Genomic DNA, 142,777 nt, shown 5'->3' with positions numbered 1-142,777 from the left:
TTTCATCTAATAATTTTTGATTTTCTTTTAGATTAGATAATTTTTCATCGAGTTTTTCTTTAAACTCTTTTTCTAGTAGAGTTTCTACTATCTTATCTAATTGTTCTTGAACTACTATTAGATTCTCAAAAATATCTTGTATTTTTTCACTTAGTCCTTTATTAGCCATTAGTTAATTTTTGTAACCTATGATTTAAAAGATTTGCTAAGTTTTCATACTCCCAGTATGTAAAATAATTGTCTTCGATTATTAAAAACCAGAATGATGTTTCTCTACACCATCTAATTTGATTTTTTACCCTCTTTATTTCATTATATTTTGGTTCCAGAATAAATGGTTGTGGTATTATTTTTCCAAATGGATTTATAAGACCATCCATTATTTACTTTGTATTAGACTTGTTAAGTCGGTTTTTATAAAAACTGCTTTCAAAGGTTTTTGTCCTTTTTCAATAAAGTTAATCCTCGTGGACCACTTATTGCTCGACAGGTAAGGATGGGTAAATAACCCATTATAATGAGGTGGGTAGGGAAGAATTTCCCTTGTTAAAAACATGTGTCATGGAGGTTTGACGCAATTGGAATTATATAAACTAAAATTTTAAGTTATATTCAAATACTATATGCCGAACTAATAAAACATATGATTAAAAAAATGTGATTTATGGACCAAATTATTTGCCTTCTGAGTTGCACTAGTTTTCAAATTCTATAATGTAAAATTTCATAATTACGTTTTGGATTATAAGATTTAAACATGAATAAAATGTATAAAACAGAGAGAGCGTGCGAGAAACATGGAGGGTTGAATAAGAAATTCTAAATAAGTTTATATTATAGTGTATTCTTCATGATATTCAATGGCATTACTCTAACCCAAGAAGTATTCCTTTGCTTTTGCCGAATGTGATGGGGAAAACTGCTACCTACACCCCATTCTTCTACAAACCACCATGATTGTAGAAGTGCTGTGTCATTTTTAGAAGAAACTAGACTCTAACCCGTGCGATGCACGGGTTTTATAGAGTTTCATATATAAGTATCATTTAGCGGAAGTAATCAAATGTGGATATCAACACAATTAAAATGATAATTCATAGTGAACATTGTAATCAAAAGAAAATAATAGACAAAAGTTTGCACCAAGAAAATAATATATGAAACTGATATGTGGTTACAGAAAAGAAAAAAAAAGAATAATGAAAAGAAGTTGTTATGCGGTGACGAAAGGAAAAAAAATAAATAAATAAGGCACTGCTATGTAGTAATTGGGAAAAATATAAAAGGAATCGCCAATAATAAAAAAGTAACTGCTATTGGAAAAGGAACCGCCAAGGTGATAGTGGCTTAAAAAAAGGCCTTACATATCTATTATATAAGCAACAATATTTCAAAAAAATGGTTGTGGCTTAGTGGCAAAAGTTACGGAAGTGGTGACATATGGTACCTAGGGTTAATCAGGTTGATTGGAGACTGTCTAACATTTATATATATTAAGATTTGTTTTTTTTTTTAAATGGTGGTTTGTATGAAAATTTTGTGTTTCAAAAATAAAAATTCCATCACTGTTCAAAAGCTATTTTTTAAAATTTGTGTTTCAAAAATGAAAATTCCATCACTGTTCAAAAGCTATTTTTTAAAATAGACAAGAAAAATATCAAACAATAAGTATTACTCTATGTTCCGTAATATATTCGAACATATAATGAAAATTGTATAAATAAAAGAGAGCAAATAATATTTCTAATATATTATATTTATCAAGTATATGTATATCCTTCTTCATCATCATAAATGTAAAGTATAATATTTGAATTTGGAATAATTTATGTAATATTTAATTAAATCTATTCATGCAGTTGTATCATAATTTTAGTTAGACATTTTTGCAATTGTGAATATGATGATATCCTCTACTAATATAAAATGTAAACTTGAAAAACTACAATTTATAAAGATAGTAGTAATCTAACCTTTTGCGATATATAAAAAATTTATTTCGCATCCAACTTTCTAAATCTATAAAGTAGGTTTTTAGGAGGATTTTTTTTTTTTTTGTGGGGGTGGGGGGAGGAGGCTGCCTACCCAGAGACAACAAGGTAGAGTTTGCTAAATAGATCTCTTCAATTGTTCACTAGTCCCTCAAATACCCAAAATATATGTCTCGGATCGGATCGTAACTTTCAAACTTCTTAAGGTTTAACTCCCAATTAATCAAGTTTAGGAGTTACAATATGATAATATAGTTTTACACAAACAAACAGAACCAATACATGTTATTTTTTTTTCAAACCATTTTTTTACACTTTCTCTAATCCAAATGTTTTCCGTACCCCAAGCAACATGATTACTTCTCATTTTTTAGGTTAGGGTTTGTGAAGTTGCTTAATTAGATTGTAAATTTGAATGTTGTTTAGTTATTTTTGTACTTGTTAATCAATTTGAAGGTGGATTATACTATGAATGTAGTTTAGTTTTAGCATTAGGTGCAATTGGTATTGAAATAATATATTGGAAATTGTATGTTAATTTTGTCCTAAATATGTTTGATGAAATGCTTCAAACAATGAGAAGAGGAAACCCAATAGGGATAAACTGTTAGAACATTTGAGTTGATTTTGAGATGTAGCGTAGGCTTACAATCTTTCTCTGCTTATCTGCACCCCATTTAGTTAGATTAACCCAAGCACGTGTACGACATTGACATAATGGTTGCACGAAGAGACTAGGACCTTTCACTTACCCATTGGTGGGGCTGACAATAAACCGAACAAACTCTATTGTAGTATGACTCAAAATTTGATGGATGGAGAATATTGTTGCTAAAAATATAAAAGATTTGTTTCAAATATATTTTGTGCTGGAAATATATTTATGGACAATAAATATATTTTTGTATCGTATGAAGGACGATTTGATGCAAATATATTTCAAAAGGGAATATTATATTTTTGATGCAAATATTCTTTCACCGAAGGAGAAAAAAAACCTATCTTTAGTGTGATATTCGTTCCAAATTTATGAGTTATATTTCTCTATAAATATATACTTTGTATCAGAGTAAACCTTGAGATAGAGGGGGCTGAAACAAGGGTTGGGGTTGATTCACCTTGGGAAACACTATTAGGATTGAGTCTCTTGATTACGAGAAGAGATTGGGACTTTGGGTAAGATTAGGCAGGAGACTTATTCTTGTAACCCATTGATATCTCTTTTGTAAAGTTACTCATCATTATAGTGGAACGGATGGCTGCTCTCTCCCCCAGACTAGGTCAGTTTTGGACCGAACTGGGTAAACAAATTCTTTTGTGTTCTCTCTTTCTTTCTCTAGCTGTTTTCTACTTTTGGTTTGTGATTATAACTTCCATACACTTTGTTTTGGTTGCTTGACTATCACTTGCTCCACACATCAAGTTTATTATATATTGGTGTGATTTTTCATCATTCACAACAATTGACGCCCACTGTGGGGGAAGGGTCAAAGGATAATTAAGTATCATGGGTTCGAAGTGGGATATTGAGAAGTTTACCGGAGATAACGATTTTGGGTTATGGAAGGTAAAGATGGAAGCGGTGTTAATACAACAAAAGTGTGAGAAAGCTTTGAAGGGTGAAGGTGTGTTACCAATCACCATGTCACGAGCGGAGAAGACCGAGATGTTGGACAAGGCCAGGTGTGCCATTGTCTTGTGCCTCGGGAATAAAGTTTTGAGAGAAGTAGCGAAGGAACCAACCGCGACATCGATGTGGTCAAAGTTCGAATATTTGTATATGACAAAGTCTTTGGCTCATCGGCAATTCCTAAAGCAACAACTCTACTCATTCAAGATGGTGGAGTCAAAGGCCATCATGGAGCAACTTGCGGAGTTCAACAAAATCCTTGATGACTTGGAGAACATTGTGGATGCGAGTGCTTTGGTGGTGTGTTGTTTGGAGGACGAAGAAGGTGATGTTTCTCACCTTGGGAGTGATGCCTGGTAGAGCGGTGGTCGTTTGGAGAGACGTTAAACACTCAACATCAGCCTGGAGAGGGGGTGGTAAGAATACTCACGATCAGTCTGGAGAGGCGGAGGCAACAATTCTCATGATCTACCTGTTGAGGTGGAGTTTCAAGGTGGAAGATGATGACAGTCAGTCATTCACTATTTTTAGAGTCCTTTTAATTAAGTTTTTATTCTAGTGCTATTAGTTTAATACTTAGTTTAGAGTCATTTTAAATAAATTGTCGTTATTAATTTATTGAGTCTACTAGTGTTCTATTAGTCAATTAGTGTGCCCCTTGAAGGACGAAAATAAGCAGGCATGTCATACCTTTATTGGCCAACCAAGGAAAACAAAAGTGTGATAATAATTGAAAGAGTGGTGAATGAAAAGAATTCAAGTATTTGCATAATTGGGCTTTATTATGTGACCCGAAAGAAGAAAGAAACAGGAGCTAGGAAACCTGAAAAGGAAAATATAAAAAGGAACACGCACACAAAGGATGGGAGGGATTCACGCTTTGGATTTTTGGATCACGGTTTTTGGAAAAGGAGCCGCACGCATCATGAGAGAAGGGAGAAGCACATGGAAATATAGAGCAACAAACCGACTGAATAAAATTGAGGAGCAACGTCAATACGACGGAACTTTATCGGTTTAATTTCTTTACTCTGATGTTTATTTCTTTTATCATGTGTAGCTAATTTCCTGTGATTAGGTCAAGAGATGATTCTGTACTACCTCATGTGATGTAACCTGAAACTCTTACGTTTATGAATTTCAATCTAGTTTATTCAGCATATTTTATTCTTAATGCTTTTATGATCTTGACCAGATATAATTGATCTAAGAGAATATATGACTACTGACACTAGCGTGTATCTCGAAAATATGTATGCTGTTCTTTCTAACGGACAACCTAGGGATAGAGCGTTGTTAGATAGTGACAATTGAATTAACGCACTAAATAGCCTTTGATGATTATAGGTTCACCTAAGGAATTATGGAATTATGATTAGATGAGAGGACTTAGGATCAAGGGATTGAACTAAGTTAATTTGTAATTCGTCGTTGATTTTGTGAAATTTGTAGGCTTAAGAAATAGGTTACTAATGGGTGATGTATAGATGAATCGATTAACCTAGTCATCTCTTTTAAACATTCCAAACACCAATTTTATTTTTCAGTTATTTATTTATCATTGCAACCAAAACCAACTTGCCTAAGGCAACCCCCTTATTTACTTACATCTTAAATATTAATGAAATTGCCAACTAGAGATTAGAATAGTCCTCGTGGATACGAATTAAATTATTACTTCGATATTAATTAGTACACTTGCTAATTTTCTATCAGAAGACATAGTGGGATGTACACATTTTCCAGTTGAGAGGTTGGAAGCTCAGCTTTAGGTGGAGTTGAACACACCAGGAATGGTACGACTATGGAGGACCTTAGGTGCTATGCTCTAGTGGTGAGCAAGGGATTTCTTCATGAAGACGGAAGGCATTCCGGAGGTTGAAGAATGTATCGCACGACCTGCGGGATTACCCTAAAAAAAGGCCAAGGGTGATTGGATGCAAGGTGATCTTCAAGGAAGTGGGAGATGTTCTATGTTGAAGAGGTTATATGCTTGTGGAACTACCTAAAATTCCTAGTGTAGTTGGACTGCAAGGACCTTCGAGAAGGCGGAAGACATTCTGATGGCTGAAGGGGTTAAGGTGTGTACTTGTGGATTACCCTGAAAGCCAAGGGTGATTGGGCACAAGTAGATCTTCAAAGAAGTGGGAGATGTTCCGTATTGAAGAGGTATGGTATAGTCTTGTAGAACTACCTGAAATTCCTAGTGTAGTTTGGATACAAGGATATTCGAGAAGGCGGAAGACATTCCGATGACTGAAGAGGTTAATGTGTGTACTTGTGAAACTAACTAAAATTCCTTGAGTAGTTTGGACACATGGATCTTCAAAAGGGCGGAAGGCATTCCGATGGTTGAAGAGGTTAAGGCGTAAACTTGTGGAGCTACATGGTGTAGTGGGAAGCAAGGGAAAGAGCAGCATGGTGGTTGATGTTAAATTGAAATTATCACTAATTTAGAGTCAAGGTGGAGAATGTTGTAGTATGACTCAAAATTTGATGGATGGAGAATATTGTTGCTAAAAATATAAAAGATTTGTTTCAAATATATTTTGTGCTGGAAATATATTTATGGACAATAAATATATTTTTGTACCTTATGAAGGACGATTTGATTCAAATATATTTTGAAAGGGAATATTATATTTTTGATGCAAATATTCTTTCAATGAAGGAGAAAAAAAAAACGTATCTTCAGTGTTATATTCGTTCCAAATTTATGAGTTATATTTCTCTATAAATATAGATTTCGTATCAGAGTAAACTTTGAGATAGAGGGGGCTGAAACAAGGCTTTGGGAGGCAACACAAAACTAGGGTTTGCATTGAGGTTGCTCTTGGCAACAAACACTAGGGTTAGGATTGAGTCTCTTGGTTACGGGAAGAGATTGGGACTTTGGGTAGGATTAGGCGGGAGACTTATTCTTGTAACCCATTGATATCTCTTTTGTAAAGTTACTCATCATTATAGTGGAACGGAGGGCTGCTCTCTCCCCTAGACTAGGTCAGTTTTGGACCGAACTGGATAAACAAATTCTTTGGTGTTCTCTCTTTCTTTCTCTCGCTGTTTTCTACTTTTGGTTTGTGATTATAACTTCCATACACTTTGTTTTGGTTGCTTGACTATCACTTGCTCCACACATCAAGTTTATTATTGGTGTGATTTTTCATCGAATTTACAACAAACTCGAATATAGTTCGAGATTCGACTCAACAATTAATCCGTTGAATTTGGTTCGTGAACCTAACTAATTGAACTTGAGCTGAAAATTAAGTCTGTTAATTAAATGAGCCTAACTTGAGGTGCATATAGTTCGACTCGATTGGTTCATGAGTTGACTCGATTATATATATATATATATATATATATATATATATATATATATATATATATCAAATTAATTAAATCATTTTTAGTTATTTTAAAACTTTTATTTATAAAAAAAATTAAATATTAAAAAAACCTTAAAAAACGTTTCGGTCCTGTGAATTATTAAGAAACATTGTAATTAGAAACTTTAACTTTGATTATACCTTCATAGCCTTTAATCCTTTATTTTCATATCCAGTTGTCTACTAAAAACTAAACGTTTTCTCTTCTATTTGTGTGATAACGAGGGTAACCTGAAGTATCACCAAGTAGAAAAATCAACAAGGCTCCACCAAAGAAGAAAACCATTGCTCTCCATTTCTCTTAGGTAATTCTTTTTAATCCATTTTTGTGTATGTTTACTTTACTTTTCTTAATTTGTCTCTCTTCTTGTGGTGTTGTGGTGTTCCTATATGATTGTTGAGTGATTTAGAGTAAAATTTATGTGGGTTTATTTGGAGATTCTTGGATTTTAATGGTAGTGCTTAGCATAGATTTTTTTTTAGTTTTCCCTCTTTATATTTAGCTTACATCAATTATAACACAAATATTTATTGACATATTCTTATTCATACTATTGTTGCTAAACTTTGTTAAACTACATAAAATTGGTAAATGTTAAGTATGACTCTTTTTTATGACAAAAAAATTGGACTTTATATGAGTTGAGCAAACGAACTGAATCTAACAAGCTGAACCAAAGTGTTCGTGAACTTTAAACGAGCTGAACTCGAGCTAAAAAAAGAGATCGTGTCGAACTCGAGCTGAGTTTCGAGCTGAACCGATTCTTATCGAGTCGAGCTCAGACGAGTTCAACTTGACTCGGCTCATTTCCAACCCTACCCATTGTTGAGATGAATATCACACTTGATGATGTGTCATGACTTTTGCACTTATACATGATAAGTTGATGAGCCATCAAACGTCAACGAGTAAAGAAGACGATGTTGCCTTGCTTAATGAGTTACTTAATTTGGACATTGAAGAGACTTGTAGTGAGTGAGACACATTTAAAGGTGTTCACATAACCTATAAAATTGGCTTCTTGAAACCTTCCATCATCATCACACAAAAGCTTTGCATCTCGATTGTGAACCAGAGACGGAGTCTGTCAGAGATGCACACATGACTGTGTGTATACGAGCTTATTTGTTTTACCTCATTAGATTCACCATCTTTATTGACAAGAGTCAGTAGCACATCGATGTGTTGTTTCTAGAGTATTTTTGGGACATCACTATAGTTAATAAGTGGTCCTGAAGTGTTGTGGGTCTTGCCATCTCCACCATTACCTGGTTAAGGAGACTAAGCCGCTTAGAATGCAGAAGGTTGGATACTTGATTCTTTTGCAGGTAATTATTTGTTTTTTAATTTAGGGTCTTGCTAACCAGTGCCCTCATGGCAATGGTTAAGGAATCTACAAATAGAAATTCTGTCTTGGAAATATAAGATGTTACTTTTGATAAAGTATACCTTTTTCATGAAAACTTACTTGTTTTAGATGTTTAACCATTGCCCTTAGGGCACTAGTTAGCATTCTCCTTTAATTTAATATGTCTTTGTAATTTAATATGTATTTATAATTCAATATGTGTTTGTAATGTTTTTTCTCAAACATGGACTATGAAGCATTTCACTGACATGTATCCCTTTGAAATCGACCTCAACTATAATGAGGACATGCCACACATTGCCTATTTCATTCTTGGAAGGGGTTATAAGTCACTAGATAACCACATAACCTTCTTGGATTGTTTGAAGGTCGATGATATTAGGTTTTGCGCCTATGACAACCCTTGTTAGACACGTTTGTTTGATGATATGTTTTGGTTCTCTGGATGGTTAAAGTATGCCTGCAAGATGTGTTATTATCTGGTCTAGTGGTGTTGGCTCCAGACCTAGAAGTGTGCTCCTCTTTAAGGTCTCAAGTTCGATTCTACCTGTGCCAATTTAGGTGGGTTAGTTTAACTTCTTAAAAAAAGTGTTACTATCACCACTTACTAGAGCCTGTTTTGAGGCAATATGGGTGTATTAAAAGCATTTCTAGGCCCCGTGCCTCCGTTGTACCAGAGCTAAATGTCTTTCAAATGAACTAGGCATTTCAAGATTACTTGTTGCATGTTGTACCTAAAGACATGTGGGGTTTATTTGTGGAGACATGCCGACAAACCGTTTTGGGTTACATTTGCTGGTTTTACAGGGTCTCTATCCCATGTTATTGGTTCTTGGGAGATCCAACCAGGCAAGTAAATACGGGGGTTATGATAAAACGGGATAGTGCCACTGAATCTCTAGATACTTTGGAGATATGCAGGAGATTAGAATCGTGACATTGGATAAGATGAAAACTAGTACAAAATAGACTCATCTATATGGTACTTGACAACATTTTGCTCAAGAAACGGAGTCAACCACCCAATATCAAATGAGGGGTAGGAAGAGGACTTACTCATAAATTGCAAACTGAGTGACTCGTTTTATGTTTTTATGTATTTTGATGTTTTCATGTAACATTAATTAAGAAGAGGAAAAGCGAAGAAGATGAAGAAAGCTGAAAACACTTAGGTGTAGGTGGTGCACTATATGATCTAATAGACATGTAACATTAATTAATGATTGTCATTTTGAGAGAAAAATCAAACAGTTAATATCAATCAAATTAATGAGGTCTTTGGTGGACCACTTGCAATGTGTATCTACCTTAGACATTAGATTAACGATTTTGACCGTGAGGATTTATTTGATTGACGGAAGCTAACATTAATTAGTTATGAGACCAATATAAAAACAACAAATAAGTTAAGGGATCAAATGGATATGTTGCGCTAAAGCTTGATATAAGTAAGGCGTACGATAGAATGGATTGGGATTATCTCCGCGAGGTAATGGTTAAAATGGGTTTTAATAACAAATGGATCCACTGGATTAGCATGTGCATTGAATCCGTTGATTACTCAGTTCTTGTTAATAATGAACCAGTTGGGCCTGTCATTCCAGGCCGCGGACTCCGTCAAGGAGATCCTCTCTCCCCTTATCTTTTTATATTATGCGCAGAAGGTCTTTCTTCACTTATTAGAGATGCGGAAACGAGAGGCACTATTACTGGTACTCGGATTTGTAGAGGGGCTGCTGCTATATCCCATCTTTTGTTTGCGGATGACTGCTTCCTATTTTTCAAAGCAGAGGAAAGTGAAGCACAGGCTATGAAAGATATTTTATCAACGTATGAAAAGGCGTCCGGACAAGCGATTAGTCTACCAAAGTCTGAAATCTTTTGCAGTCGTAATGTAACAGAGCCTTTGAGACATAACCTTGCTACTATTTTAGGTGTTCAGGCCGTCCTCGGTACCGGTAAGTATCTGGGACTACCTTCTATGATAGGAAGAAACAAAAATTCTACCTTTGCGTACATTAAGGATCGTGTTTGGCAAGAGATCAATTCTTGGAGTAGTAAATGTTTATCTAAAGCAGGCAGAGAAGTGATGATAAAATCCGTATTGCAAGCAATCCCCTCATGTTATGAGCATCTTTCAGCTTCCTGCTACACTTGTTAATACAATTGAAAAAATGATAAACTCCTTCTGGTGGGGTCACGGACGCACTACTCAACGAGGAATAAATTGGTTACGGTGGGAAAAATTATCTGTCCACAAAAATCATGGAGGTATGGGGTTTAAAGACCTTACAGTGTTTAACCTTGCGATGTTGGGTAAACAAGGCTGGAAATTTTTGACGGAACCGGATTCCCTTGTTTCTCGGATGTTTAAAGCTCGGTACTTTCCTAATAATTCTTTCCTCACTGCTGTTGTTGGACATAATCCCAGTTATGTCTGGCGTAGCATTCGCCGCGCTCGTTTCATTGTCCGAGGAGGAGAAGGTGGAGTATTGGTGCGGGTGATACTATTCGTATTTTGGGAGAACCATGGATCCTAAATGGGGAATGTATTGACACAAATATTGAGGGAGCACAGTTTGTTCGCGAGACTTCTATTAACACTCTTATGATGCCATATGACAAGAGTTGGAACGAGATTACTGTCAGACAGGTTTTTAGTGTTGAGTTAGCGAATAAAATTCTGAGCACCCCTCTTGTTGCTTAGGTGCAAACTGACCGTCTGGTTTGGAAGGCTGAAAGGAATGGGAAATACTCAGTGAAGAGTGCATACCGCCTGTGTGTCGAAGAACTCATTGATGCTTCACATCTTCGCTGTCCTGGTAAGTGGGCAAGCATTTGGAAACTTAAGGTACCTCCCAAGGTTCGGAATTTGATTTGGAGAGTCTGTAGAAGGTGTTTACCAACGCGAATTCGACTCCATGATAAAGGAGTACAGTGTCCTACGCAATGTGTGAGTTGTGAATCCACTCATGAGGATATGGCCCACTTATTCTTTACGTGTCCGTTTGCTATACAGGTATGGAACTTGTCGGGGCTTTGGTCTGATGTTAACGCTGCAATTTCAAATGCAGATTCTGATATAGGGGCTGTATTTGCTATACTGGATATGCTTACGACAGAACAGAAAGTGGTTTTTGTTGCTACGGTGTGGAGCCTATGGAAATACCGTAATTTAAAGGTTTGGGAGGATGTGACAGAAGGGGCAGCAGCTGTTGTTGACCGTGCGCGTGTGCTGATCTCTGATTGGCAGCTTGCAAATGCTAGAACACCAGCTGATAGGCGCGCTACAACAGCAGCAAATAACACGCAGCTGCACTCACAACATGCAGAAGTATCTTCCGCAGCTGATGCCTTGGTAGGGTGGCAGAAACCAACATCCGGAAGGCTCAAGTGTAACGTCGATGCTGCGTTTTCTTCAAGCAATCACCGCACTGGCATTGGTATATGTATTCGTGATGAGAATGGTGCTTTCGTTTTGGCAAAAAAGACAAGTTTCCCTTGTTTGCATCAGGTTGCGGTTGGTGAAGCCATGGGCTTGTTTGAAGCTCTCCAATGGCTTAGCGATATGTCGTTCGATAATATCGACTTCGAGCTTGATTCTAAAATTACTTGTGATGCTTTCCATTCCCGTAGAGATGATGTCTCTGAGTTCGGACATGTAATCGCATCTTGTAGAGCTCTTTTTTCCGCTTTTTTCATCAACTCCAGGGTGGAGTTCACTAGGCGACAAGCAAATGGAGCTGCTCACGCCCTTGCAAGAGAAGCTACATTTCTAGCTAGTCCCAGCATCTATTATCATATCCCTTCTTGTATTGAAACAATTATTATAAATGAAATGCAATGAGTATGTTTACTTCAAAAAAAAGTTAAGGGATCAAATATGCAATTTATATAGCCGATTCATTTCATTTTTTTTTGAAAGAATTCATTTCATTTTTTTATATATTTGGTATTTTAATACCACGATATTGAACACGTTCAATTTATCAAAGTAAAGTTGTGTTCTTTTTAATCTAGAAAGTATTGGTATTTTTTTATATATCTGTTTAATATCAGTATTTTTGTATGTTGGTTTATAGGTGGCATTTAGGGTGGGTAGAGGAAAGAGTTTCCCACCATGGGAAAATAGATTTTGACCATTAGATTTAAGATCTTATCATAGTCTCTCCATACTATATTTTTTTCCATTTTGTCTTCAATCTCTCAACATGCAAACAACCCAAAAAAAAAAAAATCTCCATTCTTCATAACACTTACAGTTTCACAAAAATTATTCACAACAGTTAAATCTCATAAAAACACAACTCAAATTAAATACAACAAAAATTATTCACAACAGTTAAATCTCAGCAAAACACAACTAAAATTAAATTAAAAAATAAATAAATAAAAAAGAAAAACGGAGTTCACGAAGAGGATGAACAAGAAGAACGGTGCGAGAGAGATCAGCAAGGGGAGAGAAATGAAGCGGCATGGTGGTTTCTAGCGAGACGAGACCCAAACGGAACACCGAAGATGTCGTATTGGATAAGGCGGTAAACGTTGACGATGGAGTCGAAGAGGATTTCACGGCTGCGAGGTTTTCGTGGTGACGTGGTCATGGGTATATCGCAGCTTCAGATCCAGTTTCCAACATTAAACAAGTTTTAAAACACATATTTTACAGCTCAATACTAATCTCATTTCCTTCTCCTTCCTCGTTTTAAATCTCGTTTTCCACTTTACCTTCAACAACAACCATGGATATTTGTGCCCTATTCGTTAATTTTATCACAATTTCTGTCACCAAGTCGAATTGCAACTCCGCTCAAAGTATATCCCATTAATGATTTCTATAATCCAATTTGATTGACATAACAAAGGAAGGGGATGAAATGAAATTGAAAAACCATAATTAATACGTTTCTGACTTTCCTAACCAAAAGATTATTGGGTATTAATATTGATTATCAATACTTACAAATATTTGATTGTGAAAAACAAGTCATAACCAGATGAACAATTTATGTTGTTGGAGTTGGTACTTGCTACCAACCGAAGATATTAAAAAAAAACAAGTTGGATGGAACATGGATTTGAATAAGACGAAATAGATGCATTTTAAGTGGGTTTGATGTTGCTGCAAAGTGGTGGGGGTAAGGAGGAGAGAGAAGGGTGGTGGAGGAATAGAATGAGTGAGTGTAGTTGAAGACAAAGGGAAAAAAATACAATGTGGAAAGACCATGATAAGATCAATGTTCCTCTTAAATCCAATGGTAAAAATCTACTTTCCTATAGTGGGAAAATCTTTCCTCTACCCACCCTAAATGCCACCTGGTTTATACTCATAAGTTTTGTATTATGCCAAGGCGTATTAGATCCAAAGTCCCGACTCAGAATCACACTTTGGTGGCGTTTAAGGTGGGAAAGGAAAGTATTTTCCCACTATAGGAAAGTTAGATTTTTACCATTAGATCTAACCAAGAACACAGATTTACCATGGTCTTTCAGTATCAAATCCACTTCAATTTCTCTTTCTACCTCTTCTCTTCACCCTCAAGAACAGAACCATTCTAACCACCACTATGTTTAATTTCATCCTTCAACCTTTGCCATTAAACAATCTTCACTTAATTTCACTTGTCAATGAAAGAAAAAATAAAATTAAACATTTTCAATGAAATATTGGATTCACTGTTTGTTCTTCTGGAAAGAAAACAAAAATATGAAACAATATTCAGCAAAAAGAAGAGAATAGAAACTACACCGGTACATCCATAACAACAACAACTCATAAACTAAAACCCATAAAATCTAAACTTTATTTCAAAAACAAAATTAATGAGTCTAAATCCATTGAAATAATTTTTTGTTGAACAGATATGTAGTTTTTGTTTCAAATATGAAATTGAAGAAAGATTGGTGGGAGATAAGGTTTTTGAATCTAAAATTGGATATGTTGTTTGATGAAACTAATCGATTTTTTTATTTATTTTTTGTTTTAACATATGCCTTTGGGAAGATGAACAATGAAACTAAATGAGTGTTGGAGCTAAAGTTGTAGTTCAATTTAAAGCATATGTAAAGCATATGTTGACAGTTCAATTTTGGATCGCTGCAGATTGCATCTGATTTGATTGTAGAATTTTTGGATCGTTGCAGGATCCATTGCATCTGATTTAATTGTAAAATTCCAGAGGATGAAGAAAGGTGAAAGAGAAAGGAAAAAAATAAAGTGTAGGTAGACCATTATAAGATCAATACACCTCTTTAATCTAATAGTAAAAATCTAACTTTCCTATGATGGGAAAATACTTTCCTTTCCCACCTTAAACGCCACCTCAAACTTTATCCCATGAGAGATTTACTTGCAAGAGAAGCATTTTTCAGATTTCGAAGAGATGTGAGCATTTGGATAAGTCTCTAGAGCATAAGCCAATAATATAAGTGGATTAATCATGGAGTTACATGTGTATAATGGTGTTGGAGATGACTAAAATAAAAAGAGTTTTGTTAACGAGTGTCCCTGGGGCACTCTTTAAGGATTTCAAAAGAAGAAATTATTTTATAAAAAGGTCAAATATTTCGATTTCCGATGCATTGATTTCATGTATATTCATAATAAGTTACCTTTTAAAGGCCTTAACTAATGCCCCGGAGGTACTTGTTAACATTTCCAAATAAAAAAGGTTACAAAAAAGAAACAAGAAATGACAACAGCATGTTATCCAACAAAGAGTCGAGGACCACAAAAACCACAAAAAGAATCGTTAAATTAATGAGAGCCGCAAGATCCTTGTTGTTCCATGACAAAACTTGTGGCTTGGAACCATCGCCAAATCCACGTGGAATGGAACCCACTTAGAAAATAACCCTTAGATTAACACGCGGCAGCTCCATAAAAATTTAAGTTTATCTAATTATATTATTTAGTCAAACCATTTTATTTCTTTATTCAATTTCAACTTAAAAAACTTTAAAGTACACAATAAAGGCTATTTTTGTACCATAATATAAGCATTATTTCGCTGAAGAAAGTACTATTATTTAACAATTATCCTTAAAAAAACAATTATCTGACATCTAATTATTAATATTGGCTATTTCAAAAAAAAATTGATTTCAATTAATTTTTTCAAACTAATAGAAAATTGTAATTTCAAAATGTCCGCATGAGACTTAATTTTTTCAGACTAAAAGAGTATTTTCTTTTTCTTTGAAAAACATTTACTAGTTGGTCAACAAACAAGGTTGGCTAACCTAACACTACATCTAACATAAAAATTTGAATTTTCTATATAAAAATAATTGGTTATATAAATTATATAAATTTGAAAAGGCAACCAATGAATAAACTATATTATTAAATTTCTTTCTAATATTATTATTATTTATTTATTTAATTTGTTGTAATATAATATGAGTGGTGGTAAGAAGCGGGAAGTATGCATGTGGTGTATATGAAACGTGAGGACAGTATTATTCTGTCTGTGGGCACAACACTACGGTGATTCTGATGAATGGGACCGTGCAAAAGATGAATGAATGAATGAATCAAATTGAATTATGAAATGTTCGGATCAGTGTAAAAAGTTGACAACTTGTGTTATGTTTGGAGCCTCCATCACTATAGTTATCACTGCACATGTGCCATACCCAATTAGTTAGTTTCTATTATGTTCTCTGTGGCAGAAGAAAACCAAACCATGAACTCTAATTCTAACTCAATGGCAGCACCAACAACAACTACAACAACTAGTGGTGGAGATGCTTCTGGTAAGAAGGTTAGAAAGCCTTACACAATTACCAAGTCAAGAGAAAGCTGGTCTGATGAAGAACATGACAAGTTTCTTGAAGCTCTTCAATTGTTTGTCTCTCCATCTACCTTCAATCTTATATCATTCTTTTTTTTTTCTTTTAATATTCATAAGTACTCATCATATCTTCTACTTTATTCAGATTTGATAGAGATTGGAAGAAGATTGAAGATTTTGTTGGCTCTAAAACAGTTATTCAGGTTAATTAGTAAGCCATGTCTTTACTCTTTTTTTTTTAATTAATATAGTATATTTTTATTCTATTCACTAACTATAATAACTTTTCTTTTGTTAAAAAAAACTAAAACTTATTTCAGATTCGAAGTCATGCCCAAAAATACTTCTTAAAGGTTCAAAAGAATGGAACACTAGCTCATGTCCCTCCTCCTCGTCCTAAGCGCAAAGCTATTCATCCTTATCCACAAAAAGCAACAAAAAATGGTTTGTTTTCTTTTTCTTTTTCTTTTCTCTTTTTACTTGGAATAGATCAGTGTTATTTTGACAGAAAATGAAACAGATCAGTAGATGAACAATATGTAAAACAAGGTTTTGCATCTCATTTATCATTTTTACTAACACATTTAACCACAATTTTCGATGTATATATTTGAAAACAAATTGTGGCTAATGAATATCATACATCTGGAAATTCATGTATATTTGAATACAATTTGAGTGATCAAGGGATATTATATATATTTGACGTTGAACACTTGAAAATTGTGGCTAAGTACATGGTTAATGAGTTGTGACATTTTTTTATATTCATCAATCATTCACCAAACGTAATTAATCGTCCATTTAAACTGAGTTAATCATCCAAATTGCCGTAGAAATTTGTTGTCCAGTTAAATTTGTGTCAAAATATCAGAAATCTTAAAACACAAGATTTCATGCATCCTTAACAATTGCTACTTTTTGTGTCACTTACCAGTTTTGGTGCCACTACCAGCATCCATTGCTTTTGGCTCTTCGGCAAATACCCTTCTACCTGCAGGGTATGTCTCGTGGGATGAAACGTCCATGCTGATGAATACTTGTCAGGATGAACTCAACAATCTTCAAGGAAATGAAGGTATGCATAATGCATGTTATGGATTCTTCTCTTTAGTGTTGTTTGAATTTTGATGCCAATAGTCTAGATTGGCCAGCTGAACTTAAAGGAACTTGCCACTACTTATTATGTTATATGATTTTACTGATTTAGCTGACATTGGATCAAAGGGGATCAGCAACAGCGGTCTTAGTGGTGTTGAAGATACTAATACAAGGCTCCCTACTTCTCAAATACCAACGCAAGGGACACAAAATCCCGTGATTCATGGTAATCGTCTGCGACAGGTCTTCTAATTTTAAGTTTTGAAACAATACTCGGCCTCGCATCTAGAAAATTGTTTCCGTAGTATCATATAATATAAACTATTGAGTTTATTGAAATCCTTGCGGTGGAAAATGATCTTGTGATTCATAATAATCTTCTGCGACAAATTCATACATTTTAAGTTGTGAAACAATACTAGGCCTCACATATAGAAAGTTGCATGCATAGGATCATATAGTATATAAATAATACTGAGTTTATTGAAATCCTCGAGGTGGCAAATGATCTTGTGATATGTTGATTTTTGTTTTTAATTCATTTTTCAGAATGAATTAGTGACCACTGTTTTGTCTGTCATTTTGACGATATTTAACAGGTTTGCCGGACTTTGCTGAAGTTTACGGTTTCATTGGAAGTGTTTTTGATCCGGATACAAACGGCCATGTGCAGAAGCTGAAGGAAATGGACCCTATAAACTTTGAAACTGTGAGTTGATTACTTGAATGAAACTTATTAGCATATAATCTGATATCATCCTCAACAGAAGTAACTACTGAGATGAAACTTAGCTATATAATCAGATAGGTGTTGATTCATTTGATAAAAAATCAACACTACATGAGACAAAACAAGAACCTACAGGTTGCATGATAAACTCATAATTTTTTTTTTAGAATCAGCAAAATTTATTTACTACTAGCGTGTGCAAGAAACACAACAAAAACTCGCGATCAGCAGGGAACAATTACATAAGGCACTGATATACCAGAAGCCCATCTGTTATAACAGCAAACAGAAAAAAACCAGCAAACCAGAAAAAAACAACCGATATCAGACAGAAAGAGACCAGCCAGCAGCAAAAAACAGAAAAAACCTGAGGCTGGCATATACAGAACCGCAAAAAACAGCAGGAAACAGCTGACAGCAGACACCGCATACCCCAGCCTCAACCTCCGCCTTACCAAAGCAGCTCCATTAACGGATAAGGCACCCTCTCGGACACCAACACCATTCTTAAACCAAACACGCCGGCCCCTTCATACGACTCAACATCCACCTCCACGACAAAACCTGAATCGCCTCCACTAACTCCGCTACTCCGCAAATTGAATCATTAAAAATGCGGTCATTTCTCGCCCTCCAAATGCACCAAACCGCGGCATGCCAAATCAACCGGTAACCGATGCGGACCTTCTTATTTGTCTCAGCCCCAATCCAACACTCCCAATGGACAAATAAATTAGGCGGCGATACAAAATTTAAGTCCATCCACCTCAACAATCCTTGCCACACCTCGGAAGCAAACACAGTGAATAAACAAATGATTTACCGATTCCAACATCCCTTCACACAGAACGCAATCTTGAGAAGCCTCTGGAGGTAACACATGTCTGAAAGCCAAATTCACTTTTGAGGGTATTCTATCACGAAGAAGCTTCCAGGAGAGCGCAACAACTTTAGACGGTGCCGGGCTTTTCCAAATGGAGGAAAACACCCTCCCTTGCTCCTCTGATATAGTTCTCGCCTCTAGCATTATACCCTCCAACTTCTTATACAAGGACTTCACCAAAAAAGCACCACTCTCTTCCAACTTCCAACGCCACACATCTTCGTCTAGAGACCCTCTAAAGCCTTCCAAATCCGCATACAACTCCCTTAACAAGTCATTCTCCTAAACAAAAAGAGGACATCTCCAAGAAAACGACCAATTGCACTCCGGAGTATTAAGAGTCCCCAAGTCACCCACATAAGCCTCCTTTTGATTGGATAAAGAGAAAAGTCTAGGATATTTGTTTCAAAAAGCAAGATTTCCTCTCCAAGCCACATCCCAAAAACTCATATTTGCCCCATTCCCCACTTTTCTATCAAGTTCGGAAATGAACCAATTTGAATTATCCAAAGACACCAAATCCCTCCACCAACGCAACACATGCACTGGCCAAGTGTAATCCTCAACCTCCAACACCCCTACACTTGAAGTACCATACTTCTCCACCAACACCTCCTTCCAAAGAGTATTCCTATCTTGGATTAACCTCCATTTTCATTTCGCTAGTAAGCTCAAGTTCACCACTCTGACATCCCTCACCCCTAAACCACCATCCTCTTTTGGTTTACAAACCAAACTCCACCTCACCCAATTTATCTTCCGATAAACTCATAATTAATAAGTGTTCTTCCTCTGCACACATAACTAGGAAAGTTTATGAGGCCATTTTGAGGAGGGTAATATTTGTATGCTCCTAGTAACTTGAAGCGATATAATCTTTCGATTTGAACTTTATTCTGCTATATGTGTGGATCCTTTATGATCCAAATAAACCATTTCTTAAAGGAAAGTCTTAAAATACAACAGTTTTCAAGGAAAGAAGAAAACTTATGATAACCTTTTTGAAGGATCGAGTCAGTCAAAACATGATTTGAAATTAAGGGGGAAAAAATAGAGGACTTTATCATATCAAATTGGACAGAATAAAAATCCACTAAAACCATTTTGAATGTCATGTGCTTTTTTTCCTGCTTATTCGAGGTTAGATTAAAATAGAGAACCATTTTCAGAAATCTGTCAGTCTTGAATGTTCTTTAACATTATCAGGCATACTAATAGCTTAACATTGAATAATAGGGCTGAATGGATGATTACTCGATTCCTTGTAGCTTATGATAACTTGCCTCAATAAGGGCGTGAATATGATTATTTTATATCAGTGTGTTGAAGCAAGATAAGATGAGATCACATAAGCTAATCAAAATGTCATGGGAAGCGCCTGTTTTTTCCTCGGCCAATATTAGAGGTTAATTTGATGGGGGGGCAGCGAATTTGTTAGTAGCATAGATCAAACTCCGGACCTCCTTCATAATACTCCTTCAGCATCCCAACTCAAACCACTAGAATACACCATGGGAAACACATGTTAATTTTACTCTTTTGGGAAATTTTATCTTAAGTTTATTAAAGCTATATATTTACACTAAAGGCAAGCTGACTATTATGCGAATAATTAACTCTGGAGAAACTATTAGGCCAAATTGACTCTTTAAGAGCCTTTGAATTTCATCTAAAAAGGTTGAGGAAGGGGAATGTGGCACAAAAACCATTTTACAACTGTCTCTTAGGGGATTTGAACTTCATCCTTTGATATTATAAGGTCAAACTCTTGTCACTAAGCCGACGGCTCATGGGCAGTTTTTTAAGATCATTAACAACATTATGATTTTCAATCTATAGCATAGCACTCAATCTTGTCATCATTGATTTATGTTTCATAACTTCTGATATATGCTTGAAATGCTATCTGTGCATGGATGAAAAAAGTAAGTGACACTAATTCCCATGTTAAGAGGCTTAAAACAACATACCACTTGCCAAACTGTCTTCACTAAGGGAGTATTTCCAATTTATTCACCCGTATAATGTCCCTATTCTTCTGATTCTCATATTCACTTACCTCCCCTCTTTTCTGCATTAACTAGGAAATCAAAACGAGGCAAAAAATGACTAATGAGTAAATAAACTTCTTTTTGTACAAATACAAACTGTTTTTGTAATTCTTAGTTTACTGACTGTGTATATTTGATGTTCTTGTGCAGGTTTTGTTGTTAATGAGAAACCTCACTGTCAACTTGTCTAGCCCTAATTTTGATCCCATTGTAAGTTTCAATATCAATCTCAGTAAAAATTATATAGTTTTGTAACATACTGGCCCAGAAAGTTTATTTTGTTTTCAATGAAATGTAATTGTATTCATTCCAAGTTTCATTCTGGTTTCTAAGCATGCATTGTTCTGTTTGATCTGCACTAATTTTGATCCCAATGTAAGTCTTCCCATAGTCACTATATTTATGAATAAATTAAATAAGAGGAGTGTTTAATCCCTTGACTATGGCTCTGAATCCAAATCTCTCAAGTTCATGCACAATTTTTTGTCATAATATCTACAATACATGTCCCTGCATTAACTTGTGACTTGCTCTTTATTGCTTTTTTTACCTCAAGCCCCTAATTACTTGAAAAACTAAAATAGTTTTTAGGTTAATAAACACGCATAACGTTTATAGGTTGTTTAGTGTGCAAACATATATGCAGATAATTTTTATCGAGACTAAACAACCTATAAACGTTATGCACAAGAACCTGAGTTTGAATCTAGTTGCTGAGGAGAGGACCTCATTGCATTGGTAGGTAATATGTAGGTACCTCTATAAGTTCTCTCTGAGCTTTGAGGCATTCTCCGATCCTAGTAACCCTGGGACTCAACTCGCGAAAACTTTAATTTATAAAAAAATACAAATTAAGAGCATATACTCGAATTTCATAAAATTGTTATGCATTTATTTTTAGATTAAAAAATGTATTTAATATCTTACCTTTTGTAATTGACCAACACTTATTTTTTGGATCAGTCCCTAATTCGAAATAAGCTGAAAATGTTAGCCGTCAACACTCGGTGGATTTAGTCCCATTGAGAATTAAATTAGGGCTAATCTGACCTGGTGAGTTGCCTTGAGATTTAGGGCTAATCTGACCTGGTGGGTTGTCTTGAGAATTAGGGCTAATCTGAGCTGGTTGTGTGATGGGAGAGTCATGGGCATCAGACATAGTAGATAACCTAGAAGGCCGAATTTGAAAGGCGCGACGCCATGGACGAAGATCACCTCGTTTATTTTTTTGTGCCGCCGCTGTAATCAATAGGCTCCCAAAGTATGCTGTAGCCAATTTACAGCATCAACATGCATTCATCCAACGCCAATTTGCCTCCAACTCCAAAAAAACCATTGAAATCTATGGCCTCAGAAGTAAAAATGAAAAGAGAAAACCCTTTAGCAGCAACATGACACTCTTGAGAAAGGCAATGAAGAAATAAATGGAGAAGAAGGGAGGGAAGGAGGCTGAGATTGCCAAGACCTCGATTACAATTAGGCAGAAGCACTCACGAAAAGGAGATCTTCGTCCATGTCGTCGTGCCTTTCAAATTCGGCCTTCTAGGTTATCTACTGTGTCTGATGCCCATGACTCTCCCATCACACAACCAGCTCAGATTAGCCCTAATTCTCAAGACAACCCACCAGGTCAGATTAGCCCTAATTCTCAAGACAACTCACCAGGTCAGATCAGCCCTAATTCTCAAGAATGGGATTAAATCCACTGAGTGTTGGCTGCTAACAGAAAAGAATCCCTTCCACTGGGGTCCAAGAAATTTTCTTAACAGGAAAGCAATGAAGAGCTTCACCATTAAATTATTCTTTAATAAAAGGATTGAATAATCTCACAACATCAAACTTCACCTCAGTTTCTTGATCTTCTGCCTACTTATCATGACTAGCGAATGACTATCTCATCTAGTCATCTGCTTCAATCTCGGACTAAGGCCGAATATAGAGTTAGTGATGCTTAATCATTGTAAAGAAGTTCTTATGAATGAGGTGCAGTGAAAATTTTGTGTAATTATCCTTGAATATTAAATATAATTAGTTTATCTTTATTGCTTCGTTGTTCAGAAGAAGGCAATGTCAACATATGATGAGAATAGCGATGCAGTAGAAGCTAATGATGTGAAGAAGCAAACAAATGATGTATCATGTCAAACCACTACTGACCACTAGCAATTTGTTGACTTGGTGTGTGTTTTTCTTCTCATATTTTGTAGTAGTTTTCTTTTGCTTTCATATTTTGTTTATATTGTAATAACACTTCTACAGTTAGATTGGTCAAACATGGATGGAAGACTGAGGTTTTTCTTAACCAGAAGTTAGGCATGAGAGTGTATTGCACTCAGCTGTAAAGTGTAAAGCCGGTGAATGTAACTGTTGTCATTTGTAACCACAGCAAGAATAGTCATAGTATATGTTAGAAAGCTGAAGAGCACAACATATTTTTCAACTTATAGATAAATGTTAATAAGTTAGTGGTTATGTTGATTTTCAAGGTTCAAACTTTGGATCTACTGCTTAAAATTTATTCAGCAACTCATAGTTCACCAACCGAGTTACCGACTTTGAACAATAGCTATTGTTATATTGCTCTGATTTGGTAGATGAATTAGACATATGCTTAGTAGAGACACAGATTTTTATGGCATAATGTTAATGGTCTGTATCAAAAAATTGGGAAAAGAAGATTGTGCACTCTGCGTTTTCGTTTCCAAATATGCCACATGTGTAAAGTCACACTTTTACCTGGGCGAAATGACCTTTTTCATTAGATTATTGAGCTCATTTTCATTATGAAGAGGGATTCTCAATTTTCTGTATAATATTTTAGGAGTTGGTCAAGTAAAAATTAACAAAAAATGTAGTGCAAAAACATCACATGACATCAAAGATATCTCAACTATGTTGACATTTCAAAACAGCACTCTAATAAATTTATTAAAATAACCAGAAAAAGAACAAAATTACATCTTGGCGTATTAGATCAAAACTAAAGGAAATAAACGTAGAGTTTACAACAATTGTCTCATTAAAAACCTTATCAAGAAAACCAACCAATAAGATAAAACTATGGTCCTTCCAAAAAAAAAAAAACTATGGTGAAAGAAAAAGAGTGCCGTGCTTCAAGACAACAAAAGCAACTATTAAACTCATAAAATAATAAGTACCGTAACAACGAGGCATATAATTTCAAACCAAACAAAATTAAGCAAAATAGATTTTTTAAAAATCCAAAACAAACACTACAAAAAAAAAAGTGATTTTTAAGTTAAAAAATAGAATTTTTTTTTCAAAAATATCCAAAACAAACAGGCCCTAAATCTGTTATGAAAAAAGTCATCTTTTATAAAAAGAAATGTCATTACACCAAGTAATGCCTTACACACGAAAAGCATAATCAACAAGCTTAATCGTATAATGATTTTCTTACAGTGACACAAGAAATGAGAAATCCTTAATAAATATTTAAATAATGGAGCCAACAATTTCTTATTTGTAAAGGAATGACCAATTGTTTGTCATTTGTTCCTTCGATTAGTATCGACCGTATTGTTTGTATCTTTTACAACTACAATACAAACCTTCAATTGTAGAGACTTTCAAATTTAAATAGAGAAACCTCTAGAGTTGTTTATATCTCTAAATTTAATAGTCAAATCAACTACAACACCATATTACAGACGATCTAAATTCGTTAAGGTATAAAATTATTTGGAATAACGTTCATATTTCATGAACTATGTTCTCACTCTATTTTAATGATTAAGATTCTATGCGACAATCAATTTTAATCTTGAATTTGAGATTAGAAATCCAGAATTTACATTTATTAAACAAACTTTATATGATTATTACATCAGACAATAGTATTTCTAAGTAGACCCCTGAGAAAGTATTTCTAACATTTTTGTTCAAAAAGCCCAAAACACAAAGCCTACAAGAAGAAATGTCCGAAGGCCCAACATTTTAATATATATACTCTGAAAACACTCTCATCACCACCCAAAACCCTAATTCCACCATTTCATTTTCTCTCTGAACACACACACACACAACAATGGCCGCCGCCGCAGCTCGTCCTCTCGTCACTGTCCACACCGTTGAAGGTGACATGGCCACTGACACTCCCACCTCCCTCCCAATCCCTGATGTCATGCGTGCAGCCATCCGTCCCGACATCGTCAACTTCGTTCACTCCAATATCTCCAAAAACGCCCGCCAACCATACGCCGTCAGCCGCAAAGCCGGTCACCAAACCTCCGCCGAGTCCTGGGGTACCGGACGTGCTGTCTCCCGTATCCCTCGTGTTGCCGGAGGTGGTACCCACCGTGCCGGACAAGCTGCTTTCGGTAACATGTGTCGTGGTGGTCGCATGTTTGCTCCTACCCGGATCTGGCGCAAATGGCACCGTAAAATCAATGTGAATCAGAAGCGTTACGCTGTTGTTTCAGCTATAGCTGCTTCTGCTATTCCTTCACTTGTTCTCGCTCGTGGTCACCGGATCGAAACTGTTCCTGAGTTTCCTCTTGTTGTTGGTGATTCTGCTGAAGGTGTTGAGAAGACTAAGGAAGCGATCAAGCTTTTGAAATCAATTGGAGCTTACCCTGATGCCGAGAAGGCCAAGGATAGCCTTGGGATCCGTCCTGGTAAAGGTAAAATGCGTAACCGTAGGTATATCTCTCGTAAGGGTCCTTTGATTGTTTATGGTACCGAAGGAGCGAAAGCAGTGAAAGCTTTTCGCAATATTCCTGGTGTTGAGATCACCAATGTTGAAAGGTTGAATCTTTTGAAGCTTGCACCTGGTGGGCATTTAGGAAGATTTGTGATTTGGACTAAGACTGCTTTCGAGAAGTTGGATTCCATTTATGGTTCTTTTGACAAGCCTTCGGAGAAGAAGAAAGGTTATGTGCTTCCTAGGGCTAAGATGGTGAATTCTGATTTGACTAGGATTATTAACTCTGATGAGATTCAGAGTGTTGTTAGGCCTGTGAAGAAGGATGTGAAGAGGGCCACTTTGAAGAAGAATCCTTTGAAGAATCTCAATGTTATGTTGAGGCTTAATCCTTATGCTAAGACTGCTAAGAGGATGGCTTTGCTTGCTGAAGCTGAAAGGGTTAAGTCCAAGAAGGAAAAGCTTGATAAGAAGAGGAAGACTGTCTCTAAGGTATTTCATTCTTTTGTGATTATTATAGATTAATATTGAGCTTAATTTTACCATTACATTGTTGTTAATTAGTAATTAGTAAACTTGATTGCATATTGTTTTGCTTATATTATGAGTATGTGTAGCTGATCATGACTTGTAGATTAATAGCTTGTTGCATTTGAGTGAAGATTTAATTTGGTCCCTTGAATTTGTTTTAGTCCTCACGTTATAGATATTCTAAAATGAAACTTAGATTGGTAAGCAATAATAGGCTATGTTGCTCTGTAAGGATTTGTAATCTAATGCATCCCTTTAGAATTTGAAAATGATAATCATGTATATTGTTCTGTTTGTATATGTAACTAAATGCATGCTTGACATTATTAACTTGGTTTCAAACACATCTCTCATTTCCAATATGATGGCATTGACATTATCCACTTGGTTTCAAATACATTTCTCATTTAGTATATATGTCAATTGAGAATGAATTTGATTCACCTTTTGTTGTTTTATGGATCATTTTGAAATATTGTTGATGTAGGGGACTGTAATAATGCAGTCCTGCAATTTCAAGTTTCAGGTCCAAATTGTGTATTCACTCTTGTTTGAATTGTGCTTTGCTAATTTCCAGTGACCCAAATCCATTTGATGAACTCTTTTAAAGTGATCGTTCATTTTTAGTGTTACTTGCAGGTTTAGATTGATTGGTGTTCTTTAAACTTCTATTATTGAGTAGATAGATTATTGTCTCTGATCTTTTTATTTTTAATTCAGACTCATGTGCTCATTCTATATCTAGTTCTGATTCTAGATAGAGACTGATTTGCTTTTTGGTTTATTTTGCTACTTTGTATAAATGATATTACTAATGGAAATTGATTGTTGTTTCATACTACCAATTCCAACATACAATATTATAGGTTATATGATTATTTATTTGTTTGTGTATTTGCATACACATTACATGTATGTTAAATGTAATTGGATTGAATTATGTTTTCATAACTTTGACATTTGAGATGTGACATGACATCTCTGATTAACTTCTGTGAATTGCAGTAAGCAATTATGCTATGCTTATTTTATCTGTAAACTAGATATTCAACCATGTATGAAGATGAATGGTTGAGCATTCCATGTGTGCTGCTTCCTCCCTTGATGCATGTTTTTGCTGTTTGTCTACTTTGGATGTATTCCATGTTAGTTGAATATCTTTGTTTATTATTTAAAAATTAACAAAATTACCCCTGTTCATTCCCAGGAAGAAGCTACTGCTATCAAGGCTGCAGGAAAAGCATGGTACAATACTATGGTGTCAGATTCTGATTACACAGAATTCGACAACTTCTCCAAATGGTTGGGTGTCTCACAATGAAGTGTCTCATGGTGAAATGAAGTTATATTTTCTAATTGAATGTTGTTCTCTAGGTTTTACTTTATTGTCTTTGGTTTTTGAGATTATGATATTGTAAGGAATAGCAACTTTTATGTTGTGATTTTGTTTCCTGATATGAAAGATTTTTTTCCTCTCGTTGTAATCCAATATTTCGACTTCATATGGATCTTGTCAATTACTCTACTGCTTTCACCACACCTTTAGCCCCACTCAAATTTTGCGTTGCCATCTTCTGTTGAACACACTGAACTGCTGTCACTACTCTAATGTAGCTCTGGCTTAGTCTCCGATCTGTAGAAAACACCAGTTGATCGTGATGAACATCTACTGCTAGAGTCACAATTGTCAACTATTTTAGTTTCTTGTATGTAATGCTTCAAGAAGGGACAGAGATCTAGCTCATCTGTGGGTAAAATGATCTTTATCTATGACAAAAACTTGTCTAAAATATCTTATTTTGACCATTCAGAATGGTGAATTCCCAGAACACCGGCAAATGAGAATGCACAAAATGTGGCCAAAACATTTGCGACTTTTTTACATTCAAATTTGTGTTATAATCGGAATCACATGAATCTGTTTAAATCTAAACTTGAGGGCTTGTCAATCCAAGATTCGTCTGTATTATTACCAGTGTGATTCCATGTATTCTCAATTCGATTCTGATACTTAAATTCGAAGTGGATTTATTTTTTTGCAACTAGTATTGTGGATAAAAAAGGTTCTAATTTATATTGTGAATGCAAATAACATGTTTCACACCTCTCAACATCATTTTGATTGCTCATTTGGATGAAAAAAGGGTAAAAGGGTGAATTGTTTTAGTTACCATTGAGAATACACTTTTTAAAAGCATGTTTGACTTTTTAAATGTGGGATTGAGAAAGTTACTTACACCCAGTATGGAAGTACTAATGACAAAATAAAGAACATATTTAATGTATAATCTTTCACAATACATGGTGAGATGAGACTACCATTAAAAAACATATATGCAAAATAAAGTATGACAGAATGACACTTGATAAACTTTTAAGGTATTGAATTTTTTTTTTTTGTCGTTAAAGTAAATGTGGAAAATAGAAATCATATTTTACCCCCAGCCATTGTTACAGTATTGCCTTTGATTCATCAAACTCTCTTTTAAGGGACTCCTTTCGGCCAATGTGGTGTATATTCTATCTAAATAACAGAATGAGAGCAAACTTAGAGACGAAAGGGTATTTATAGGCTTGATCCTACCATAAAGAAGTAAAAGCCATTACCACGATCATATTCAAGACCATTAAACACGACACTCATTATAAACCTATGGATCACTTAAAGGTGGGTTTCTGCTAGCAATGAAAATAAAGGAAAAACCGTTTTATTATTAAATTATTATCCCACTTGGTCCATAGGATCTAATTATTGGCCTAAACGAGTCATCAAATAACTTCCCTAAAAAACAAACACGTGAATAATAGCGGTAGTTCTTGTAAAAGTGAGTATTATCATCTACGTATTACGACGTTTTTAGTTTCTCAAGTATATACGTAATGTGGTAACAAAAATCTAATAGATAAACCATATATATGTTTATTCTTGGTCCAAATGAAATATATTTTCACAAAAACTAAACTGCACATGAATATGAGAAAACATTACAGTATACGAGTTTTATTAGTAAATTCTATAAACAGTCATAAAGAGGAACCAATCCCCATTTTCTCTAGACGATCCGCGAATTTCTGTGGTGACATTCCCTTAGTTAAACTTAAAGGATCAGTGATCATTAAGTCACTACTAATGTGTTCAATGACCACTATTTTATCTTTAATTATTAAGTACTTAATGTTGATATATTTGTTTCGACTTTCACTTTTATTGTTATTGATAAAGAGAGCAGTTGAATTATCACATAAAATTTTCAAAGGCCTAGAGATATAAAGCCTAAAAATAAAACTCTTAGGCCATACACTGAGAATTAGCCTCAAAACAGGAGACAAACCCATCGTTTGATTAATACTTCTCCTTGAAATAGCTCCACCGACCATCGTAAAAATGTCTCCATATAATCTTTTGTTTCTTGAAGGTACCTCAACACTTTCTTTACAGCTTTCCGGTGGTCCATTCTTAGATTTCTCTAATATCTTCTTGTGATTCCAACAACAAACGCAATGTCAGGTCTTTTGCATATCTGAGCATACATAAGACTTCCAACATAAGCATAAGGAATTTTCTTCATTTGTTCTCTCCCAAAATTATTTGTAGGGCATTGGTTCAAATTAAACTCATCACCCTTCAAAATGGGAGCAATACTTGTTGAACAAATTTTCATTTGAAATTTCTTTAAAACCTTGTTCATGTAGGTTTTGTGATAAACCCCAAATGCCTTCGGATCTTAATCTATGGATATTAATGTCAATGACATAACATGCCTCATCTTAATCCTTCATATCAAAGTTTTTAGAGAGGAATCGCAAGTAGAATATCATCCACGTACAAAATAAGAAAACAAATATATGTGTGCTTTTTAAATGTGGAATGAAGAAATATATACTTGCATGCATTATGGAAGTACGTATGACAAAATGTATAATCTTTCACAAAAACATAATAGGTGAGATTAAATTGCTGTTAAGTGACTTATTCATATATTAATAGATCATTTTGACATGACATACACGTCATATTCTAAAAGACTGGTCAATTATACTATAAATCTGAAAAATAAATATTTTCTTACATTTAAAACTGCATGCAATAATGAAGTGGTTTCTTTACAATGAAAAAAATTAGTTTTATTTATAAAAGAAAGTTTACGTGAGTTGGGTCTCATGCTCATCAGATCATGAAAAACCTTGAAGTTCACAAAATGTTGACAGAAGAAGTTACAAATTGTCCAACAAAAAAGTTTATACGTTGGTGCGATAACTCACTTCCTTATAAAATGAGTCAAATTATCACCAGTTGAACCAACATCCATCGGAAAATAAATTGTTCTCTATAACATTTTTTTTCTTCATGTATTGTGTTATATTTTGCTTGTACCAAAAAAATATAGTATACTAACCTGTCATGTGTAATCTAAACGAATTGAATGAAAACTAAATGTAGAAACCAAAATAAATATATATAATCCCGACGTATATATTTATTTACCAAGAACGACATAAAAATATAGAATCGACAATATTTCCTAAATATTTTGAGAGGATTTGTTGACATCCGATGGAACTCTTATCTTATGGCCCGCACTAGACCCCCCCAACGTTAAATTAACTAAGAGGGATACGTCATCGTAAGTTTAGCTCAGTTGGTTAGGACCATGCATAATATATGCAAGATTTGAAGTTCAACACCGACCACCACAAAAAAAAAAAAAACAAAACAAAAAACTAAGAGGGGCACGTGACCTTCTATCTTACCCTGTAAAAATTAAGGCAAAATATATTTACTTCCTTTTAAGTTGAACTTTTTTTTAATAAATAATTAAAGAACTTTTTTTCTCCGCAAAAAAAAATTCTTAATTATCTATTCAAAAAAAAAGTTCTTTAGTTATTCTTTCAAAAAAAATGTTCTTTAATTATACTATACTCCAAAAAAAAATATTTATAATTATATCTTTCTTAAAAAAAAGTTCTTTAATTGTAGTACGCATTAAATATTTTAATCAATTGGTTTTTAAGTAAAAAAACGTGTACATAATTTTTTTCTTACCGCTTTTCTGTCTAATTTCATTAGTGTTGTTTATGAATTGTTGGATTTCATATATGTTTATGAATTGTTGGATTTCAAACCCATAAATTGAACCGATCTATCAACAATTGTGAAGGTTTTTTTTTTTTTGACAAGAAAAAAAGGGGGTTTTGACAATCTTGGTAAAAAAATATTAAAAATTAGTGAATAATTTGGGAGGGAAAGGTTTAGATAGTGATGCAAACAGGTGCTTCATTTTTTTCCAAAATAATGTAAATCCTAAGGTAATCAGAAGCCACGTGATACCAGTATCTTATGGTGTTGAACAAATCGACGATAACGGCTCCAAGAGAGAATGGGATTTTAGCAATTTTGGTGAAAATATGTTATAAGAGAGTGACTAATGTACTATATGACATACTCATGAATCATGATGTGTTGACATACGTAAGATACTGAGGTAAAAGAAGACAAAATATGTGGTTATCTCTCCACTAATACTGAATACTGTGCTATGGCAACAAAGAAATAAGGAGAAAAAAATCAAGATTTAAACTTTTAATAATTTAAAAACTGCAGAAAAATCTTGGCAGCTATTAATATGTAATGGAATTTGAACGGGTTCTTGCTGCAATAACAAAAAAAAAAGCTCTGCCACATTGTAGAACTTCAGAGATTCATGCTTTTCTGCTAAACTAAAAAGTTTCATGTTCTGATTGTTATAGCTCAATTTTTTTTCCTGCTAGAACGACTACCTTAACAGCATTCTATAGGACAACGACTGATTAGTGCTTTATAACCATACGCTGAGATACAAGAAAATGAATGGCAGCTCGCATACATGGATTGACGAGAATTTAATAATTCAAATATTTCTGGGTTAAGCTGTTATACGTCTACCCTGGGTAGAGTAAGCCAACATGTTGAGCAGCTAGGGAAATTCAAAAAGAGTCCCTTAACCCTTTTTTAAAATTTGTTTTATTTGATTATTAGAAGGTATAGGATAGGATTGGTAAATAAAATAAAAAAAATTGAAGGAAGGATTGGTAAATTTTTAACTGCTGTGATTTGGTGCAAATATTGACTTACCCCAAGTATCAACGGATCACTTCTCATATAGATATATATTAAACTCTATTTGGTAAAAAGTTGGTACTTCTGTAAAACCAAAACTAACTTTGTACATACCACAGTACTAAAGTCATATTTGTTGCATACACTAATTAGTGAATAACAGAATACCGAGTTTGGAAACAAATTCTGAACAAACAATTTCAGGCATGAAGAAAACGTCAAATCTAGATCACCTATTTCACCATTCATAGCATGAAATTCCCACCAGTAAGGCCTATAACTTCGATTGTAGTTTCTTTCGTTTGATGACAAATTTCTTGTAACCCAGTTTAACTGCAAAAATAGAGTAGTGAACAAGTTATATCAGAAACTGATCATATAAAAGGTAAAATTTAAGGTATAAACATGGAGCAATCTTAGGGCAGAGATTTCAAAAGGAAAAGTACAAGTGGATTTCGCAAGTGCTGGCTCCATCCTGCTATGTATGTTAGCACACATGCAAATTAATGATAACGTGAAATTACCAATTTAAAACTCACCATAATAACCGCCAAGGTCGGCTCTCCTGACATTTACCCCATAGAAAAAGTTGACACCGTTTGCCAGTTATGTCTGACAACTGTAATGCATAGGACCCAGATTCCAGTGCTTGGCAGTGAAGCTAAGCAAACAAGAGTGGGTGAGGATTGCCGTTGACCATTTGATGGCATAATTGTGACAGAATTTCAGGGTACTCAAATTCCAAACAGATTTGAAACAAGTCTCAAGGTAGAGCCAGACTGCCATAGTAAAACACAATTTCAGCCACATAAAGGGATCTTTTAACATTTTGAGACAGGTTTGATCCACACACTGCCATCTGAGAGCCTATTAGTGCATTGAAGGGAAATTGAATTATAGTTGAGACGCAATCTCCACCATGAATATTAGTTGTTCAGTCAATTCAGGTGCTTAAACTTGATATTCTCATAACTAGGCATGAAATTGTTGAATCCCCCTATTTCATTATTCAATACTTCAGACATAGACAGGCCACTGAAATAATTGGAATCATTCCAACTTCCCCACTGGTTATTTGAACCAAGAATATTACTACTGAACTGTTGAGAATGCAGTTGTTCAGAAAATGGTGTGTTAGACTGAAATTGATCGAGAAACCTCGAATTAGTTCTATAAGCATCACTTTGAGGTGAAAACCTATTTCCAATATGATCTGAAAGTCTTGAATTCTGCGAAGCTGTAGATTGTTGTTGTATTAACAGCTTAAGTCTAGCATCATCTTCATTGCGACTGAATTGAGGAAGTAAGGTTTGCCCCAGGTTAAAAGGTGTACTATTCAGCCTTTCCTCCACTATTCCCCTACTAGGGTCAAATACCATAGGATTCTTGAACTCAACATTTCCTATCCTGCTGATATTTACAGATGGAGGAGCATACTGTGGCTGCAAATGTTCAACTGGAAAATAAAAGATTTATGAGAAATTTCTCTATAACATGTACAAGATGTAGCTAAGAAGCAGAAATACACAAGAAAAAGTTAAAATAAGTTAAGTAATTGCTAAACCATGAAGAGTTATACCAGAACTATTACAACTCTGTTCTACTCTCCCGCGAGAAAACCCAGGTGGTATTCTGTCTGACATTGCAAACCCAGGTGGACTTGAAGCATGAGCTTTTGCCACTAATGAAAGACAGAGGAAAAATATCAGTTTGATCAAAACTTATTTCAACAGAGACGAAAAAATCAAAAACGATGAAGTATATCATGTTAAAAAGAGACTTGATATGTCACAGACACAGGAGTAAAGTATTATTTCAAATTTAGTCGTAAACATTTCATGATACACCAAGGGACAAAACTTCTACTATTACCAACTAAGAACCTCCGCTTTATTAAAGATGCATTATATACAAAATAATTAATAGCATGACTGAAACACAAGACATTTATGATACAACAACAACAACAACAACCAAGCCTTATCCCACTAAGTGGGGTAGGCTACATGGATCAAATGACGCCATAGTGTTCTATCAAAAACCATATTTGGATCCAACTCATTGACCTCTAAATCTTTTCGAATGGTTTCTCTAATGGTTTTCTTAGGTCTTCCTCTACCTCTTTTAACCTGACTCTCCTCCATTTGATCTACTCTTCTTACAACGGCATCTACGGGTCTTCTCTCTACATGTCCAAACCATCTAAGCCTATTTTCTACCAACTTAGCACCTATAGTAGAAAAGTAAAAAAATAAATTATTCAAATGTTCAATTGATAAATTTATCCAAATGTTTTTTATATTATAGTTGCACTTTTTAATAGGTTGGCACTGTACAGTTGAGGTCCTTAATTGGCTAGTTTTAAAGTGTAGTTCTTTAATTTACAATCACCCTAAAGCTAAAGTTCAGGCACAACACTATTCTGATTGCAGCATTGTCTTTTTTTAACCAAAGATTGCAACATTGTTGATTACAATTAAAACCAAATAACTTCATAAAGACATCCAGAACATATATACAGGAATAACAACCACATAATAAAATAAAACAGAACTACAGAAAAAAAATACCATCATACTTTCCATTCACAAGCAAATGACAGAAATCCCATGAACATCAAATTTTGTTAAATCCTATAGAAGCACTAAATTAATGTTAAATCCAACATTATGTCATAGCTACTTATTAACAATGAATGACTACCTCTCAAAAAACAAAAAAAACAAAAAACTAATCACTAAAAACAAAGCCATCGACTATGAATGTGTTTCAAGTGCTCAAATTACCATTTACTCCATCAATTAAGTGAACGAGAAAGATAAAGGTGAGAAGAGATTCTCCGGATTTTTAAGGAAAAATCCAATTAATTGAGCAAGCAGGATGCCACAAGAAAACTGGCATCATGATATATGCATATAACGTATACACTCAATAAAGTAGAAGCAACTATGACAATACAGAAAACCTGATTGGAAAGAAAACATTTATCCACCATACTCAAAGATGAAGTACTTAAGTATGTTACTCATTAACACACATTGGGAAATTCTTCAAAATAAAAAAAATAAAAAAACTCACTGGAAAATTTAGAGGGCGCCAAAGACAGACTTCCATCAAATTTATCTGATAGCACAGAATTGCTTGATGGGAAAGCGTATGGGTGTTTTACAGCGAACATGTCTTTGTTTCCATTACAACCACCAGATGCATAATTCCCTTTAGGATCATGTCCAGCAACCCCAAATGATTGCTGCAAATCAGAGGTTTTATTCAAGGAATCATTTTGTCTGGCAAAGGAAAACCTGGACTGATTATTGTCTTGGATTTTGCGCAAAGCAGGTGCTTTGAAGGATGTGTATGGCTCATCACTTTCATCCAACAACTTAACTATTGAATCTTCCCATGCATCTAGTTCTAAAGACAAAATGTTAGATATAATGTTGTTTTCGCCGACGTCTGAAGAAACCTTGTTATCAACATCTGAACCAGTACCCTCACTCTTCACGGTCTTCTCTAATCCTGCCCCCAAGGGTTCAGTAAAATATTCAGAAGGCTTCCCCGAATGATTCTGGTTACGAATTTGATTTTCCTGCTTCAGATGATGGCTTGATTGGCTTAGATTCTGAGGACAATGAGGTGAATAATGCCTGGAGGCTAAATTATCGCTGCCTTTGCCGTGTTGTTGTTGATCACAGTCTTTGTTTAGCATATCATCCACAATTATATCTTCCCAAAAGGCTGGTGTGGTTGAATGATCTTTACAATACTCATTATCTTGATGCAAATGCTTCCCTAAAGAGGAATCGGTCGAGTTAGGAGTAAAAAGTATTCTGTCCGAATCCCGAGTGAAATATGAATCTTCAAGATGACTGTTGATGCTAACAGATGATAACTCCGAACATGAGCCATGCACATCCCGACTTGAAACTGCCTTGTTAGTATTCAAATCATGTGGTGCGGTGATCTCCAGGAAGCTTGTACTCACAGAAGGTGCAACCTTTTCTTGACCAAGGCCCACGGAAGCTGCTGAATAAGTTTCACAGTTAGACAAAATAATGCCAGAAAGTTTCGTCACAGTAACCTCATTGATAACAATTGACTCACATGTTTGAAAATTTCCACCAATGTGATGTTTGTTCAACTCTGAAGGTACAGATACACTATTGGTGGAATGCACGTCAGAGCTGTCTTTAACTTCCCCTGATTTTTTTGTATCAAGAATAGACCTTTCGGTGCAAGCAACCCCTGGCAGGGTTTGGGAATCAATAGATGCTTCAATCTTTCTATTGACCAGATTACCAGCACGTGATGAAGATGAACTAGTATCCTTTGGAAGACTGCCAGATACACACCTTGCCCTAGTACAATATACCAAAAAGTCAGCGTTCACACTAAAAAAAATGCTAGAAGTGGATTTGTTATTTCATGGTGGCTAGCTAAACTGCCATAAAAATATAGCTGGTGACGCAACCTAAAGCAGAAGCATGCGGCTACTACACTATTTTTTTAAAGAAAAAACTGTAGATGCTGTGACCACCATGAAAACAGCAGCCGTACTGCCATGCAAAACAAATTAATGCGATCATACCAAATATTCATAAATCCATTACCAAGAGTTGGCTGCAGGAAGTGCTGTTGAATTGGCAGCTCCATTGCTTGAACCGGATTCTTTAATCTGGTTCTTAATTGTCAAGATCGATAACAGACAAGTGAGTTAAATAAAATTGTCAGTTCACTGCCTAAAAAAACAAAATAGTAGAAAATTGAAGTGTCATATCTCCCACAATAAATAAGTTTACCACAGAAGTAATGTTCATTAATACTTACATCTAAAGAACTTTTGGACACTACTTTGGTGGCTGATGATACATGTTTAGGATCATCTGGTGGTGGGGGTAAAACACTCCCTGAAGGACGATTCAAATTATTTGTAGCACCAATGATTTGTAGGACCCTACTCCTTTAACACACAAAAGACAAAACCAAAACTACAATCAAAGAAGATATAACTATTAACATAAACATAGAATAGCATACTAAAAAATGAGAGTATGTCTAACTAGAAGGAAGAGAATGCAATCCAAGACAAATAAAGAGGTCATACAGAAGGAAGGTAAAAATACTAATGTACCATGACATACCCATACTTGTTTGACATATTTGTGGAAATTATGGAGAAACCTAAGACTATGGGGGTGTTTGTTTCACCTCTATAAATTAGATTCCCAGGAATTTAAGATGGGAATCATTTATTCCCATGTTTGGTATACATGCACACAAAAATGTTCCAAGGAATAAAACATGCCCAGTAATTTTCTTTCAACTATGTTACTCTCTTTTTATTCCCGGTGTAAATGGATGGGAATGATGCATTCCTGACGGTTGACACAAGTTATTTTTTAAAAGTTCATTTTTACCCTTTAAATAACGGCAATGCAGACCCACTACATGCACGTCTCTGCACACAATTTATGTGCCACATTTTCCATTTATGCGGTTGAACACTTTTTCTTCTTCATAAGCTTAATCAATTTTTATCACTTGCTTTTATTGATTGAATGTAGGTGGTGCATTTATTTATTTATTAACCGAAGGTGTTAGAACAATAAAACACTCATGTTATTTTGATAGCATTGATAAAAGTGGACATGGATAAATTAATGTATGATTAACTAAAATTGTCTAACAAATTAGTTTATATTGTTGCTACAATGACCAACAAAAATTTAGAAAAATGAGCACATGTCTAGTCTAGTCTATTTTACACAGTAAGGGTATTTTAATAATTACATCATTTTCTTAAAAATGAATTCCTGGGGTTCCAAATCAACAACCAAACACTTTTTTCAAACTTTCCTAGGAATGAAGTTTCCAATGTTATAATCCTGTGAAAGTTAATCCTGGGAATATATTTTGATTCCATGAAACAAACGCCCCCTATGTTATGCATGATGTAGGTTTTTACCTTCCTTCTAGTTTGACATACTAATGAGAGTATGTCTAACTAGAAGGAAGAGAATGCAATCCAAGACAAATAAAGAGGTCATACAGAAGGAAGGTAAAAATACTAATGAACCATGACATACCCATACTTGTTTGACATATTTGTGGAAATTATGGAGAAACCTAAGAGGTCATACGGAAGGAAGGTAAAAATACTAATGAACCATGACATACCCAAAACTACAATCAAAGAAGATATAACTATTAACATAAACATAGAATAGCATACTAAAAAATGAGAGTATGTCTAACTAGAAGGAAGAGAATGCAATCCAAGACAAATAAAGAGGTCATACAGAAGGAAGGTAAAAATACTAATGAACCATGACATACCCATACTTGTTTGACATATTTGTGGAAATTATGGAGAAACCTAAGAGGTCATACAGAAGGAAGGTAAAAATACTAATGAACCATGACATACCCAAAACTACAATCAAAGAAGATATAACTATTAACATAAACATAGAATAGCATACTAAAAAATGAGAGTATGTCTAACTAGAAGGAAGAGAATGCAATCCAAGACAAATAAAGAGGTCATACAGAAGGAAGGTAAAAATACTAATGAACCATGACATACCCATACTTGTTTGACATATTTGTGGAAATTATGGAGAAACCTAAGACTATGTTATGCATGATGTAGGTTTTTTTTACAATATGAAAACTGAAAGCAATCAAACTTAAGAGGATCCAACACCAGAGAAGTAAAAAGACATTGATGTGTAACCATTAAAATTTGAACTGCCAAATGAATACACAATATGGTCAAAAGACAACTAGCTGAGGCTTTTATAAGCACGACAGCAAATTCAAAAGTTCAATCAAAATGGAGAGACAGTGTACATGAGTTGAGAACCAATCATACCTTGCAAATGCTAATACTAATTCATCTTTGGTAAAGCTATCTTCGTGAGCACCATGATCATGTAGATACAAACAGTCTCTATTGCTGCAAGGCTGGACCAGCAAGATAATTTATATAGTATGTGAGGAACCTACTACTATGGTCTATATTAGGATACAGCGGAAAGGAAAACAGGGAGAATTGAATAATTAAGTAGCAGATTGCATGGGAAACAACCAAGATACGCCTAGTGATGTACGTAAGGAAATAATTTAGTGGTTCAGGCGACAAAACAAAAAGGGAATCCAGGCTGGGGGCATAGTTGACCTCTATAGTTAAATAAAAAAAATGAGTTAGGGTGAAGAAAAAGGCCGAAAATGAGTAGTCCTACAAGTCGGTAAAGCGGAGTGAAGGGTTCATCAAATACCCTGTGTTATCTTTTCAGTTTTAGTCATTAAAACTCTTGTAAATCTACGATTTTGGCACTGCTTCCTACTGGTACCAGAATTATTTCCGGAATAATACTATAGATATACCCATTCTACAAAGTTTAATCCAGTTTCTAACATAGTAGCACAAAGATGTAGGTATGTGATAAAATATTCATAAATTCAGTTTATAGTGTCTATTTTACCACATTTCTGAGCCATGCATGACAATACTTTGTGGTTCCAAAACAAGCCCTGCAAATGAAAATAACCACCCATCATCACAAAATCACGAAAACCTCGCAAGTAACAACCCAATCAAAATGGTATATCCTTACCTCAATGATCTACCTTCTAGTACAAAAAAATGAACTGATTGAATACATCGAACTGCTTCAGATTCTTTTGAGTAAGTTATATACCTAAAGATAAGAAAATTAAATCAACGAATGCAAAACAGCCAAGGAACAAATTCCAAATTCCAACCTTCAAATGATAATTAGGTAGAGAAAATAATGACATAAACAAGGGAAAGACTATAATTTCCTACTTGAACAACAATTTGGTGATTGCTTTAAAGACATTCATAACAACTTACACACAGCAAATGTTGTTTGCAGAATGTTGAATAACGCCCGTTGCTGTACGAGATATCGACACTTTCAAAACCTTTCCATACCTTCCAAAGTACTCCCTACGTTGAAGTAGCTGGTGGAATCCAAAAAACATGTTATCAATTGAAGGGATAAAATGGTTAAGATGATTTGCAATTTAAACTACACAAACTAATATGGACTATGCCTTTCATGCTCCACACAGTTACATCTAGCAACAGTTAGAGACAGAACAGAATTTAAGAACTCACATCTTCATCTGCAAGGTGAAGAGGCAGTCCAATTATGTACACGAGGTTGCGCTGAATGACTCTAACATCAGTAAGATGTTTCCTTCCATCTGATGATTTAGGCTTTAACTTCTGTATTTTCTTTTTAGAATTCATTTCAGCAACCAATCTGCTAAAGCAAGGCAAGCATATCAGTATTACCTAAAAATTGATTACTTGATATAAAAAAACAGAAATTCCAGCCATAACTCAACCTTCGACAGTTAGCTGCCATAGCCACAATGCGTTCTTTGTCATAAGGTGAACGGCAGGCAGGACAACGGCCCTCGGTTTCATCCTTATGAGCCATTTCCATTATATGATGCCAACACCATACACAGATCTGTGAAAAGAGTAAGAGCAAAAATTAACAAATATTGACCTGTTATGCTTTTCTTGCTTTTAAGATAAAGATTTGTTAAACAAGTTTTTAAAACTTTGTAAACAAAAGCAACCCACCAAATAGGTTTTTTCATCTTAAAAAACAAAAATATTTTCTATAAGAACTCATAATATGTCTTCGGTGAAATGCTAAGTACACTGCACAGTTTTAATTCTAACTTTTGATTTTCACAACACACGAGAGATTGAAGCATATCGATAGTGCACATTAATTTCAACAAGCATCAAACCAGAGTATTCAATGGTAAATTATGATACACATGTAAGAAAATGGACGACTTTCATGAAAATAAATTCATATTTCTTAAGTAAATAAAAAAGCTTAAACCTCATAGCCACATTTGCACGGCTTCAGATGCTGATCAGTCAGGTCCATCTCTTCGGTACATATCGGACATGATTTCCCTCCTTTGTCGCCCATTTTTCTCCACGGTATTCAGCTACACAATAAATGAATTATTAAATAAAACCCTAATGAGAACAAGAAAACAATTATGCGCAAACGACAAAATCGCTACACGATAAAAAATAAAAAATAATGAAATACAAAATAAAACCCTAAAAACAAGAAGAACAACAATCATCCACCAATGACAAAAGCTACACAATAAATAAATCAATGAGATATTAAATAAAACCCTAAAAACAAAGAGAGGAAAAAAAAAGTCAGCCAGAAATGATAAACCTACTCAGAATGCACCATAACCAGTGAAACTCATTGGTCCAAAACACAGCACATCAACATTTTGCTACTGAATCACAACAAGCACTAATATGATTTTCAATTCTGTGTGAAAACTTCATCATTATTCAAATTCAAACCAGTCACAAAAAATGACGGCAAAGTTAAACCTAATAATTGCAACAAATTTCAACTAATTAAGCTTTTCAACAATCGATTAAAAATTAAAAATGCTAAACAAATTAAAAACCCTAACAGAAATGAACATTCCGTTAACTCTGACAACGTATACAAAAAATAAGCGGAAAAATCAATTCAACATAAACAAACGCAGAATAATCGGTAATAATCTTCACATGTTGAAATCACGGAAAAAAATTAAACGTTAAAATCGATTACATTGTGATAAACACGAAACTAACAAAGCGTGTAGTAGAAAATGCAGTTGAATCGAAAATCGAAAAGCGTAACCCTAAGAAAAAGTGAAATGAAAGTAACGAGGGAAATGAAGAATCTCGAAATGAGGGTTAGGGTTTGGAGAGAAAAGCTTACAGTGAGAGCGGAGAAGAGAGAGTGGTGGTGGCAGAGCAATGTGTGTGAGTGAAGTGACTAGTGAGTGAATGAGAGAGAGAAGGATAAAGAGAACGATAACGCGAGATACAAAAGTAGTACTCGTTATTGTGTACGTGAGTGAGTGGAAAATCCTGTGTTTGGAAAAGGATTTTTACCTTTACTATCTCTTGCAAATTTTGTACTATTTGCTTCTTAAAATAATCGATTATATTTCTTTGGGCCAAACACTAAACTTATAGTAATCTAATTCATTCTACTATTGTAATCCCTCCGTTTCAAAATGAGTGTCGTTTTAGGTGTTTACACACATATTAAGAAATGCAATGATTAAGAGAAAGAGAATGGTTATTTTACCAAATTATCCTTATTAACTATTGGTTAGTTTTAAAAGTAATACTTTGGAAGTAGTGTGCAGAATATTAATTGGAGGGTATGATTGAAAAGAAAAATTTATTATTGCATTGGAAACTGAAAGCGACATTGATTTTGAAACAATTTTTTTTGGCTAAAGCGACACTCATTTTGAAACGGATGGAGTATTATTATTATTAGTGTTACTTCTAACACACCTTTTCTTTTCTATTATACACTTATAAATTCTGTCCTGCAAGCTTAGTTCACTTAGTAAGAACAGTGCATAATATATGTAAGGTATGGGGTTCGAACCCCAGGCACCATCAAAAAAATACACTTATAAATTCCAATAAATAAAGGTAAGAGAGGCAAAAGAGCAAAAACAAGGGAAAAAAATATATAATCTACGGAATCAAGTTCGCACAGAGTCTGTAAGGAAGTCTGTCATTCAAGGTTGAGAAGATCCTTAGGATGTATTTGCGAGTTGACATGGCATTATTTAAATTTTTAAAACATCAAGTATGTATCAAGTTATGAACGTAGTTCTCCAAACCCCTCCCCTCCAAAAATCAATTCACAAACACATATTTAATGTTTTAAATCAAAGCAACACATTTATGAAATCTGAGAGATGGCTCCTTAAGGGTATCAACATAGTGCAGTGAATCCTTATAGCAAATAACAACTTCAAAGTTCAACTCTTTGTTCAATAAAAGCTTTCACATAATAGCATGAAGCTTGACAAGCAGTATGTCAGACGAGTCTACGTTGTGGCCTAAAATATTGAGATAAAAAATCCGAAAAGGTGACAAAATAAGCCTCTGAATCCAACCATGATGGGTTATGTAAACAGTTGTCATCAACATTAATAATGGCGCGACTATGATTAGAAGAGTTCTACTGAACCTATCTATCCTCAAGGCTTGTTACATTAAGAGCGACAGAGATATTATGAGCTTCTTTTGGTAGATCGTAAGTAGGGATCCTGGTATTGTTAACGAGGGAAGACCAAAGTCATTAAGATAATCATTTAGGAAGTCCCAAATGATGTTGTTGAATGCTTTCTCCATATCAAGTTTGAAAGCAACATCACCATTCTTCTTATTCTACTTCTGCGTGTCGTGAATGATTTTGCAAAATAATAGCATTGATAGAGGGCCAATAATGGTGTCAAGGAGGGGGCGAAGACAGTTAGCAAAGCCTTTGGTAATAATTTTGTAAACTATGTTGCAAAGGCTAGTGAGTTTTAGATCCTTAAACGTGGTGAGAAGGTCATTTTCAAGGATGAGAGCAATGAGTGTGTTTATAGATAGTGGGATAAAAGTAACAAGATACAAAAGTGTTAAAGAAATTGTTGAAAATGTTATCGTATGTTGTCTGGCAATATTACTTTAAGGTCTAAGGAAACTTCTTTTTTGGTTACATGATTAGTGAGGAGAGACCATGTAGATCAACGTGGGAATAAGTGGTCGTAGGGGAATGGATTCTTTAGTAGTTTTGTGTGTGTGTGTGTGTGTGTGTGGGGGGGGGGGGGGTTAAAGTAGTTTTCAGCTTCATGTTGGATAATGGAGTTGGAGTTGTCAGAAGTAGGTTTTTGTCTTTTCATCTTTTTAGGTCTCAGCCATGTTTGACATGGAATAAATCTATTTGATTTCCAAATATTTTTTCTCGTTATTGTTTTGAGTAACGCTTGAACGTAATTAATAATAAAATCATATGTTTATGGTTGAGTGGTAGGCGTGAGTGTTTTATAGTTGAACGTGGGAGTACCATGTCGGGGTGCGCAAGATATAAATTTTAGGGTTTGTTTATTTTGCGACTATATGGTTGTCGGGGTGGGGGAAATACAATGTCATTGTTGTAGTGAAATTTCAACCTAGATGTATCATTGTAAATGATGGGTAAACCTTCACACTAAACCTTATATCATTGTCCATTTATCCAAATTTTATTGACCACTAGGAGGGTAAGATCCACTTTAATGCAAACATAAGTGAACCTTCCGTGTTCCACCTTCAGAGTGTTAACATCTTTTATTGGACGATGTATTTTAGACGACATGGCCAGTAAATTAAGTTGAGACCGGGAAACATATACAAATGATATTTCTCTCTACTTTGTCATTTAAAGAAGCAGTTTTAGCATCCAACGAGTGGCAGCGAAACAATGGTCGAATATCATCCAAGGGCCATAAGAAACAACTTTTTCTTTATATGCAACTTTATCAAACTTTCCCATGTAGATTTCGTTATCATTTTCCATTATTTTGAATCCACCTTGAAGCTTTCAAACCTTCCAGAGACGTTCCTTCATAGTGTTGTAACCTATGTTTTTTGTCTATGAGTTTAACCACCAAAGCGTCTTTTCACATAACACATGTATCTCTGGAAACCTTTAGTTTGAGAAAGACATTTGGCAAGAGTCGGGTTTCGTTTTTGTGTTCTACGTAGATAAGGTTTTTTACGATCATATCATATTTTTCTCGAACAATATGAACCATCCCATAAACTTATCACAAAATGAGGTTTCAGATGATGGTTGTTTGAAAATGTCACGTGATTTCTTACGTGTTGATGATGGTCTTCACCTTTAGCAAAGAAGACAAAGTCAGAGTTTATATTTTTCATCACAGTCATGTAAACTTAAGAAACTTAATTACCACTAAATATTTTTTATTATCTTTTTTCTGTACCTTTTAATTAGTGAGATCATAGCTCATTAAAGAGATTTTTAGATTTTTTTATTTACCACTTACTTAGAGAGTTGTCGTTTATAATATTATTTGTGTTTCTGCTAATGTCCCTTGTAATATTTGTTACTTATGGTGTGTGTGTGTGTATAACTCATATGATAACACGAGTATTTTTCTAGTTTCAATCAATAAAATAGTGTGTGGTTAAATAATTTATAGCTCGATTTTGATTAATTTGAAGGCAAAAGATCATTCGATCTAAAACCAAACATGGCATGTGATTAAGTTTAATTTAAATTTTTTACAAGACAAAATTTGATATGGTCCAAAGTTGTCTACACTATTGTCTCCCTGATTCCAACATCCATCTTTTGCCTCATATTTTTTCGCATCTTTCATTATTTTGTAGCCTATGTGAGTGGAGTTGTAACACTAGACCAACTAAATCAATAGACGGTCTTTCAATGGATTTAGCTCTTTAGTTGCTTGCATCATTTTTAGATGATTTATTGCCTTTAATTTGTAATTGCTTTAACCATTATCTATATTTAGATGGTTGAATTTAAGCTTAGTATAAGCTAATTTCATTTGTTTGGGATGTGCTAACTTGTAAGGAATGTTTTAATTTAAAGTAATGTTATGTGTGTTTAAAGTATTTTTAATCCGTGTTCAAATGCAAGTTCATATAATATTGAAAGACTTTAATGAATGGAACTCAAGAAATTAATATGGTAAACTAAGGAATGGTCATATTACTTAGCTTAGGTTATTAGGCATAATGTACAAAATCATAAAGTGGTTAAACATGTGTTTCATGTTCTTAAACACAGAGCCAAACAAACAATTAACCTATCGTATTTAAGTCTTAACTCCCTTTTAATGTTGTTAATTATTAAATGCTTTCAATTTTGATTATTGAGTTAATGAATATTTTTCATATTTTCTTCTCATAAAACAGTTGGTTAAAAATAACCATTCGTAGATTTTAACCAAGTGAATCATTGTGAGAATGATATTCTCTTATTACTTAATTACTTTTTTGACTGTGCATGCTTCCACAAATGTTTACACTACACATATTAAAATTAATATTGTGAATATCAATTATGTTTGGATAGTTTTATTCCTATCTACTATGGTTTGTTTGTTTAAGACATGATATTTTTATCATCAGTTGTATTTCCAAAATAATCATATGACATAAGATGTTTGTCGTTGACTTATTTGCCAATTTTCATGAATGTTCATCCGTATTTCTATTTTTTATGAGCATAGTCCATTTTTTTTATTAATTTGAATGCTCATAATTTATAAGATTTCGATACTACTAATTTCTTGACCTCTTTGGTAATATAAATGGGGGAGAACATGTCATAGCTGTAGAAAGTTTCTATTTGTCACAAACTAAAGCAACAAGGGGAGTTACACAAATATGCACACACTAAGGGAGAATGCTTCTCGAATATATTGAAATATTGATCAATAAAGATTGTCATCATAAAAATATCCAAAAGTATGTGAGTGCATGTCTCACAGGTTTAGTCGTCTATGTCTAATTCATACCTGACCTAAGGGGTAGGCCAGCAAAGCAGCATCTGCGTTGGACCTCAATTCTGATCAACACTCTATTCACCTTTGACCTCAATTCTATCGCAGAATCAAAACCTATACTAAAAAAAAGGTTATTAGATTATTTGCAAGGGGTGGAAAAAGTAATATTGTTTTATTTTTTGTGGGCTTACCCATAACTCACTAACCCAACTTGGGTAGAAAGTTATGGTTAGTGGGATTGATTGATTTAAGTGACGATAAAGGAAAAACATATCTCATCCGAAAGTCTAGCCGAAAAAGGAGACTTGTAAGAGAAAAGATGAAGATTCGTTTGGCACAAATTGCAAAATAATGCAAAGTTGAAGTAAAAAAGGAAGTCGAATCGATCTACCAAACAAACATTTTTGAGAGCGAGAACAAAAAACATTTTGTTTCAGTGGGTCTGGAGACTTCCGCAAGCCCATTTGCAGCTTACAAGTTTCAACTTGAATGAAAGGAATGGTGTAACACCCCGTTTTCCCAACATATAAATATTATAAAATAAATCAGAGTTCATCACAAACAGGATGTCACGTTTCGTTCTTCAAAATATAAATAGAGTTAAAATCTACTCTTTATTTGAAACGACTGCAGTCAATAATTTTGAATACGTCGCAGCGGAAAAATTCTTAAAAATTTAAAAACAAATACTTGGCACTAAAGGCCTCAACATCATAAACAACTTATTAAACATTTCATCTCAATGGTTCATCAACATAATTCATAGTAATACGTAACAAATGGAAAACAATGCAAATATCCTCATCCCGTTACGTATCAGAGCGACCCTAAGACGACGCGTGAGAGAGTCAACTCACATCAACAGTTAATCCTGGTTATCTGCACGTTACCCACGTAGAGGCAACATTCAAACAGAAGGGGTGAGATTTCACATTCAATAATGATAAGCATATAATTTTATAAAAGAATTTAACAACATAAAACAACAACAATTTATCATCAACAATACTAAATAACAATGATTTAGATAAGAGAATTTATCAACATAAAACAACAACAAATCATCATCAACAATAGTAATAAACAATGAGTGAAGTAAAGAATTTAACAACATAAACAACAACAATTAAACAATGTTAATGCTTCACATAATTTCTCAATAACAACTCATTAATTATTTCGACAACTTGACAACACGACAACAACACCGACAACTCGACATGAACGACAATGCAACGACAACAACATCAACTTGATAATGCACTATGCATGTGGTACCAATCAGGGCATCAAGCCCTCAACTTATAGAGCATAGGCTCTCAACGTGGTATGAATGATTAAGCATTCATCGGGGCATCAAGCCCCCAACTTTATATATGAATGACTATGCATTCAACAGGGCATCAAGCCCCCAACTTTATATGAATGATTATACATTCAACAGGGCATCATAATATCATAATTCATCAATCATAAACAACATCATATAACATCGTATTTTAAACATCAACAATTCATCATGCATCTTTGTAAAAACATAATAAATTATCCACAACATATTTTTATGTCAAACAAAGGCTAATGGAAAGATATCACAATTATCAACAACTTTCATGTTTATACCAAAGGCCAATTTAAAACAGAAACGTGTGAAAAAAACGCAAAAACAGAAAACAGGGTATGTTGTCACTAAGACCTCCTTGGAGTATTTTCATCATAACTCAAAAACCAAAAATCATTTTCAAGTCAAACCAAATCCATTGGAAAGCTAACAAAATTATCAAAAACTTTCATGTTTACACCAAAAGCAAATTCAAAACGGAAAAGGGTGAAAAATGTGAATGTTTTCCAGATTTGCCTGACAGAAAATCGGTGACCGATTTTTGCTGAATCAAAACTGGAAAATCAGCTCAGAAATCGGGGGCCGATTTTGGCAATTCGGTGGCCGATTTCGGGCTTCACGGCAGTTCAAAAATCAACTTAACAATACGTTTTTCACTTAAGATTCACTCTTAAATCACTAGACTCAAAACAATACTCTCAAAATTGATAGAAAACTCTACCTATGATTATTCTACAGCCTGAACATCAATTATAAACCAATTCAATGGATTTTCTACTTTATTAACAACCAATTACGACTTCAAAAATCTAATTCCATAATTCACAAATTCACAAACAACAACATGGTAAACTCAATTTCATAATTATACAACCTATAATTAGAGAAAGTTAATCTCACCCTTACGTTAATTCAATAGATTACCTACTCTTTCAACAATCAATTTTGCAATTTAACCCTAATTTCTATAACATCAAAACTATTAACAACTATAAACTTAAACCCTTTTTCAGAACCATATACTTATGATTAAAGAATGTTAGTCTCACCCTTACCTTAGATTGATTGATTGCAACGTTCTATAGACCTTCTCTTCTCTGGCTCTTTTCTTCTCTTGGTTTCTCCCTTTTCTCCCAAAAACAGTTTTCACGTATTCTAATATTTGTAACTCTGACTCTCTCCTTTATATAAATCCTTAACCTACTTATTTTCCCTTATTTCCAATTCTGCCCACAAAGTCTCATAATTCTAATTAATTATATTCTTCCACTAAATAATAAAATAGGTGCTACCAATAAATATCAATACACAACAAAAATATCACTCATCAAATAAATCAATTAAATTATAAAAAGACTCTAAACTCAATCAAATAAATATAAAATAGGGCATTACAAAGGGCTATTTCACACTAGTGTACATAGGTACGGTTGGTTCGTCCCTTCTGCCGGCGATGCGCTCCTGGCCTTGATTGGCCGCAATTTAACCACCACTTCGACCACAACCAACCGCTACTTCAACCATTCTCAATCACCATTTTCACCATCGTTGTTCAACAATTGATCCACCTTTGACAACCACTAACTACCAATCTTCCAACCATCAACCACTACTTCAATCACCACCAACCACCACTCTGTCCATCTTCGACCACCATTTCATCCATCTTGGACCATCAATCCGACCACCACCGGTTACCATTCTAACTGAAGTAGCAATAAACTCACAATAAAGGGGGTTTGAATTGTGACTCTTTTAAAGATTATTCCTGAAACTTAAATAAGTATATATGCTCAAGAAAATTCTTGGTTAGTGTTAAGTGAGTGGCAATAAAATATTATAATATTAGGACCAGAGAACTTTGGATAATGAAATAAATAAAAGGACCATAAAGTTCTGGATTAAAAGACTGAAATAAATAAAGCAGTAAAGGATCAGAAAACTCTGGATATATAACTGAAATAAATAAAGCAGTAAATGACCAGAAAACTCTGGATAAATATAACTGAAATAAATAAAGCGATAAAGGACCAGAGAACTCTGGAAATATTAAGAATAAAATAGTTAGTTAATAAATAGGACCAGAAAGTTCTAGATAATTATTTAGTAGGTTAATTATTTAATTTTAGTTTAAGGACCAGGGCACTCTGGAAAATTAATATAGTTAGTTATAGGTTATAAGTGACGGCAAGAAATTAAGAGATGAGAGAAGAGAGAGAACACAAGAGATTTATCCTGGTTCGTCTAACCTGCTACGTCTAGTCCTCACACTACGTGTGAGATTATCCACTATAGTATCCTGCTATCAGAAACTTCTGAATAGCACTATAAATTGTTGATCACACCAGATCAGTCCGATTACACTCTGTATTATCAACCTCAGCAGGCTTCTACGATTCTTGATCACACAAGAAAAGTTCTATCTCAAACTATTAAGCCCAATAGACTTGAGATCTAGTTACACTTTGTATGGTGGTCGGTGTTGGTAGAATATGGAATCTCAACTTGGAGATTTTAAATGGTATCTCAACTTAAAGATTTCAAATGGTATCTCTCTTGGAGATTTCAAAATAATATCTCAGAGAGATATTTAAATAATATCCCTACTTGGAGATATTATCAATACAAACTTATATAGATATCTTAACTACAAAAGATGAAAGATATTTGAAGTTTGCTTTGTTGTTGTTGAAGAGCTTTATGAATATTTCATTGAATATTCACGTGAGAGAGAATTGAATTCTTTGGAGAGAGATTGAATTCTTTTTTTGTATTGAAAGCTCTTGAGAATTGCCTTGCTATGTGCCTGTATTTATAGAGGCTGAATTTGTGAAGCTCACTTGAAATGTACATGAACATACAACTGTTAGCTTGTACCTAAAAAACAGCCCATGTGCTCTTGCTTTGTTGCTTGATGCACAAGTGTTGCAAAAAATGTGTTATTCCAAGTGAAGAATGTTCTGAAAAACATCCTCTTCTTTCCAAGCCTTTTGAGACAGCCCACGTGAGGTTGTAACACAACTGTGTATTAGTTGTATTTGAATGTGATAAAATGACATCATCCTTATCCATTTGTAGTTTCACCAGAATGTTCTCAAGAAACATTCTTTCTTTGTAAAACAATTTTTTTTCTTTCTTTAAGGCACGTGCTTTTCCAATTCCTTTTTAAATGCAAAGGCCTTTATGTAGGGGTGTCAAAAATACCCATGCCCACGGGTACCCGTGGGTAAAATCCATCACGGACACGGGGCCGGTAGTTAAACGGGTATCCACGGGTATAATAAACGGGTATTTGACTACCCATTATTATATGGATATGAACACGGATTTGATTGTATCCATATCCATGGGTACCCATACCCGATAATAAGTTAAATAATTTACTAAAATATCTTTATATATCTTATCTTATTACTTAAAGTTGTTACCTTATTGAAGGAAATTTAACCCCCCACCTAAGATTCCTCATTAATAACCTATTTTTATTTTTAATTTTTTTAATTCATATTATTAAGTTTACCGTTTCCACTTCATTCACATCATAAAATATATCCTATGGATTATATAAGAATCATGAATTATGTATGATTTATGAAATTTTGAATGGATTATGTATGGATGTTTAAAAGTTGAAGTTTTTTGGTAGATAATTAAAAAAAAGTTAGTATTTGTACAAAAAAAAATTAAATTCAAAAATCCATGGATACCCATGGATACCTCATACTACTTATTCTCTTAATTTCATCTATTTTTTTATTACTATTTCACAAGTCCGAAACACAATCAATCATCGTCATTTCATAATATTATTTTTAATACATTATATGTTATATTGTGCATCAAATCTATTAATTTACTATGTTTTTATAATATTAATAATAAAGTTTACACTTTGTAATTTAAATATCCAAAAATAAATCCAAATTAAACCGTATATAATTGGATCAAATCAGATCACTTTTTTTATTAATCATCCAAAACAACCGAACTACATCCTTATTTATTAATTTTATTAGGTCTGCAACAACTTAACCTAATAATTCCATCTAAAATGCAGCAATCCCTAATATTTCTCCTCAATGATGAGATTTTCATTCCTATCCTGTTGTGTCATCGTTTGTATATATCTATTGTTTCTAAAGACTTTTTTTTGACAAGTTGCTGTACACTTATTTAATACGTTTACAAATAGAATACCCTAATTTCCATGCAAACTCGGCTATTTATAGCAAACCCTAAACCGTGTTTCTCTAAAAAAAAAACCTAAACCATGGTAAATTACACAGCTCTTCAATCAAGCAGACATCTTCAAAATAATTAATACATTGTATAAGATCTCTTCTATTATTAAATTCTATATATATGCAGATATGATATGTATTTGATTGGAAAAATATATTATTACTTTTAATAAATATCAAAGTGTAATTATTCTTTTTCGAGATGTACGCGTAATTTAGAAATTCTATTAATTGAAGTGACTTTGTTTTTCATGTTAGTAGAAATTTAAAACAATTATTACAAGTCAATTTTTTATGTTTAACTATAAAAGTAATAAATAAAATTGACCCGTGCAAAAATATAATAGTATTGTATTTTTTTTATCTTTTTTCTTTATAATTTAAAAAAAAAATGAGAAGATAATGCTCCAATAATATATTGTGATAAAATAAAATAAAATAATGGTTTTTAATTGATTAGTTTTTCAAAACTAAAATGTAAAATTTGATAAGATTCAAGTGTCATTGAAGAATATAGTAAGACAAATTTGATTGTAATATTGTATCTCTAATTTGCGTTTATTGATCGACCCATTATCTTACGGGTTAAAGATTATTCATTGGTATCTATTATAGTCGACATGACCCGTGCGTGGCACAGGTCAAAAGTTTAGTGTAATTGTGTTTTTAGATCAGATGAGTTTTTGCGCAAATCCGATCTAAATACACAAAACATCCTTAGTCTTATCTACTTCTTTTTTAAAAACGTCTCTTCCAAATCAAAGACACTATGAATGGGGCGAATTGGTCAAAGAAACTCAACTGAGAACCAACAATCGGAAAGTCTGAAACTGGTTCTCAGTTGTTTATTTAGTAGCTGTTTGAGTATTAGGTACATAAAGCTAATCGCTCCCCTTCTTTTTATCATCTACGTACCAACTTTATTTATAATTTATATAGTATAGATACATAGTTTCTTAGTATACTTAGACCTTAAGAAAGTGCTCTATTATTAAAATAGCTTTCAATTTTCATTGTTGCTAAGGCTTATCCAGTGTTCATAATAAACTAAATTGCTCACCTAAAATGCTTTTGATTCCATCCAAAGTCCAAAAAGCAAAAAAGTATAGGCAATAAAAATCCATGTTAATTCTGTCATCTTTTTTGAAAGTTTTTTGAGGAAATCTTTTTTGAAAGTTAAAGGCCTCGCTCTTATCAAGGTGTTCTTTTTTATGTTTAAGAATAATATTTCGCCAATAACAAAGAAAAATTGGGTGATTATCTTTTAGAAAGGTCATCTAACCAAAAAACGAAAATGGCAGAAAGCCATGCGGGGATCTCGATTGACAACTTGGTTTCACTCTTGGAGCATCCATCTCATAATATGTATTGAATTTTTTCGATAGTTAAGAGTCCTGTTTGTTTTGGATTTTTTTAAAAAAATAATCTATTTTTTATCTAAAAAAATACCTTTATTTTTTCTTTTTTTTAGTGTTTGTTTTAGATTTTTAAAAAATCCATTTTATTAAAAAAAATATTTTTAGCTTCAAAATGAAAAGATATTTCAAGTAGTTTTTTCAAAATCTAATTTTTTTTTCTAAACATAAGGAGCTCAAGTGTAAGAGATTCAAATATTTAAAAAATGATTTTTATGATAGTAAACAAACAAAAATAGCTTTAGATTTTTTTAAGAATCTTAAAAAAAAAATCTCTAGATTCTTTTAACTTAAAATCTATTTTTTTAAAGCTGAAACAAACGCACCCATAATTTGATGAGATATCATATAACAGAATAATTATAAAATATTATGCTAATATTAAATATATTTAATCTATATATTTTAATTTAGAAAACTATCATACATTTTATTTTAAAGTAAGTCAGCACCAAACATTTTATTTGTTTGAATTATGCATAAATAATTATGTTATATGATTAAAAGTTAGTCTTCTTGATTGTACCATAAAAAGAAAGAGATAAATATGATTTGGGCATATACTGCAGTACACAAACTTTATGTGGGTCCTTATACGACCCTCTGTCGTCAAAGGCCAAAGTATAGGTATAGTGGGTCCCACACACAGTATCTCTATGTCCTCAAATGAAACCTCTGCAAAGCCATGCTCCCCTCCCACATGCACTACCATCTCAACTCTTGCTTAGTCGCTTTACAACGTCAACAATATCCTAAATCCTAAATCCAAATTATTTCCATTAATTAAAATAACTCCAATATTATTATATACTATAATCATTAATCAATATATATATATAACATTGGTTGTTTTGAGTGTGATTCTTGGTTTATATAGCAGCACAAACACAAGCTTCTATTCTATTTCAGCACGCTTGCTTTATGGTTAAGCTTTCTCACTGAAGAATTCTCTGCATAGTTTGAAATGGAACCTTTCTTCCTCTCTTCTCTCTCATTCATCCTTCTACTTTTCTTCCCTTTTTCCTATGCTCAGATGCCAGGTAGTTACTCTTACTCTACTCGCTTCTTTTTCTTCTACACCCTCTTTTTCTCTTCCACTGGTTTCCTCAAAGACTGACTCTTTTTCTTCTCTACCAACCATTTTTGCATGCCTTGTTGTTTTCTCTTGCATTGGTTCTTGATGATATTGATGCTTCTTTTCCATTTTGTGACCTCATATTCTAACCAACTTTACCAATTCCTTTGTTTTTCAATTTCCAAAGATTGTATCTTTCTGTCTTTCACTTTCACATGCATATAGCTTATTGTAATTTAACATGGATATATCTTTACACAATGGAACACTGTGATTAATCTGTTATTAGTGTTACTTTGTCTACATGGTGGAACTTAAGACTTAAGAGTTGTGTTTCTTGCTGTGTGATCTTTAGTACATGGAAAGATATTCGTGATGATAAACAATCTTTATTGAATGGAAGTATGTATGGAACCTGTGGTGAATCATTACAAGATTAATATCATGATCATTCATATTTGTTTCAATTCTCAATTGGCCTTTTCTTTTCTAACAATTTTGTTACTTGATTTGATTTCTTTGGTAAAAATTGCCTACTAGAGCTTAGAATTGATTGCACAATTAATTCACTTCATCTATGTTTTTTAATTTGTGATGATATTTGCCTTGTTAAACAGGTTTTGTAAGTTTGGATTGTGGAGGTGATCAAAATTTCACTGATGAAATTGGTCTTAAATGGACTCCTGATGATAAAATTTCTTATGGAGAAACAAGCACTATTTCGGTTGCCAATGAGACGCGTAAGCAATACACGACACTTCGACACTTTCCTGCTGATTCCAGAAAATACTGCTACACACTTGATGTTGTCACCAGGACAAGGTATCTACTGAGGGCAACATTTTTGTATGGAAACTTTGATAACAACAATGTCTATCCAAAATTCGACATTTCTTTTGGGGCTACTCATTGGTCTACTATTGTTATATCTGATGAAAACACTATAGAAGTAAGAGAGCTTATATTTTTGGCTTCTAGTCCTACAGTTAGTGTATGTCTATCCAATGCAACAACTGGGGAGCCATTCATATCTACACTTGAACTTAGGCAATTCAATGGTTCAGTTTATTTTACATTCTACGAGGAACAATTTTACCTCAGTGTTTCTGCGAGGATAAATTTTGGTGCAGAGAGTGATGCCCCAGTCAGGTAATGAGCCACTCTATGTTGCTTCATAGTAAATCAAACTGTTTTCATATAAGCTATAGTCATTTTCATAAATTGCATTACTTAGGAAGCATATGTTTCTGCAATATCAGGTATCCCGATGACCCATTTGACAGAATTTGGGAGTCAGATTCTGTCAAGAAAGCAAATTACCTTGTTGATGTTGCTGATGGAACCAAGAAAATTTCGACTAATGTAACCATTGATGTTAGAGGTAATGGAGATGAAATGCCACCAGTGAAAGTAATGCAGACAGCTGTAGTAGGTACAAATGGATCTCTAACTTACCGGTTGAACTTGGACGGTTTTCCTGCCACTGGATGGGCATACAGCTATCTTGCAGAGATAGAAGAATTTCCGCGAAATGAATCTCGAAAATTCAGGCTTGTACTTCCAGGACAGGCTGATATTAGTAAAGCCGTAGTAAATATCGAAGAGAATGCTCTACGAAAATATCGTCTTTATGAACCAGGATTTTACAATCTATCCCTACCCTTTGTGATGTCCTTTAAATTAGGAAAAACAGCTGATTCTTCCAAGGGTCCTCTTCTCAATGCTATGGAGATTAATAAGTATCTAGAGAAAAATGACGGCTCTCCTGATGGTAAGTCTCCACCTCATGATATTTTATAGAGTAACTATTTATAGCATGTTTGTTTAAAGACTGTAGTGACTACAAACTGAGAAATTTAGCTTCCAAATGCACTTTTTTAAAAAGGAAAAAAGTTTCTTCTTATAAAAGGTTGTTAAGAGTGCTTTGGAGAACAAAAACAAAAGGACTTATAATAGAGTTCTCTGTTAATTTATTTTTTTGAAGCATCATGATTCATGTATGTAGTACTTGGGTTGGATGGTTTGCAGGAGAAGCTATATCTAGTGTACTTTCCCACTACTCTTCAGAAAATTGGGCACAAGAAGGAGGTGATCCATGTTTACCTGTTCCATGGTCGTGGGTCCGATGTAGCTCAGATCAACAGCCAAGAATAGTTTCAATGTAATTGTTTATATTTCTTGAGGTTTTTATTTTGTCTGTACATTCATTCATATTCCTGTTGGCTTCTTCATTCCTAGCTTAGCCTTGTAAAAGAAAAAAGGTAAAAACTTGTTGTAAGGAATTCCAAATTTAGTGATCTGATATCAGTTATGTTGTGTTGCTGGTGGTAACAGTTTGTTGTCTGGGAAAAACATGACGGGAGACATTCCTTTGGACATCACTAGATTGACCGGTTTGGTTGAACTGTAAGTTTATATTACTTTCTTATTTGGCTTCAGTGAAACTTCTGATGTCTCATGTTTTGTATATCAAACTTGTGTTATGGTTGCAGATGGCTTGATGGAAATGTGCTGACAGGCCCAATACCAGATTTCACTGGATGCATGGACTTAAAGATCATGTAATTGCTGAGAAATTCATCCCTTATTCATATTTGTTTAGTTTTGAGTTAACTAAAACCTTTCTTTTTTTTTTCTTTTTCTTTCAGTCATCTTGAGAACAATCAGTTGACAGGTGTACTCCCAGCCACTCTGGGGAACCTTCCGAATTTGAGGGAACTGTAAGCAATCTCATATGTACACGAGTTGTTTTATCAAATTGAAAATTGGCATACTTCGATACATATAAATATCACTCGTGTGCATAGAATTGGCGCGTGTGCGCATGCACTCACAAATATTATTGACTCTTATAAGTCATGTTTAAATAATAGTCAAGCTATTATGCTAAATACTCATTTGTTTTGATATATATATTATGCTTATAACTGATGCAGGTATGTCCAGAACAATATGTTATCCGGAACTGTACCGTCAGAACTTTTGAGCAAAGATTTGGTTTTAAAGTGAGCACTATTTTTACTATACTGAACTTAAGCATAATGTAGCATTGCACATGTATTCAGTATATTTACATAATGACAGATACTTTTATTTCTGTCTTCAACAGCTACTCTGGAAACAACGGTCTTCATAAAGGTAGCAGAAAAAAGAACCAATTGTATGTGATTATTGGTTCAGCACTCGGGGCCGCCATTCTACTTTTGGCTACTATTATATCTTGCTGGTGTATGCATAAAGGAAAGAAGAAATATCATGATCAAGGTATGTTTCTAAGTCAAAATTATACATCATTTCTTTCTGAGATTTAAGATGATAGTACCTTATGTACTTGTTTGCACTCTTTGCAGACCACCTTATTTCACTTTCTACTCAAAACCTGGAATCTAAAGATGATGGTCATGCAGAAGTTGCTCACTGCTTTAGTTTTTCTGAAATTGAAAGCTCTACAAATAATTTTGAGAAGAAAATTGGTTCTGGAGGTTTTGGAGTTGTTTACTATGGGAAACAGAAAGATGGAAAAGAGATAGCAGTTAAAGTTTTAACTAGTAATTCCTACCAAGGCAAAAAAGAGTTCTCTAATGAGGTAACTTGCATATCATTAACCACTTTCAGTGATCTAACATAGCAGCCGTCCCGACTTAATTTGCCGAGTTACATTTCCATGTAATAGTTATACTTTGGTTTCATTCCTGTGATTCAGGTGACTCTTCTGTCAAGGATACATCACAGAAACTTGGTACAGCTTCTAGGTTATTGTCGAGAAGAAGGGAATAGTATACTTATTTATGAGTTCATGCATAATGGAACTCTCAAGGAACATCTTTACAGTAAGCCTGCATGATTTAAATCAAGTAGCAATAATGAGTTTCCATATGCTTAATTATGTTTTGTTGTGCCTAACTTCTTTCAGGGCCATTAACGCATGGACTAAGTATCAATTGGATTAAGCGACTCGAGATTGCCGAGGATTCTGCCAAAGGTTCATATTATTTAAGACTATTGTATTAATACAAATGGCCCTTCCCTTACTTCAGATCGCAATGTACTAACTGAATTATTCGTGTTTGTTCAGGGATTGAGTATCTTCACACAGGATGTGTCCCTGCAGTTATCCATAGAGACCTAAAAAGCAGCAACATTCTTCTTGACAAGGACATGAGAGCTAAGGTTTCAGATTTTGGACTTTCGAAACTCGCTGTTGATGGAGCCTCCCATGTTTCTAGCGTAGTTCGGGGTACAGTAGGATATCTGGATCCCGAGTAAGGCCTTAAACTACTTTTTCCCATTATTTTGCTTGTTTCCTTAAGTTGATTACATAGCCAAAGTGCTTATCATTTTAACTTTCATCTATCAGGTACTACATTTCTCAGCAGCTGACTGACAAGAGTGATATATACAGTTTTGGGGTGATTCTTCTTGAACTCATATCTGGTCAAGAAGCAATATCTAATGACAACTTTGGTGCTAATTGTCGAAACTTAGTCCAATGGGTGAGTCTTAATTTCTCTGTAATCATATAATTATGCCACATAAATGAAATTATACAGTTGTAAATTCCTATTTAATTTTACAACATAGGAAATTAAAAATGCTAATCACACATGCACATGTACTATATATATAGCGCACATGCAAATTTAAAATGTGGTGAGGTAGCAGAGTTAATGCTACATGTGTTGACGGTGTAAATGAGTTTTACACTAACATCTGATAAGAATTCACTGCTTTGCCATCTATCAAACCCAATGAACCATGTTTCCAGTTAAATATAGATACATGATGCAATCCATCTATATGAAGATATACATTATAGATTATGTTGAGTTACATTGATTTACCTAAACAATAAAATGTGTCTTGTGTGACAGGCAAAATTGCACATTGAGAGTGGAGATATACAAGGAATAATTGATCCAGCATTACGTGGAGAGTATGACCTACAATCGATGTGGAAAATAGCAGAGAAAGCGTTGATGTGCGTTGCAGCACACGCACACATGCGGCCATCAATATCAGAAGTAGTGAAGGAAATTCAAGACGCAATTGGTATTGAAAGAGAGAGGGAAAGTAGCATTTCGGATGAGATGATGACAAGAAATTCAGTTCATTCTTCCATCAACATGGGTTCTATGGATCTTGCTGCGACTGAGAATTACCTCGCTATTGATGATTCCATTGCTAGACCCACTGCACGATAGTGTGAGTGTGACTGTAATGTAATGCCACAATTTTGAGCTACCTTGTGTGACTCTCGCTTTCCATTGTTTAGAGTGTCACAAATTTGACTGGACAAAACCCCATTTTTGGTTTATTACTTAGCAAGTAACCAATTTTCTATGCTCTTTAAGACTCTGGACTCCTAACTTCTCTCAAAAAAAAAAAAAAAAAAGACTCTGGACTCCTAACTATCAAACATACAATATGATCTAAATTCCCATACATATCTAATGGTATACTCTTCTAACGTTATTGTAGTCCGAGCTACACAAAGGTCGAAAACCACATAAGTGAACTTTGTGATTTTTCGTTGTCTATAATTTGCAGTCGGTGTCATTTCAATAATAATAGTACTATGACCACTTACAGCTGATGCAGTATGATGAGTACTGAGGTACATTTTGTAGCTAAGAACTGTCATTTATCTATCTATCTTCAGTTCTGAGCGTACATTAACTAAAGATAGATGAAATAGCATGTCAAGTTTAAATTAACAAGTCAAGGTTTGCTTGTTGTGAACTTCTGATGTAATCGATTTTCTTGTGTTAGGATTATGAATTTGTGATTTTGGCTACCAACATTGTTATTTTACGTGGGATGTAAACATTTACTGGAGAACTAATTTAATGTCATAAATCTTACTTGGAGGACCAAGTTGATGTCAAGTGTATCTTTAGAGTACTAGAATGGAAGTTTAGTATACTGATATTTATTTTCCTTGTGAGTAATCCATTTACTTGTATTTACCAATTTCTCAAAAAATGAGACTTTTTTGGTGTATCAAAACAATATACCCTCATTTACTTGTATTTACCAACTCAAATACGCAACATCTTTTTTTTTTTTTTCTATTTTTTTTTTTTTATGAATTGTATATTTTGAGTATTGTATAAGCCCCCACACTTTTGTCCTTAGTTTAAAGGCATCTTAGTGGATAGAGGATTTGGATGTTTGCAAACTACTTTTGGTCTTGATTCCCAAGTAACATGAGGATTTTTTGTGTATCAAACAATGTTTTGACTTGAAAGTCCACGCTATCATGTTTTTGATATACTTTCCATTTTCCATTTTGGGTCTTGTGTAGACCCTCACATTTTTGTCCTTTGTAAAAGGCGGATTTATGGGTAGAGGAGTGTAGGTGTTTATAAATTATCTTTAACCTCAATTCTAAAATAATATGGGACTTTTTTGGTGTATCGTAACAATAACCCCCAAGTTGAGGCTCAAAGGACAAAAAAGGTTTGTAGTTTAGGTCTAATCGGCTCCAACTCAAGTTCGTTTCATCGATTTTTCGATGTATTACCTGCTTTGATCTTGCGTCAGCAATCACGATTTTGTCCTTAGTTAACAAGTGTATCGGTGGATAGATGAGTGTTCACAAACCATCCTTAGCCTCAATTCTCAAGTAATGTTAAACTTTTTGATGTACTAAAACAACAACTCTTCAGTCGATGATAAAAGGATAGGGGCATGTAAATTAGGCCCCTACTTGGCGCACCAATATCCTGACCTCTGAGCCTACACCATTGCATTTATGAGGTATTGTCCCTTTTGGGTATTTTGTAAGGTGTCATAATTTTGTCATTTTTAAAGGGAGCCTTTGTGGATAGAAAATGTATTTGTTTTTAAACAACTTTTAGCCTCATTTCTTAAACAATTAGTTTTTTTTTGCCATAGAAGTTTTGATGATTAGTGCATGAATGTATGAGGCTCGAGTGCTCTTGAGACACTTGTTAAAAAGTTAAAAATAGAAAGAAAAAAAGACGATTTTTACATTGAAATAACTCATTTTCAACTTTCAAAAAGTATTATACATACTTTCCAAGGTAACATTTCATTTTTTTAATTCCTTAACAAATGCATATAGAACACTTGTTAGCATTTATCATATTTTATCTTGTTTTTCAAGTTTTAGGGTAGAGTTTATTAAGAGACAAATATGTTGGAACAAAATGTGTTTAACAATGAACCTTAAAGAGTTTTGATGATAACAAGGTATTAAAAATTGTAAATTGGACTAGCTAATATTTGTTCAAGTGTACAGGACCATAATTATAAAGTTACATCATCATTGGTTCTGAATGAGCAAATAAAGAGCAAAGGAAACAACAAAAATTTGAAGCTTGGACGCTCCTGAAGGCAACTTGTTACTGAAGAGAAAAAGCGCTCCTGAAGTTAAGTCGCTTCTGAAGTAAGAATAGTGCTCCTGAAGTTAAGACGCTTCTGAAGTAAGAATAGTGCTCCTGAAGACAAGAAGTCCAGAAGTCATATCATCAGAAGCTGCATCATCAGAAGCTGCAGAAGTCATATCATCAGAAGCTGCATCATCAGAAGCTGCCTCATCAGAAGCTATTTCACCAGAAGCTGAATCTCAACTGGATTTGCAAAAGATTTAAGAATTGAAGAATTATCAATGCAAAAGTTGTCTATTGGATTCGAAAACACAAACAAAGGATTAGTGGAATTTTGCAACGGTCATTTCAAAGGTGTTTGAATGCTTGTGCTTGCAATTTGGACGAAAGCGTTGACATTGTACTTTGTACGAATTGTACAACCACGTTCTCCACTACTCTGTTTTGTGTCCACGCTACAAGACAAGAAAACAGCTCCAGAATACGGTTTCGCCTGCATATATGTTCCTTTGGATAAGGAATGGATTTCAAATTTGTTCTTCATAGGACAACAACCAAATCAGGCAATATATCATTGGTGAAAGATCAAGCTTCAACAACGACTCTTTGGTGTGCTGGCAATTTCACAACGTCTCTTTCACACCTCTATATAAAGGAGTGAAGACTTAGAGTTTTGGTAATGCAAGAACGCTGAACGAAAGACTCATAATATTTTTACAAGTGCCAAACCTCTGCTGAAATTGTTCTGCATTCACTTAGAATTTCTGTGTCTCAAAGTCATATCTTAGAAATTCTTAAGTCCATTGAGTCTGTATCTGATTTGTATTGTGAGCACCTCTGATTGTATATCAAGTGTTCAACCTTAAACAATTTTCTGTGTAATTTTGTTTAGTTAGGAAGTCTCTTGCAGTTGTGCTTGAGCAGGAAGTCTCTTGATTGTGTTCTTGAGCAAAGAAAGTCTCTAGCTTGTGTGCTTGAGCAAAGGAAGTCTCTTGCTTGTGTGCTTGAGCATTTGTAATCAGATATTACTCATAGTGAAATCTCCTTGGAAGTGCAAGGGGGACTGGACTACTTCCGGATTGTGGAAGGAACCAGTATAATTGCTTTGTGTCGTTCTTCTTCTCTCTCTCTGTTTTATTCCGCTGCATTTAGATTCTGATTATCACTTCAGAAGCTGTCTCACTTAGCTTCTGATCAGTGGGTTCAGTTTTTAGGGGAAACGAAGAATTTTTCAAAACACAATTCAACCCCCTTTCTTGTGTTTTTTTCTCACCTTCAATTGGTATCAGAGCCTGGTTTGTTGTGTAACACTTAACCGTGCAACAGTCAAAGATCTGAGAAAAACATGTCTACTCCTCCTCCTACTGGTCCTGGTGATACTAGCTATAAAATTGTCTCACATGATTATAGTGATAGTAAGAAAACCAGTGTTGGAAAAGTTCCAAAGTTCAATGGAGATGCTGAAGAGTTCTCTTGGTGGAAGACCAACTTTTACAGTTACATCATGAGCCTAGATGAAGAATTATGGGATATTCAGGAAGATGGTGTTGGTGATTTAGTCCTTGATGAAGAAGGAGCTGCTGTGGATAGAAAGAAACATACTCCAGAACTGAGGAAACTCTACAAGAAGCATCATATTATCAGAGGAGCTCTTGTCACTGCCATACCCAAAGCAGAGTATATGAAGATGAGTGACAAATCCACTGCTAAAGCTATGTTTGCTTCTCTCTGTTCAAATTATGAAGGGAGCAAGAAGGTCAAAGAAGCAAAGGCTCTCCTGCTTGTACATCAGTATAAGTTATTCAAGATGAAGGATGATGAAACTATTGAGGAGATCTCAAGGTTTCAAACCTTAGTTTCTGGGCTACAGATTCTAAAGAAGAGCTATGTTGCTTCTGATCATGTAAGCAAGATACTCAGAAGCTTACCTGCCAGATGGAGACCAAAGGTGACTGCCATTGAGGAAGCTAAAGATTTAAACACTTTAAGTGTCGAAGATCTTGTTAGTTCTCTCAAAGTTCATGAGTTAAGTCTTAATGAACATGAGTCTACTAAGAAGAGTAAATCAATAGCTCTTCCATCCAAAGGCAAGTCATCAAAAGCTCTCAAAGTAGTTGAATCTGAAGAGGAAGAACAGTCAAGTTCAGATTCTGAACCAGATGCTGCTGAAATGGCCATGCTCTCAAACAGACTTCAATATCTGGCCAAGAAGAACAGAAAGTTTCTCTCCAGAAGGGGTAACTCCAGAAGCTCAAAGAAAGAAGATCAGAAGGGATGCTTCAACTGTAAGAAGCCTGGACACTTCATTGCTGAATGCCCTGATCTTCAAAGAGAAAAGTCAAAGAACAAGTCAAAGAGGTCTACATTCAAACCAAGCAAATTCAAGAAGCAGATTAAGCAGAGTTTAATGGCAACCTGGGATGATTTGGGTAGTGAATCTGGATCTGATAAAGAGGAAGCTGATGAAGATGCAAAGGTAGCTGTTGGGTTGGTAGCAACAACAACTTCAGAAGCTGGATCAGATTCAGACTCAGAAGATGAAAACGAGGTATATTCCAAAATTCCCAGAGATGAACTTGTTGAGTCACTTAAAGAACTTCTTACACATTTTGAAGTAAGAACCAATGAGTTGAAAGATTTAAAAGAAAAATATGCTGATTTGGTACAACAGCAAAAATCAACTCTATTGGATCTGAAAGCTTCTGAACAAGGACTTAGGGGCTTTGATTTCATGTGTAAAACATATGAAGATCAGCTCAGGTTCTTATGTCAGAAGGTACAAGAAAAGTGTAATGAAAAACCTTTAAGTAATCATGAAATTGCTCTTGAAGATTTCATTATATCTGACATTGACAGAAGCAGAGTAGCTTCTATGATTTATAGCATTTACATGAACAATGGCAGAGGAATTGGTTTTCCAGAAGTGAAACTTGAGAAAACCAATCTAAAGTCTTGTTGTGAATGCATCAAGGAAGGTCTGAAAACATTCTTTGTACCAGAAGGGGCTGAGTTGGAAACTGTTGTTCAATCAGAACCTGAAGCTTCTAGTTCTAAGGCTAAGATTACTTCAAAGCCAAAGAACTCTAAGTCAAAGGCTATGATCAAATCTGATTCCAAGACTTCAAAGGTTAGGATCCTGAAAAGATCAGAACCTATTCCTCAGAGTCTGGTGAAACCAAAATCTGGGGTTCTGAAGTCTAAGTTTCAGAAGAAGACAGTTACTGCTTCTGAAGTACCAAAACCTAAGGTGATGGTTAATCAGAAGCAACCCAACTCACAGCACAAGGTACAAGAAGTGAAGAGTAAATCCTTAAGTACTAACCTTCCAGGACCCATAGAACAATGGGTACCTAAATCTAAAAATGTCAATGATGCAGGTATGTCTAAGAGCAGTGCCAAAGCAAAGATCATGGTACCTAGACAGCGGTTGCTCAAGACACATGACAGGAGACAAGTCCATGTTCCTCAGCCTAACAATGAAAGAGGGAGGAAATGTGAAATTTGGAGGCAACCAGTCAGGCAAGATCATAGGTACAGGAACTATTGGTAATTCCTCTACCTCAATTAATAATGTATGGTTGGTAGATGGTCTTGAACATAACCTTTTGAGCATTAGTCAATTTTGTGATAATGGTTATGATGTGCTTTTTGAAAAACCCAACTGTACAGTAATCAACAAGGAAGACAAATCCATTGTGTTCAAGGGAAAGAGAGTTGACAATGTCTATAAAATCAATTTTTCTGAACTGGCTGATCAGAAGGTGATTTGCCTACTATCAGTGAATGATAAGAAATGGATGTGGCACAGAAGGTTGGGACATGCTAACTGGAGGTTAATCTCTAAGCTTAGTAAGTTACAACTTGTGAAAGGGCTACCAGACATTGACTATCATTCAGATGCACTCTGTGGTGCATGTCAGAGAGGGAAAATTGTGAAATCATCTTTTAAAACCAAAGACATTGTTTCAACCTCAAGACCTTTAGAATTACTCCATATTGATTTATTTGGACCAGTGAGTACTGCATCCTTATATGGAAGTAAATATGGATTAGTCATTGTTGATGATTACAGCAGATGGACTTGGGTGAAATTCATAAAGAGTAAAGATGTTGCGTGCGATGTATTCAGTAGCTTCTGCACTCAAATTCAATCTGAAAAAGAATCAAAAATTTTGAAAGTCAGAAGTGATCATGGTGGAGAATTTGAAAATGAGCCATTTGAAGCTTTTTGTGAAAAACATGGAATTTTCCATGAATTCTCTTCTCCTAGAACACCACAACAAAATGGGGTTGTAGAGAGAAAGAATAGAACTTTACAAGAAATGGCCAGAACCATGATTCATGAAAACAAGTTACCAAAACATTTTTGGGCAGAAGCAGTGAATACAGCATGCTATGTTCAAAACAGGATCTATATTAGACCTATTTTGGAGAAAACAACATATGAACTCTTTAAAGGAAGAAAACCCAATATCTCTTACTTTCATCAATTTGGATGTACATGTTACATTCTGAACAACAAGCTCTACCTAAAGAAATTTGATGCCAAGGCCCAAAGAGGAATCTTTTTAGGTTACTCTGAAAGGTCAAAGGCATACAGAGTGTATAATTCAGAAACACTCTGTGTTGAAGAATCTATGCACGTTAAATTTGATGACAAGGAGCTTGAAGATAAAACTTCAAAGCAAGGTGAAAGTTTTGCAGAGATACAGGTTCCTGAAGCTACTCCAGAACCTGATCAGATAGCTAAGTCTGAAGATAGTCCAGAAGCTGAACCCACATCAGAAGCGCAAGATGAAACTGCTTCTGATGAAGCACAAGATGGCTCACATCAAGAAGATCCTCCCAGAAACACATTCAAACACAAGTCTTCACATCCCGAGGAGCTAATCATTGGAAACAAAGATAGTCCAAGAAGAACAAGATCACATTTCAGACAAGAAGAGTCAATGATTGGACTAATCTCAATGATTGAACCTACAACAGTTGATGAAGCACTTTCAGATGATGGATGGATCCTAGCTATGCAAGAAGAGTTGAATCAATTTCAAAGAAATGATGTGTGGGATCTTGTACCCAAACCTCAGCACAAGAACATTATTGGAACAAAATGGGTATTCAGAAACAAGCTGAATGAGCAAGGTGAAGTAACAAGAAACAAAGCCAGGCTTGTTGCACAAGGGTATAGTCAACAAGAAGGCATTGATTACACTGAAACGTTTGCTCCAGTTGCAAGATTGGAAGCAATCAGGTTACTTCTTTCCTATGCAGTTAATCATGGCATAATATTATATCAAATGGATGTTAAGAGTGCATTTCTAAATGGTGTCATAGAAGAAGAAGTGTATGTCAAGCAACCTCCTAGATTTGAGGATATTAAATATCCTGACCATGTTTTTAAACTGAAGAAATCACTATATGGCTTGAAACAAGCTCCCAGAGCTTGGTATGATAGACTAAGTAATTTCTTAATCAAAAATGATTTTAAAAGAGGACAGGTTGATACTACACTCTTCAGAAGGACCCTTGGGAAAGATATTCTTGTTGTGCAAATATATGTTGATGATATAATATTTGGTTCTACTAATGCATCTCTTTGCAAGGAATTTTCTTAGTTAATGCAGGATGAATTTGAAATGAGCATGATGGGAGAGCTGAAGTTCTTCCTTGGCATTCAAATCAATCAATGCAAAGATGGAGTCTATGTTCATCAATCCAAGTACACAAAGGAGCTTCTGAAGAAGTTCAAACTTGAAGATTGTAAAGTAATGAACACTCCAATGCACCCTACGTGCAACTTAAGCAAAGAAGATGAAGGAGCTAAAGTAGATCAGAAGCTGTATAGAGGTATGATTGGTTCTTTGTTATACCTCACTGCATCTAGGCCAGATATTTTATTCTGTGTATGCTTGTGTGCAAGATTCCAATCAGATCCTAGAGAATCACATATGACTGCTGTCAAGAGAATCTTCAGGTATTTGAAGGGAACAACTAATCTTGGACTCCTTTATAGGAAATCCTTAGATTATAAGCTAATTGGATTCTGTGATGCTGATTATGCTGGTGATAGGATTGAAAGAAAGTCAACCAGTGGCAACTGTCAATTTCTGGGTGATAATCTTATATCCTGGGCTAGCAAAAGACAAACAACTATTGCTATGTCTACAGCAGAAGCGGAATACATTTCAGCTGCAAGTTGTTGTACACAACTACTTTGGATGAAACATCAGTTGGAAGATTATCAGATAACTGCTAACAGTATTCCCATTTATTGTGATAATACTGCTGCTATTTGTTTATCTAAAAATCCAATTTTGCATTCAAGAGCTAAGCACATTGAAATCAAACACCATTTTATCAGAGATTATGTTCAAAAAGGAATTTTAAATATACAATTCATTGATACTGAAAATCAATGGGCTGATATATTTACTAAGCCTTTAACTGTTGAAAGATTTGAACATGCATTACGTGTCTGATTAGATGTTTGCTTGCTCCTAAATAGGATTTTAGGTTCTGAAGTTCGTTCAGAAGCAGTAGTCCATCAGAAGCTCTTTATTGAGGTTCTGAGGAAAACTCGCTTCTGATGACGTCAGCATCTGAAGTCCAGAAGCTGGATTTATTGCTTCTGAATAGTTGAATTAGTGGAAACGTTGGAAGTTACCTTTTAAAAAGTAACTTCTGGCCCACTAACTTGGTAGTTACTCTGTGAACTTCTTACGTGGCCTGTATGTGTTGGTGTATAACTAAAAGAGCAATGATGATTTAATAGCTTTGAAAGTACTTTTCACGCGCCCCCAATTTTGTCATTAATGTTATGTTTGTTTGTCTCTTTTGAATTGCAATCGTTTTACTTTTAACACTTTGACAATTCACACACTACTCACTCACAACAAACACATTTGCTCTCAAACCTCTTGCGAAGTAAGCGCATTCTCTCAACCTTAGAACCCTAAAATCTTCATCTTCTTCAAATCTTCATCAATCATCAAATGGCATCATCAAGCTCAAAAGTTTCAGAATCTACATCAAACATGCAAAGCGTACCAGGATCTGGGTCCGTCTACAAAGAGAAGACTATGGATATTCCATGGGAATCCTTAATAGTTTAAGTAGAGTCACCGGTGGATTTTGCTTCACTCAAGAAGTACGAAGTAAACATGGAAGGATTGATAGAGACTCAGAAGCTGTCTGAGTATTTCAAGATGCTAAATGGGCCAACATATGTGAACTTGGTCAAGGACTTTTGGTTAAAAGCTGAAGTGTACAATGAAAAGCCTGCAAAAGTTGTAAGCAAACAAGCTGGGTCAAAGAAAGGGAAAATGGCCATGGATATGAATCCTACATCATTTGATAGCTTAGAAATAAGGTCTGAAGTGATGGGCATTCCTATAACCATCACTGAGGACGTTATAGCTAAAGCTTGTAGAATGCATGCAGAGGGAAGATTCCAAGAAATAGTGAGGAAGGAAGATGTCCTGCTACAAGGTTACTACAACACTCTTCTGGGTGGGAAGAAAGATGCCAAGCCTTCTGAAATGGAGATTCACAACAGGATGTTGGTGAAATTCAGTAATGGTTGCTTCTTTCAAAGAGCAGGAGGGTCTGACCAACCCAACAACCAACAGAAGCTAGCAATTTACTTCATGGCTATTCTGGAAAAGATAAACTTCCCCAGATATGTAATGGATCATCTCTGCTGGTCCATAAACGAAAGCACTATAAGAGGAAGAAAACAAGTACCCTATGGAAGATTGCTGTCTGAAATCTTTTTTCAAGGAAGGGTGCTGGAGTTCTTAAAGAGGACAAGGAATGCTTCTGATAGATGTTTCGATGTCTCTACTGCTGAAAGGACTATCAGTAGCAGGAGCTTATGCTCTATGAAGTTCATCAAGGAAGTCTCTAAAGATGAAAAGTGGTTGGAGATGACCACAGAAGAGACTGAGATTATCAGGGACTTTCCTTCCATTTTTAAGGAAAGCAATCCTGAAATCTTAGCCAAGTCAGTAGCTGAGTACGTCTTGGAAGAAGTTGCAAATTCTCAGGAGGAAGCTGCTCTTACTAAAGGAAAGAGAGCCAGAACTAGTTCAGAATCTGATGCTGCTCCTACTAAAGGAAAAAGGGCCAGAACTAGTACTGTGTCAGAAGCTGCTGTTGCTATAACTGAGAAGCAAAAAGTTGCTAAGTCTGATGCTAAATCTGTTTCTGCCAAGGATAAAGGAAAGATGCAGAAGGTTGGTGCTGCTTCTATTCCTCAGAAAAGAAGAAAAGGTAAGGCAGATTTGGTAATCACCAAAGAGCAGCTGGAGGAAGCCCTTGAAGAAATAGAGAAAGAAGAGGCTGAGCCCAAGCTGAAGAAGAAGAAGGCTCCCCTTCAACTTGTGAGTCCTATGGTTGAGATGACTCCAAGAATGAAAAGGATGGCAGATGAACGTGCTTCTGATTTTATATCAGACAAAAAGGAACTAAAAGCACAATACATTCATCAAAGAGATGAAAAGCTCAAGGCTTTGGGTATGGAAGACTGTGATAGGTTCTTCAAAGAGAAATTGGCTGAAGTAAGAGCCATTGCTGGTAAGACTACTGAAGACAGCGAGGAAGAAAAAATGATGATTATTATGGAGGATGCTCCAGGAGATGGAACTTCAGAAGTAGTTCCTCAAGCTGCTGGTCCACAGAAGATCACTTCTGAAGCTGGCCCTGCAGTTCAGGTAATCCAGATTCCAGTCACCCCTATCCCCATTTCACTCTCTTCACCATCAGTACCTGAACCAATAGAAGACACTTCTGTCTTAGACAATCTTATTCTACACTATTCAGGAGACTTACCCAAAGACAAGTCTACCTCAGAAAAAGCCTCTGAAACAACTCCAGAAGCAGCTGCTTCTGAAAATGTTGTTTCAGAAAACCCCCATCAACAGAACCCTAAACCACATAAACCCACAACACCCCCACAATCACCAATAGCTACCATTGACCCCCAACTCAACACTCAAACATCAACTTCACCACAACAACCACCAACTGAAATTGAACACTCCCCAGAACCAACTCCCATGGATGTTGACAACTCTCAAGTCAATGTTCAAGCCTCAACCTCTACCGCACACATTGCTTCTGACCAGCCCTCATCTTCAAACACACAAACACACTTTACCATTCCAATTCCTAACCCTGTTCAAGACCTGGAAATCAGTGATTCTGATCTTGAAACCCTTGAACAACCACCCACAAACATCCTGGAATCTGGATATATTAATGCTGAGCTTCTCACAATTCTTAGTCAAATGCATAATCTGGTGGATCAAAGAAGGTCAATTGATCTCACCAACGCATATGAAGACTCCTGGGCATCTCTTCAGAACCGGGCAGCTGAGCTTATTGAAAATGTAAAGGCTAAGTGCATCAGAAGCAAGGAAGCTTCTGTCAGGAATTTAATGGAGCATATGAAGCAGAATCTCAGAGTAAGAAGTTCTACACTGCTCCTGGCAAACCAGCCTTTCTTCTCAGAAAAGGACTACTTGACCAGAGAAGCAAGGTTGTGTAAGCTTCTGAAGAAACAGATGGCACAGCAGCAGCAAGAGGCTAAGGAAAGGGAACAGGCTCTTCTCCAGAGGCAACAATACCTTGAAGAACTGTTGAAGACAAAAACTGAAGAAATGGAGAAGATGAAGAAACAACAACAAACCAATCATTAGTTGCACACCTTAGTGTTATCTTTTGTTTGTTGTGTGTTTTAAATTTTTAGTCCTTGCTTCTGAAACCATCTTGTTTTATTTTTCTATGCTTCTGAATTCTTAAATGATTCTGACTGCTTAGCTGCTTCTGATAATTGGATATTCATGTTCATATACTTTGGTCTGATTTATTTAGTTAATTTCTTAGTATACTCTCTCATGTTTGAGTTTTTCTCAAATCTTTTTGTCTTTTATGCTTATTTTTATCTCATTTTTTTTTATAATGACAAAAGGGGGAGTATATGTGACAAGTATTTAAAGGCTCTGAGCCCCATTAACATTAATGGCATTTGAAATTTTTGAAAAACTTCTATCATTTTTTTTACCTTATTGGTATAAGCTATGAACGAACGAAGAAGTATCAAAATTCAAGTAAAATTAATTGAACCATTCTTCTTATCTATAAGTTAATTCTTTCAATGATTCAATTTTTTAAAGCTCTGATATTTTTATTGTGCGAAAAATGAATTTAATTAACCTGGATAGAACTTAGGGGGAGCTTACAAACCTCACCTTAAAGACTATCAGACTCAGGGGGAGTTTGAGCTTACAAACCTCAGACTCTGAGCTTACAAACCTCAGAACCACAAAGTCAACTTGTTAATTAGATTAACAACAATTGATCAATTTTAAATACTTTTGTTTGTCATCATCAAAAAGGGGGAGATTGTTGGAACAAAATGTGTTTAACAATGAACCTTAAAGAGTTTTGATGATAACAAGGTATTAAAAATTGTAAATTGGACTAGCTGATATTTGTTCAAGTGTACAGGACCATAATTATAAAGTTACATCATCATTGGTTCTGAATGAGCAAATAAAGAGCAAATGAAACAACAAAAATTTGAAGCTTGGACGCTCCTGAAGGCAACTTGTTACTGAAGAGAAAAAACGCTCCTGAAGTTAAGTCGCTTCTGAAGTAAGAATAGTGCTCCTGAAGTTAAGACGCTTCTGAAGTAAGAATAGTGCTCCTGAAGACAAGAAGTCCAGAAGTCATATCATCAGAAGCTGCATCATCAGAAGCTGCAGAAGTCATATCATCAGAAGCTGCATCATCAGAAGCTGCCTCATCAGAAGCTATTTCACCAGAAGCTGAATCTCAACTGGATTTGCAAAAGATTCAAGAATTGAAGAATTATCAATGCAAAAGTTGTCTATTGGATTCGAAAACACAAACAAAGGATTAGTGGAATTTTGCAACGGTCATTTCAAAGGTGTTTGAATGCTTGTGCTTGCAATTTGGACGAAAGCGTTGACATTGTACTTTGTACGAATTGTACAACCACGTTCTCCACTACTCTGTTTTGTGTCCACGCTACAAGACAAGAAAACAGCTCCAGAATACGGTTTCGCCTGCATATATGTTCCTTTGGATAAGGAATGGATTTCAAATTTGTTCTTCATAGGACAACAACCAAATCAGGCAATATATCATTGGTGAAAGATCAAGCTTCAACAACGACTCTTTGGTGTGCTGGCAATTTCACAACGTCTCTTTCACACCTCTATATAAAGGAGTGAAGACTTAGAGTTTTGGTAATGCAAGAACGCTGAGCGAAAGACTCATAATATTTTTACAAGTGCCAAACCTCTGCTGAAATTGTTCTGCATTCACTTAGAATTTCTGTGTCTCAAAGTCATATCTTAGAAATTCTTAAGTCCATTGAGTCTGTATCTGATTTGTATTGTGAGCACCTCTGATTGTATATCAAGTGTTCAACCTTAAACAATTTTCTGTGTAATTTTGTTTAGTTAGGAAGTCTCTTGCAGTTGTGCTTGAGCAGGAAGTCTCTTGATTGTGTTCTTGAGCAAAGGAAGTCTCTAGCTTGTGTGCTTGAGCAAAGGAAGTCTCTTGCTTGTGTGCTTGAGCATTTGTAATCAGATATTACTCATAGTGAAATCTCCTTGGAAGTGCAAGGGGGACTGGACTACTTCCGGATTGTGGAAGGAACCAGTATAATTGCTTTGTGTCGTTCTTCTTCTCTCTCTCTGTTTTATTCCGCTGCATTTAGATTCTGATTATCACTTCAGAAGCTGTCTCACTTAGCTTCTGATCAGTGGGTTCAGTTTTTAGGGGAAACAAAGAATTTTTCAAAACACAATTCAACCCCCCTTCTTGTGTTTTTTTCTCACCTTCAAAATAAACATAACATCCCATACTTTGGCTGGGAGACTACATCTTAGACCCAAGATTTTTTTACTTGACAACTATTTGTATTTTTTTCTTCCATAATATGCCCTCTGTCCCATTTTTTCCATTTTTTTCATACCATTAATGAAAGTTATTTTTGTAAAATTATCCGTAGTTTCTCTTTTCTATACACAATTGATTACATTTCTTAATATGTGTCAAATGGTCAAAACAATTGATAATTGGGATCGGAAAGAGTATAAAAAGTTTAAGTTAATTGGATTATAGGACTCGTGAAGGCTGAGCCATGTTTCAAGACTCACACTCTATGCATAAGCTGAACTCAAAACCTTTGTTAAGTACGAGCCAACTCCTTATCAATTGAATCAATTTTTGTTGTGGTAACTAGAGGAGTCAAAACGGGTTATCCGAGCTGTTTAGGGCCAACAGTAACAAGCTTCAGGTTTTATAGATCTGGGTCAAAAAACCCTATTCAAATGTGGACTCAAATGTTACTACCCGAGTCCGACCCTTTACGGGTCGTAGGCTAAACGAGCAAACCCTTAATTATTTTCATTTTTAAAACGTTATAAAGATTACCAAGAATTTTTTTATAAGCATTATTTTTTATTTATCCAAAAAATACTTGTGTGGCTAAAGAAAAGTAAAAACTTTCGTGCTTCATAGACATTACTAATTTATCCATTAACAAAATATTACTAATTTATTTAACATTTTTAGTTATGTAGCCCAAACAAGCTACCCGTGACTCATACGGACTAGCCTTAATGGGTAGCATTCTATTTCGGGTCGGGCTAAAAATCCTTAAAAAAATCCGGACAAGAATTTTAAGTCCCTAGCTCTATATTTTATTCAGGTTGACGAGCCTACCCTTATGGACTAGCCCATTTTGCCGGTTCTAGTATTTGGTAACTACATACTAACAATGTTTTTATTTTTTGAAAGAATTGATATTTTTGTTGAAGTATGTTATTTAAACAACGATTTTATGACGATTAATTAGTCAACCATAGATATACTAAGAAATATAAAAATTTACCCAAAGCCAAAATAATACAGAGAAAATAAGAACACAACAAACTAGGAGAGAAATTTGTCTAAAAAATTGTCACAAACATTTATACAAACATCAATCCAATCGCTTATCGAAACAGTAGCTTCAGCCATATTGGGTTCCACATCCTATAGTTTCTCTTTTCAACCATCACCTGGTGCTTCAGGCGGCCTATTGACTATGTGGGACCGAAACTTGATTGATGTCTGGTCCACTTCAAGCTTTGCTCATGTGTTGGTTATAAGAGGTATGGTTATTGGCTCCGGCGAAGAATTTGTCACTGTAAATGTTTATGCTCCTTGTGATACAAATGCGAAATATGACCTGTGGAATCAACTGACATCTTTTGTTCTCAACAATGGTGATTCTAACTTATGTGTCTGCGGTGATTTTAATTCAGTCAGAACAGTAGAGGAAAGGAGAAGTAGAGGTTCCGAATTTCGTCAGTATGATGCTAATATTTTTAACACTTTCATTGAGGATTGCTTTATGGTGGATTTACCGATTTGTGGTAGATAATTTACTTGGTACCGTGGTGATAGGTTTTCGATGAGTTGCCTAGACAGGTTTCTGTTGTCTAATAGCTGGTGTTCAGTGTGGCCTAACTGTGTTCAAATAGCTTACCAGCGTGGGTTATCTGATCATGTTCCGGTGGTGCTTCGGATGGATGAAGAGAATTGGGGACCTAGGCCTCTCCGAATGTTGAAATGTTGGGCTGATTTCCCAGGTTATGATACTTTCGTTCATCAAAAGTGGCGGTCGTTTGATGTTGAAGGATGGGGAGGTTATGTGTTGAAACAAAAGTTGAAATTAATTAAAGGCAGTTTGAAAGAGTGGCATCAACAACATTCTCAGAATTTGGAAGGAAAGCTTCATGAGGCAAGGGATAGAATGTCGATCCTAGACACTAAAGGCGAAACATCTGATCTATTGGAAGATGAGATAAATGAATTACATGACTTGTCTGTGAATTTGCACTCGTTATCTCGCGTTCAGGCGAGCATGAACTGGTAAAAGGCGAGGCTTCACTGGCTGAAAGAAGGCGATGCGAACACGACATTCTTTCATGGAGTTATGTCTGCAAGACGGCGGTGTAATGCTATTCAGTCGATTCAGGTTCAAGGCGATTATGTCGAGGGCGTGACAAATATTAGAGAAGCTGTGTTTCACCATTTTTCTTCGCATTACAAGTCAGCTATAAAGGGGCGGCCAGGTGTGGAGGGATTGGCGTTTCGTAAAATGTCAATAGCGGAATCCAATTCTCTCATAAGGCCTTTCGGTGTCGAGGAGGTGAAGAACGCGATTTGGGATTTTGGTTTCAAAAGCCCGGGCCCGGATGGTATTAGTTTCGGATTCATCAAACAATTTTGGGACCTCTTGAAGGACGATTTTATGAGATTTTTTATCAGAGTTTCACCGTAATGGCAAGCTTACAAAAGGAATAAATTCTACATTTATTGCCCTCATCCCGAAGGTTGTGATTCCACAAAGATTGAACGACTTCCGCCCCATTTCTTTAGTGGGGAGCATGTACAAAGTGTTGGCCAAGGTTCTTGCAAATAGATTGTGTGACGTCATAAGTACTGTCATCTCTGACTCACAGTCTGCTTTTGTCAAAGGGAAGCAGATATTGGACGGTATTTTGATTGCTAATGAGGCTGTTGACGAAGCACGTCGTTACAACAAAGAATTGATTATGTTTAAGGTTGATTTTGAGAAAGCATATGATTCAGTGGATTTAAAATATCTAGACTCAGTCATGTATCAAATGAATTTTCCTACTCTTTGGAGAAAATGGATTAGGGAATGTGTAGGTTCAACAACAGCATCTGTATTAGTGAACGGGAGTCCAACTGAGGAATTCCCTATGGAACGGGAGCTTCGACAAGGAAATCATCTTTCCCCGTTTCTTTTTTTATTTGCAGCAGAAGGTCTAAATATTATGATGACATCTTTGGTGACGACGGGGCTGTTCCGTGGTTACAGTGTGGGACGCAATAATGAGGTCTCTGTTTCTCATCTTCAATTTGCTGACGACACTTTGTTACTTGGTGAAAAAAGCTGGGCTAATGTGCGATCTATGAGGGCACTATTGATTATTTTTGAACAAGCATCTGGTCTTAAGGTGAATTTTAATAAAAGCATGTTAACAGGAGTTAATGTTTCGACTTCCTGGTTAAATGAGGCTGCTATGGTGATGCAGTGCATTGTGGGATCGATACCTTTTACGTACTTGGGGCTGCCCATAGGGGGTGATGCAAGAAGAATTGAGTTTTGGAAACCTGTTGTGGATCGAATAATCACTAGACTGTCGAACTGGAAGTGTAAGTTTCTCTCCTTGGGTGGTCGCTTGGTTCTTCTGAAATTAGTCCTGTCATCTCTCCCGGTTTACTTTCTTTCCTTTTTCAAGGCCCCCGCAGATATAATTTCCTCTATTGAATCTTTATTTAATTTTTTTTTTTTGGGGGGGGGGGGGGTAGTGAGGATGTGAGGAAAATTTATTGGATTGATTGGGATTCTATTTGTGCTCCCAAGGAGGCAGGAGGTTTGAGGGTAAGGAGGTTAGGTGATTTTAATTTAGCCTTAGTAGGAAAGTGGTGTTGGCGGATGCTAATTGATAAGGAGGGGTTGTGGTACCGAGTCTTAAGGGCTAGGTACGGGGAGGAGGGGGGTCGGTTAAAGGAGGGAGGAAGGCAGAGTTCGGTGTGGTGGCGGATGCTCACTGTGGTCCGCAATGGTGTAGGGATGGGGGTAGGCGGATGGTTTGACGAAAACGTTCGTAAGGTGGTAGGTGGAGGTAGTAGTACTTTTTTCTGGACGAACAATTGGGTGGGTGGTGTGCCGTTGCGGGATAGATTCCCTAGGCTCTTCTCTTTAGCCGAAGATAGGTGGGCAACAGTGGTGGAGATGAAGGGTAGGGGGTGGACGGTTGGAGGTGGGGCGTGGGTGTGGAGGAGTCGTCTCTTGGCTTGGGAGGAGGAGAGTGTGTTGGAGTGTGCTGCTATTTTGCATAACATTATTTTGCAGGATAATATTTCTGACAGGTGGAGGTGGCTTATTGATCCGGTTAAAGGTTATACAGTCAAAGGCACCTATTATTATCTCACAACGACGGAGGCACATGCTGATAGGAATTTGCATGTCGATGTCTGGCATAAAAGAGTTCCGCTAAAGGTTTCTTTGTTTGCGTGGCGGCTGTTCCGTAATAGACTTCCAACTAAAGATAACTTGGTGCGGAGACATGTGCTTCATTCTACTGACAACGTATGCGTAGGTGGTTGTGGGTCACAAGAGACCGCCAATCACTTGCTCTTCGGTTGTCACACATTCAGTACCACTTGGTTCTACATTTTCCAATGGCTTGGTATTTCTTTTGTTGCTCCTTTAACAGCTCGTGAACATTTTTATCAGTTCGGGCACCTTTCGGGGTTACCGCGTTCGGTTTACTCGTTCTTACAACTAATCTGGTTAGCTTGTGTATGGACTATTTGGAAAGAGCGGAATTGCAGAATTTTTCAACAGAAGATTATGGATCCTCAGAGTATATCAGACAAAGTTAAAAGACTCTCTTTCTTTTGGCTGAAATCTAATATGCCCACTTTCGCCGTTAGTTACCATGACTGGTGGCGGCACCCTTTACCTTGTATGGGTGTTCTTCTGTAATCTTCTTATTTATTTTGTTGCCTTTTCCTTTTCATCTTGGTGTTGTTATTATTACCGCAGACTTGACTTTGTAACAGTTTCGGTGTTTCTTTACGGCACGCCTTGTGCGTTTTGAAACACCTTTGGTAAATATATTGTTCCATTTTGGCTTGTTCAAAAAAAAAAAAATTCAATCGCTTATCATTTTTCCTGAAGATGATTATTGTTGTTGATTTAGAAATAAAACAAATTGAGCGTATATATACAAAGAAATATATATATTTACCCAAAATAAAAACACAACAAACTAGGAGAGAAATTTGTCTAAAAAATTGTCACAAACATTTATACCATTTTTTATTTTTCCTGACAAAATAAAAACACAACAAACTATGAGAGAAATTTGTCTCAAAAATTGACACAAACATTTATACAATTTTTCATTTTTCCTGAAGATGATTATTGTTGTTGATTTAGAAATGAAATAAAACAAATTGAGCGTATTAAACTCTTACTTCATTCTTAAGCTTATGAAACCCTATTCCCAAGTCACACCTAAGCACCTATATAGCCACGATCATAACAAAACAAGGATTATGATGGAGGCATTGCATCAAGCTTGATACACCTCATAGGCACCAAATCCTCCCCAAACAATAATAAAACATCATCATCAAGGAGACTAATTGGTAATTAACCATATTAATCACCCTCTTGAATACTATTTACACTATTATCACCACCCTCTTCCCTTACAAGTTTTCTTCCGTCTTCAATCATCCTCTTCTCTGGTTTTCATCAATATCTTTTTTCTCTTTTTTCATTTTTTTTATCATCGATTTTTCATTTCTCTTATATAAACATCAATTCAATCGCTTATTATTTTTATTTTTCTCTCTCGCAGATGATGAATAAAAATTGTTAAAATCATCATAAAATTGTTTACTTTTTTGTTGCAACAGAAATTTGGTCTTCGACTTTCTCGAACAACGATTAAGAACTATAACTAGGTATTTCATCGGATAAAACCATTCAAATTGTTTTTGTTTTGTTCTACTTCATTTGATTGTGTTTGTTCTGTTTTTCACTGATCCTGTTTTTTTTTTTCTCATTGTGTTTTTTTGTTTGTTTTTGTTTCTATTATGGTTGCTTTGTTCATTGATTGTGTTTGTACTGTGATGCAACCATACTGTTAAAGTCAAAGATGGAACCTTTTTGTTTGATTTGGTTATTTTGAGACTCAGGTTTATGTTTGTTCACTTTAAGTTGATTCAGTGTATGTTTGTTATCACTCTGAGTTTGACAGAATCACGGTGAGCCACCGTGATTTTGCAAAAATCTACACTTATTAGCTTTTGCAAAAACATGGTGATTGAGAGTGATTCTGACAAAATCTGCGTGATACCAAACATACACTTACTCTTTGGACCTTAATGTGATTTTCGTTGTGTTGGGTTAAAGGAGGCAGTGGTTTGCAATGTTATTATGATGATGTTATGAGAATGCATCATCATGAAAGTGGTTTGCAGCACTGTTACTTTTTTGGGAGAATTAAGGATTTTAATGACTAATTAACTGGGGTGATGTTGAAAATTATGAAAAATGTTTGCTTGTGTTGTTTATAATTTGACAAAAGTTTGATCATTAGAAAAGTTTGGTTGTTGTTCTGGATTGGAGTTATGAACTTTCCTTTTCATTTTCTTTCTTAAAAAGAACATAAACAATCAGTTTTTGGCTTGGAATTCTGACTTATTTGGTCTTTATATGGTTAGGAGTTATACTTTATTCATGAATATAAATTGACGAGATTTTGAACTACGCAGGGTTCGGTTTCCAATTGGGGAGTAGAAGCAATTAATGGGAAGTAGAGGTCAAAAGCGTCCAGAAATGGTAGATGAACTGCCTGCTGATAAGAGAGCGTGCAGTTCGTTAGATTTTAGACCTAGTTCTTCTACCGCCTCGGTTCAAACCGATGTAAGTTCAACACAGTCGGCAATGGAGCCCCATGATGACATGGATACTTCTTCGTCTGCTTCAAGCCATTCAGAGGAAGAGCCAGAGAAGGATTCAGCTGATGGATCATGTGATTCAGATGAAATGGAGCACTATCATAGCACTCTCCACGAATATCATAGACAGAGACTATCGAGTGATCATGGAAAATTTAAAACTATTATATCAAGCTTGAGTGGACAAACTGAACCTTCTGGTCAGTTGGCCGTACTCACTGAACTCTGCGAAGTTCTGTCATTTTGTACAGAGGGTTCAATCTCCAGCATGACTTCAGACTTGTTATCACCACTACTTGTAAAGCTTGCAAAACATGAGAGTAACCCAGAGATAATGTTGTTATCTATAAGGGCTATCACTTATATATGTGATCTGTATCCTCGATCAGCTGGTTTTCTTGTTCGTCATGATGCTGTTTCTGCTTTATGTCAAAGGTTACTAACTATTGAGTATCAAGACGTAGCCGACCAGGTAATTGGTACTTCCTTGTTTGTAAGATATGTTTTTCATTTTCTTCTGTTGCTTTTTTTTATAGTTTGTAAGTTGTAGCTATTGTTTTTATCCAGTGTCTTCAAGCATTGGAGAAAATATCGAGAGAACAACCACTTGCTTGCTTACAGGCAGGGGCAATTATGGCTGTTCTGAATTATATTGATTTCTTCTCAACAAGCATACAGGTAAGCATCTAATACAAAGGCATCGTCTTCATAAGTATTGACAGTTCATTTTTGGTTCAAAAATTTGAAATAAAAAATATTTTAAATCATTAGATTGGAGAATAGTTTTCTCATTTTACTAATGTATCTTTTCCCTCTCACAGCGAGTGGCTCTTTCTACTGTGGTCAACATATGCAAGAAGCTTCCCTCAGAAAGCCCCACACCTTTCATGGAGGCTGTGCCCATATTATGCAATCTTCTTCTATATGAGGATCGGCAGGTACCGATGATTGGACTGTAGATATTACACTTACGTATTTGTTGTGGGTTTGATTTCCTTTTTTTTGTATTCTTTACTGAAGTGCAAATGTATTTCCACAGCTTGTCGAAAACGTTGCTACCTGCTTAATCAAAATTGTTGATCGAGTTTCTCATTCCTCAGAAATGTCGGATGAACTTTGTAAGCATGGATTGATTCAACAGGTCACACATCTCTTAAGTGTAAATGGCCGAGCGACTCTATCCCAATTAATTTATAATGTAAGCAATTTTTTATATGCTATTTTCATATCCTATATTTCTCCTTTTTTATTTTTTATTTTTTTATTTTTTTTTATGTGCATGAACTTTGATGTTGTTATGAAATTATGAATCTATTATTTTGCTTGACAGGGTTTGATAGGATTACTTGTCAAACTTTCATCGGGATCAGTCGTAGCCTTCAGGACTTTGTATGAGTTAAATATAAGCATCACATTGAGAGATATATTGTCTGCATTTGACCTCTCACATGGTGTATCAACGTCTCAGCTTGTTGGTGGACACTGTAATCGGGTACGAAGCTTGGATTTGTTTCTGTTTTTGTCTTGTACTGGTGTGCAGCTATAGGGTTTGATAAGTTTCCTGTTTACGAGTTGGATTATATCGCTATAGTCATTTAGTTGTTGTAACTAGTTCAGTAATTGGCAATTTTTTAATATTGATTGTGATAATAATGCAAGACTATAGTTAAATGTTCATTTGTGAGTATCCCTATGTAGCCCCTAAAAGTATCCTTTATCTACACATTAACAGTAACTTGGTACTTTAAAACTCTCGTCATGATAGAGTATAGGGAGGGGTCTGATTCATTTTGAGTCTGTTGTAGGAAATCTTACCTTATTTTTTTTAAGAAGTTGATTCACACTTACTTTTTTGAAGTTGATTCACAACTCGAACATGGACTTCCTAGTCACATTGCAGTAAGAAAGAAATTTATGATAAAGAGAAATTTAGGTCTGATTGTCATTGGATATCTGAATTTTAGGAAATTTATGAAGTCTTTATGGTTCAGTGAAAAATGTATCTAGAAGGCTGCAATAAGGCACGTTGAAATATAATTCTTGTTTAATACAAGTGGTGGATTGCTTTATTCTGTTTCAAAATTATACCATTCAATTCTTTGAGTGTCTTTATCTAGCAGTGTCAGTCTGAAACCAGGCAAGGTTTTTCTTGTAATTGATTCTTGTTTGTGTGTTTTGTAAGATTTCTTGTATTGAGCAGTGTAAAAGGTTTTCTTATTGTTTGTTGACCTTCTAGGTATATGAAGTACTCAAATTGCTGAATGAACTTCTCCCTGGCCTGGAAAAAGATCCGAATAATCAACTAGCATTGGACAAAGAATCCTTCCTAGCTAATCATCCAGATCTCCTGCAGAAGCTTGGGATGGATGTGTTTCCCATGTTGATCCAGGTTAGTTAATTTTCTTCTAGTTAGCTCAATACTCTACCGTTTTTACTACAATTAAATACCTATCTCATCTTTGCACAGGTGTTTAATTCTGGTGCAAGTTTATCCGTTTGCCATGGATGTCTATTCGTCATGTACAAGTTTGTTTGTTTGACCAAATCTGGCATGCTTGTGGAGCTTCTTAAGAACGCCAATATTTCAAGGTGAAACGGGCTTTCTTATCCTTGGAGTTGCTATATTATTTATATTTTGTTTAAGGTATTGACTTTATCTGGTTAATGTGACAGTTTTTTGGCTGGAGTTTTCACTCGGAAGGATCATCATATGCTAATGTTAGCCTTACAGATAGCTGAGATAATCCTTCAAAATTTTTCTGATATTTTCTTGAAGTTATTTATAAAGGAGGGTGTCTTTTTTGCCATTGAGGCACTCTTAACACCAGAAAGATCATCAAAATTGGTGTACCCTAGTGGCGTTCAACTGTCGTTAGACTCTGGTCAAAGGTCTGCTTCTAGAGAGGTCCCCAAGTGCCTGTGTTACACTTTTTCAACTGCCCAATCTCCTACATCATCAGAAGCCAAAAAGTGCAAACTTGACAAAGACTCTGTTCATAACCTTGCAGAGCATATTAAAACAAAATACTTGGCACCGGAATTATATGATTCTGAGAAAGGATTGACTGATATTTTGAAGAATCTCAGAGCACTGTCTAATGATTTGTTGAGCATGTCGACTGACGCAGGTGCTCTTGCTGTGCATGAAGAGAAGATCAATAGGGTACTGGATCAAATTATGGACAAGCTTATTGGCAAGGAAGAAGTTTCTACTTTTGAATTTATTGAGAGTGGAGTTGCAAAAGCACTTCTTAATTATTTATCACTTGGCCAATATATGGGGGAAAACAAGGGGATGCATGGTGTTTTTGGTCATAATGCTGTGATAGAAAAACGATTTGAGGCTTTAGCTAGTATATGCTTACGTACTTTTCAGCCTCTCTCTGGCGACACACCCCTTTCTATATTAATCAGGAATCTGCTGAGCGCACTGACTTCATTGGAAGCTTTTCCTATTATTCTGAGCAACGTACAAAAAATGAGAAATTCGTTTGCTACCGTTCCTAATGGATGTGCCGTTCCTTACCCTTGCCTGAAAGTACGTTTTGTTAAGGAGGAGAAAGAAACTTGCTTGAGTGACTGTGCTGAGGATTTTTTTACTGTCGACCCTTTTTCTTCTTTGCACTCAATTGAAAGATATCTATGGCCAAAGGTTAGCGTAAAAAGTGCAGAGGATGAGAAATTATCATCTGGTCAAGTAGTGTTGCAACCTGAAAGTCCACCGCTTCAATTGCCATCAAATACAAGGTCCTGTGTAGATGAAGTTCCAGCAATCTCAGAACGTGCAGGCATGTCGACAGATCTATGTGAAACACAGGTAATATTTGTAACCACAGTCAGTGGTTTACTGAAGTGGCAGCCTATTTATGCATTTCCCCCTAGTAAATTTATCTTGTTCTTAGGGAATGAGGGGTTGTTTCTTAAATTAGTGTTTTGTTTTTAAAAAAATGAAGAATTTCAACTATACTGGTTCTGCAGGGGGAAGAGCCAAAGACATCACATCCTAGACCCGATCAAGCAGTCAATGTGAATGCTGGGGAATCATCTTCTTCAGGAATTCAGGTTTTAATCTTGTTACTGGTTAGGTTATAATGAAGAACATTGTTGCATGTTATTTGTGTCAAAGTATGTTTATAGTTATGTTACACTTGCATATATTTAAATTTTTTGTGTCTTATCTAACAGATTGCAGAACAAGAAATGCATTTTGTTGCAGAATCAGACTCAAAACTAGGAAAAGAGCATCCTGCATCTTGTAGCAACAAAGCTGCTGATAAACTTATTTTTTACCTTGAAGGACAACCTCTGGATCCTAAATTGACTCTATATCAGGCAATTCTTGGCCAAATAGTAAAACAAAATGATAGTGGTGTTAGTGCAAAATTGTGGAGTCATGTGCATACATTAACCTATAGAGCAGCTGTGAAACCTGAGGACATAATGCCTTCGGATTGTCATTCTTCATCTCAAGATTTTCCTCATGATAAAGTTTTAGCATTATATCAGCGGACACCTTTTTTATCAGACATGTTCTATAGTGAACTTGTTTCTGATTTGGAGAAGTCAAGTCCAACTTATGATATTCTGTTTCTTCTTAAAAGCTTGGAAGGTATGAACAGATTTATTTTTCATCTCATGTCACGCGAAAGAATGTGTGCTTTTGCTGAAGGTAAAGTTGATAATCTGGATAGCCTAAAAATAACAGTTCCTTCTGTCCAACTAAATGAGTTCGTGAGCAGTAAGTTGACAGAGAAGCTGGAGCAACAGATGAGGGACTCTATGGCAGTCTGCGTTGGCAGTATGCCTTTCTGGTGTAATCAGTTATTGGCTTCTTGTCCTTTCCTATTCAGCTTTGAAGCAAGATGCAAGTACTTCAAACTGGCAGCATTTGGTCAGCCACGAATGCCACCTCACAATAACTCTGAAACAGTAAGTGACAGGCGACTGGGCCATGGTGCATTGCCTCGAAAGAAGTTTTTAGTTTACCGCGACCGGATCTTGGAGTCCGCTGCACAAATGATGAAACTACATGCCAGTCATAAAGTGGTTCTTGAAGTGGAATATGATGAAGAAGTGGGCACTGGTCTTGGACCAACTTTGGAATTTTATACCTTGGTGTGTCAGGAGTTACAGAAGTCTGGTTCGGGCATGTGGAGAGAGGATGCTTCTTCATATACCATAAAGACAAACTTGCAGGCTGAGGAAACAGGAATCCATTCTCTTTATGGACTCTTTCCTCGTCCATGGTTGTCAACACAAGATACATCTGGTGGCATACAGTTCTCTGAAGTAACAAATAAATTTTTCCTTTTAGGTCAAGTTGTTGCTAAAGCACTTCAAGACGGAAGGGTCTTAGATCTCCACTTTTCTAAAGCCTTCTATAAACTTATTCTTGGAAAGGTAATTGATTTTGGGTGCAATTAATGAAACTTCATACGAGCTTGCAACTTGTAGTAAGATGGAAACTGACTTAACCTTTCTATTTGCTTATAACTTGTCTTTTTAGGAACTTTATCTTTACGACATACAGTCACTTGATCCTGAGCTTGGTAGGGTACTGCATGAGTTTCAAGCACTAGTTAACAGGAAATTTTGTTTGGAATCGGTCTGTGAAGGAAATTCTGAGTTGGAACAGGGACTAAGCTTTAGAGATTCCAGAATTGAGGATCTTTGTCTTGATTTTACTCTTCCTGGGTATCCTGATACTGTTCTTGCTTCAGGGTCTGATCACACCATGGTAAAATATTGCTTGATATTTTTGCTTTGCAATTTTTGTTCTAACCCTTTTGTTGTTGGAATATAAACTTAATATTTCATCCTGTTTGGTAGGTAAATATGAGAAACCTGGAGGATTATGTTTCACTTATTGTTGATGCAACTGTCAAGTCTGGAATTTCAAGACAGGTGGAAGCCTTCAAATCCGGCTTTAACCAGGTCTCTCACTTTGTCTTGATAATAGTTGGAATATTTTAACCATAACCTTTTTGGTTGTGTTATATTCACTGTCACTATAGAAGTTGAAGAGAATTGCATCTCACGAGAATAAAAAAGCCCCAAAAGTTGGGGTTTACATAATACATGATGAAAAAAAAAAATGAATATGGGCTTGAAACTAATTTCTATATATAAGAAGCTTTTTCAATCAATTGCATGGTCTGAAGGGCCACATCACATGAGGTCATGTGTTCAATTTGTGAACTAAATAAGTTTATAGAGAATATTAATTTAAGGGATTGTTTCATTCAAGGAAAAGTGTTCTGTTTAATTTCTTACTTTAACTAAGAATTACAAAAGTGCCGCTCAACTTCCAACCTTGTTTTCCTTTGTTCTCTGTGTATGCAATGTTTTATACAGAAAACATTGAAAATAAATTGTTATTTTCATTATTGCTTGTATTAATACTTTAAAACAAATAATAAAGTGAAAACAAAATGAACGCTTTTGCAATTATTAATGAAAACAGAAATGAAAAATATCTTCTCAAACCGAACAGTTACTTTGTTTGGGAGTTTGGAGGGGAGGGGAGGGAGGGTTTTGGAAAAAAGGAAGGAGCGAGTGGAAGAAATAGAAGACATTGGGAGGAGAGGGCTATGGAGGTTCACAATACAAAATCCCCCTTGTTTGGGGGAACTAAAAAATTGTATTGGGGGTTTTTGGAGGGTTCTATGTTGTGATAATACTCTTAAAATCTAAAATATATTAAATCAATAAACATTAGTTTATTATTCTCTAAAAAAATGTTCTTTCAAAAAAAGCCCTCCCTTCCCCTCCCCTTCAAACTCCCAAACAAAGCCTTAAAATCTCAACAAGTTTCAGAGCCGGATCGGAAAGAAAGAAAATAGAAGCATTATTGGAAGAAAAAAAAATTCATTTAATAAGAAGTTAGTTGATTATTTTAGGGAAATGCTAACTTGTTAAAAAGCTAAAGATGGAATTATTTTCTTGGAAATTGTGTATTTAATGTTGTATAGTTTTAAACATTTATATTTTCAAAACAAAATTTATTTCTTATTTCCTTTTTTAGTTCCTTAACTTGTGCCCTTAGGGCATAAGTTAGTATGAGCCATTATTTTATGATCATTTTGAAATACCGTGCAGTAATAAAGCCTTACTGGTACACTGGTATTTAATTTTCTTTGTTTGGCAGTTATGCTCCAGCCTAACATTTGTTTCTTTTACTTTTTTGTCATGAAAAGGTTAATTATTTTCTGTAACCTTTTTTGTCATTTTCGCCCACTGGAATAATTTGACTTAATAGAAGGATAAAAATCCACAAGTCCTAGTTACATCTTACCGTTATCTGTGCTGTCTGGTGTTGTTTGGGTTTTTCATTCTGTGGTCTTATTTATAATTTGGGATCTGCAATCAGCTGTTATGGTTTTTAGGACCATTACCGGTTTTATAATTTCTGCCTATGTTCCTAGGGTCATTACACACAGGTGTTAAAGTTTATTGCTTATCTTTGTGCTCTTGTTTTCATTACGCTTTTAAATGCTAAAATATATTGATAGTTAGAACTGGGATCCTGCACTGGAACTTGGGGAAAAATGGGATATGCGAGAAGTTTGTTTAATATACTGTCAGAACTAGGTTTTGTGTCTTGACTGCCGAAGTCATTTCTTGTTTATATATATATGACCGCTCATGAATTTCTTATCTATCTTCGTTGGGATTCTCATTATATATATATTTTTTTTTTTAAAACTTGCAGGTTTTTCCCATTGAACATCTTCAGATTTTCTACGAAGAAGAACTTGAGCGTATACTTTGCGGAGAGAACGATTCTTGGGCGGTATGTATAATTTATTTTAATCAATTTGTATATATGTCCTTTTCTATTAGAGCGGAATGAAACTTTTTGTTTAAAAAAAGGTTTGATTATAGTAATGCCTTGTTAGCAGATCAATGAGCTCGCAGATCACATTAAGTTCGACCATGGTTACACAGCTAGCAGTCCTCCCATTGTTAATGTAAGGATACATGTAGTTTTAGATATTGTTTTGATCTTATGTTCAGAATCCTTTTTTTTTTTTTTTGGACTGAATTTCTGTCATCAACAACTCAGTTGTTGGAAATTATCCGAGAGTTTGACCATGGCCAACGACGAGCATTCCTCCAGTTCGTGACCGGCACACCTCGGCTTCCTCCAGGAGGATTGGCATCTCTCAATCCGAAGTTGACTATTGTCCGAAAGGTGTACAGATTTTACTGATACACTCTATTTTTCACCATGGTTTTTACACGTAACATGTCCTTTTTCTTTGTAACATCTTATATTCTTGCGTGTTCAACAGCATTGTAGCAACCAAGCAGACACAGACCTACCTAGTGTGATGACTTGTGCAAATTACCTTAAGCTACCTCCGTATTCGTCAAAAGTACCGCATCAGTCTTCTCTGCTTCAAACTTTTAAATACTAAAAACACTTTTTTTTTTTTTTTGAAAAAGATCTAAATATTCTGACACTTAATTGAATTTCAGGAGAAGATGAAAGAGAAGCTCTTGTATGCCATAACAGAGGGTCAAGGATCTTTCCACCTATCATGACTTCATTCTCTTGATTGGATCAGCTTATTTGGATTTTGAAGGTGTAATTATTAGGGTGATTGGTAGCAATGTAGATAAAGGTATTTAACTAGTTGCTAGCAGTGCTGGTCACAGCAAGTTGCTTTCTTGGGGACAAAGCTTTCTGTCTTCACTGACTACAATTGTTGGGGGGTGTATATAGCCTGCTGATAGTTAGCTGTTTTTTGGATTCTGTCCTCTGTATAGAAACGGAGGGCAATTTAAGTAGTCATGCTTTTTGATATTTTTTGTACAGTATTTAGTATTGGGACCTTAATGATTAATAGCCATTTACCTGCTAGCGTTGTTCCCTTTGGTACATCTGCTGTTACTTTATTATCTATGATATTATTTTCGATTTGATGAAATTTCATTCTACTTTTTTTACTGAAGTATTTATGCATCGTGACTGCAGTATAAACACTTGAGAATGATGTATTTATGCATTGTGACTGCAGTATAAAACACTTGATAATAATGTTTTTGAAAGCTTGAGTTCTACCTTTTGTAGTCTTGGTTAATGGAAATTATGATGCCAGCTAATGAAGATGTTGGGATATCCATAAGAATATAGATATATACTCACACTAAGTGTTAAGTTCTGTTGAGAACTGAGAAACTTTGCTGAAAGTTGTTAAAAGAAATTTGAAAATCATGTAGGTAACATATAAAGGAATCTAGTAAAACTCAAGGTTCTCGAGCCATTTTCTAGGAAATGGAAGGTAAAGACAAAATTGTTAATGATTTTAGTTGTAGATGGTAAAGACAAAATTGTGTTTAATTATAATTTTTTTACTATATAATAGAAGTAGGCGGCATAAGATGGGGTATTTGTCTTTTGAAATTCACTTTGATATCTCATCTATCTTTTGACTTAGTAAAAAAAGGTGCGGACCAAAAATTTGAGCAACTAGTAATATATGTTAAGAGTGATATTTAAATATTTGAATAAGTTATACGATGCTAGTAATGAGCTAATATATAATTTAGTCCCTTAAATTGTTTTTTACTCTGCACCTTCCTGTAGATCATGCATGATGCATGTTTCAAAAGCATGCATTTTAGAAAACTTGCATGATTCGCGTTTCATATGCATTCCGCTTTTTCTTATTTTTAAAATCATATGTAACCATGCCTCTTATATGAATTGAATTAGTTAATGTATTATTTATGTTTTTTTTTTGGTCAAGTAATCTAGTGGATAAATTCATACACATTATGTATGGAGAAGTGGAAAATTTGAGGTTCGAACCCTGACCCCTGCACATAATATCCCTGGTAGCTACCAACTGAGCTCCACTTACGGGACAATGTATTATTTATGGAGTAGTACTATTTAGCATGACTCAATCACCCACGACAACACACGAGATTTGAATCGACGGATGGCATACAATGCATGGGAGGAGAGAGAATTAAAGCAGTGTTGCCCATCATTCATCCAAAGGTTATGCGTGTGTCGTGCGTTCTCGTGCATGTAATTGTGTAGTGTGAAGAAGCAATTTCCTTATTTATGTTACACGTATACAATGATGTGATATCACGTTTTTTCGAAGAGGCGATGTGATGTCACGTTAATTAATTAATATTTTTATTTGAAGGATTGTCAATATGATTATGAAAATACATGAATTATCATATTTATCAACTGACACGTCAACACATTATTTGATTTATGTGCAAAATTATTATGCCTTGATGGAGCATACTAACTAAACTCCTCTTATATTTAATTTAATTTGTATACACCTACAATGATTTTTTTGCCCATACATCCAATCAAATCACATATTTTTAAAGAGATGTTTTAGAAATTAACATATAAAAGTGACACTATAATTTGATTTGATTAAATGTATATGTAAAATGATCTTAAACTTTAAATGTATAGAAATTAATCTCAACTATTAATTTTACATGGACATCCAATAAAAGTCAATTATTTGTCCATCCATATTTTGCTATTGAATGGATGACAATGCAAAATTATTTTTTATTGTTAGTTTTTAGTGTGTGTGTCCTATTTTCTCTAAAAACTGCCAAACTTATTTTATTGAAAAGAAAAAAAATAAAAATGGTGCTTATTAAGCAAATGAATCACATTTATAATCCAACATGAACGATCACAGAAGCCTGAACTGAACCACACGAAGGAAGTCAAACACAACACAACCTGACAACTAAAATGGCTGCTTCTTCTGCTTCATTTTCCATCACCTTAACATCAAAAACCCCAACAATCACTTCTCACACCCCTCATTTCCGATTCAAACCCTCCCCTCTTCGCATCTTCCTTCAATCCACCCGCAAACCCATCACTCTCCGCACTAACGCCTATATCCCAATCCAATGCCTTTTCACTGGCCTCGTTGAAGAAATCGGCACCGTCAAAAAACTCGGCGAATCTCCTAACGGCGGTTTCGACTTACAACTCAACGCTAAAACCGTCCTCGACGGCGTCAACCTCGGTGACAGCATCGCCGTCAACGGCACATGTCTCACCGTAACGGAATTCGACCAAACCGCTTCCGATTTCACCGTCGGTGTAGCACCAGAAACTCTGAGAAAAACTTCTCTGCTCGAACTCGAACCCGGTTCACCGGTGAATCTCGAAAGAGCGTTAACTCCGGTGAGTAGAATGGGTGGACATTTTGTTCAAGGTCACGTGGATGGCACGGGGGAGATTGTTTCGATGATTCCTGAAGGGGATTCTTTGTGGGTGAAGATTAGGGTTGAGAAGAAGGAGTTGTTGAAGTATATTGTGCCTAAAGGGTTTATTGCTGTGGATGGAACTAGTTTGACTGTGGTTGATGTTTTTGATGATGAAGGTTGTTTTAATTTTATGTTGGTTGCTTATACTCAGAACAAGATTGTTGTTCCGTTGAAGAAGGTTGGTCAAAAGGTTAATCTTGAAGTTGATGTTCTTGGGAAGCATGTTGAGAGGCTTCTTAGTAGTGGTTTTGTTCCCTCCATTGCGTCGGATTCTTCATGGTCTTCATCTCAGGAGTAGTAGTAGTTTATTTGAGTTTATCTACAGAATAAGTTGTTTTCTGTTTATTTTTATAAGCTCTCCAGTATAGCTTACGAAAATAGCTTATACGGAAATAGTTTGATTTTATTTTATCTTATGTTATCAAAATAATTTACATATAAGTATTTATATGATAAGTGCTTATTCTATAAGTGTTAAATTAACTTGTTTATCAAAACAAAGATTATGTATTGTTCTCCTTTTTTGAAAAGCAAAGTATAAACAAAAAGGGTGGTTTTGTATGTTTGTCTGTGTGTGAGGTTAATTGATTGTTACACAAGAGTTAGTAGTAAAGAGTGAGCTTACATTTGGTGACTTTACAGTGAAGCTTTCAAAAGGTGAGCTTGATTATGCTGATTGAGCTATTATAAACTATAATTGGAGGTTCTTATTCGCAATGTATGGTTATTTGTTAATATTATTGACATTGACTTTGGTTTTTGTCTTTGTGATTCAATCTATCTATTTTTATTTTATCTACTATTAATAAGAAATGGTTCAATTTTTCTTTTGAAGATTATAGTAATGTATGATTTCTGAGACTACTTTTATAATAGATTGATTGCCTGAATAACCTGGTATAATCGTGGTTGCTTTTACTATCTTCTTTGTATATGATATTGATATCATTAGACACTTGTTGGTGATTTTTTTTTTATGCAACTGGGGATATTAATTTGTATGATTGTATCAGTTAATGATTATGTAATGTTGAGATATATGCAAGTTAATTTTTAGGGCAGCTTCAACTTCCGTAGTTATTAATGTTCTATTATGATTATCTTGGCAATAGCATTTGCCTGTTACACAATTGGGTGCTGTGTAAATTTTGTAGTAATTGCAGGATTGAGACAGGCAGTGTATAGAAAGATTTGAGTCTCTTGAAATCTATTATGTGTTCTGTGTACATATCTTTCATGTGTGTAATAAATTATGTACTACAATCGATCACGTGCATAGTGATTATAACTTATACAAGTCTGACTGGTGAAGATTACATTAGCTGTTAGCAGCTTTAAATGTTGGATTTCATATACAGTAAATAACAACCAGCTTTGGTTGGGTGAATGTGTTTGTTTCACATGTTAAACCAGGGTAGTTGATTTTCTTGTAGTTAGCTAAAGTACTCTTCCGTTTTTAATAGATTTCATCAGTGTTTTCTTGGCCAAATAATAAACCAAATGATTGTGGTTTTAGTGCGAAATTGTGGACTTATGTGCACACATTAACCTATAGAACAGCTGTGAAATATGAGGACATAATGCCTACGGATTGTCATTCTTCATCTCAAGATTTCTCTCTTGATAAAATTTTAGCATTTTATCAGCGGACACCTTTTTTATCACACATGTTCTATTGTGAACTTGTTTCTGATCTGGAGAAGTTAAGTCCAACTTATGATATTCTGTTTCTTCTTAAAAGCTTGGAAGGCATGAACAGATTTATTTTTCATCTCATGTCACGCGAAGGAATGTGTGATTTCACCGAATGTAAAGTTAATAATCTGGATAGCCTAAAAATAACAGTTCCTGCTGTCTAACTAAATGAGTTTGTGAGCAGTAAGTTGACAGAGAAGCTGGAGCAACAGATGAGGGACCCTTCGGCCGTCTGCATTGGCAGTATGCCTTTCTGGTGTAATCAGTTAATGGCTTCTCGTCCTTTCCTATTCAGCTTTGAAGCAAGATGCAAGTACTTCAAACTGGCAGCATTTGGTCAGCCACGAATACCACCTCACAATAGTGATTATAACTTATCTCTCACATGCAAGTACACATAGAAAGATGCAAGTCTCTAGAAACCTACTGTGTTTCTGTGTACTTATCTTTCATATGTGTAATAAATCATGTGCAACAATTGATCCTTGAAGTGGAACGTGCATAGTGATTATAACTTATACAAGTCCGACTAGTGTAGATTACATTGGCTGTTAACAGCTTTAAATGTTGGATTCCATGTACAGTAGACAACAACCAGCTTGGGATGGATGTGTTTGTTTCACATGTTAATCCAGGGTAGTTTATTTTCTTGTGGTTAGCTAAAATACTCTTTGTTTTTATTGCATTTCATGTGTTGTTGATGGCAGAAAGCCAAAAATTTGCTATATAAACACGCCATGGTGGGCATTCCTTCACAAATTGCCTATGGCGGTTGTCCAAAAGTCCGCCATGCCATTGCGGAATGGCGGTGCTATGGCCGCCATTTAACAACGCTACATTTCAATGCGTACTTCATATTTGCGCACATATATGTTTGTCGTGTGTTTTTTTTTCTTTTGTTTTTTGTGAGCAATATGTTTGTCATGCATGTCTAGTTTGTTTTGTACAAGTTTGTTTGTTTGACCAAATCTGGCATACTTGTGGAACTGCTTAAGAATGCCAGTATTTCAAGGGGAAGCATGCCATTGGTGTACCCAGTATTTAGCGGTATTCAGCTGTTGGTAGAATCTAGTCAAAGGTCCTCAAGTGCCTATGTTACACTTTTCAGCTGCCCTATCTCCTGCATTGTCAAATTTATGCCTTTGTTTATAATCTTGCAGAGCATATAAACACAGGAAAATGCTTAGAACTGGAATTATATGATTCTGAGAAAGGATTCGAAAAGGATAATATAAAGAAAACGTTGTCTTAGATGCATGATCTAAAACCGTGCATTCAATTGCACAATTACCGCATGTTTAACATACGCGATATATTAATAGGGAAATGCTAACAAGTGCCCTTGAAGCACTTGTTAAAAAGTTTAAAGATGAAATTTTGTCTTGGAAATGATGTATTCAACACATTGAAAGTTTAAAAAGTAATTTTTTCTACGTAAAATTTATAAATTACTTCTATTTTTGAATCCTTAACTAGTGCCCTAAGGGCACCAGTTAGCAAGACCCATATTAATATATGCTACGTATCGGGAAAGATTGTGTGGTGTCCCGGACAGTTAATTATTGTGTAACGTATAAATAATTGATGCTATTAATTAATGTTATATGAATCACTCTTAAACAAATATTTTCACTTTAAATTAATATAATTGATGTTATTTGTATCTTTTGAGGACGAGCAATGTTTAAGTCTTAGATCACCCCTAGTTTAATGAAGCCTTTGAGTGAATGCATGACCTACTTCTTATTTGTGTCTATTTAGTTGTGATAATTTTTTTTTCATTACTCAAGGTCGAGCAATGATTCAAGTTTGTAGGTGTAATAACGGACAAATATGTCATTTATTACCTTGCTTTTATCTCCCATTATATGCGATCCTCGAGTGCATGCAAAGCCTATTTAGCATTTATTTAATTAAATTAGTCTTTTGTTATTTTAAGTATGTTTATTTGAGTTTTAAGAACCTTTTATGTTTTCTAGTGTTGGTTTGAGTGACATGTCGTGAGAAGATGGTCAAAGCTACAACGTTGGGAAGCATGATAACGATGTGAGAAGCTATATCGCTAGAAAGGAGTCTGAAGCTATAGCGTTGAAGATATCTCAGTACGGGTTGTACAAGTGTACAACCTTGGGTCCATTATTTGCAAGCCTTAAAGTTTACATGAGCTGACTCTAGGGAATGTAGTACAAGGTAGAAGGAATATGTTGATTCCAAGAGATACGGCTGCTAGCCAGCGGCGGACCTAAACAAGGCATGGTGTGGCAAGTGGCACAACAGTCCAGGCTCAATTATTTTTCCAATTTTTTTTATCGATTCCTTGTATATTTTTACTCATATATTAATACAGTCACTTAATTTTTATTTTTTTATGTTTATACATGTGATATATTTTTATTCATTTATTAATACGGGGACATAGATTTTTGTAATTTCTCCACGTGTCTATATTTTTACTCATATATTAATAAGATGACCTTTTTTTATTTTTTTTATTTATACATGTGTCTATATTTTAACTTATATATTAATATGGGGACCATTTTTTTAATTTATACACATGTCTATATTTTCACTCATATTTAATACGGAAATAACTTTTTGTACAATTTGTACATATGTCTATATTTTTATTCATATACCAATACATAGATCTATTTTTTTATGATTTCTACGCAATTGCGAATTGCTTTCAAAAAAAGAGCGTAACACGCTCACCCGTCTGTATGCACAAGTATCCTGCTAGAGTATTTGATTCATCTCTTGTTACCTATATAGAAAGAGATGTTCATAGAATAATTAGTAATGATAATTTTAGTTCACTTTCAACAAATGGAAAATAAATTATTTTCTTTGTAATTTTTGTTGCTACAACTATTTTTAATATCTTTTTATTGAATTTAGTATTATTTAATTATTTGACAAAAACAATTTGCCTCACTAATATTATATGTCCAAATTCGCCCTTGCTGCGAGCTTAGAGGAGATAGTACTGAAGGATACATCTGGGAGATGTAGAAAGCTACAACTTTGCGATGAGTCAGACTTGGTTTATTGGATATGCACTAAAGTGGGCTCGAAACCTCTTGTGCTTGGAGAAGAAGATAAGAGAGTCTCAAATAGTACACTAAAGGGATAAAGTTTATTCTTATGCTTAATAGTTAAGGCAAGGACCATCTCATGGAAAAAGGCTAAAAAGGACACTAAAGGATAAGAAAGGACTTGTACTATAAAAGGACAACAAGACCTAATTTGCAAATGTGTCCTAGTGGTGGGTTGTGCTTAATAGAATAGAGATCGGAGGCAACAACCTCCAATAAACCCTAGCAACCATTAGAATTTCAAATCATTCTTCTTCATCTCATACCTTCATTCATTTCATATTGAAAGCATATTAGTTAGAATCTTAGAGTTTTAGAGTCATTAAAGTAAATTGTTAAGGGAGATCTGCAAAGAACTCACCTTCGTCCTCAAAGGTTTGTAATTTCTCTTTCATAAGCTCTAATCTTATCTAATGATTTATGCAATTATGTTTTTATCTCTTATTTTCTCTATTTCTAAGGTTCAACTCACCATGAGCTAAACCATCCTTGTGGTTTAGACACGGTGATGCTATGATTTAACTATTTTCCTAGCATCAGTCTAACACAACATAAATCACACGACATGACTATTGAATGTTCTTTTTCCAAAATCAAGTTGATATGTGTCTTAATCCCAACTTTGCATCCATCAATGTCACAAATTAAATCAGATTAAGCCTCTTCTTCTAATTCAAATTGTTGGAGGAGTCCACCCACTTGAGCTATATAATTCATACTCCATATAATGTAGAACAACCTTGTCAGTTATATGACACTTTAATCATTTAAAGGTGCAGAAAAGTATTCCAAAAGTATGATGGAATTTACAAAACAAAAAGGATGAAACATGACATAGTCTTATAAATTCCTAAATAGACATAACAGTTTAAATATCCAGTGAACTAGAATTGTGAGCAAGTTGACATGTATCCTGCAGTTTAGCGAGACATTGTAATATATGGATTTAGTTACTACCTCACTCTCTTTATTCTAAAATCCATTTCCAACTTCACACTTTTCTCAATGCTCACTCAGAAATACTCAACTCGATGAATCAAACAAAAAAAAATCCTCAATTAAGAATGATGAATTTTTGTTGAAACTAAATTAAAATAAGCCACATATAACAAAATTTCTTGCGAAACTGTAGGATACATGTCAACTAGCTCACGATTCGAGTTCACTGCATATTGAAACAATTCTATATATTTAGGAATTTCTGAGACTCTTTCATGTTTCATCTTGTTTATTTTGTAAATTCTCTCCTACTTGTTGTAATATTTTTCTGCACATTTAGATGATTAAAGTATCATATTATAGACAAGGTTGTTCTGCATTGTAGGGAATATAAATTATATGGCTCTAGATGATGGACTCCTCAAACAATTTGAATCAGAAGAAAATTCAAAATTCGATTTACTTTGTGACGTTGATGGATGCAAAGTTGGGAATAAGACATGCAACAATTTGGTTTGGAAAAGAGCATTCAGCAGTCATGTCGTATGATGTATGTTGTGCTGAAACTGATTTTTGCCGTGAATGTTGTTGCATTCTTTGTTACAAAACATTTGATTCAAATCATGGTGACTATAGTTATATCATGTGCAAAGTTAAACATGGTGATAATATTTGTGGGCATAATTCTCATTTAAAATGTACTCTTCGATCTTACATGGCCAACACAGTGGGAGAAACAATAGCAATGGATGGCAAGTATATGAGTCAGCACTTTGATGAGAATACTTGATTGATTTCTTGTACAAATGAGCTTTTACAGACATGTGAAGCTATTTATTCAAATGATGATACCAAGGAAAAATAAATAAATGTTGGTATATCATATTTACCAATATTTATTTATTTATTTTTCTTCTTGATATCATCATTTGATTCAATATCTTTGCATGTCTATAAAAGCTTGTTTGCGTGAGAAATAAGTCCAGTCATCTCATCACAATGTCGACACATACACTCATCATTTATTGCTATCATTTCTCCTAATATGTTGTCCATGTATGATCGAAGATCACATTCCAAATGAGCAGCGTGACCACATGTAGTATCACCATGTTCTACTTTGCACATGATATAACTATATTCACCATAAGCTTATTCAACTATTTTGCAAGAAAAATTGCATCAACATTCACAACAAAAATCAGATACAACACAACATAAATCACATGGCATGACTAGTTAATAATCTTTTTCCAAAATCAAGTTGATGCATGTCTTAATCCCAACTTTGCATCCATAAATGTCACAAATTAAATCAGATTATGCCTTCTTATTCAAATTGTTTGAGGAATACATTAACTTGAGATATATAATTCATATTCCCTTTACTATAGAACAACCTTATCAGTTGTATGACACTTTAATCATCTAAAAGTGCAGAAAAGTATCACCAAAAATATGAGGAAATTTACAAAACATAGTATATGAAACATGAAAGAGTCTTATAAATTCCTAATTAGACATAATTGCTTCAGCAGTGAACTAGAATTGTCAGCAAGTTGACATATATCATGTGTTTTAGCAAGAAATTGTGTAATATATGCCTCATTCAACAAAAACTCATGAAATATAAAATGTTACAATAATTTATGAATTTTTTTGTTTGATCGATCGATTGAGTATTTCTGTGAGAGCATTGAGAGTGTGGATAAATGGGAGAAGTTAGAAATGAATTTTAGAATGAAAAGAGTGAGGTATTAACTGAATCCAATAAACAAAGGTTAGAGAGGTTTATCAATTTCTTCTTCTCTTCACATCGATCATTCTTAGTTTAATACTTAATAAAATTAGGGGTGTAACGGTTCGGTTTGGATTGGTTTTCAGTCAAAAAATGTCCGAACCGATGAAATCTTCATCGGTTCGGATTGGTTCGGTTTTCACTGTTTTTCAAAAAAGAAACCGAACCAAACTAATCGGTTTGGTTCGGTTTGGATTGGTTCGGTTGACCGGTTTGTTTAATAATACAATTAAAAAAAAAATCATATTCTCACAAAAATATTTCATAGAACTTTGTATAATTGTATTTCATATTTTGTTTTTTCATGTTCTCTATTTTTCAAACAACTTTTCATAACTAACCTTACTCAATATTTCATACATATGATCCAAAATTCATTCATCCATCATTCTTCAAAAACAACTTCATCAAACTTAAATATTTCAATCATCCATGATATATACATGCATCATTCATCAACAAACACAAAACTTTCAAAAAGCACATCCTAAAATTAAAACATTGTCAAAATAACAAATCAATGGCATAAACATGATAAAATTAATTACCAAGAGATAAAGAGTCTGACTGATGAGATGAGATGAAGATAATGATGAGAGAAAGTGAATGGATTAAAAAGTATTTTATGTTGGACTTTAATTTTGGGATTAACCATAAGTTTATGTGAGGTAGGATAATATTAGTAAAATAAGGAGTGAGGTTATCATAGGATTGGTTCATCGGTTTCACGGATCTCGAAATGAAAAACCATGAACCAAACCAAACTAGATCGGTTTTGATTGGTTCGGATCGGTTTCAAACCGAACCAAACAAGGTCGGATATTTTTTCGGTTTGGTTCGGTTTGGACTTTCGGTTTCGTTGGTTTAGTCCGAACCGCTTACACCCCTAAATAAAATATTATAGCTTCCCACATTGACAAACTACGTTAAATACCCTATATTTTAGGATTATAAACGATTTGTCAACTTTCCACAAGTGTGTAATAAATGGTCGTAAGTGAACTAGCCTAACCTAGTGCTTGAAGCAATGAACCGAAAAGCTTGAAAGATTCTTGCAACAAGGGATAGTGCCGTGTTGGCAGGGCCGTTCCTACAAAATTAGAGGCTCGGCTCTAATTGTAAGATAGGCCCCCTAGTAAAAAAAACATTACCCTTTTTTAAGAGAAAAATGTTACAAGTGTTTTAAAAAAAGTAAGAAAAAAAATTATATTGTGTTTTTAAGAGAAAAGAGAGTATTGAGAATATTTAGAACTCAAAATCCATGTTAAATTGATGCCCAATCATACTAAAAAAATAATTCTAGTAGAAAAAGATCTGCACTTGCCTGCTAAAGCGAGAACTCAAAATCCATGTTAAATTGAGGCCCAATCATACTAAAAAAATAATTCTAGTAGAAAAAGATATGCACTTGCCTGCTGAGTGCTGAGAGTTGAACCCAGGAACCCAGGATACCTAGTATACTCACGCATGGCTTAACCACCAGGCTATCTCAACAATTCTAATATATGTGTGCGCGTTTAGTATATATTAAAGTTTTTCATGCATTGTACAAATAAAAAATAATAATATTTTGGGCCGCCAAATTTGGGAGGTCCAACTCGGTGGAGCTGTTTGCACTCCCAAAGAGCCGGCCCTGCATGTTGGTTACACGAGTTCAAAAGCGTGAACAAGTTGTATCTAGGGGTGTATATGGGTTGGATAGTCAAAACTAAATGAATAAACATTTTTTAAAATATTGACTAAGACGTTTAAAAGTTGACTATAAAGAAGCAATAATTTAAAATATGCTTAGTTGATTACAAAGTGAAAACTTGTTTTTTTACGATAAAATGAATCTACTTATAAACTACTTCTCTTTGGAATCATTTCCGATTAACATCATTGTAATATTATATACAATGGCTCATCCACTATTTTTTTTGACTTTGACCAAGATTTGAGCATCAGTTTTAAAAAGCTCAATTAGGATAGCTTCATGGAATAACCAATAAGCAATTAATAATTTTATTTCATCGTCTGCTCAAATGATCATAGTCCAAGCTATAAAAAATGAGTAAAAAAGTTACAAATAATACCATAACTCACAATATCTCTTCAAATATTTCATGAGATTAAAAATCATCACAAAAATATTTCTACAGTAAATTCAATCAATTGGTTAAATTGAATAGGCTTCAAATAAATAAAACTAAAATGAAGTGTCTCTAATAGTTTAAGAATCATAAGGGATTCCCAATAATTTGTTTCTAAATTATAAAAAATTTCTAAGAAGATTCACAATATATATTAGATGGAGTGTTTTAGCAACATGCACCTTTGAGTGTATTTAGCTACTTTTTAGTTATGACTTGCTAAAACACTCATTCTAAAAAATAAGTGGGTGTATTTTATCCAATGCTTGTGGGAGTTGATAACTTACACCCACTTATTTTTTAGAAGGAGTGTTTTAGCAACATTCACCTTAAGGTGTATTTAACAACTTTTTAGTTATATATTTGATAAAACACACCTTAATAAAAACTAGTGGGGGTATCCTAGCAAACCCATATATATATATATATATATATATATATATATATATATATATTAAGTGTTATTTGAGCATCAGTTTTAAAAAGCTCGATTAGAATAGCTTCATGGAATAACCAATAAGCAACTAATGGTTTTATTTCATCATCTGCTCAAATAATCAAAGTCTTGAGCAACCATAAACGAGTAAAAAAAGCTACATATAATACCATAGTTCACAATTTTTCTTCAAATATTTCATGAGATTAAAAATCATAATAAAAATATTGTTGAAGTAAACTCAATCAATGGTTAAATGGGATAGACTCCAATACTTAAAAATTCAATGAAATCTCTCTAAAACTTTAAAAAAACAAAAGGGACTCCCAATATTTTATTTTCAAAATATATAAAATTGGTTTCTATAATAAATTTATAACGATGTGCATAGTTGACTACTAAAGACAACAATTTTGTTTAGGATAAAATAAATCTACTTATAGATTTATTCTCATCGAAATAATTTTCAATTAACATCATTGTAATATTATATACAATGGGTCATCCACCATTTTTGTTATATTAAGTATGATTTGAGCATCAGTTTTAAAAAGCTCGATTAGGATAGCTTCATGGAATAACCAATAAGCAATCAATGATTTGATTTCATCATCTGCTCAAATAATCATAGTTTCAACCTACCACAAACAATACAATGGATCATTCACCCTTTTTCTTATATGGACTATGTATGGTTTGAGCATCAGTTTTAAAAAGCTCGATTAGTATAGCTTCATGGAATAACCAATAAGCAACTAATGGTTTTATTTCATCATCTGCTCAAAAAATCAAAGTCTTGAGCAACCATAAACGAGTAAAAAAAGCTACATATAATACCATAGTTCACAATTTTTCTTCAAGTATTTCATGAGATTAAAAATCATAATAAAAATATTGTTGAAGTAAACTCAATCAATGGTTAAATGGGATAGACTCTAATACTTAAAAATTCAATGAAATCTCTCTAAAACTTTAAAAAAACAAAAGGGACTCCCAATATTTTATTTTCAAAATATATAAAATTGGTTTCTATAATAGATTTATAACAATGTGCATAGTTGACTACTAAAGACAACAAGTTTGTTTAGGATAAAATAAATCTACTTATAGATTTATTCTCATTGAAATAATTTTCAATTAACATCATTGTAATATTATATACAATGGGTCATCCATCATTTTTGTTATATTAAGTATGATTTGAGCATCAGTTTTAAAAAGCTCGATTAGGATAGCTTCATGGAATAACCAATAAGCAATCAATGATTTTATTTCATCATCTGCTCAAATAATCATAGTTTCAAGCTACCACAAACAATACAATGGGTCATTCACCCTTTTTCTTATATGGACTATGCATGGTTCGAGCATCAGTTTTAAAAAGCTCGATTAGGATAGCTTCAGGGAATAACCAATAAGCAACTAATGGTTTTTATTTCATCATTTGCTCAAATAATCAAAGTCTTGAGCAACCATAAACGAGTAAAAAAAGCTACATATAATACCATAGTTCACAATTTTTCTTCAAATATTTCATGAGATTAAAAATCATAATAAAAATATTGTTGAAGTAAACTCAATCAATGGTTAAATGGGATAGACTCCAGTACATAAAAATTCAATGAAATCTCTCTAAAACTTTAAAAAAACAAAAGGGACTCCCAATATTTTATTTTCAAAATATATAAAATTGGTTTCTATAATAGATTTATAACGATGTGCTTAGTTGACTACTAAAGACAACAATTTTGTTTAGGATAAAATAAATATACTTATAAATTTATTCTCATTGAAATAATTTTCAATTAACATCATTGTAATATTATATACAATGGGTCATCCACCATTTTTGTTATATTAAGTATGATTTGAGCATCAGTTTTAAAAAGCTCGATTAGGATAGCTTCATGGAATAACCAATAAGCAATCAATGATTTTATTTCATCATCTGCTCAAATAATCTTAGTTTCAAGCTACCACAAACAATACAATGGGTCATTCACCCTTTTTCTTATATGGACTATGTATAGTTTGAGCATCAGTTTTAAAAAGCTCGATTAGGATAGCTTCATGGAATAACCAATAAACAACTAATGGTTTTATTTCATCATCTGCTCAAATAATTATAGTCTCGAGACACTAAAAATAAATAAAATTAAAGCTACAAATAATATCACAATTCACAATATTTCTTCAAAGATACAAATTCTAAGACCATGTCATAATAACAAGCACAACCACGATAAAAATGAAGACCTTTAGTCGAAATTGTTGGACTTGGACAACAAACCAAAATCATAAATATAAATAGATGAAGCATCATAATGTTAAAACATTGATAAAGATCGTGTACCTAACATGGTTGTGCTTATTGAGTTCGGGTAATCTTCATCTAAGGAGAAAACAATATCTTGCTAATCTTCTCCCATGTATAGTGATTGAATATCTACAAAATCATCGTCAAATGAATGTAGCAATGATGAAAGTAAGTATTTGAAACAGAGGCCGCCGTTTCCTAAGGCATGAGAAGATGAGAAGAATATGAAACCAATTAACAAAACCTAATCTTAAAAGGTACCCGATTTTTTCGTTTTTGGGCTTAGATGGGCCAAGAGCTATAAAAAAAAGCCCAAACTCTCCAAAAATACAAAGACCTGCTTATTAAGCCCCCTACTAAACCTCTTAAGTATGAGCTTGTATTGAGGTTGCAAAACCAACGCCTTACTTTTCGATTCGGGACAGGTTGCAAAACCATGCCAAATTTTGTACACCCCTATTGTTAATAGAGAAATGCTAATTTGTGCTTTAAAACACAAGTTAAAGAGTCAAAAGTAAAAATATTATATTGCAAAATCAATGCATTTGAATTTAACTTTTTTACTTTTGATTAAGTTAAAAAAAAAAAAAAACTTTTGATTAAGTACTTTCACACAAATATGGTTAATCCGTATTAGTCACACACTAGAAAAATGGAGAAAAAAGGAAAGAGAAAAACAAGAGGATGGAACACAAAAACGTAGCTAGTTTCACTTCCATCATTAGAATTAGAACAACGCATCACCAACTTCCTTATCCATACAAACACACTCACAAGAACTTTCCCAAATGGAGAAGAAGCAACAATGAACATTACTCTACTACAACCTCCATCATCATTCAACTTCACCAAAACCAACAACATCAAAAACACCAACTCTAACTCTAACACTAACTCCTTTGTCTTAAACTACACAAACACAACATCAATAACACCAACCTCAAAATCAGAACCACGCGACCAAAAGCTTCTAACACTCTTACAACAACGTAAAACTGAAGAAGCTTGGATTGTATACACTCACTCCCCTCACCTCCCTAACCCCACTTGCCTCAGCCGTTTACTCTCTCAGCTTTCTTACAACAACACTCCCTCTTCTCTCACGCGCGCTCAGTCCATCCTCACGCGCCTCCGTAATGAATCCCAGCTCCACCGTCTCGACTCCAATTCCCTCGGCCTCCTCGCCGTTGCCGCCGCTAAAGCTGGTCACACTATCTACGCTTCCTCCGTTGTCAAATCCATGCTTCGTTCCGGCTACCTTCCTCATGTCAAAGCTTGGAGTGCTGTAGTAAGCCGTCTCGCCTCCGACGATGATGCTTCCGGTCCAGCTGAGGCTATCCGTCTCTTCCATGCTGTCACGCGCCGGCTTAGGAAGCTCCCTGACCTTGAAATGGCGGCGGAGTCGCGGCCGGATACTGTGGCGTTCAATGCTGTGCTTAATGCTTGTGCTAATTTGGGTGATGGTAAGATGTTTTTACAAGTGTTTGATGAAATGCCGGGGTTTGGTGTTGTGCCTGATTCTTTGAGTTATAATATTGTTATGAAGCTTTGTTGTGGAAATGGTAGAAAAGATTTGCTTGTGTTTGTGTTAGAGAGGATTCTTGAGTTGAATATACCTTTGTGTATGACTACTTTGCATTCACTTGTTGCTGCTTATGTTGATTTTAATGATTTGGAAACTGCTGAGAAAATTGTTCAGGCTATGAGGGAAAAAAGGAGAGATCTTTGTAGGATACTTAGAGAGTCCAATTCACAATATTCTTATGTTGATGATGATGTTGATTCTGTTTTTCATAAGTTGCTTCCAAATTTGTTGATGGGTAAGAGTGACAATGGCAATGGGAATGATTTACCTTTGTTGCCAAAAGCATATACACCTAACACTAGGATTTACACAACTCTAATGAAAGGTTATATGAAGGCGGGGCGAGTTGCGGATACTGTAAGGATGCTCGAGGCAATGCGTTGTCAGGAGGATAGTGGCAGTCACCCTGACCATGTTTCCTATACCACGGTGGTTTCGGCACTTGTGAAGGCCGGTTTCATGGACCGGGCACGTCAAGTTCTTGCTGAAATGACAAGAATCGGTGTGCCTGCGAATCGGATAACCTACAATATTCTCCTCAAGGGTTACTGTAAACAGCTGCAGATGGACAAGGCAAGGGAGTTGCTTGAGGAGATGGCTGAGGATATTGGGATTGAGCCTGATGTTGTGTCGTATAATATACTTATTGATGGTTGTATATTAGTTGATGACAGTGCTGGTGCTCTTTCTTTCTTTAATGAGATGAGGGAAAAAGGGATAGCTCCTACAAAAATTAGTTACACTACTTTGATGAAAGCTTTTGCATTGTCTGGTCAACCAAAGCTGGCTCAAAGGGTCTTCGATGAAATGGTGAACGATGCTCGAGTGAGGGTGGATTTAATTGCTTGGAATATGTTGGTTGAAGGATATGGTAGGTTAGGGTTGGTTGAAGAGGTAAAGAAGGTAATTCAAAAGATGAAGGAAAATGGATTTTACCCTAATGTGAGCACCTATGGAAGTTTTGCCAATGCAATTTCATTGGCAAGAAAACCAGGTGAAGCACTTATACTTTGGAATGAAGTGAAGGAAAGGTGTGAGTTGGCAAAGGAAGGAGGGAAAACTGATTCTTCTGTTCCACCTTTGAAACCTGATGAAGGGCTTTTGGACACACTTGCTGATATATGTGTGAGGGCTGCTTTCTTTAGAAAGGCCTTGGAAATTGTGGCTTGCATGGAAGAAAATGGGATACCTCCAAATAAGACCAAGTATACTAGAATATATGTGGAAATGCATTCAAGAATGTTTACTAGTAAACATGCTTCAAAGGCTAGACAAGACAGAAGAGTGGAGAGGAAAAGAGCAGCCGAGGCTTTTAAGTTTTGGTTGGGTTTGCCTAATTCTTATTATGGAAGTGAGTGGAGGTTAGAACCTCTTGATGGATATGAGTGACACTGCCTGTCATTAGGTTTGATCTGTTACATCAAGTAGAAAAGATGATATACGTATATACACTAGTATACCCTAGAAAGTAGAAATCAATGTAATAACTTCAAATAAACTAAAGTGGCTATTTTTATTTGAAAATGGTCTTTTTTGGATTAACTTATATAGAATTTTGGAACAGCAAGGCTGATGAAACATGGATAAAAATGAAAGTCATGTTAGTGTAAAATTATTTAGGTAATTGTGGTTTTATTCGGTTTTCTAAAATTGAAACATAAAGGTGTAATTAGACATTTGGTCCCTTAATTAATTTTCAGGTTTCATTTTGGTTCCATAATTAATAGAAGTTACATTTTGGTCCTTTAATTTCATCTCTGTTTGTCAATTTGGCCCTACAGTATTTTGTTAATTTTAACCCAAAATGTATAAAGTAGATCAACATTATAGGTGATCCACCGTACACCTTATTAATTTATTTAATTTTAACCATCTGATCATTTTGAAACAAAATAGATCATTGGATCATGCAAGACCATTGAATCTAATAGTAAACCACCAATATTAATGTTGATGGTAATTCGATTGGTAACCCTGGAAGATCAGGATTTGGCGGCCTTATCAGAAATTCAATTGCGGGTTGGATCACTGGTTTTGCGGGAAGTTGTGGTCATACCACTAATATTAATGCCGAGCTTCGTGCTATTTTCTATGGATTGCAACTTAATTGAGATCATGGATTTGGAGACATCATTTGCGAGTCAGACTCTTAAACAACTTTGACTTTTATCAAGGACGGAGTCCCACCTACGCACCTAAGTTTGGAATGAAGCACTTATACTTTGGAATGAAGTGAAGGAAAAGTGTGAGTTGGCAAAGGAAGGAGGGAAAACTGATTCTTCTTTGGTGCATTTGTCATCATTATAAATTAAAGTACAAAATGATATTCTGGAAGTTGTGTGAATAATAATAATTAAGGGTACTATTGAAAAAAAGTAATTAATAGTACATTGAAAAGTGATAATGACATTCACTTTGAAACAAAATATTTTTGCTTAAGCGACGCTCATTCTAAAATTGAGGGAGTAGTTACTAATGTTTGCCATAAAAAAATAAAAAATTTACATTTGTATCCCTTGTCTAAAATAAAGTCTTCCTTCTTTGTTAAACCTGAGTGCTGCTGAAGAGAAAATAGGAAAACCTATCCCTTGTTGGTTGCTCATTTTGGTAGTGGTGGACAACGGTCGGGTTCGGTCGGAAATCGGTCCGAAAAGCCCAAACCGAAGGACAACCGCGGGTGGTAGAAAGGAATCCATTTTCGTCCGTTAGAGAGCTCGGTTATGGCGGTTGTCGGGTTGGGCGAAACACGGTTTGAGCGGGTGGGTTGATACGGGTAACCATAAACTCAATTTTAAGCAAGCCAATTTTCAAAGCTTTGCACACAAATATTCAGAAATTCTCCACAAAAAAACGTATACACCAAACAAAAATGAAGAAGATTCTCAAACTTCTGAAAGATCTACTGGCGGTAGAAGCTTGTGTTCTTCTTCTTTAAATCAAATTTGAAAGCTTGTGTAGATCTAAGAACCTTGAACATATTATGCTTGTGCTGCACTTTGTGTTTGGAGAAGAAACAAATCTGGAAAAGTGGAAATGTGAAAGTGTTATGATGAATTTTGAGCAATAAAAATTGTGAATAAAGAAGTAAGGGACGAATTATGAAGAAGAAGAAAAACGAAGAAGGAGTTTTGAAGAGAGAGGGGCAGTCTCAAAGTCAAAGTAGAAGTGTGAAAGGGATGGGAAGAGAGTTGTTGGGAAATGCTACTGTAAAAAGATAGAAGTATAGAGAAAAAGGAGTTTTAGCATGTGAATAATCTGTCATTTTTTCTTAGGATGGGACCCTACACATAGAAGAAGAAGTGATGGTTTTATCTCTATTGTATACTCCCTCCGTCCCGGAATAACTGACCCATTTTCTAAAAAAAAGTGTCCCAAAATAACTGACCCATTTCAATTTTCAATACAACTTTCATCATTTTCAATACAATATAACACTAAATAATACTACTTTTATCATTCCCAATACAATATATTCCACTTTCCCCTTTATTTATACATTTTTCTTAATCTGTGTGAAATGAGCCAAGAGGTCAAATAAATTGGGACGGAGGGAGTACTAGACAATATTAGTCGGTCAAATATGGGTTGCCGTGGGTGTATTTTACCCACCCGCAACCGACTGAACTTACCCATTCATGGCCGCTTTTTGCAATCCGAATAACCCGGGTGACCCGCCGAAACCGACCCGCTTGCCTGCGGACTATTCGGAACGGACGGTTTGGGCGGTTTTACAAAATCTTGTCCAGCCCTACATTTTGGGGTAAAAGGTGGCAAAAATTAGGAATGGACTGCATAATAAATGTAAATGGGGACACTCACAGCTAAAGATTCTAGGTGAAGCATTGAAAGGGGCAAACATTAAGAATGGACAACGAGAATTTACAACATGGAGGAAGTTAAGGGGCGCCGTCCATCAATGAGGTGTGTTACGAACCCAATTAAATGACGATTATGTCCTTCATTGTGGGGACAAATTAGGTAGATAATTTGAAGGGATTAACAAAACTTTTTTGAAGAATGAAGAAGGGATTAACTAATAAAATTAGGTTGTAATTATAGGTTGGAAGATTATTTTTCTTTTAAAAAAATTATGGATGTGACTTGACTCATCTTGCTAAATAAGCTCATTTATCTTCCCTAAAAAAGAAAGCTCATTTATCTTAAATTTGTGAGAAGCAACAAATAATCATCTATAGTTACACTAATAAACGGTGTTCAAGAATTAGAAGTATCCTTGGTTAAAAAAAAAGGATTATCTTGATGGAAAAATTATACTCCTCGCGTCATTATTATAAAAAAATAATTATTATATTCATTAAATAATTGATTTATCTTGAGTTAAACTTTCACTTTGTTAAGGAAAAAGTTGTGAAGAAAACTCGTATTACTTGGACATGTTCTTGTGGTATATCAAATGGTTTATCAAGCCATGTGAATTGAGTGTAATTTATCAATATTGAAAACAAGTTAATTACATCAAATATTTTTTAAAAGATATATACATAAAAAAATTATATATCCCATTTATTACTAACATAAACCAACTAATTTTTGTATCTTAACCTATCTGGTTATAAAAATTATCCTAATAAATATTAACTAGAGAAGCAAAATAAGATAAGATAAAAAAAAAACACATATATAACACCTAAAAAAACACACACATTATACATAAAAATTAAAAATCACTTGATTGGGATCGACTATGATAATTTATTCTACATTTTCTATCTTATCTAACATCACATCTAAGATAAATAAATGAGAAATTGAGGATTCAAAACACAACCCCAATTAAGTTATGTTTTTGTGACTTAATAGTGTATTTATTGATAATAATGAATTGATAATTCTTAATCAAATACACATTCATATAATCTTCTACCAAAAAAAAATATAATCTTCTACCAAATCTACATATTTACAACCTCAACAATTTAATTATAGTAGTACAATAATCCCTAGTTAAGTATCATGATATCCTGTCGAAAAAAATAAAATATCTTGATACCAAGAATGTACAAGATTTTTTTGTCAAAAAAGAATGTACAAGATTTTCTTAAAAGAAAAAAAATATTAATTTATAAAAAACAAAAAATGGTACCAAGGACATTTTTTTCCTTGACCAACCAAGTGTTTTGAAGCAGAAAGATTCGTTCCAAATTTTACAATGAAACAAAAGAAACGTGAAATTACTATAAAAGCCTCCCACGCGTCAAACAAAGAGATTGCCATGACACAGAGCTATAACTACGTTTATTCTGGTTCGAAGCCAAACCAAACCATAACAACAAATTATGGCACTCTTCACTCCAATTTTCTCTCTCTAAATCCCTCGAGATTTTCTCACTCTTTTAACGTTTCACTCTCCTTCATTAAATTCACAAACAACAATAACAATCTCTTTCCTCTCTAACTCAAACAACACAAACACAACAAAGCCTCTGTCTTTATCTCTGTCTCTGTTAACAGGTTTGAATTTTTCATCCTTCATCTTTATACTATTTTATTATCAAGGTTTTTACAATTTACATTGTTAGAATTGTAATATGAATCCATGCACGTGTTTTTGTTTTGTGTTTTAGGTTTTATGTTACAATGGCTTTGAATTCTGAACAAATTGATTTGAATGCTGATACTGTTTTATTTGATCAAGAGAAGGATGTTTTGGGGTTTAAATCTTTAAGGTCTAATGTTGGTCTTGGTGTTTCTTTTGATGAAACCCTAATTAGTGATGTTGGAGGAACCGATGATGGTTTTGTTGACTTGCTGTCTGGGACTAATGTGGTTGGGTTTCATAAGGATTCAGGGTGTGGAAAAGAGGGTTTTTGTGATGAAAAAGTTCGTCGTTTTGAGGATGGTGGAATAGTTGATGGTGTTGGTGGAGGGTGTGATGGGAAAGGAGGAAAATTTTCATGTGGGTTGGTGAAGAATGATGATGAGAAAAGTGTGATTCAATGTTCTGCTGGAGGTGCAGAGTCTGATAAAGGTTTGGTTTTTGGATTGAATGATGGTGTTCAGATTGAACAGGAGTGTGAGAATGCGGCGAAAGTTGAATTGAGTAATGAGGTTCGAGGAGTTAAAGATGATGTGACTGAGGGCGATCACAAGGTTAAAAATGTTGCTTTGGTAAATTTAAGCGTAGTAGTGGAGGATGACGGTGTGATAAAAGCTGCTGATTGTTTTGTTACTAAAGACGATCCTGAAGATTCTAGTATCGCGGATGTTGCAACCTACCAATTTCAGGATGGAATTCCATATGTGGAAGGCGTGGATGTTAATAAAGAAGAGTCTTTGGATGTGAAAGACTTGTTTTCGAGAAATTGTCACAATCGTGAAACTTCGAGTGAGTTGAAACAGCCAGTCTTTCTGTCAGATGCACAAGTAAATGTGATTCAGAATCAAACCACAGGAATCAATATTTCTGGAGCAGGTATATCCGAGAATATTCAATATGATTGTCGCGGTTTTGATCTTGTTGGTCTTAATTCTTGCAAAAACGCTCAGGAGGATAGTGTGCCTAGGGAATCGGATTTATCTGAAGCTAATTACCGTGTATCTGATTTAGTATGGGGAAAGGTTAGGAGCCATCCTTGGTGGCCTGGTCAGATCTATGATCCCTCGGTTGCATCAGAGAAGGCAAAGAAGCAGCGTAAGGAAAACTGTTACCTGATAGCATATTTCGGGGATCAAACATTTGCTTGGAATGATGCATCAGTAATAAAGCCATTTCATAAACATTTTTCTGAAATGGAGAAACAGAGTGATATGGAAAATTTCCGCCATGCCGTTGATTGTGCTTTAGAAGAGGCCTCAAGACAGGTTGAGTTTGTCCTGTCTTGTCCATGTATGCCTGGAGAAACGTATCCTGAGCTGAAAACGAAAGTAATTGCTAATAATGCGGCATCTTTTGAACCGACAGAACTTGTCAATTTTGTTAAATCTTTAGCCCAATCTCCACTTACTGAATTTGATAGATTGGATTTTGTAAGTGCACGTGCTCGATTGTCAGCTTTCTATCGATCAAAAGGCTATTCTCAACTGCCTGAATTTGCAATGCTTGACCGGTTGTTTGAGAATGATATGGAAATTCTACTTGTAAGGGAGCATGAGCACTGCGATGATCAAATTAATGAACAGCACATCTCTTGGAATACGAAGCAGACCGGCAAAAAGCAAAAACTTTTGTCAGATTTAATGTCTGAGGAGAACGTCTGGACTCCAAATGGTGAATGTACGCCAAAAAAGAAAGCTGGTGATAGTTCAATTTCACGACGAGGCAGGAAACGGAAGGCAGCGTATGATACTTCATACAATTATTTTCATCATTCCCAAATTGCTGATGATATATCAACTTCAAGGCGTGGCAGGAAACCAAAGGCATCTTACAATACTTCTAATGATTGTTTCAATAATTCCCAAATTGCTGCTAATAATTCAACTTCACGGCGTGGCAGGAAACCGAAGGCAGCTTACAATACTTCTTATGATTGTTTCAATGATTCCCAAATTGCTGCTAATAATTCAACTTCAAAACGGCGTGGCAGGAAACGGAAGGTACCTTACAATACTTCTGATGATTGTTTCAATAATTCCCAAACTGGAAACCTTGCCCAATTACAGAATGTATCCATTGATGAGATGCAGTCTCAGCTTTGCTTAGCTGCCACAGATCCTGCAGGAGAAAGTTGCTCAAGTGACATGATATATTTCTTTGCTGAATTTAAAAAATTCACCGGCTGCAACGATTCTGTTTTTCTGGAGCTGAGATTATCTTTAGAACAAGAGCATGGTGGTGAGACTGAAGTGGTAACCTCTATAGAAGCTGCTGCTACAGCTTCTATGTCAACACCAACACCAATGGCCCTTTGCAATGATTCTTATTGGACTGATAGAATAATTCAAAGCATTTCTGATGAGGAGACACTGTTAAAAAACCAGAATGAAAGAGAGGAACTTTTGCCAGCTGCTGAAATTAGCCCAAATTCGGGTTTAATGCATCAAGAATCCAATGGAAATCTCGGATCAGAACCTTCCAACCATGTGGAACATGTGAATGAGAGTTCTCCCACTTCTCTTACCCTGAAATTTACAAACTTGGATTCGGTTCCTTCAACGGCGGATCTCAACAAGATCTTTGGCCGTTTTGGGCCGCTAATTGAATCAAAGACTGAGCTTCTAGAAAGGACTAACCGCGCTAGAGTTGTTTTCGAAAGACGCTGTGATGCAGAAACTGCTTTTAGTAGTGCTGGAAAGTATAGCATATTTGGACCTTCACTACAAAGTTACCGCCTCAGAATTTTGCCCCGTACACCAAAGAAAGGTACAGGAAAGCGAGGCAGAAAAAGCAAAAAAGAAAAAAGTTCTGTGGATGCCCCCGCAGTTTGATGCCTTGACAATTAGTGGTAAGTTTATGTGAATATCGATCCACACTCTTTGTTTTAGTATTTTGATGAGTTACTAACTTGGCTGGCATCCTAATCAATAGAATTGAGTAGCTCACTAATTGATGATATATATAGAAATCTTTTGGGGATAGTAACAATTCCATTTAAATATGTTGATGGATATGTGTTGCGACTAATATGAGCAAAGTTTGAAGTTTAAGTTAGTATATGACTTTGTTTGACATGTTATATCTGTGAATACTGGTGCATTATTATTCTGAAAAGATTTTGCTTACTGCTTTTTCTAGTCACATTGTCATTCAAAATTGCATGATTCATATCCATTCCTTCATTTTTTTTTTCCCTTCATGCATACCATACCATATTCTCCACAGGTGCTCATTTGAAACACAAGTACAGTGACAGTGGTGCTAACTTCAAACCGCATTGTTGCATTCTTTAATATATTTTTTGGTTGAATCTATGGGTCTCCTCTTAAGAATTTGTTGCCATACACAATTTTTTTTGAGAGATTGTTGCCATACACAATTATATTCCATGAGTTATCTAGGCGTCTATCTTAATATGATTTTAACAGGTTTTTTTTTTTTTTTTTTTTTTTTTTGTCACGTCGTGACATATAAATTAGTATATTTTGTTAGACTGAACAGTCTATTCATATATATATTTTTTGGAAAAGGTCTATTCTTTTTCTTATTGGCCATTAGTTATTAATGAAATATACAAAATATATATTTTAATTGATAAATTATTGATTAATTTTAGTAATTTTTTGTGTTAAATTAATTGTTTTTATTTTGAATGTTTATATATAAGTTGAAAATAAAACAATTTTACTTGACTTATATGAGATATAAATAAGAGTTACCATGGTTGTTTAACGCAAATAGATGGTGCACAATACGGTGGGACATACCAGAAATTTAGAGTAGTGGAGACGGTATATAAATATACATATAATGATTGTTCTCTAACGGATTTTCATTCCTATTCTATAAATATTGAATGATTTTTTCATTTTCAACGTCAGCACTCTAACTAAACTATTTAACTAATTTTTTTTAAGGAAATTATTTAAAGAAATTAAAATGAAAATTTAAATATTTATAAGGGCCAAAAAATAGAGATAACCCTAAAATTATAATTATGGAGATATATTTTTTCTTAAGAAATAGAGATGATCTGTGCTCTTAAAAACTCTATTGGTTGCAAGTTTGTATCACGGCCCAAATAATAATATATTGGTGGAATTAATTGGAAAACAATCATGAAGACTTTTCCTTCAAAAATCATGAAGACTTTGTTAATTCTTTCTTTCAGAAAATAAAAAATGAAGACTTTGTTAATCTCCCTGGTCATTCTTTAACATATTTATCAATTTGGATCCAACTAATTTATATGAGACTTTTTTTGTTGAAGGAAATTTATATTGGCAACTTAACAAATTGTTTAAAGTGAAGACTTTTTTTTAGGGTTAATTATGTTTCTAGTCCCTATAAAATAGCGATCTTGTAAGTTTAGTCCCTACTTAATTTTAATAGCATTTTTAGTCCCTAATTTTGTTTTTCTGCACTGAGTATTAGTCCCTACTCAATTCAAATTTGTTTAATTTATGCTTAAACTCTTAAATTTTTGAACAATTTTTTGCAGACATGTTTAGAACATTACTAAAAGTTCGTCCGCAAAAAATTATTGCAAAATTTGATTTCTACATCCAGATTTTATTACTTTTTATCTTTAACTTTTGTCGTTTTAAAAAATTCATATTTAATTCATTTCATGTCAGAAAATTCTAAATTTTAGTAAACGAACCTTTCATAGTGTTCTAATCTTGTCTCAAAAAAATCGTTCAAAAATTTAAGAGTTTAAGGATAATTAATCAAACTTTGTTTTAGCAGGGACTAAAATTATAAGTAAATTTTTTTTATAGGGACTAAAAATGCTATTAAAATTAAGTAGGGACTAAACTTACAAGGTCGCTATTTTATAGGGACTAGAAACATAATTAACCCTTTTTTTTAAAGAGGAAAAGAAACTTAATTTGGTAATATCATTGGTCATTCTTTTAAGGAAAATGTTAACGAGTGCTCCCGGGGCACTGGTTAAGGGAAGCTAAAAGAAGAAAATGAAAGTCAAAAAAGACACCTTTTAATCTTTTAATGCATTGATTACACAACTTTCAAGGCAAATATATATTACTATATTTGCTTCCTTAACCAGTGCCCCGGGGCACTGGTTAACAAGACCCTTCTTTTAATATGATCTATAGAGCAAGCTGTATTGGATTATTCTATAGTGACTATTGACAACTTAACAATTGTTTAAAGAGACCAAATCATTCTTTTATATATAAAAAAAGACCAATAGCTTTGAAAAAAATAGATTTTAGAAAAAGTTAATCCTAAATTTTTTTTATTTTAGAATATAAATAATATCATTTTTTTCTAAAAAAAAAAGCACCTAACTCTCCGAACGATATTTGGGCATGAATTTTAAATTTATTACAAAGTAAAATTCTTACGATTGAGCTCACACTTCATAGACGTTTATTTATCAACTTTTCAAAAATTTCAAATAAGACTCGATTTTTGAATATTTTCATTGTGAGCAACAATTTTCATATTGATTTCTCACACCTTCTGACTACAACAACAGGAAGAGTTTCATGATGATCCAACTCCAAAATCCACTTTCTTTTTTTCGCCAGGTGACCCGAACTCTGATATGATTAGTAACATATCGTAAATAAGATCACTATGTATGAGTGTATGAATCTATGACAATTTGATTTAACAGAACACTACCAATTTATAAGTATTATGGATTCAATCCATTTGAAGGATCAGACTTTGAATTAAATGGTTTAAATATCTATCACTTATACCGCACTATATTGATTAAACAATAAAATTATTATTACTTTATATCCGGATGAAACAAATTTAATAGAAACTTCCATCAAGTCTTCATATTTTATTTACAACATCAATAATTTAATATATAAGTAAATAAACAAATAAAGGCTCTTAGATATCATTTCGTAAGAACAAAGGATTAAAGAAAAGAAAGATTCGTTCAAAAATAGTATAAAAGGAAACCATGGGGCAATATACAAAGCACATCTTTTGGAATAGAAAACATCCTAAAGTAGTAAACTAACTTCTGTATATAGAAGCTGCTACTTCTATGTCAACGCCAATGGAGCTTTTGGAAGCTGCTGAAATTAGTCAAAATTTGTGTTTAATGCATCAAGATACCAGAGGAAATGTGGAACATGCTTACCAGTGTTCTCCAACTGCTCTCACTATTAAGTTTACAAACTTCGATTTGATTCCTTCAACAATGTTTCTTAGCAATATTTTTTGCCACTTTGGACCCCTAATTGAATGGAAGACTGAACTGCTGGAGAAGACTAAAGGCGCCAGAGTTGTTTTCCAAAGACGTTGTGATGCAGAAACTGCTTTTACTAATCTTGCAAGCATATTTGGAACTTCACTCAAAAGTTTTCGTCTCAAGATTTTGCCTAATACACCAAAAAAAGGTACAAATAAGCGTGGAAGAAAAAGAAAAATAGAACAAAGTTATGTTGATATAGGAGACTGTTGACATTGATCTTTCTTCAACCTCAAATTCTTGGTTTGTTTTTTGGATAATGCTAAGTATAGCGAAAGAAATTATGCCGAATGCTTCACGAATGCACTTTATTGGTTAATTAACACCAACTGCGGGGGTGTATTCCACAAATACCGGAATTAAACCACAAAAGCTGTTTTCCCTATTTCTTATTTTATTTTAATAATTACCTATTCTTTGTATTTTAAGATGCCCACGTTATAAAAAGTTACCAGCTTTGCTTCGTGAAAATCCGCGAAAAACATATTCGCTATGTATAGCAACGCCCTTGTTTTTTTTACAACAATTGTTAGTTTTATTAAATAAAGGGTTAATTATGTTTTTGCTCCCTATAAAATTGCGACCTTGTAAGTTTAGTCCTTACTTAATTTTAATAGCATTTTTAATCCCTACAAAAAAAAATTTACTTATAATTTTAGTCCCTGCTAAAATAAATTTTGTTTAATTATCCTTAAACTCTTAAATTTTTTAACGATTCTTTTTATACAAGTTTAGAACACTATGAATGGTTCATTTACTAAAATCTATAATTTTTTAACATGAAATAAATTAAATATGAATTTTTTAAAACGACAAAAGTTTAAGATATAAGTAACAAAAATATGGACGTAGAAATCAAATTTTTGCGATATTTTTTTCGGAGGACCTTTTAATAACGTTCTTAACACGCCTGTAAAAAATTGTTGAAAAACTTAAGAGTTTAAGCATAAATTAAACAAATTTGGATTGAGTAAGGACTAATATTGAGTGCAGAAATTTTTTGTAGGGATTAAAAATGCTATTAAAATTAAGTAAGGACTAAACTTACAAGGTCGCAATTTTGTAGGGACCAAAAACATAATTAACCCTTAAATAAATATCTATCAACATTCTTAGTTTTAGTATGTTTTGAAAATTATGCTCAATAAGTTATCAATGCATTTTTTGTAATAGAGTTTGATATGCTTTTGTCAACGGTTGTGACCATCAATACAAACATTGATATTGATGGTCTACTCTTTTAATTAATAATAATGAGTATTAGTTATTAATGAAATATACAAAATATAGTTTAGTAATTAAATTGTTGATTTATTTTAATAGTATGTTTTTGTATTAAATCAAATAACTTTTTACTTTGAATGTTCAGATAAAAGTTAAAAATGAGAATGTTGCAAAATGCATCTCCTGTGAAGCTTCGTTTTTTATAACTCATGTGATGCCACCGCTCCACGACAAAAGAGATCGCAGTATGATTTATACTCCCTCCGTCCCACCTCACCTCATTTGAAAATATGCAATTTTGATCTAACTTACTTTGACCGTATTTTTCTACCAATATACAACGATAAATAATATTATATAAGATGTCGTTAGATTCGTCTCGACGAGTATTTTCAAAATATCAAATTTTCATAATTTTTCTAATATATTATTCAAGATATTTAAGATCAAAGTTATGCATTGACATGCGTAATAAGATCAACTGTGTCAAGTATTATGGGACGGAGGGAATATCATTGTTTAGAGCAAACTTAAATAAACTTCCAGCTCGTGATTTTCATGCTGACAATCAATTAACTAAAAGCAACATGTAACCTTGTTAAAATAAACATAGACAACTTAAGTCAAAGCTAAATTACATGGAATTAATTTACTATAAACAAAGACAACTTAAATATACTCTAAATGATTTGGCTTGAGTAGCATCTTATTATATACTATGAGTTATACAAATAAGGGATTTTTTTTTTTGACGTTATAAGGGATATTTTTATAAGAAGTAAAAATAATATAATATTTTTGTGGGTGTATAATGATACGCATTGACTTGTGTATCTTTTTAATTGTAACACTCTTTGTATTGTGATTTTTTTTTTTACAAAAAATTGTATTGTGCTTGTTTTTTGTTTTTTTACAAAAAATTGTATTGTGATTATTAGTTTATACGTGTGTGTGTATATATAAACTAGTACAAAAAATACTTTTTAGATTCGTGCTTAAGTCGGTTCGCTCTGCCACCCGTCTTAAGAAGTGACGCGGTGGTAGTTCCGCAATTTTTTCAAACCTTCTTAAGTCTTTTATAAGGTTATCCGACTTAAGGTTGATAAAATGATGAAAAGAAAATATTTGTTATTAATTCCTTAAGTCGTTAGGTTGACCAATTGACTTAAGAAGTCATTTACTTAAGTCGGTCGGTTGACCACCCGACCTAAGAATTTTCCCTTTTTTTGTCAAAATAAAAATTTCCCTCTTTTATTAATTAATTAATTAATTAAATTAAATTGGTAGTTTTTTTTTTTACTCTAATTAAATTGGTAGTTACATAAAAGCCTTTCTCACTTTCTCTCTGTGAACTTTCTCAAGCCTTTTCTTTCAACGATACTTTTCTTTCTCCCTCTGAATATCGATGGAACTTTCTCACACCCTCAGCGGTTTACTAATCTCGATTCCTCCCTCATCTCCAGAACCTCCACTGCTGTCACTCGCTGCCTTACTCACTCGCTGTTGTCACTCTCCCTCACAAATATCGTACGTCCGCCAATCGCAACTGTCATCGAACCTCCACTGTTGTTACTCGCTCCCTTTCTCCCCCACAAAGGTATTTTTATTGTTTTTATTCATTCCGAATTTGTTCTATCATTTGGGTATTAGGGTTTACTTGAAATTGTTATGCCCTTGAATTGATTTGATGAAATTGATAATTCTAGGGTTTGATGGTTTTGATTTCTATTAAGTTTGGGATTAAGAAAAGTGAAAACACTTTTCTGGATAATAACCATGGATGTATGCGTTTTATTTGAACAAGGAAAGGTATAAAATTTACTACTGATATTGATTCACAGGGTTCACCGAATGTGTATGGATTCATGTTCTAGGACGGATAGAAACATGCACTATGTACGCAATGTCATGAACTGGGAAATACTAATTGTGTAATGTGTGTCTATGATATTAGACTTTGGAGATGAGGGCATTGATTTGTTGAATAATGTTTAGATCAAAGTCACTTTAGCCTTAACGACTCTAAACATAATTATAGAACAAAGAAAGGGTAAATGGATTCTCAAATAGTTACTATATTTTTTGTTTAGCTGTATTTGGTCGGTTACTCTACTAGGTAGGAAGAAAGGTAAAAAATTTACTACTGATATTGATTTACAAAACAATGCACAAGTGTGAACTCATTTTTTAGAATCATTCATACTTAAGTTCCTATGAGAAAGCATATGCTGAAGTTATTACTTTAGGCCTCCAAAAACATTCACTAATTTTTTTTGGTTGCTATGGTATTAATGTCAGTACGAGCAAGAGTTCTCACTAGTTTACGCTTACTGCCACTCTGTTCTATATAGCAGTTAAATTGTTTTTTGTTTTGTTTTGTTTAAGAACCTAGTGGCGAAGTTCACACATTGCGGGTTCGAATCCGCACCCCAACATATCAAATGTCCTCGTAGCCTTTTATCGACTGAGTTGCACTTATATGACATATCAATTGAGTTTCTGTAGCACATAAAATGGGCTTCTACATTATCTACACTCATCCAATGGGCTATTGATTTGGGGGGTCTGTTAGGTGTAAGAGACATTCATAGTCTTATACCTGCACTTAACAAATGAGTGAATTATGATTATAGCTATCGAAACTATTAGATGGTCTATTCCGCCAAGTATATGAAGGTAAAATTAGTTTATGAATTTGAAAATCATCAATCAAAGTTTATGAATTTGAAAATCATCAATCAATTTAGTTATTCCTTCAGCCAATTCAATCAATTCTGATGAATTTGGCTCTCATAATAGGGATCAGCAGAAGGTTACAAAAAATATATATTAAGGGTTGTTAGTGCTGAGCCTTTTTATCTCAATCTCTTACTATTTTTTAGGCTATTAAAGTTTGAAAAGATAGCCGAAGTATATATTAAAATGTCATTCTAATCATAAAGTTTGTAATCTTAGTTTCAACCTACAACTATAGAGTAGCTACCTCTCATAAAAATAAAATAGGAGTAGTTATGACATTTGGAATAACATGACATATGTGTCAATCATAACGTTGTGACACTTATGTAATAACCTAGGAAATATAATACTATCCTATAGTCAAAACATTTTTAGTTAATATATTATTATGATTAAACTATTTGTCTTATATTGAGTATATTAATATTATATCAAAGAATGACATTTTTGTTGAAACAGAAAAACACTTAATGCACATGTCTATGCTTTGTTTCTTCTTTTTATATAGGAACCAGAATCATGAAAGCCTTTTACTTCAGTTTTTTTCCTCTCTGAGTACTACTTTTGTACTATACTACGTTACAATTTAGGCAACATATTTTGTTACAGCACCTTGTCTTTCCAACATTTTTCATTATTTATATTTATCATATATATAAATAGGTGTGGAATCAATGGTTGAAGGTGTACCAGTTGAGTAAGTGTTTGAAAACCTTTTGTATCAATAGGTGTGGACTCAATGTCCATTTCTGCCAATGTCCTAATAAAAAAAGAAACTCAAAATTTGACCTTAATGCTCAGATTGCAGCCTACCTACCTATAGTGTGTGTTATAAATTGGCTCTTTGCAGCTATTTTATCATGTTCTTTACAGATTGTAGCCTACCTGCCTATAGAATTTCGATAACCATAATGTTCACTTACTCTTTTTCAAATAGTTGGTTTTTGAACAATAGTTACAAGTTTAAGTTGGCTTAGTGTATAGAGAGTGGTTGTGTCAAAAGAAAATTATAGAGCAGAGTGAATAAATTCCCTGGTTAACGTCAAGTTATTTTTCCTTTTGGCTTAATATGAAGAAACAAGTATTGCTTTGTGATTTTCTAGTTATGTTATCCCTGATACTTCATTGTTGAGTTGACCTGTTCTTTGTTTGACACCGGAATTTCGTTGCTTGCTTGAAATTTTTGTAGCCAATGGTGCTTGCTGTATTTGTTTAAGACACATTGGTCTCCTTTCCCTTAGAGACTTAGAGTTCTGTTAGCAAAATATTAGGTTCATGCTCAAGAGACTTTAAATAAGAAGACATTTAAAGTTGGATGTAAATCAACTAAAATTGTCTACTAACTTAAGTTCATTTCCAATATTACTATAATGTAATGGTGACGGTTGATGTCATTGTAGTGCAGACAAGTGGTTACCTTTGACTAAGAAGATTACACAGGACGTGCTGCAGTCTCTTAACTCTCAACAAAATCAAAGTTTCCCAATTTATTCTCTTAATACCACTCAACATGTTAACACAAAGGCCAGTTGATATATTGTTCCACAGACACCGGATGATGAAGAGGATATGGATATCCCAGAAGAGTGTGAATTGTATATTGATGGAAGCAGTAATGTGGGCACATGCTAATGTGTAAAACCTTGGGTCCACTATACACAATCAGGTGCTAACTAATGATATGGTTAGAGTGGTTGTTTTCAAGGTGATAGATGCAAAGGCTCAAGTACCTGTGCCCACTGATGAGGTGACAACAATTGCTGAGGCAGTCAACACTTTCATTAAATGGCCGAAAATACTTTTGCGAGTTATTGCTAATATGGTATTTATTATATTTATGTCTATCACTATTTACACTTGATACTGTTTAAACTAGTGTAGTGTTTTATTATAATGGTTTAGGATGTTGATATACCTACGAAAGTTGATGTTCCACAAAAAAAGTCGGAACCTATTTGTCAAAAATTGATAGTGAAGGCAATGTATATGGAACAAGTTTTGAAGTTTAAGGCTGAACATAGTGGGATTGATATTGAGCTACCAAGGGATGGTATCATGGACTTGTGTTTGGGTAAAAAAGAATTACACTTACTATTTTGCAAGTGTGGCTGACGTAAGTATATTTTGTTTGTAAATTTAATGGTCATTCAATTACTTAATTTTATTTTATAATGTAATTTTGTTTAACTATCTTAGGTATCTACACCGTCGTTGTGTTGAATTGGGCAAAAGTGGCATGTACGGATTCCTTGATCCATATTATACTCTTAGTCAAAATGAGCAAGTTAGTGTTCAAACCTACATTCGAAACACGATGGACCATAATAAAAAGGATTTGTGCCTAGCTCCTTACTTTAACAAGTAATTTTTTTTCTCTCTCTTTATATCTAATCACTTGTAATATAGAGATTTTAATTTTACAAATAATAATTTAATTGTTTATTGCCCTTGTAGTCATCACTGGCAGATAAAAAAATATCAGCCATTGTTGATTTGTAAGTATTCAATTTATTTATTGTACATGAACTGTGATATGTTTAATGATATAAGTAGTAATGATTAAGTATTAATTATTGTAGAGCTTTGGAAGGTTATAATAAGCTACAACTGGTGAGAAAGCATGATAAAGTATTATGGTTTTATCCCACCGTAAGTTGTTACTGCTTCATCTATCATTTTTTAATAGTATTTACCGACTAAAGGGTCACATTTGATCATATTGAATTTCAGAGTCGAAGACAATCGGTTGTGAGAGCGGATACTTTGTCATGCTACGTATGTTGAGAATTGTATCCGGTGGCATTGTGGATTCATGGATGCAAGTACGTATAGGATTTTTTTAACAACTATTATAAATTAATTAATTTGATTTTTACATGTTTGTATGATAAACTAATATTATGTCATCATTTATTTATTCAGATATTTGCGGATTCAACTTCATTCCAAAAGGATGAAGTTAAAAATGTTCAAGAACTTATCAAAGCAAATTTGATTCTGGAACTTATCGAAGCAAATGAGGAGTCATCTTAGTGTGAGAATGATTTTTGGAGCAGGTGGGGAGTAAGCTTTTGTGTGACACCGGTTTTTTTTTAGCAGTTGGGGTTTTAGCTTAGTGTTAGCCCTGTTTTTAGTTTTTTGTACTATTTGCATTTTGGTCCTAACATGTACTTTAGTCTGCCAGTGCAGTGACTATTTACGCATGACATTATAGTTCTATGGTTTTATTTTATTTAATTAGTACATGTGGAATTTGGTTATGGTTTGCTTTTCAATATATCTTTCTATTACTACAAGTTAACGACATCAGATATTTTGCATGTATTCTGTAAAAAAAAAAAAAGATTTTCTGCATGTATGCAGTGGAGAAAAAGAAATGGTTGCAAGAAAAAAAAAAGGTTGTATATGGAAAAAAAAATTGAACTTTGTAAGTCGGTTCCCAGATAATCGACTTAAAAAGTGATGCCTTAAGACGGTTGCTAAATCCGACTTAGGCTTTGTTTGCGAGTTTGGAGGGGAAGGGAGGGGAAGGCTTGGGAAAAAAGGAATGAGCATGTGGAAGAAATAGAGGAAAATGGGAGAGGAGGGCTTTAGGGGGTTAACTTTTCTTCATTATACAAAACCCTCCTCATTTGGAGGAACTAAAAAATTGTATTGGAGGAGGGTTTTGGGGGGTTTTGGAGGGTTAATAAGAATTCTTCAAATTTAATTTAGGTTGTTATAATATTTTTAAAATTAAAAATAAAGTAATCATATGCATTAATTTATCATTCTCTAAAAAACTACTCTTTTAAAAAATTTGTAAGATTTCTCTATTTTTCTTCATATTTTGCACCCCTCAAAGCCTTTCCTTTCCTTCCCCTCCAAACTCGCAAACAAAGCCTTACAAAGCAGAAACTTCTTATGACAGGAGCTATTAGGTCGGACACGTACCCGACTTAAAAAGTCCTTTTTAACCGACTTAAAATGATGCCTTAAGACGGTTGCTAAATCCGACTTGCAAAGCAAAAACTTCTTATGACGGGAGCTATTAGGTCGGACACGCGCCCGACTTAAAAAGCTCTTTTTAAGCGACTTAAAAAGGGTTTTTTTACTAGTGATATATATATATATATATATATATATATATATAAAATTTAAAATAAATAAAACGATAACATGCAGATATAAAATTTTCTATAAACAAATGCAAAGTTTCGATTTGGAAAAATAAAAAATGGATCATATAGGTGCAAATGAAGTTATCCCGTAAGTAAAGCTTGGCTGGTAGCTATCAGTTACATTATTAGCAGAGGTCAAACTCGAACTTTAAATTTTTTCATTTATCCACACTTTAAAGTGTGAATGAAGTCTCTAAATTTGACAAAAAAAAAAATTGTCTATCAATGTGAAGCGGTTTTTCAAAGATATAAACTAAAAGAAAATGATTTGTATACACAAAAGAGATAGGAGAGAGTGACAAAATAGATGTGTGATAAGTTAGTGATGTGATAAAAAAAGAGATAAAAAGAAAATTAAGTGTTTTTTTTTTGTTAAAAAAAGAAAAGAAAAGAAAATTAAGTGTTAAATGGGCATAAATGATTAATGGATGTAAACATATAATTGTTGTAAACTAAATTTGTTTTTTGGTTTGTATCTGATTCTATAATTCAAGTTGACTTGGATGAAATCGTATAAAGGGAGTAACCGAGTAAATCTATGTTCTATCTATTTTTTCATTTGCAATGCGCTTATCAGCTTAAAAGGAACTTTTGAGTCGTCGTTGGTGAATTAATGTTGGATAATAAAATAAAATAAAATAAAATATGAATCGTTCGAGACCATATTATCAATCTAAGAGTGTTAAAAGTAATTGTACTCTAGTGTTTAATAAGCTTCTTTTAGAATGAATTGTTTGAGGGAATATGAATTGAATTCATCATAAAAATATTTTTTTTGTCATACTTTAGTTACATTTTGGATGAACTCTAGATTACTAGCTTTCCTTCCCCTAAAAACCAAAAGGTAACATGCAAAAAAGTCTCTAATTACTAATTTTTAAGATCATGCATATCGGTCATTATATGTTTTTATTCTTTGACAAAATCTTTATATGTTTTAAATTGTCTATTTATTTTCCAATTTATACGGATTGGTCGAACAACTTTTCTGAAATATCTAATTTTATCGAGTGTTTTAAAATTTTCATTTTGAACCAATTCTTTTTTTTTTTTTTTTTACTTTGAACCAATTCATTTGAAATTTATATTTTTATCTCAACTTTTGAAATTTATAAAAATAACTCACCTAAGCTATATTTTATTTGGTCAAACTATCCAAACACAATTTTTTTTTATAACGAAGCATTTTAATCATCTATCAAACAAAAGTATTTATAAATTAAGGGAAATTAAATGAAACATTTAAAAAATTTAAAATTCTAGAATTTCTATTATCTCATTTAAACACACATCAAACAAACCAAAATAATTTAAACACATCAAAGAACTCAAGAGCGTTTAAATTTAACATTTGATAACTTTTATGGAGAGTTTGTTGACCATTTACACACCAAACAACAATCTTTCATACTACTTATTTTTTTCTCAAAGCTTATACATTTCCTCTGTTTCAAAATGAGTGTCGCTTTAGCCAAAAAAATTTGTTTCAAAATGAATGTCGCTTTTAGTTTCCAATGCAATAATAACTTTTTCTTTTCAATTGTACCCTCCAATTAATACTCTGCACACTACTTCCAAAGTATTACTTTTAAAACTAACCAATAGTTAATAAGGATAATTTGGTAAAATAATCATTCTCTTTCTTTTAATCATTGCATTTCTTAATATGTGTGTAAACACCTAAAACGACACTCATTTTGAAACGGAGGGAGTATTTTTTTAAGGGTCATTTTAACTTGTGCCCTTAGGGCACATTGTTAAGCATTAATGTCATTCCATTAATGGTAAGAATTTATTGAAAAAAGATTATATTAAACATTTTGAGCAATAAATGAATACAATTTCCGATACATAATTTCTATTAGTTGAATTCTTAACATGTGTCCCAAGGGCAATGGTTAACATTACCCTTGTTTAATTACCAAATGTGTCTCCAAATTTTTCTTGGGAACTAAAATGAAGACTCGCTATTACATTAATCTAAAAGCCTTGATTAACATGATGAAACATTTCTTATGACCCAAAATTCTTTTGAAATTCCAATCCAAAATTCTTTTGGCGCGAGGGTGAGTGTAGTCTCACTCTCACATATTATCTCATCTCAGTCAGTTACAAATATTCAAGCAATAGCGAAACCGCACTTCTCCTTTCTTCTTTCTTTTTCTTTTCACAGCGAAACGACAATGACAATCTCTCAAAACGACGACGACGATTCTTTCACAAACGACGATCGACGCATGAGTCTCATCGACGTTTCTTCCGCCGACGATTCTCTCATCGCCAACCCCTTCCACCATCACTCATCAGGTTTCTTTTCTTTTTCCGAATTTCTTTATACATATTCCAAATTTCATTTTCTTCTTACGCTTCATTTGTTCTTGTTTCATTAGAGTTGTTTTCCACTTCAAATTCGAGAGACGAATTCGATGATGCTGCTACCAAATTCAAAGAGTGGGAACGGGAACCTCAACCAAAGGAGATTGATGAAAACAACAAGTTTAATTTGCGCCAGAGTATTGCTTGGGATACTGCTTTTTTCACAAGTCCTGGTAATTTAATTACTAATTATTATTATTATTAGGGTTAAACAATTTTAGTCTGATAATTATCTCAAATTTTGTTGCAAATTACAAGACAGAGGACTAGAAATGTGCAATTCTGTAATTTTTAGTGAAAAGGAAGAAAAAAAAAATGTAAATTTTATAGGGAATAAAAACATATTTAGCCCTTGTTATTATTGGAGTAAATCAAGAATTCGCCCCCTGAAATTATAGGGGTGGTGCATTTACTCCGCTGAAATTTGGGAATAGACAAGAAAAGACCCTGATTTTAAATGACGTCTAACTTGTAACGACTAGTTTGACGGCAAGTGATTCAATTCATGGACTAATTTGCGAGTAAGTGGTATAATTCATGGACTAATTTACTAGTAAGTGCTATAATTCAAGTTAGCATAACTAAATTGCTTGAAATAATTCAAAATTGGGTTTTTTTTTGCCTATTGGCAAATTCTAGTGGTGTAAATGCTTGACCCCTCTACCATTTCAGGGGCAAATTCATGATTTACTCATTATTATTGTTATATTGATTAATGATATCATTGTTGTTATTGCCATTACTACTATTTTTTTGTTGAGTGTGATTCACTGTAAGAGACATGCATGTTCAGGTGTTTTGGATCCTGACGAGTTGAGTTGTATGATTGAGAATGTTGAGAAGGGTGATAAGCACACATCATCATTACCGGTGATTCAAGAGGATGTTTCCGGGTCATGTGAGTCTATCTCTACCTTGAAAAGCAGCAATAGCTTGACTCAGGAGAGTCTAGAGGATGATGATTTGTTTAAGGATGTAAGAGCTTCGATTCAGAACTTCGGCAGGATGTCCGATTTGGCAAGAGCAAACAGAAATGTTCCATCTAGGTTCCAAATTGGTGACTGTAAGTCTTTCACTGCACCTTGAACTTTGTAGTTAGTTTGTATTGGTTGGCATCCTTGCAATCTGTTTACTTCTGTTTGAATGTCCCAAGTTTTGAACTGTGATGATGAATGTCCAAGTTTTGAATTGTGATGATAAATGAAGCATGAGTTTACAGAGTTAGATAGATTGGTTTTAGTAGATTTTTTTCTCAATGGAGAATCTTGTGTGATCTATGCTTTGGCCGTTTGGCTGCCTCAATCTCCACTGGCTAATAATGGCTAATGTCAAAAGAAACACATACATTTATCATAAGTATCAGTTCCTTTTGCTGCTATCCTACTATACCACTATGGTGTAGCAGAATTTGGAAAAACTACAATTGTTCCACTATAGTTGCGCTATAGCACTGTTGCGTAGCAGACTTTTAACAACCTGATATTTTCTGCTATTCGCGAGAGACTGTATTATCAGTAGCTCATCTTTTTATAACTTACCAGTTGCCATGTAAAAGAAAATATGTCCCAACTTGAACACAATGAAGCAAGCCAAGGAAGCTTCTTACTTTCTGATGAGTTCAAAGCTACTAGGTTGAATTTTATTTAATGTACTCTGCCTATATTATAATGCATAGACTTATCTTACATTAGTCATATTAAGTTTTTCCAGCTACTCCTTTCAGCTTTGAAAGAGGTTGGCATGACTTCTTGTAAGAAGGTAAGTGGATTAGTTACAGACCAGATTTTTTGTCATAGAAGTTTGGAGTAATTGAAAAATACCTGTAATGACTATGAGTTTTGGATGAAGGCCCCAAGTTCTAAGAATCCAAGTGCAGGCATGAATGGCACAGGGAAGTTGACAAAGAAGATTCCTATTTCTCCACACCTTTCATGGGTAAGCAGCTAAAGAGAAATTTCAAGAGAACTTGTGTTTCAGTACTGATGATTGCTAATGCATTTGCGTGGGAGGCAATAGCAGTTCAAGGAAGGTGTTGAGAAGGGTGATAAGCATGCATCACCATTACCGGCGATACAAGAGGATGTCGAGTCATGCAAGTCTATCTCTACCTTTAAAAGCAACAATAGCTTGACCCAAGAGAGTCTAGAGGATGATTTGTTTTAGGATGTAAGAGCTTCGATTCAAAACTTTGGCAGGATGTCCGATTTGGCAAGGGCAGACAGAAATGTTCCATCTAGTTTCCAAACTGGTGGCTGTAAGTCTTTGTCTGCACCTTGAACTTGGTAGTTAGTTGGCATTGGGTGGCATCCTTGCAATCTGTTTATTTATGTTTATATGTCCAACAGTCCAAGTTTTGAACTGTGAAGATAAATAAAGCGTTTGACATGCTAAATAGGTTGATTTTAGTAGATTTTTTCTCCAAGGTGAATCTTGTGTGTGCTTTATGTTTTGGCAGTTTGGTTGCCTCATCATCACTAGCTAATGGCTACTGTCAGAAGAAGCACAAGTATTTTATCATATTCCTTCATTGTTGTTGATACCTTCCCTTCTCAGCAACAAAAAATAGAGAATTACAATAGCCACTCACACGAAAGCAGATACATATAGTGTTGTCATTTTCCTCCAGAGACCATATTATCGTTCATCTTGTAACTTACTGATTTCCCTGTAAAATAAAATATCACTAAACTCAAACTGAATGATGCAAGTCAAGGAAGCTGCTACTCAGTTTTGTCAATCGCGGATCGCAAAAATAGATTTTCATTCAAATTCCGCTGCACAATAGTGTTATACCGTCGTTATAGCCGTTATTTGATAATGTTATGTACTAAATAGTGTATTGCAGAGCAATAGCATTGTGTTCAAATTCTGCTACTATGTAGCGCTATAGTGCCTCTATAGCCACTATTTTAGAGCATTGCTTCTACTTCTATCTTCACACAGAGCTGACAGTGATTTCATTATTATCACTATAGTTCGAAATTGGTTTAGGACTTCTAGTTGCAGGGATATGAAATGATTTTATTATCTTTTATCTTGCCCTGTCACTTTCTGATGAGTTCAGAGCTAGTAGGTTGAATCTTGTTTAATTTATTCTGCATATATTCTAATACATTGATTTATCCTACATTAGCCGTATTAAGTTTTTCCAGCTGCTCCTTTCAGCTTCGAAAGAGGTTGGCATGGCTTCTTGTAAGAAGGTAAATGATTTAGTTAATAGTTATAGACTAGATTTTTTTTTTGTCATAGGAGTTTGGAGTAATTGAAAAATAGCTGTAATAAATCTGGATTTTGGATGAAGGCCCCAAATTCCAAGAGTCCAAGTGCAAGCATGCAAGGCACAGGGAAGTTGACAAAGAAGAATCCTATTTCTCCTCACCTTTCACGGGTAAGCAAATAAAGAAAACTTTCAAAAGAACTTGTGCTTCTTTACTTATGATAGCTAATGCATTTTCATGGGAGACATCATATAGATCAAGAAATTGAATTTCAGTCGCTTCATATCTGTCATTCTATGTTTTTTTTCTTTTATCAAAGAAACCTGTTGCTAGAAGGGAAGAGCCATGTCTTTCAAAGCAACGAAAGACACTAGGAAAGTCTAGTCCAAGTTCAACAATATCATCCAATAGAAGTTCCCTTGGTGATCTTCATGTCAAAAGCGAAAAGGACAAGGCAAATAAAAACAATTGTGGTTAGAATTTGCTTTAAGCATGATTCTTTTTTCCTCTTCTTTTGTTATATTATCAAATTCTGTGATGGTCAATTTGGCATTGTTCTCAACTGTTGTTCACTTTTAATTTTATTTGGCCTTTTTCAGGTAAGGTCAATTCTGTGATGAACACAACTGTCATTAAGGGTTCTCAAGTTAATGGACGTCAACCCATCACATCATCCAAATCCCCATTAGGTCTATCAGTTGCTACAAAAACAAAATCAACAATTTCCCCATCTTCCAGCTGCAACCTATCCAGTAATATTAGCAAATCACCATTGAATTCCTTAAAAAGAAAAGTTGATGCTGGAACAAAAAAGTCACCCTCTTCTTGCTCAGTTGTCAGAACACCACCAAGAATTGCTTCAAGAGATAAAATTGGGTCTAGCAATTCTAGTCTTTCAGGCTTGGTTTCTGTCACCAAGTTCTCTTCTAGTGTTTCGCCCGCAAACTCTATTAGTGATTGGTCTTCAGAGTCATCATCATCAACTTCTATGACTAAATTTAGGTCTAAAAGTTCAAGGACTACCTTTCACAGTAGCTCTAGTAGAATGCACATACCAAAGAAAGGTGCTACACCTGTTTCAAATTCTCAAAAATCTCAAAGTGGTTCATGCTTAGAAGGGAAGGAGAGTAGGAATGCTGGATCCATCGGTCAGTGTGTAATGGCTACTGCTAAAGGAATGGTTCTTACCCCCTCTCCCAAGAAACCCTTAGGCCTCCGACAGCCATCACCCAAGATTGGCTTCTTTGACAGGGTGAGTGTTGTTTTATTTGTGTTAAATAGACTCAGGAACTGATTTTGTCTGTATAATGTTCATGGACATGTTATCAATCTTTGTATGGCTAAATTTTAATTAAGCCACCTAGCTTAAAAGTTAAAAGCAATGTATTGGTTTTGCAAGAGTGGAATAAATGTTTCTGGACATGGTGTTTTTTCCCTCATTGCTTTCTTCATCTCTATTACATCTCAATCTGTATAATTATGTTATGTAGGGGAAATCGTCAATCCGCAGTCCATGTGAGAGGATGCAACCACACACTGTTGCACCACAAGGAAGGGTCATTCCTTCTGAAGCACAAAACAAAGCAAGGCTTGGAAAGCTACAATCACCAAGATCAATCATACCAACTGAAAACAAAGAGTTCATTAACCAGCAAGATTTGCATCCAGTTCCTCTTAATGAATCATCAGATGTTAAGACTTCTATGGCTTTGCCGTGTGTCGAAAGCTCTGCTGTTGCACCCATGGAAGTTCAAAACCAAATGCATCTTAAAGCTGGTGTAGGTAACTTGGATGCTAATAGCACCATGGTCGAAGGGCACATTAGAGGTGTACAAGATCTAAATCTTGGCTTTACACAGGGAAATTCTCAGTATGATTATCAAGTTGATTGTTTGAGCAGACAAGTTGAACTTATGGATATAAATTTGAAGAGACAAACATAGCACAATGGTGATCATGTTTCTTTCTCTTAGCCTGATAAATATAACAGGATGGTGTTGTCAAATGCTAACTCATAAGGTGATTAATGATTCTCCTAGGTGAGAGGAAATCTTGAAGGGTCCTTGGTCCTTACTTCATTTACTCGACTTATTTCCCCAGCCAATTCTGATATGTAAGTTGCACAAGGAGGTCCTTTTTTGTGTGAATCAAGGTCATTTGATGTCCATAACACTGGGCAGTATAGATGGCTTCTATTACTTCTATAGAATCAGTAAACATTTTGAAGAACCTAGGATTAACAAACTCAGTCGTCCCACATAGACCAGTAGTATGCATTTTATTTTTTGTAAAGTAGCACACATTTGAAATAATCATATTTTTTCTTTAAAAAAAAGTCTTATAAGTTGGAATAAAGTGAATGATATATTTTTGACAAAGAATCAACTGGGTGACAGCGGCGAAGCTAGCAATATTTTTATGAGGTGGCCACGTATAAAGATTTTTTTTTTTTTTAAACTAATCTAACCTAGTAGGCAAACAAAAAAATCACAATAACTATTACTTATATAAAATGTTTTTCATAAAATATACTTGATTCAGCATGAACAAATTATACCAAAAAAATGCGGCAACAACAAATTGTACCAAAAAAGGCCATAGTAGAATAGCGGATTGTATCAAAAAAGCTACAACAATAGAAATAAAAACTAATAGTAGCTATTTATGAAAATTGAACTCGGCGGCCCTTCAAAGACTCAAATTCATCCATAATTGCATCTGAGTTAAACTGACTTGCAATGTCTTTTTCAAAGTAAATAACCAAGCTATTTAAAAGAAAATCATCACTCATTTTGTTTCTTTGTTTGGTCTGAGATTTTTCGTTGATGAGAAAGCTCTCTCTGTTGTCGTTCTGGAGACTGGGGTGTCAAAACAAGGCGAATATCTATCAATTAAACTAGGCGAATCAATCTATCTACAATTGAATCATTTTATTTGTTAAATAAAGTAAAGATTGTTATTATTTATTATTTATCTCTTTTGGGTGTTATTCTTCCGGTTCCTATACGGCATGATTAAATAATTTGAAGTTCGACAGGAAGTTAAATAAAGATGAAAAAAATTATTTCACTTAAAATAAAACTTGGGGTAGCCAGATATATATTATTAGGGGTAGCTAAATATAAAAATATACCTACTCGCTCAAAAAAATATTTATTTTTGGGGTAGCCATGGCTACCTCTTCCTTATACTACCAACCGCCCCTGAGTGATGAATATTAATTAGCTGGATTAAATGTACATTTGGTCTCCTTATTGTTCTTCCTTTATTTATTTATTTTATTTTTTAATTACACTATTTTGGTTTCGTGAACATTTAAGAATTCAATCAACCACTATTTTGGTCATTGTGACAACAATTACAAATAATCACAATTTTTGTGATTAAATTTTTTCCGACAACAATCCAAAAATTTAACTTCTTAAGAATTCAATCAACCACAACAATAATAAATTTTTCAGAATTCAACTTTCTCCAAAAACATGCGTATATAGCCTACTACTGAAACAACTCCCTACATCTATTTTCATTATTTTTAAATAACTACATATATTTTCATAAATGCGTATCTTTTGAATTTTATATAAAACTAACTATACCACGGCACAGATAGTGTAAATATTTTTTTTAAACTTTCAATCAATTTTAATCGTTGGATTACTAAAAGTTTCGACTTTAATCATATCTACATTAAAATCTAAATGAACTTGTAATCGTTGACCGATAAATGTTTTATATTGATGGGATATATAAATTAATTAAAAGGAGCCGTGGTGTCCCCTTAACTCAATTAGTAGTAAAGACATTACATAATACATGCAGATGTTGCAGTTCGAACTTTAAACATCTCACTAAATTATGTGATTTCTACAAAATAAAACTTATGATTGGGAAACATTGCTTATGAAGCACGAATGTAGACACTGTCTTGTCGGTGTCGGATGCGTTGTCCGACACCAGAACGTTTGATCGGAGGAGTGTCTGTACTTCATACGTAATTTTCATTTTATATTGCTCGTGTTAGTACTGCTCCGATTCAAATCAATTAGAAAAAAGAAGGAAAATGTTGTTTGTTGCGAATTGCGGCTTTTGAAAAACAACGACCGTGTAATTACTTCCTCAACTGCATCTTATCTCCCATGATTTATGCTCAATTGAAGTTCAAGGTTTGACTAACAGTATAACAACACTGCTTAAAAAAATAACACAAACCAATCTTAACCATAAAAAACGGTTCAAAACTGATATTTTGTGCAGTGTTTGGTCTACCACAGAACTGAATTGCTTACTAGCATAGGTTTTGTCATTACTCATTGGTATGTTGTTCCATTTTAATGTTCAACATTCTCATTTAGTCATTTTCTCAGTCACAAAACCCTTACCCCTATGTGGAGGTTGGAGTTTCTTATCATTTTTCAAGGGTAGTGTTAAATTGTGCCTTTAGGGCACATGTTAAGAAATTCAAAAGAACAAATATTCTCTAAAATTTTGTGCATTTAATTGATTAAAATGTTAAAGATTAAATACAATGCTGATGTAAGATTTTTCCTACATGTCATATAACTATGTACACGTGAGTATATATAGGATCGTTTCCACAGGGAGTTACGTTAATCATAAGCATTTTCACAATAGTTCACATTAAGGGTTTGGATATAATTTGTTTGTTTGTAACACTATATCCATAGATTACAAAAGTAAAAACGAGAGGGTATCGAACTATTTCGCTTGCGGTATAAGATAACGAGCAAGCATAACAGCAGCAATCTCTCGATCGATTAACAGATTCTAGCTTTATAACCAATATTATTACAATCATTTCTACAACATCCTTCGTGTCCAAAGCGACATCGTTATTTCCAAGTTAGCGTTTAAACATTCGTGTCCAAATTCCTTAAACGATAACAAAGTCGATCGGATAACTTAATCGACCGTGTCTAGCCTGATTAAGTATCCGAAAGCATTAAAATCTTGATTAAAAGTAATTATCAAAGGTTTACAAACTTGTCAAGAGTGATATAACATAAGATAGATTGTTATTCTAGTTCTAGATTCAAGAGTTTGTATCCAAATCATCTTGAATCTCTTTGAAAGCATTAAAAGCAAGAATAACAACAATATTGAATCATTAAGCTAGAACCTTATATATTAAAAGATCAAAAGATTACATAATAGCATGGTTGTTACCTCAATACTACAAAGACGGTGATAGTTACACATAGACATGTAAACTAATGCAAGGAATGAAGGAAAGATGAAGATTCCATGCCAAGATCCTTGATGTCTCAATGAATCTAGGGTTGAATCTACTCCTTAATCACTTGCTTTGTGTTTCTCTCTATGAAATAGCTCTAACCTCTCTCTAGAAATGTATAAAATGTTTCAATGGAATAGTGAATGACCTAAAAGAGAGGTAAGAATGCTATTTAAATGGCCTTTGTTTTTGCACCTACGCTAATAGCGCAGATTACGCTAATAGCGTGGTATGTCGGCCTATAATCTGGCCAATGGGCTTGTGCCACGTTGGCCTTGCCCTGCTTCTACGCTTCAACTACGCTAATAGTGTGGTCCTCTGGAGCTTCTACGCTTATAGCGTAATCCACGCTAATAGCGTGTTTCTTCATGACAGCCACGCTCCAGGTGCGCCTATGGCGTAGCTCTCGGGAGCTTGTATGCTAATAGCTCAGAATACGCTATTAGCGTACTCTTCAATAGTGCTCCAGATCCTACGCCCCAGGTACGCTAATGGCGTATCTCTCTGACCTTGGGCATTTCTTCATCACGCTAATAGCGTAGGACACGCTAATAGCGTAGGACATTGAACTTTGACATTTCTTTATCCTTGCTTGTATTTTCCTGCACAAAAAGGGTAGAATAAGGCTCAAAAGCATAAATGACATATTTACACAATAATTGGAGTTTTCCATAGAGAATCTTGCAAAACAAGTCACTAAAATGCCTAAACTCCTATATGAAATATATCACTTTTAAACACTTATCAAACTCTCCCCAACTTGGCTTTTTGTTTGTCCTCAAACAAATCAATTGAAAAGGAAACTAACAAGGCTTTGGACAAGGTTTTCAACATGGTGTCAAACAATTCAAAACAAAAATAAACAAATGGTGATTCAAATATGATCGCGTGGATAAGCATGAATTCCTCCGCTACTCTAGATTCAAACTAAGAATGCGAAAAATGTCATAAGCACAACTATACATCATAAACTTCAAAATATAAACATATCTATCTATGAACCACACCTAACACACTTCTTTAAAAGTAAATACAATGATATGATAACAATAAGTGAGGTAATGAACACACATCCAACAATCATGCTAACATCCTATTTAAGTTAGGTGTCCATCCAAATATCGTCTCAAAAAGCATAAAAGCATGGATCAAAAGGTCTTGCAAGGGTTATAACTTGGCCGGGCTACAAAAGAAATGTCATATGTGGGGCAATTGATCAGAAAGCCTATCAAAGAGGAACATTTTTTTGTATCACAACTTGAAATCCATATACTTCCCTACCAAGAATTACAACCTTTGGTGATTAACAATCAAACTTATAACCTTGACAACTTATTCTATTTTTGATTTTTCTCTATCTTTTTCTTTTCTTTTCTTTTTCAAATGTACAATTTTTTTTTTCTTTGATTCAATGTTGTCAGGTTATGTTAACACTTTCACCATAAACTTGACATATAATGCCTCCTTTTCTCCCCAACTTGAATACAAGAAAACTCTAATTGAATGTTCCCCTATCCTAAGGCAAGGGACAAAGTACAAAGAGGTTAAGGGTTCAACAAATTAAAAATTATCAAAGTCCTTTCAAAGACAAGCATGAACTGGATTTATGAAAAATTTCAGACAAATTCACTAAGCATTGTGCTTATGAATATTGACAGTTCATGTTTGAGGACTTGATTCATTAGGCTCAGATTGGGGTATCAGATACTCGCTCTTCTCACAGGTAGGCTTTATGTGGTCAAGTAGGTTACTCTCAATTCAAAAAGTGCCTTGATCCTTTCCATGCTTTCAAACAATTCAAAATAATTATCAGATTTAACATAACTAAAACAAGTTAGACGGTGATTATCGGTCTCCAGCATATATACAACAGATTGAAGCTACCTCACATTTATGTTAAGTACTAAGTGGTTCAAAGATATTTATGTTTATGAAAAGACTTAAATGATATATATTTTGTGCAAAGTACAAATTTCAAATTCTTATTAAAAACCTAGAATAACAGGAAACCAATACCTTAGCCTTACGCTTTCTCACAAGTAATATCATTATCACTCACCTGCTTTTGCTCAAACATGGCTCCATGGAGCACTTTAAAATTTATTGTTCATGAGCAATTTTCTTTTGAGAGACACAAGCAAGATGCAAACAAAAATTTCATTCAAAGCATAAGTTAAAAACCAAAAAGCTAAGTTATTAAACCAAATATAAAGTAACAAAGTAACAAGTCAAGCACTAAAAACCACAGTGCTTGAAAAGTACAAAATACAACCAAATAAACAAATGTTCCAACATGAAATAAAAACATAGAGTTTGAAAGCAAAAAGAAAAACATCACTTAAAACCCAAGATATCACTGATCATCCTCTCCAGCATCATCCATGTCAAGATCCTGGTACACATCATCACCATCAACTCCATCATCATCCGGAGTAGCCTCATCATCCACAGCATCTGCCACCCCCACATAAGGACTTGGCCTGCCCTCAGGCCAATGAACATAGCTCTGGTACTGGTCAGGTGTCATTACCGGGTAATCAGCATTTCCCGGATACATGTGAGCATTGTAGAGGTCCTGGTGTATGCCCATGTTGCTCCTCCAAATTGCCTCATTCTGATCCATTAAGAAGCTATTCTGGTCCCTCACGTACTGGTTATGCATCTGCTGCTCCAGCATAAAGGTCTGCAAACCTGAAAAATCAAAAGAACCAGTGCCCTCAGATGGGCCAGCCTCATCATCAGAGAAATGGTATTGAGCTGCCCTATTCTCTGCTTTCACCCAGGTACGGATAGAAGTGTCAGTAATGGTCCCCTCAATGTCTTCATCAAAGGGTCCAGAAATGGGCACTCCATAGACCTTCAGCAATCCCATGATAAGTCCCGGGTAGAACAAAGCAACCTTCTTAGCACCTGTGGCAACCTTCAAAGCCACAGCTTTCATCTCATTGGCTATGATGCGAGCAATATCAACATGCACTCCTTTCATAATGCACCAGATGAGTGGCAGAACGGCTTTTGGGGCATCGGATGTATGGGCTCTAGGAAGGGCATTGTGGACAAGAAACTGGAATACTAAGCGGGCCGTAGCGGTCATCTCCTTTGTGAGAGCATGTCTAACCTCTCCCTTATCATTCTTTACAAGGCACCTACCCTTGTTCATGATATCCCGCTCAATTTGGTCAAACTTCCAGTTCCCCTGAGCATTTCTCCTAGCATAAGTACGTAAAGTGGGCATAGTGGGATCAGGTGAAGGCTCAAGGTCTAAAACATTGTCAAGGAAATCATTAATGGAATCCCTATCAAATGGGATTTGCTTCCCTCGGACATAAGAAGTCCAAGAGAAAGCATCAGCAAGGGTGGTTGGGGAGGCATCAGGGACAGCATTACAGTAGAACTCCTTGATTAGGTCGGTGTTAATTTCAGTACTGGGAACAAGGAGTTTGGTCCACTTGCGACCAATGAAAATGTGGAGCAAATCAGAGAATTCACCACCTGGTTGAATGTCGAATGTTTTCTCATGCCAGGTTTTGTACTGAACCATCTTTTTAAACCTGGCAGAGTGAGCAGAGGTGGGAAAACGGTTAGGGTTGACTGGTGGGGCTGAGGTGGAGGCAGATTTGCCTCTTGGACGTTTGGTCCCGGTAGTTTTTTCAACATTTTTCGGTGCCATCTGCAACAAAACCAGGAAACACCAACATATTGCATAGAAAATATTAGCACAAACTAAAATTGGTCATTTAAAAACATCAAAAATTTTGAAAATTTGGGCAAGTATGAAGAACTACGCTATTAGCGCCTGCCACGCTAATAGCGAAATTTTCTGGAAAAATTTCGCTATTAGCGTAGATTTCGCTATTAGCGTATTTCTTCGTACCTGCAATTTTCAAATTTTCAACATTCTTGTTCCTGCAATTTCTCAGCACAAACCAGCAATTATCAGCCTTAGGGTTCATCCTATGTCTCTAAAACACACTAGAATCTTGAAAAGGAATCAAAATCACAACAATTGCACACAAATCATTCAAACCCCTGTTTTATTGAAAAATTTACAAATGGGTCATAGATCCAAAACAGAATGTTTGTTGCATGTGGGTTATGATTCTTGTTCCTTTTCAAACTATAATCAAGGAAGAACAATCTCTACTCACAAATCAAAACTCTAACCCTAACCTAACCTAACCATTTAATCATGTCAAAATATGGATTTTTCTCAAATTTAAAACAAGGAAAGGATGAGAAGATCAAACCTGTTAATGCAGAGAGAAGCAACACAAATGCAAGATGAGATGATGCAAAATGAATGCTTGACTTGAATTGACCCAAAATGGAATGGGTTTGATTTCTAGGGTTAGTGAGTGGGAGAGAAGTTTTTGTGTGTGGTTATGAGAAAATGAAGGAATGAAACCGTAAAAAGGGAAAAAATGAGGAGTTGTGGGAAGTTAAGGGGAGTTAATCCCCTGGGCCCACAAATTTTTTTTTCTCCCACGCCAAACTCACGCTATTAGCGTGGCTCTCTGGAGCTCCCACGCTAATAGCGAAAAATACGCTAATAGCGTGAAGCTTCATGATCAGTTTTTCAAAGTTTTTCATTTCTGCTTTTAAATGCTTATGTACTACTACTATATGCAATAAACATAAAAATACTTACAAAACTGGGTGTGCCTCCCAGCAAGAGCTTGTTTTACGTCCTTAGCTTGACGCATTTTTAAGAAATAATGGCTCGATTAGTGAAATCGTCGTCAAACACCGATCAATTTCACCACCGAAGTAGGGCTTAAGTCTCTGCCCATTCACAGTCCAGTTGGCTTTTGTGACTGGATCCTTAAGCTCAACAGCTCCATATGGTTTGACCTCTTTAACCATGAAAGGTCCGGACCACTTAGACTTCAATTTGCCCGGAAACAGTCTTAGTCTTGAATTGAAAAGTAACACCATTTGCCCCGGCATGAATTGTCTCAGAATGATCTTCTTGTCATGATACTTCTTGGTCCTTTCTTTGTAGAGCTTTGAAGATTCATAAGCTTGATTTCTCAATTCTTCAAGCTCATGCATTTGAACTTTTCTTCTTTTACCGGCCTTCTCTTGATCAAAGTTGAGGAACTTCAATGCCCAAAATGCTTTATGTTCGAGCTCGACCGGTAAGTGACAAGATTTACCATAGACCATTTAGAAAGGAGTGAGGCCTATAGGAGACTTGTATGCAGTCCTATATGCCCACAAAGCTTCATCAAGTTTAGCCGACCAATCCTTCCGAGATGTAGAGACCGTCTTCTCAAGTATTCGTTTGACCTCCCGGTTGGAAACTTCGGCTTGTCCATTCGTTTGCGGATGATACGGTGATGCTACTTTGTGCTTGACTCCATAATGATCTAGTGCTTTGGCAAGTTGTGCATTGCAAAAGTGTGACCCTCCATCACTAATGAGAACTCTTGGTGTACCAAACCGGGTGAAAATATTCTTTTTTAGGAACTTCACTACCGTCTTGCTATCGGCTTTAGGCGATGCCACGGCTTCCACCCACTTTGAAACATAATCAACAGCTACCAAGATGTACTCATTTGAATATGATGAAGGAAAAGGGCAAACAAAATCTATACCCCAACAATCAAACACTTCCACTTCAAGGATGAGTTGTAGAGGCATCTCATTTCTTTTTGACATTGATCCGGTTCTTTGGCATTCATCACAATGCTTGCAATGTGTATTGGCATCTTTGAAAAGAGTTGGCCAATAGAACCCAGATTGAAGTACCTTTGCGGCTGTTCTCTCCCCGTTGAAGTGACCTCCATAGGGCGAATTATAACATTGCCATAGGATCTTCTTTGCCTCTTCATCATCCACACACCTACGCAAGAGATTGTCCGCTCCAATTTTGAACAAATAAGGCTCATCCCACACAAAGTGGTTAGCATCATGGAGGAACTTCTTGCGTTGTTGCCATTCAAAATCTTCCGGAATGAACCCGGTTGCTTTGTAGTTCACCATGTCGGCAAACCACGGTCTCACATTGATTGCTAGCAACCGTTCATCTGGAAATTCTTCACGAACTTCCGGTTCAT

The 142,777-nt window shown here is 34.6% G+C and overlaps 11 protein-coding genes, 1 long non-coding RNA gene, 8 other non-coding genes and 2 pseudogenes across 36 annotated transcripts; 11 read left to right on the top strand and 11 right to left on the bottom strand.

The window, feature by feature from the left end:
* The first annotated feature begins 15,852 nt into the window (after positions 1-15,852).
* Positions 15,853-23,482, top strand: RVE8 (Homeodomain-like superfamily protein). 8 transcript variants are annotated; one of them, XM_085726803.1, is made up of 9 exons: positions 15,853-16,229; positions 16,322-16,379; positions 16,497-16,620; positions 17,132-17,254; positions 17,387-17,503; positions 17,877-17,986; positions 21,092-21,151; positions 23,000-23,119; positions 23,201-23,482. In XM_085726803.1, exons 1-8 carry the CDS (start codon positions 16,039-16,041, stop codon positions 23,102-23,104), a joined length of 888 nt encoding a protein of 295 aa, XP_085582929.1. In that variant the 5' UTR covers positions 15,853-16,038; the 3' UTR covers positions 23,105-23,119; positions 23,201-23,482. The 8 variants fall into 8 exon arrangements, with proteins under 8 accessions (XP_085582929.1, XP_085582917.1, XP_085582952.1 ...); XM_085726791.1 differs by having other exon boundaries at positions 17,114-17,254; XM_085726826.1 differs by having other exon boundaries at positions 15,853-16,233.
* A 1,450-nt stretch (positions 23,483-24,932) lies between these two features.
* Positions 24,933-27,672, top strand: LOC146956118 (Ribosomal protein L4/L1 family). The gene is made up of 2 exons (XM_085726780.1): positions 24,933-26,096; positions 27,343-27,672. The coding sequence occupies exons 1-2, from the start codon at positions 24,990-24,992 to the stop codon at positions 27,454-27,456; spliced, it is 1,221 nt and encodes a 406-aa protein (XP_085582906.1). The 5' UTR covers positions 24,933-24,989; the 3' UTR covers positions 27,457-27,672.
* A 4,623-nt stretch (positions 27,673-32,295) lies between these two features.
* On the bottom strand, positions 32,296-42,117 carry LOC146956117 (uncharacterized). 5 transcript variants are annotated; one of them, XM_085726745.1, is made up of 15 exons: positions 42,033-42,117; positions 41,127-41,238; positions 40,612-40,739; positions 40,379-40,526; positions 40,112-40,221; positions 39,852-39,935; positions 39,720-39,768; positions 39,107-39,198; positions 37,060-37,192; positions 36,843-36,913; positions 36,337-36,590; positions 35,311-36,258; positions 33,812-33,913; positions 32,772-33,688; positions 32,296-32,565 (listed from the first exon to the last, which is right to left on the bottom strand). In XM_085726745.1, the coding sequence occupies exons 2-14, from the start codon at positions 41,217-41,219 to the stop codon at positions 33,171-33,173; spliced, it is 2,730 nt and encodes a 909-aa protein (XP_085582871.1). In that variant the 5' UTR covers positions 41,220-41,238; positions 42,033-42,117; the 3' UTR covers positions 32,296-32,565; positions 32,772-33,170. The 5 variants fall into 5 exon arrangements, with proteins under 5 accessions (XP_085582871.1, XP_085582877.1, XP_085582884.1 ...); XM_085726751.1 differs by having other exon boundaries at positions 35,311-36,255; XM_085726758.1 differs by having other exon boundaries at positions 36,843-36,907.
* Positions 42,118-54,545: 12,428 nt separating this feature from the next.
* LOC146956116 (putative LRR receptor-like serine/threonine-protein kinase At1g67720) lies at positions 54,546-60,073 on the top strand. Its single transcript, XM_085726734.1, has 15 exons — positions 54,546-54,688; positions 55,341-55,872; positions 55,983-56,494; positions 56,752-56,884; positions 57,058-57,129; positions 57,216-57,284; positions 57,372-57,443; positions 57,660-57,728; positions 57,833-57,987; positions 58,074-58,309; positions 58,427-58,553; positions 58,637-58,705; positions 58,799-58,985; positions 59,081-59,216; positions 59,595-60,073. Exons 1-15 carry the CDS (start codon positions 54,613-54,615, stop codon positions 59,922-59,924), a joined length of 2,775 nt encoding a protein of 924 aa, XP_085582860.1. The 5' UTR covers positions 54,546-54,612; the 3' UTR covers positions 59,925-60,073.
* A 15,125-nt stretch (positions 60,074-75,198) lies between these two features.
* LOC146956115 (uncharacterized) lies at positions 75,199-76,032 on the top strand. Its single transcript, XM_085749047.1, has 2 exons — positions 75,199-75,529; positions 75,614-76,032. Exons 1-2 carry the CDS (start codon positions 75,199-75,201, stop codon positions 76,030-76,032), a joined length of 750 nt encoding a protein of 249 aa, XP_085605173.1.
* Positions 76,033-76,092: 60 nt separating this feature from the next.
* LOC146956114 (uncharacterized) lies at positions 76,093-78,681 on the top strand. Its single transcript, XM_085749041.1, has 3 exons — positions 76,093-76,357; positions 76,428-77,371; positions 77,554-78,681. The coding sequence occupies exons 1-3, from the start codon at positions 76,093-76,095 to the stop codon at positions 78,679-78,681; spliced, it is 2,337 nt and encodes a 778-aa protein (XP_085605167.1).
* A 575-nt stretch (positions 78,682-79,256) lies between these two features.
* UPL4 (ubiquitin-protein ligase 4) lies at positions 79,257-89,602 on the top strand. 4 transcript variants are annotated; one of them, XM_085726721.1, is made up of 19 exons: positions 79,257-79,349; positions 79,565-79,670; positions 80,484-81,141; positions 81,237-81,347; positions 81,491-81,607; positions 81,709-81,867; positions 82,000-82,161; positions 82,906-83,058; positions 83,137-83,258; positions 83,343-84,486; positions 84,648-84,731; positions 84,855-86,069; positions 86,176-86,406; positions 86,499-86,603; positions 88,381-88,461; positions 88,571-88,639; positions 88,735-88,863; positions 88,964-89,047; positions 89,151-89,602. In XM_085726721.1, the coding sequence occupies exons 3-19, from the start codon at positions 80,518-80,520 to the stop codon at positions 89,214-89,216; spliced, it is 4,656 nt and encodes a 1,551-aa protein (XP_085582847.1). In that variant the 5' UTR covers positions 79,257-79,349; positions 79,565-79,670; positions 80,484-80,517; the 3' UTR covers positions 89,217-89,602. The 4 variants fall into 4 exon arrangements, with proteins under 4 accessions (XP_085582847.1, XP_085582841.1, XP_085582836.1 ...); XM_085726715.1 differs by having other exon boundaries at positions 79,257-79,451; XM_085726710.1 differs by lacking the exon at positions 79,565-79,670.
* A 1,626-nt stretch (positions 89,603-91,228) lies between these two features.
* Positions 91,229-92,507, top strand: LOC146956112 (riboflavin synthase pseudogene; annotated as a pseudogene). The gene has a single exon (XR_015019120.1). The product of XR_015019120.1 is annotated as a riboflavin synthase pseudogene (transcript).
* An 8,906-nt stretch (positions 92,508-101,413) lies between these two features.
* On the bottom strand, positions 101,414-101,498 carry LOC146956111 (small nucleolar RNA SNORD36). Its single transcript, XR_015025337.1, has one exon. It is a non-coding gene; the product is annotated as a small nucleolar RNA SNORD36 (small nucleolar RNA).
* Positions 101,499-102,074: 576 nt separating this feature from the next.
* LOC146956110 (small nucleolar RNA SNORD36) lies at positions 102,075-102,159 on the bottom strand. The gene has a single exon (XR_015025033.1). It is a non-coding gene; the product is annotated as a small nucleolar RNA SNORD36 (small nucleolar RNA).
* A 419-nt stretch (positions 102,160-102,578) lies between these two features.
* LOC146956109 (small nucleolar RNA SNORD36) lies at positions 102,579-102,663 on the bottom strand. Its single transcript, XR_015025055.1, has one exon. It is a non-coding gene; the product is annotated as a small nucleolar RNA SNORD36 (small nucleolar RNA).
* Positions 102,664-102,741: 78 nt separating this feature from the next.
* LOC146956108 (small nucleolar RNA SNORD36) lies at positions 102,742-102,826 on the bottom strand. Its single transcript, XR_015025099.1, has one exon. It is a non-coding gene; the product is annotated as a small nucleolar RNA SNORD36 (small nucleolar RNA).
* Positions 102,827-103,245: 419 nt separating this feature from the next.
* Positions 103,246-103,330, bottom strand: LOC146956107 (small nucleolar RNA SNORD36). Its single transcript, XR_015025283.1, has one exon. It is a non-coding gene; the product is annotated as a small nucleolar RNA SNORD36 (small nucleolar RNA).
* Positions 103,331-103,408: 78 nt separating this feature from the next.
* Positions 103,409-103,494, bottom strand: LOC146956106 (small nucleolar RNA SNORD36). The gene has a single exon (XR_015025062.1). It is a non-coding gene; the product is annotated as a small nucleolar RNA SNORD36 (small nucleolar RNA).
* A 419-nt stretch (positions 103,495-103,913) lies between these two features.
* On the bottom strand, positions 103,914-103,998 carry LOC146956105 (small nucleolar RNA SNORD36). Its single transcript, XR_015025181.1, has one exon. It is a non-coding gene; the product is annotated as a small nucleolar RNA SNORD36 (small nucleolar RNA).
* Positions 103,999-104,076: 78 nt separating this feature from the next.
* On the bottom strand, positions 104,077-104,161 carry LOC146956104 (small nucleolar RNA SNORD36). Its single transcript, XR_015025044.1, has one exon. It is a non-coding gene; the product is annotated as a small nucleolar RNA SNORD36 (small nucleolar RNA).
* Positions 104,162-104,991: 830 nt separating this feature from the next.
* Positions 104,992-107,488, top strand: HCF152 (Tetratricopeptide repeat (TPR)-like superfamily protein). Its single transcript, XM_085726697.1, has one exon. It carries the CDS (start codon positions 105,167-105,169, stop codon positions 107,333-107,335), a length of 2,169 nt encoding a protein of 722 aa, XP_085582823.1. The 5' UTR covers positions 104,992-105,166; the 3' UTR covers positions 107,336-107,488.
* Positions 107,489-108,209: 721 nt separating this feature from the next.
* Positions 108,210-109,813, bottom strand: LOC146956102 (uncharacterized). Its single transcript, XR_015019110.1, has 2 exons — positions 109,576-109,813; positions 108,210-108,965 (listed from the first exon to the last, which is right to left on the bottom strand). It is a non-coding gene; the product is annotated as an uncharacterized LOC146956102 (long non-coding RNA).
* Positions 109,814-111,225: 1,412 nt separating this feature from the next.
* Positions 111,226-114,644, top strand: LOC146956101 (PWWP domain-containing protein 5-like). The gene is made up of 2 exons (XM_085726680.1): positions 111,226-111,418; positions 111,532-114,644. Exon 2 carries the CDS (start codon positions 111,545-111,547, stop codon positions 114,332-114,334), a length of 2,790 nt encoding a protein of 929 aa, XP_085582806.1. The 5' UTR covers positions 111,226-111,418; positions 111,532-111,544; the 3' UTR covers positions 114,335-114,644.
* Positions 114,645-120,321: 5,677 nt separating this feature from the next.
* LOC146956100 (uncharacterized) lies at positions 120,322-124,793 on the top strand (annotated as a pseudogene). The gene is made up of 8 exons (XR_015019096.1): positions 120,322-120,568; positions 123,116-123,532; positions 123,613-123,823; positions 123,907-124,071; positions 124,165-124,205; positions 124,290-124,359; positions 124,441-124,532; positions 124,633-124,793. The product of XR_015019096.1 is annotated as an uncharacterized LOC146956100 (transcript).
* Positions 124,794-127,816: 3,023 nt separating this feature from the next.
* Positions 127,817-133,845, top strand: LOC146956099 (uncharacterized). Its single transcript, XM_085726671.1, has 8 exons — positions 127,817-128,177; positions 128,261-128,419; positions 129,040-129,309; positions 131,412-131,446; positions 131,548-131,634; positions 131,784-131,937; positions 132,064-132,716; positions 132,955-133,845. The coding sequence occupies exons 1-8, from the start codon at positions 127,886-127,888 to the stop codon at positions 133,405-133,407; spliced, it is 2,103 nt and encodes a 700-aa protein (XP_085582797.1). The 5' UTR covers positions 127,817-127,885; the 3' UTR covers positions 133,408-133,845.
* A 5,046-nt stretch (positions 133,846-138,891) lies between these two features.
* On the bottom strand, positions 138,892-141,126 carry LOC146956098 (uncharacterized). The gene is made up of 2 exons (XM_085726663.1): positions 140,966-141,126; positions 138,892-140,388 (listed from the first exon to the last, which is right to left on the bottom strand). Exon 2 carries the CDS (start codon positions 140,386-140,388, stop codon positions 139,072-139,074), a length of 1,317 nt encoding a protein of 438 aa, XP_085582789.1. The 5' UTR covers positions 140,966-141,126; the 3' UTR covers positions 138,892-139,071.
* Between the last annotated feature and the right edge of the window lie 1,651 nt (positions 141,127-142,777).

Source organism: Medicago sativa, chromosome 1 (genome assembly GCF_051527215.1).
Source record: "Medicago sativa cultivar Bolivia chromosome 1, Bolivia_mono, whole genome shotgun sequence".
NCBI classification, from domain to species: domain Eukaryota; kingdom Viridiplantae; phylum Streptophyta; class Magnoliopsida; order Fabales; family Fabaceae; genus Medicago; species Medicago sativa.
This window is presented reverse-complemented; position numbering and strand designations above follow the sequence as displayed.

Bases quoted from the DNA above. Each gene is read 5' to 3' on its own strand.
- HCF152 (XM_085726697.1), top strand. From the start codon at position 105,167: ATGAACATTACTCTACTACAACCTCCATCATCATTCAACTTCACCAAA.
- LOC146956116 (XM_085726734.1), top strand. From the start codon at position 54,613: ATGGAACCTTTCTTCCTCTCTTCTCTCTCATTCATCCTTCTACTTTTC. The intron at 57,729-57,832 runs GTGAGCACTATT...TGTCTTCAACAG, and splicing joins AGCAAAGATTTGGTTTTAAA to CTACTCTGGAAACAACGGTC. The intron at 58,554-58,636 runs GTAAGCCTGCAT...AACTTCTTTCAG, and splicing joins TCTCAAGGAACATCTTTACA to GGCCATTAACGCATGGACTA.
- LOC146956118 (XM_085726780.1), top strand. From the start codon at position 24,990: ATGGCCGCCGCCGCAGCTCGTCCTCTCGTCACTGTCCACACCGTTGAA. The intron at 26,097-27,342 runs GTATTTCATTCT...GTTCATTCCCAG, and splicing joins AGAGGAAGACTGTCTCTAAG to GAAGAAGCTACTGCTATCAA.
- LOC146956115 (XM_085749047.1), top strand. From the start codon at position 75,199: ATGTGGGACCGAAACTTGATTGATGTCTGGTCCACTTCAAGCTTTGCT. The intron at 75,530-75,613 runs GTAGATAATTTA...GCTGGTGTTCAG, and splicing joins GGTGGATTTACCGATTTGTG to TGTGGCCTAACTGTGTTCAA.
- LOC146956114 (XM_085749041.1), top strand. From the start codon at position 76,093: ATGTCTGCAAGACGGCGGTGTAATGCTATTCAGTCGATTCAGGTTCAA. The intron at 76,358-76,427 runs GTATTAGTTTCG...ATTTTTTATCAG, and splicing joins CAAAAGCCCGGGCCCGGATG to AGTTTCACCGTAATGGCAAG. The intron at 77,372-77,553 runs GTTCTTCTGAAA...TGTGCTCCCAAG, and splicing joins TCTCCTTGGGTGGTCGCTTG to GAGGCAGGAGGTTTGAGGGT.
- LOC146956098 (XM_085726663.1), bottom strand. From the start codon at position 140,388: ATGGCACCGAAAAATGTTGAAAAAACTACCGGGACCAAACGTCCAAGA.
- RVE8 (XM_085726791.1), top strand. From the start codon at position 16,039: ATGTTCTCTGTGGCAGAAGAAAACCAAACCATGAACTCTAATTCTAAC. The intron at 17,255-17,386 runs GTATGCATAATG...TTACTGATTTAG, and splicing joins CAATCTTCAAGGAAATGAAG to CTGACATTGGATCAAAGGGG. The intron at 17,987-21,091 runs GTGAGTTGATTA...GTTCTTGTGCAG, and splicing joins ACCCTATAAACTTTGAAACT to GTTTTGTTGTTAATGAGAAA.
- LOC146956117 (XM_085726740.1), bottom strand. From the start codon at position 41,219: ATGGGCGACAAAGGAGGGAAATCATGTCCGATATGTACCGAAGAGATG. The intron at 40,222-40,378 runs GTGAGTTCTTAA...GGATTCCACCAG, and splicing joins TTCACCTTGCAGATGAAGAT to CTACTTCAACGTAGGGAGTA. The intron at 33,689-33,811 runs GTATAACTCTTC...TTTATTTTCCAG, and splicing joins ACAGAGTTGTAATAGTTCTG to TTGAACATTTGCAGCCACAG.
- LOC146956101 (XM_085726680.1), top strand. From the start codon at position 111,545: ATGGCTTTGAATTCTGAACAAATTGATTTGAATGCTGATACTGTTTTA.
- LOC146956099 (XM_085726671.1), top strand. From the start codon at position 127,886: ATGACCCAAAATTCTTTTGAAATTCCAATCCAAAATTCTTTTGGCGCG. The intron at 131,447-131,547 runs GTAAATGATTTA...TTTTGGATGAAG, and splicing joins GCATGGCTTCTTGTAAGAAG to GCCCCAAATTCCAAGAGTCC. The intron at 131,635-131,783 runs GTAAGCAAATAA...CTTTTATCAAAG, and splicing joins TTTCTCCTCACCTTTCACGG to AAACCTGTTGCTAGAAGGGA.
- UPL4 (XM_085726710.1), top strand. From the start codon at position 80,518: ATGGGAAGTAGAGGTCAAAAGCGTCCAGAAATGGTAGATGAACTGCCT. The intron at 83,259-83,342 runs GTGAAACGGGCT...TTAATGTGACAG, and splicing joins AAGAACGCCAATATTTCAAG to TTTTTTGGCTGGAGTTTTCA. The intron at 89,048-89,150 runs GTACCGCATCAG...ATTGAATTTCAG, and splicing joins TACCTCCGTATTCGTCAAAA to GAGAAGATGAAAGAGAAGCT.